Source organism: Apus apus, chromosome 1 (assembly GCF_020740795.1).
Source record: "Apus apus isolate bApuApu2 chromosome 1, bApuApu2.pri.cur, whole genome shotgun sequence".
Classification (NCBI taxonomy): Eukaryota; Metazoa; Chordata; class Aves; order Apodiformes; family Apodidae; genus Apus; species Apus apus.
The window spans coordinates 81,217,142-81,345,398 of NC_067282.1; the positions used below are offsets into that span (position 1 = coordinate 81,217,142).

Genomic DNA, 128,257 nt, shown 5'->3' on the forward strand with positions numbered 1-128,257 from the left:
ATAGCAAGTTCTGATGTCTCCAAGTTAGACAAATTCAACCTTGAAAGAAGCAATTTCCTAGCAGCAGGGATAATTAAACATAGGAATAAATTAGTAGGCTGAGTAAGGCACTTGCCCTTACTTGGAGTCTTTAAGACAAGATGTGTTGTCTTTCAAACTCACTTTGATCCAGGTGCTGGGGAAAAAGAAATCTATGGCTTGTGTATATGGGTCAAATTAAAGGGTTACATTTGCCCCTTTTGTCTGGAAGTCTGACTAGATGGAAAGGAAAGTGGTTCTTACTGAACGTGAGGTAAAAGAGTACAGTAAGATATCCCTTCTTGAGAACACCACACACCACAGCTCAGGTTAGCAAGGGTTTACCTATTCTTTTCATCATGTAACTTACAGTGCATAGCAGTGGCGAAGTAGATGCCAGTATCTGGCAGTTACACTAAGAACAACAGGGAATTCCAAATTGGACAGTCATAAGGAAAATCTTTCCAAGGACGTAATGAAAATCAAGTCACTGCTGTAAATTTTCAGCACTTTAATTTGTAATTCAGGTCCTGGGTCATTGATCCTCAACTAGTGAGGAGAGAGAACAGAAAATAGGCAGCACAGAGCAAAGGGACATGGGTTCCTGCAAAGTCAGTGGCCTTGTGCCTACAGTAAACTTGGCCTCCATCACTACATCCTTGTGTATGAATCAGGATTGCTGCTGCAAGGCTTAAGAGGCACAAGGGGGAACATTTTCAGGGCTAGAGTTTGATGAAGGATCAGCAGTTTAGCTAACATGACGGAAGTTGACAGATGAGCGATCCTCTAACTTGTTTTCTGAATTTGAGGTATGGGACATGTCCTGGATTACAGAAGTTATGTTTTCCAGTGGATGCTGGCCAAAGGAGGAGGTAGAGCAGAATGATCGGAAGCAGGCAGCAAGAACAAACAGGCATATGAGGGTATTGTAAACACAGATGAAGACAGTCTTGCTTTGTTGGGGCAGCCCTTTCTCAGTCACTCTTGTGGATTCAACCTCATTTGTGGTTTGGGAGCTCAGAGAGCTTCAGTGTGGACAGGATTAATTGTCCCCAGGTGCCTCATAGCTGCAGCTCTGCATAGAGATCTACTGTGTGCAGGAGCTCAGGTAATGGTTGTTGGTGGGTGAAAGTTCTCATCAATTTTTGGAGGGTCTTGTTTCATTCCAATCGGGCAACACCCTCTCTACTGTAAAGCATTAAAGACTGAATTACAAAGTCCAACCTAAAATCCAGTCCGATAATCATGCCCGGTTACAAACAGAGCGTGCACTTCCTGTTAGTGGGAGCAAACAACCTCGCCCAGGCCAAGGCTTGCTCAAGGACAAGGCGCACTGGAGACGCTAGAATAAAGCCTCAACCAGCCATTTTGTGTGGGAGCAGCACCCCAAAACCATGCATAGGCTCCGGAGATTCCCCACGGGGAGAAATGTTTAACACGGATCCAGCTCCAACAAGCAGCCGGGTAGGCTGAAGGGACCCTGGGCAGCAAACAGCAAAACACACACACACAGACTTTGCAGTTAATGTGGCCAAGGCTCTGAAACAGTGGATAACTGTCCGAGTTACTAGAGAGTGGGCCAGCGACTCAGTTCTTTGTTTTTACAAACAAACAGGAAATTAAATCCCTGAGCAAACAAATATCTCTGTGAGCTGGCTGGAAGGACAGGCAGTAGAGCGGTGGCATGAATGCCATGCGGCAGCAGCCCCTCATGGGGTTAAGCGGGAACACAGGCAGGGGAAAAGAAACCCAGTCCCAGAGCAGGGCAGAGCCGCTAGCAGGGCATCTTCCCGGCATGGGTGTGCAGGAGCAGCCCTGTCCTTCCACCACCCAGTGTATCCTGGCTCTCTCTCTCCCTCCCCTCCCCCGTGCTGTGAGGTCCCACGGGCAGGTGCGCTGCTGCTGGAAGCGCCCGTGGAAAGGCAGGGGACACGCCTGGGCCCACAGCGCCCGGGTTGTTGAGACAATTCACGCACGGATGGGATCACGAGCGGAGCCGGCAGTTAGGGCTGCGTGACCCGTGGCGAGGGAGCCGCCCCGTCGGGGCGGTGCTCATGGACCCGAAGCCCCCCACCTTAAGGGTTACGTGGGAACAGATGTGGAAGTGACCCCCGCCCTGCGGGCAGGGACCCCGCGCTGGAAGCGCAACTGGGAGCGCAGGGGACATCAGGGGACATCCCAGCGCCCGTGCCAGGGCAGCGGACACGAGCAGCCCCCACCCCGCCCCGGCTGAGCCGAAGGGGGCGGCGGCAGCTCCATGCCCGGCGCCGGGACCGCCCCACCGCGCCCAGCCTTCCCCCGCCTGGACACCGCGTCCCTCCGCGGCCGCGTTCGCCGGGCGGCCCCGGGAGGCCGGGACAGCCCAGAGCAGCACGGCCCGGCGAGGCGAGGCTCTCTCCCCGCCCCACGGCTGCCGGCACCCGGGCTGGGGGCGGCTCCTCCCCTCCCCTCCCCTTCAGATTGGGGGCCGGGCCGGGCCGGACCCCCGCACCGCCCCCGCTACCTGCGGGCGGGGACGCGCGGGGGCGGGCGCTGGGGAAAGTTTGTCTCTGTGGTTGGCTGCGCCGCGCGGCGCGGCCGGTCGGGGCGGGCGGGCGGCTCCGTGTGCTCGCAGGGCAGCGGGCGGCAGAGCGGGCCGGGCGAGGAGCGGGCTGCCGGGCGAGGGGCGGGCTGCCGGGCGAGGGGCGGGCTGCCGGGCGAGGGGCGGGCTGCCGGGCGAGGGGCGGGCTGCCGGGCGAGGAGCGGGCTGCCGGGCGAGGGGCGGGCTGCCGGGCGAGGGGCGCTGCCGCCGGGCCCGGCCAGCGTGAGCGCCCGCGGTCCCGCTCGCGTCGTGAGGGAGAGGCAGCCGCGCAGCCCTGCCAGCATGGGGCGCCGCGGGGAGAGGGCGTCCTGCTTGCCTCTCCTCCTCCTCTTGCTGCTGCTGCTGCTGCTCGGTGAGTCCGGGGCTGCGCGGCTGGGGGGCAGCGGGGAGGGCGGCCGGGGGCGCCGACCTGGGCTGGGCTGGGCTGGGCTGGGCCAGCTCGCCCGTAGGGAGGGAGGGAGGGAGGGCCGGGCCCGTGGGCGCGGGCCCCTTGGCGGGGCGGAGCAGCTCGCCGTGCCGTGCCGTGCCGTGCCCGCCTGAGGCGCTGCCCCCGGGGGCGGCGGGGGCCCGGGCAGCGCCGCCTGCCCGCCGGGCTGTGCCCTCCGCGGCTGGCCGGGCCGCCGCCGCCTTCGCTCCCTCTCGGCCCGCCCGCGGGCGCTAGCGGCGGGCGCAGCCCTGAGCGGCTCCGCAGGTCCCCCCGGCCTCCGCCGCCCCCTCCGAGGGGCCGGGGCGTGGGTTCCTGCCGGGTATCGCCCGGAAACTTGAAGGGTGGTGTTGTTCCTCAGACGGGGCGCGGGGGGTGCCGCTCGGCGGGACCCCCGGTGAGAGGGGCTGGCTGCCGCAGCCGCCGGGGTCCCGTCGCGGCGTAGCGGTGTCCGCTCGGGCACGACCCGGTGCCTGGGCTGTGGCCGCTCGGGATGCCGCCTGGCAGCGCCCGAAGGGGCCCGTCCCCGGGCCGAAGGGGCGATCCTTCTGTTCCGGGAGCGGGCAGAAGAAGCCTGGGTGTCCCAGGTGTGGTGAGGGCAGTGGTACTTCTCCAGCGCCCTTCCCTCCTGGCTCTCGGGTTTGCTGCCTCTGCTGTCAGGTTATCCTGTTAGGAGATAACGAGTCACCTTGTAGGTGATGTTTTATGCCGTGTTCACGTAATTGTGTAGCTGTCGTGAGCTTCATGTGTGGCATTGTTCCTTGCTGGGGTCAGGGCCAGGCGGGCAACGTGCAGAAATAAAGACTGTAGCAAGAACCACACAAAAGGCTGGGTGGTGGGGTTTGGTTTTCTGCCTTTGCTTTTTTTTTTCCTCTCACGTTGGACTTGTAGCATTGCTGCTGTTAGTGAAGTAGCAGTGAGCTTAACTAGAGAACAAGAAGATTGTTCAAGTAAGATAGTTATGCATAGTATTTAAGCGGTTCTGTGTCAGCTCTGTGCAATCAGAAGTACTTTCTGTACTGGTGGGCAAGCATGCCCCACACATTGTTACATGCAGTTCTCGATTTAGAACGTTTGACTGATTGCAGGTAGTAAGTAGGAGCCTTTTCCAGATTTGGGGTGGAAGGAGTGAGTAACTGAAGAGTGCCTCAACTCCACACTGCGCTGCTCTTTAAACAAAACTCTATTTGCTGACTTAGTTTGTGCTTGTAATTTTGACATTGCTATAACTAATTATTTTTCTAAATGCCTGCCAGAGCACTTTCCTCATGGTTTGGCTGTTGAATCTTTCATAGCCAGGTCTGCAGAGCCAATAGTTAGAGCTGAAAGGTCAGCTTCCTAAACCTGGGCTTATCCCAGTTCCTTTACTGAGGCTGCTCGCAGGCAATGAGGCAACTGGGGCAGAGGGGTGTCTGTATACAAGTCAAGATCCTACCACATAAAGCTGTCCACTGTACTTTCTCTTATTGGCAGCTGAGGTTAGTCATCTTGTTTATCTTGACAACATAGGTGTTTTGCCAGCTGGGGAAACAGTGAAGAACTGGAGAGAATACCTTTAGTGTTTTTGTTTAGAAACAGAAATCGAATACAGTTTTTCGAGAGAATGGTTTAGTAGGACAGTCGAAAAATCAGGACTCTCAGTCAAAGTCATGCATCAGAAAGTTGTAACTATTAAGGATGACTTGCAACAGCAAAGTTGTTTCCTTTTTAATTCCAGAGAAAATAATTAGAAGGACTTAAAATGTGCATGTATAGATATCTGGCCACTATTTTTTATATGACTTGTCTGGACATTCAGAGTTGCCTTTTGGGTGGTTGTTTTTTTGTGGGTTTTTTGTTTGTTTAAATTGGAATGGTGCTGTTAGAACTGAAAGTGCTTTTCTGCAGGAAAAAAATCCCCTGAACTTCTCAGTCTTAATTGTGGTGTGTGCTCCAGTGTAGCTATCATCTGATACCATTACTTAGTAGCTTCTATGAGGCATACCGAATGTTAAGAGGCTGGGAAAGTGGTGTTCCTCTCATTCTGAATGGGAAAAGTATGCTTCTGTGAACTTGTGTTTTCTAGCAGCTCTTTAATAGAGAGACAGGTTGGGGCTTTTTGTTAACTCATGTGCTGCAGCTGTTGAGGAAGGGCTGTATAAGGGAGGTGTAGGGAAGGAGTTGAAGCATAGAAGAGCTCATCCCTTGTGTATACTTAGACTTGATTGTTTTGATCAGATCTTTATGAAGTAACCCAGCAAAAGGTTGCAAATGGCTGAAGTATTTGGCTGTGACAAATAAGAATGTTTTCTCATCCTGTCTTCTTTCTCCAGTACAGTTGCAATCTGTTTGATAAGGAGATTGTGAATTCTCAGTGTAAGGCTTGATCTAGTCTATCTACTTTCTTCCTTTCTTTGGTGTGGTTAGATCCTGATAAGAGAGGGCAGCATGAGGGCATTTTGCACTGCCATCGCCTTTTTTACATGTGGTTTCAATCTGCCTCGTCAGCCTGTGAAATGCTCTGAAAACCAAAACATCCTTCCTAGGGCAAGACAACCAAAAACAAAAACAGGTACCAGGGCTCAGACTGTAAACAGTAAGCCTTGCAGCAGCTCCCAGGTTTCACGCCCCCCCCTCCCCCTGCACCCCCCACTGGTTTGAGATTCAAGGTAAGAATTTCAGTGTATTTTTGTTTCAATGCTATGGGGTTTGAGGAGAGCAGGCACTCAGTAGATCCTGGGGGAAAACCATTGATGATGGTTTTCCCAGAGATCACGTTTTTCTTGCTACCATTTAGACCTGTGTGACACTCACTGTCCGCTATGATGAGAGTCGCTTCCAGCGTGCCAGATCCCCAGGAACCTTGTGTGTGCATGAATGAAGTTATTTCCTACAACTCATACCTGAAATTCTTTATTGTGTGTGGGTTTTTTTGATTTTGTTTTTTGTTTGTTTGTTTTTTGCTTTTCCTCAGAACGTACAACAGTTAGTCATTTGATTCAAGCTTTAATTCAAGCTCTGCAATAGAAAGTTTTTGGTTATTAGTATAAGTTACTGTGATCATGAATTTCAAGGGAAAAGTGTGCTTTAATCTTTCCCTGCATTTGCAGCTGAAGTCAAAGCATTAGAAAATGGGAGAGCCTCAACGTTTAGGACAGGGAGATGATGTAAGATGATTGCCCTTGGCATGTTGAAGGTGTGTTAGAGTGGAATCTGCTTCCTGTTCCCTTGCTGGTGCCTGTTCACTTGCCAGTGAGCCCAGAGCTGGTGCTAGTGGCCTTTGCCTGCCTGCTCTTGGAAGAAGGCAAGCTCAGCCCCTGGTTTCTGGAGAAGGAGCTGACAGCTAGGCCTGCCTATCTGTGTTGTAGCTTGAGAGGCGGTTAAAAAGGCTCCCAAAGGGGAGGTACTGACAAGCCTGTCCTGGACTTAGCAGCTGCAGAGTGCTAAGGCAGTGGAAGTGTAGTGAGTATTTGAGCTGGTGAGGAACTGAAGGGCAGGTGGTAGTGCTGAGGAGGAAGCACTTTCCATGTAGTTTTGCCATGCTGATGTATTTTCTTAGTGTGTAGGCTGTGGGAATCAAAGGGCAAGCAGTGTAGCAAGTGTTTTTTTCTTTATATCCTGTGTTCTTTTGGGTTGGCAAATGATAGCTTAGTCACCTTTTATGGCTCTCTTCCTTCTTTGGAGGTTCCTGTCCAGGGCTCATTTATAGGGAGTCTGGGTTCTTTTTCTGAAATTCTTCGACCTTGGTCTCCAGGTTTCTCGATTGCTGCATTTCAACATAGCAACAGCTTGCTCTCTTTAGGTAGCCTCTGTTGTATTTGGCTGTAATCCCTGAACTGAGGTATAAACCTGTCTGAACAAGATTTGAAGTAAGCAGTTGGGGTCATTTAAAAATGCAGCCACATGCATGATTAGAGGGGAATGTAATGAAGAAATAATGTATATCCATCCATATAGCTGTGTAAACAGATATTCAGGGACATCTGAGATTTCAACTTTGACATCTAAGAATTTTTTGGGTTGATTTATTTTTGTGTGATTGGTTGTTGTTGTTGATTTCCCCCCCCCCCATCTCCATAATCCTTGTCAGAGACTTACCTGCAAAACAGACCTATATGGTTTGTTGTGTGGTTTTGGTGTCACCCCCTGCCCCAGTAGGGAAATGTTTACATATTTTAATATGGCACTTTTAGAAAGTGAACATTTTAAAAGTATGCTTTTAGATGACTTTCATAGATAAAGTTTGTTCGTTTTTTTTTTTTGGTGTTGAGTTCTGTGTTTTAGAAGGAAGGGAAATGGACACATTATCTGAAAATTGGAGTTCTTTCTGATTATGTATAGAAATCAATCACTTGAAAGTTAAGTTGGAAAAAAATTGAGGAAATTTTCACTATGTGAGCTGGATCAAAGGAGAGGTTATGTCAGTGTCTGTAGAAGTCTTGAGCAGTTTCAAAAGATAGACATTAGGTGGAGTATAAGGTAAGAATCTACATCATACTGCAAAGAAAATTACTTTTTAATATTTTGCTTTTGACTTTTTATTGGAGATGTTGCAGTTACTTCCCAGGCCCCTGCTAGACATCCTGCTTTCTGAGAAGTTTTGCAGTACTGATAGTCTGTTTCTTAGAGATCTGTAAGGCAAAATTGTCTAGGGATACCAGTGTTTAAGTTTCTGTCCAAGAATAATAGTTTGCTGCATGACCTTAGTTTGTAACCTGAGCAAGTTACCCCAAAACTGGATCAAAAAGACAGAGAGACTAACATAAGCAGTTTCTGTCTGGGTTGTTAGTACCTTCTGCCCTAAAGAAGGAATGAGCTTTTATTAATGAGATACTAAGTTTCCAATTATCCATTTTTTTTGTCAGTTGATATTTTAGAAAACCTCAAATTGTAGCTTTCTTCCAAGGCTTGAATACCTACTAAGAAGGGCTTTAAAAAGAATGAGATAAACTTCTAATACACCTTATGTATTGTATTTTGCAAAGGGCAGAGGTAGGTAATCAGTTTCAGACAAAACTGCTTTTGGGATAGGATGATCTCAAAAACAGCTGCTCAGATACCAAAAGCCTTATATAATAATAATTATTATTTTTTTAGATCATCAGCATATCTAAAATAAGATAAGAAATAAGGCAGAAATTATGTAACTTAAAGTTTTGTTGTTTTTTTTTAAGTTTCATATCAGAAATTGGCTTATTAATTTACTTGTAAGCTTTCATAGTTGTAAAGCATAATTGATTTCTTCTAACTGAAGTGTGAGACAAAAGAAATGGTGGTCTATTGTCTGGAGCTGGAAGAGGATTCAAAGCTGGGTGTCCAGTGGAAACCATTATCAACTTTAACTGTTACATTCTGACTGAGTTTAATGTGAGCTAGATAAAAGGTAGAACCAGTGCTGCTAAATGCCTTCACTGAGTCTTGTGAGGTTGTAAAGTGCTATGGCAATGCCAGTTGGTTTGAGTCATTGTGATTGCCATGGGGACTGCTTGAAACGTGTGGTAGAGTGTTGTAGTTGGTGCTCCATTTCATCAGGTCAAGTTATAGGGGAAGGTTTATGTGACAAGGTCTGAAGAACAGTATCTTTTGTATGCAGCAATGGCAAAATACTGCTGCAGAAAAATGAAAAATTGCGGAAGCAAGCTTGAGTATTTTGACTAGTGATAATTTGTGTGGCCAGGTGGAATTTGGTTGCTCTAAAGGTTCAAAACTGTTAGTTGAGCTATGGGAAGAATAGGTAAGTGAGTAATACAACCAGTCCTGGACACGATTTCCTTTAAAAAAGAATCTGAGGGTGGTTTTTGGAATTAACTGACTTGTGAACTTCAGGAATGAAACCTAATTAAAGACTAGAGCTCCCAAGCAAGCTGTCACAGCTGCTGATAGACAGGGCTGCCAGCAATGCCTGTAGTATATCTGTTTGGTTCTTTTTATTAGGACCATCTCTTAAATTGTTTATTATTCTGCAAGACTTTAAGTATTCATGCTGAAATTTTCTGGGCTGGATGTCTACCATAGAGTGACTTTTTTTCCTAGGAAATACACCCTGCAAGCCCCCTCCCCCCAAAAAACCCAAACAATCCTCCAATGTTTACAACTGTTACACTTGGGAGTGAGCAGAGAGAAGCAGCTTTTTAAAAATTTATTTTTAATTCTTGTGTTTTCTGGCCAGTTCTCCCTCCTGACTCTTACCAAAATAAATCTCAGCTGCTAAGCTGAGAAGTTCTAGCACCTCTATGCTTTAGAGCAAGAGCTGGAAACTTGGCTGGAGAGTTCACTTTGCATCAAGAATGTGGCTTTTACTGTTATGAAAAATGTCCAAATTTGGCCACATCATAAGACTTGGAAAAACATCAGTTTGTAAATGCTCTGTAGGGAATTAGTCTCAGGTCCCTAGAGAAAGCACTCTGTCATTGCTTTTAAGGTGTCAAAGGATTACAGCTGGAATTGGGGGCAGATAAATGGAAGCCCCCTTTTATTTATTGCAGATTCAGTCTTCTGTAAATGCAATGTCCCTTTTTTTTTTCTTTTTTTTCCTCTCTCCCCCTCTGTTAAATTGGCCAATGCTGCAGCAATGTGCTAGTCTGTGTGGATCACCAACTGTATCTGCTGTGTCTGCTGCTTGTAGCAGTACATGCATCATCTATCTTATATGTGGTTTAAAAGAAATAAAAACATCAATGTAAACTTTGTGTGGCTTTTAGCTTTTTTTTCTCTGGTTTCAGTTCTCCTTTCAGGCTTTTTCCCACGTGTCCCCTATTGTCCTTTACTTCATGCTGACTGTAAAATAACTTCTGCTGTCCCAAAAAAAAAGAGTAAAGAACTTGTGCCACTCTTTCTGTTTAACTGGCTTGATTCGTCTGGACTTGCTGTTCTGCTGACTTTCTTAAAAGATGTGGTTTAGCTATGCTGCTTAGTGCTTGCTTCATGACTACACTTTGCATGCTTTCATGCTTTTTGAGCCGCTCTTTTATTGCCATATCAGTAGCTGTTGAAGGGAGCTTGGTGGAACCATTACTACTGGTGTTCATGTTGGTTAGCAAGAGTCTGGTTCTGACGAAAGCTAGCTTTGCTTAGGTTTGGCTGTCTTAAAAGTAATTGTCAGTGTAAAGGACTTTGTTTCCGTGCATGTCCCACTGTTAGCTCCAACTGCAGAGATTTAGCATTGTATTTCATTCGGTCTTTGATGCAATGTGGCTGTGGGGAATCTTTGAGCAGGCTGTAACAGCATTGTTCTCCTACACACATTAAAATGATTGTTGCAAGAGAGGCATCCACAGGGACCTCTGCCAGCTTCTTATTGATGTGTTCAGTTTCATCTATTGATACACTACCCTTCATTATTACACAGTGAATCCTGTGGCAGTGAAATTTGCTATTAAATCTGCCCTGCAAAAGAGAATCAGCAGGAGCTGCTTTAAAAGCAGTGTGACCCCTCTATTTGCAAAGAATAGCTTTTAAATATGAAACAGATGCTGAATTAATAGAGGATGCTTCCTAAATTTTCAGGGTACCAAACATAAGGAATTTGAGAAAAATTCAGAATTCACATAGTTTGTGAATAACCACTTAAGTTGCAGTACCCTTTTTTTCCCCTCACAAATGTATGTCTTATCAGTAGATGTATTCATTTGTCCTTAAATATAGCAGTTAATACTGAGGTGACAATAGGAAATAATTTGTTAATAAGAACTGTTAAAATAAGCATCGAGGTGTTAGTCTTTCTGTCTGTTTTCTAATCCTCTTCCAGGTGCTAGAGAGTGGGAAGGGCAATGCATCTTCCTTTGCTTTTTGCCACTGCCACAAACTGTTTTGTGCTTTCAAAGCACTACCTGTAATATTTACCCAGATGCTACAACCTCCACCATCTCCCAAAAGAAGCGTTACATTCTTTAGAAGCCCGGTGACATACTGTTTATTGGGAGGTGGTGTCAGCAGGTGGAATTATGTCTGTGTAAAGAGCCTTCATGTTGCATGTAGAGTGTGCTTGTTCATATTCAGTTAATATGGAGATTTAAATTAATGCAGAGTAGTAAGTCGATTGCATCAACCTTGTTTCCCTTTGATCTCAGGGTTTGGTTCTACACAAGGCATGCTGTACCTTTTGGCTTAGAGAGCTTAAGTACTTGGAGCAGGCTTCCTCAATGAAAAAATAAAGAGCATGGTAGCTTATCAGAGACAAAATCACTCTTGATTGTCTGGAGGTGGGAGGTAGCAAGGTAAGACTGGGTCTTTCATGTCTATCACAAAGCAGGGTTGGATGAACACTAAAGCTATTGACTCAGCCCTGGTTGCTGGCAACTATATTGATAGGCACCTGTCAATAGTTGCACGGCTGCTGACATCTCTAGGTTTGTAGATTTGTTTATTTATTAAAAGAAATAAAATAAAAATATCATATAAGCCCAGAGTCAATGAGAACAGAAGTGCAGCTGTTGTTAGAAATTAGAAGTGGGGGAAGGAAGGTAGGGAGAGAATATTGTCACAGGACATGCTTTCCAGGGAGAAAGGGGGTTGGGGGAATAGCTTGTTTAAAATAGAATAAGTTAAAGGTGTGTCTGTATGAGACGGTGATGTTGGGCACCAGAAACAGCTTTGGTAAAACCCACAAGTTTCTCAAAGCTCTTCAAATCTTGAACTACCCTTGTTTTCTAAGCAAAGTTTTCTGCTCACCCCTGGCAGGTAAATGGAATATCTAACCGTAGACTCCTGCAGAGATTCAAATAAGAACTGAAGTGTGATGCATGTGGCTGCATGGTATGCTATGGTATCTGAATTGGTGCTGATGTCTGCCTTTTGCATCTGGAATGGAGAGGCGAGGTGAAGGCTGTAGTACAGTGAAGAGTTACTGCATGGGGATGTCCTTCCAAAAGCAAGAGTGAGACTTCAGATAGTACCCTTGTTCATTGTCATGACCAGAGGGTGCAGAAAGTGTGCCTCTTCCAGACTTCGCCTTGTAAACCTGTAAGTTTCAATGGAGACTGGCCAAAGCTACTTAGAAAGGAGTCGTTAAAGATGATAGAAAGTATTTCTCATTGGACCTTCTCATGAAGTCTATAAACATGAAGTGAACCTATGCAGGGACGAAATTAGAACTAAAGCAGAGCTAGAGCTCTAACTAGCTACAGCTGTTAGGGATAATAAAAAAATGTTTCTATAAGTTCATTAACAGCAAGAGGAGGATTAGGGAAAATCTCCATCCTTTATTTGATGCGAAGAGAATCTTAGTAACAAGGGATGAGGAAAAAGCTGAGGTGCTCAACACCTACTTTGCCTCAGTCTTTAGCAGTGGAACTAGCTGTTCCATGGATATACAGCCACATGAGCTAGGAGACAGGGGGGGATGCAGAATGGGGTCATCACAGTTATAGAGGAAGTGGTCAGAGACCTACTACACCACTTAGACACACATAAGCCTATGGGACTGGATGGGCTACATCCAAGGGTGCTTAAAGAGTTGGCAGACATGATCACCAGGCCACTTTCCATTATTTACCTGAACTCCTGGCTAACTGGTGAGGTCCCAATGGACTGGAGGGGAGCAAATGTAACACTTATCTATAAGAAAGGCAGAAAGGAGGATCCAGGAAACTACAGACCTGTCAGTTTGACCTTGGTACCAGGGAAGGTCATGGAGCAGATCATCTTGAGTGTTACTAGAAGACTTATAGAGAATAACCAGGGAATCAGGCCCAGTCAGCATGGGTTTATGAAAGGCAGGTCCTGCCTGACAAACCTGATCTCCTTTTATATAACGTGATGACCCAACAATTGGATGAGGGAGAGGCTGTGGATATTGTCTATCTGGACCTCCAAAAAGCATTTGACACGGTTCCCCACAGAACTCTCGTAAAAACACTGGCTGCTCATGGCCTGGGTGAGCAGACGATCTGTTGGATCAAGCACTGGCTGGACAGCTGGGCCCAAAGAGTGGTTGGTGGTCAATGGGGTCAAATCCAGCTGGGGCCAGTCACAAGTGGTGCTCCTCAGGGCTCAGTGTTGGGACCATTCCTCTTTAACATCTTTATTGATGATCTTGATAGGGACATAGAGTGTATTATCAGTAAGTTTGCAGATGACACCAAGCTAGGCAGGAGTGTTGATCTGCATGAGGATAGGGAGGCTCTACAGAGAGACTTGGATAGATTAGATCATTGGGCTAATGTTAATGGTATAGGCTTCAACAAGGCCAAGTGCTGGTCCTGCACTTGGACCACAACAACCCCAGGCAACGCTACAGGCTTGGGGAAGTGTGGCTGGAAAGTGTCTGGCAGGAAAGGACCTGGGGGTTCTAATTGACAAGGGGCTGAATATGAGCCAGCAGTGTGCCCAGGTGGCCAGGAAAGCCAGTGGCATCCTGGCTTGTCTTAGAAATAGTGTGACCAGCAGAAGTAGAGAGGTGATTGTCCCCCTGTACTTAGCACTGGTGGGGCCACACCTGGAGTATTTAATCCAGTTTTGGGCCCCTCAATTCAAGAGAGATATGGAGGTGGTGGAGTGAGTACAGAGGAGGGCAATGAAGCTGGTGAAGGGCCTAGAGAAACAATTTTATGAAGAACACTTGAAGGAGCTGGGAATGTTTAGTTTGAGGAAGAGAAGGCTGAGGGGAGACCTCATCAGTCTCTACAACTACCTGAAAGGTCATTGTAGAGAGGTTAGTGCTGGTCTCTTCTCACAGGTAATTAGTGACAGAACCAGAGGGATTAGGAGATTAACTGGAGATTAGGAAAAAAATTTTCACAGAAAGAGTGGTTAGACACTGGAATAGGCTGCCCAGGGAGGTGGTTGAGTCACCATCCCTGGATGTGTTTAAGGGCTGTTTGGATGTGGTGTTGGTGGATATGGTTTAGGGCAGAACTTTGTACAGTGGGGATGATGGTTGGACTCGTGATCCCAAGGGTCTTTTCCAACCTGAATAGTTCTATGATTCTGTGATTCTCCTGCTGTGAGGAGTCAGCTTTTGATTTTTATGTACATAGAGAGATTTTTGTCTCTCTCTGTAGCTGTAGAGACACTTACCTCTTCATGCATCTGGGCAAAGACTAGTAACCTACAGATGGATGCAGAGCAGATGCGCTGGGCACTTCTGTACCTAGACTTGTAAAGTGGGTCCTTTCCTTGCTTTAACAATTCCTTTTCAGAATAAGAAATTAATCCCTTCAGAGTGCTTTCAAGGAACATGCCTATGCCATCAAAGTAACTTGTTGGCTTCCCTCTTTTTTTTTTTTTTTTTTTTTTTTTTTTTTTTTTTTTTTTTTCCTTCCCCTTTCCTTTTTTCCTTGTGTTGTGTTTTTGGTATTGGTGCATTGGGGTGAGAACTTGATTTGGATATGTGGTTTTGGCCAAAGATGATTGTGAATACTGTTGTCACATGAGTGACAGTCTGGGGTCATCAGTAGACCTCCAGTCTCAGGGCTGCCTTGTTGCTATAGGATCTTGCTTGCAGTCCAAAATGGGACTTTGGTCATGTGAGTGTCATAAGTACACAGACGTTTTTGGAATTAAAGCCCTGCAACTGAGGTTTTTACTTCAGAGGAGACTGCTAACATGAGACATCCTGTGACTGCTACTTGGGCTGAAATGATGTGTTCAGAGAACCTGTTTACTGGAGAGATGATTGGTCTTGGAGCTATAGAGTGAGACTTGAGGAAGAGCAGATTGTGCATGGGGATGTGAGAATGTTTGAAGGTTTGGGCAGGGAGAAGGTAAGGGTCCAAGTTGAAGATTCTATGAATGTCATGGTGATGAAGAGCACCTACTTCATGTTGGTTATTTTTTTCGTCTTGGCCTGGTAGTATAAGGTATTTTTTGACCTTGGACACACAGGAATTGAGGTAAAAATAAAAAGTGTTGCCTGGGGTATCATCGTGTGAGAAGGGGCCATGGGCTCATAGAAGATCTGGCAATGGCACATGCTGTACCTCCTTAGGACCTCTGTGCCTTAAACATATTGAAGACCTGTTGAGAAGACTGTTTGGAGGTTACGTATTAATTTCTCCTACCTCCTTGCTTAGGTGTCAAACTCTCATGTTGACAGGGTTAATCTGATGGACAGCTTTGAGTTTGAAGCCTTGTGCTGATTGTCAGAGAACAAAGATACTTGATATCAAGGCCCATGATGCAAATTGGTGGTGGAGGTCAGCTAGCCTCAGTGAGTTTGGTCATGTGGAGCTCGAGCTTTCTGCTTTTGAGTGTGTGGGTATGAATCCAGCTTTGTCTACCTTTTGATGGGCCTGTGTAAAATGGGTTACTGGTTTTGCATCAGTTGAGTGAACGAAGGTCTGCTGGCCTGAGCAAAATAGCAGCAGGTGCCGGGTAGTTTTCTAGTCAACAAGGTCACTCCCTGAGCAAGGGTGAGTGAGCTTGATACCTGGTTTCTGAGACAAAACAGCTGTGTCGGCTGTGGCTGACGTGTGCACATGGAGGCTCTCGAGGGGACAGGCCTATTTGCCCTGTTCTTGACTGTTTTTTGCATGGGTGAGCAAAGAACTTTGGCCTTCAAAGTTACCTGAGTGCTTCTCAGTACTATTTAACATCACCACTTTCTTCTGCACCTCTCCATCAATTGTTATTTTTACACGTATTATAAAGTTGAAAGGCCTGTGAATTTGATGATAGTTTTGAGTACATACAGCAAAGAAGATTTTAACATGGCAATTAATGCTCTACCTTTAAGACCTCTGTGCAGTTCTGGATGTATGCCACCAGATTATGACAGGAAATATCTTGATGATTGTTCTTGTCTGTTTAGCAAGACCTCCAACCTCCTCACAGGCAATGACATGTATCCACTCTTGTAATTTGATACAAAATTTTCCTCTCAAGTGTTACATTTAACCTGTTTGAAATAGATCGCTAGTACTTCCTCAGAGGCAGTAGTGTGTACGGGTAAGTCGTGCCGACTTTGGACTCTTGCTGTCTAAAGATGTGCAAGATGGAGCAAGTATGCCTACCTGTGTTTGTTTTCTGCTGTGGCATTCTTCTGAGATGTCAGGTTCATACACTGTAGATTGGATGGTTGGTGGGAGTTTGTGGTCATCTGTGGCTCTGCTTCAGTACCCTCTGCCACAGAGCCTGAGACTGTCTAGCTAGCCTGCCTGTACTGAAGTGGCTCTCCTTTTTCTTTAAAAAGGTGGCATGCATGCTTGTATTGAGATAGATAAAGGGCAGTGAATACCTGCTGGGAAAATTGAATAGCACTCATTTAGACAGAATTCTGCTCATCTGGTGGCATATATGGCTGGCATTTTTAGGAGAGTAGAATCTCTCTCTTGCTGTCTTTCAGAATATCTGTTTCCGTACATGAAGACATCTTTTCTCTGCTGCTTTTCTTCCATTTGAATCCACTTCTACCTAAACAGTCTTTTCTGCAGCATCAGAAGTATGAATGCTAGCAGGGGTTTTGTCAGGTTGTCTTGGATGTTTTGTTCTGCAGGCAAGTCACTATGGGTAGATGCACTGGAGCATGTACTTCTAATAGGGCAGAACTGCAAGAGGCTGTGGGGCTTGAGCTGAGCCGAGTTTGATCTAATTTATGCAGGATAATAGCTAAAGGATAACGAAGTATGTGAAACTTTACAGGGGTTCCTCACTCCATCTATCTCAGAAGAAGGACCTGTATGCCATCTCAGGAGACGTTTTAGTGGTTAGGGGTTGTAGTGCAGATGGTTGGACTTGATCATCTTGAAGGTCTTTTCCACCCTTGATTTGATGATTCTATGATTCTACTGAGTGTATCAACTGGTCTAATGAAAGATCTCTTAACAATACTGCCTCGGACCACTGTTGTTACATAAATACTGCTGCTAGGTTATACAGTTATTCTGTGACTTGAAGTTATAATTCTAATGATGTTTTTTGCCACATGCATGATGAATTATGAATTGCATGGAAGCTCCTGTCACAAGTCCCAAGTAATAATGAAACTCGAATTTAAAATCAAGTAAGGTCTAAACATTAATTAGTTGACAGAACATTCTTTGAATTTATGGTCATGGTCTGTCCATCATGGATTCCCCTTCCTCCCTTGACATCATCTAACTCTCAGATTGTTGTGCAAGTTTGGTTTGTGTTTTGTGGTTGTTTGTTTGTTTGTTTTTTAATGTTGAGATAGAAAGTAATTGGAACGAGCTACTGTTTTCTTTCCCTGTCCTTTGACATTTCTGACATTTAAGGAGAAAGTAGAGGTGAATATTTAACTGAGTGACATCTAGCCTTAGCAGAACCTTGTGAAGTTACTCTGTCCTTTCTTATTCCCTTTTACAGACAGATGAAGCCTCATTTTAAACTTTTCCTGCAGGATGTTTCTTGTAACTCTGGTATTGTCTCATTATTTTAGTCTAGCTTTGATGTCTGCAATTCAACCTTCAACTGTTGCACATTTCTACAAAAGTATATAAATGCTGAAGCAATCCACAATAGTGATGCTAAATTTGTTACTAGCTTCCAGTGTTGACATTCAAGGAGGCAGCTTTTACCTCTGTTGTTTCAGCCTCTCTGCAGATAATCTGTTGTCTTGGCTTACAAAACATCTGTTTGGGTGGGTTTCACTCAAAGTTTGGGCTAAATACTGTATAAATATGTATCATTCCTGTAGCAAATAGAGTTCTGATTATAATAACAGTTGAATTCTGCTGCTGAACAGATGATTGTTTCTGTGATAACCAGTTGACTGACCATGTCTGTGACTTCCCTAGCAGTCAGCTATGTACGTATCCTTTTTTAAACTGCTTACTAGCTAGGAACAAGAGGTTATTTTGATGATTCACAGCATGATACCAAAGAGCTTTCTGTTTTCCCAGACATTTTGTAATTTGAGTACTGTGATGTGAGTACAGCTTTATTAGAAATGTAAACTGCTGTAATGATTAGAAAGGAATAAAGCATCCGTCAGGTGGATAAATTAAGACGGTTCTTTTAATCAGTAGAGATTTTTTTCAATAGGATCTTGGAGAATTCTGGGAGATCCTACTGATTGTACTGAGCTACTGGAGGTGATGGACAGGTAGCGAATTTCTTGCATTTAACAGCTATTAGATGAAAGTACAGTAGTGTGAATGAGGCAGACAAAAATAGAAATACCTCTGCCCATGGAAGAGAATTGCTTAGGTATTAAACTGATACATTTTTATAAAAAAAATCCAGCAGTTCTCTTTGGCAAAGTGGATCTCCTTTGATGGTAAAGGCAAAGAGTGCTTTTCTTACGGACAGTCTGGACTCCTGTACTTTAAGACTAGCAATCTCTTGTCCAAGGCTAATTTATTCCTTGTGAAAGGGACAAAGATAATGAAATACTATTTATTTTGACTGGGGAAAGGCAAAACCTGGTCTAGTGGTTTGCCTTGTACCCTGCATTTTGACTTTTGGTAGGCTTAGGTTAAATAACTACAAACAGCAGAGGCATCTGTAGGCTGCTCTTGCTTTGCATTATGGCAGGTGCTCTTCTGCTTGAATTGTTTGAAATGCCTTAATTTGATGTTGTAGATTTTAACTGGCTTAAGCTCCTGGGAAATGATCTTCAGATCATTAATCTCTAAAAATCCACTCTTATTTCTAAAAAATTAAGTGGGGTGGAGGAGGTTGGGGAGAAGGTAAGAGGAGAGTTGTGTGGTTAACTAGAGCTCTGCAAATGCTGTATGTAAATTCTACTTAAGCCTTCATTAGCCACAGGAGTCCCTTGTAGGTACTTTTTTACTTACAACAGTAATAATACTGATTGTTCTCTAATAATAAACTTTGTTATAGGTTACTGCTGTTAGCATGATGTATGACTGCCATGCCAACAAGAGAGCTAAACCCAGTTGATTTTGTGATGTAGTAAAATAAAAAGCGAACAGGGCATATAAATACTACTTTGCAGCTTTATAGTATGAATTTACAGACAGTGAAGAAATTAAGAGAGAACAGCTTTGTTTTATTTATGTCAGTCTTTTTGTTATGGCTCTTAAGTTGTTGTGTATTGCTGACGTTGGACATGGCTAGATGAAGAGCTGGGAGGAGGATCCTTTATTTTTAAACCATCCATTGAGATGCATGTATATACTACATGTATACTGCACCTCTTTCTGATTATTTATGAAGGTGTAACTCCTTGTGCCATTGGGGCTTAGATGTAGCACTGACTTTTCAAGCAATGCTGTCTTTTCAGATGTTACTGTGATTCATTAGAGCAAGGGGAATTTCCTGACATTGCAGAGCATTCATTCAGTGCTTTCTTGCTTATCACGTTTTTGCTAATGTTGGTGAGATGAGGCTTTGGGTGCAGGTTTTTTTGCAACCTGAGTTGAAGGCCTAAGTGCCAAATGAACACCTGTTGTCTAGTTTTGGTGTGGTATAAGTATATTTCACATTTGTTTTTTGACATATTGGTCCATATTTTGTGTTTGCATTCGGAAGGATAAAACAGTTGATATGGTCTCTGGTGCTAGGGCTTGGTCAACAGTACTTCTGAGATTTAGTCTGCAGTGCACTGTTGCTTTTGCAATGGGTATTTTGAATTTTCAGTGTTGGCTTTAGTTCTTATGCTACATACATGTACCAGTTCAGGATCCAAAAAATGGCTGACATGCTCTCTATTGGGATGAAGCTGGGCTCTAGAGTCTTTTGTTCTGTTGAACAATGTACTATGGCATGTAAGTGTTCTTCCCAACATAGCAAATGTGGGGATGCCTAGGGTGAATGCAATCTGCTGTCATCTTCAATGTAATCTGATTATAAGTGTTAGTTACTGAATAATTTCAGGATATCCAAGTTTCACCCAAATATTAACAGCTACTTATTTTGTATGTAGATTGTCTTAATAAATAGTGTAACCTAGAACAGCTCTGCAAGGAGACTGGAGCTGAAAAGAAACAATTGAGTGTTTTCCCCCTAGGCTTCTTTCAAAAACTGTATTCTCCTCCTCCTGCTATTTTAATGCCATGTTGGTTCTTTATCTGCCTTTCTCTCTTGTTTCATGCTCAAAAGGATTCCCTCTCTTCTGATTTTTAAGAGTTACTTGAAAATTTGGTGTTCTTTCAGTCTTTTTTTGTCTCTCTTCACTGCTGTGTGCAGCTTAGTCACCGGCCTGTATACTACTGAGGAGCAGCAGCAGTAAAAGGGTACTTCTTCCAGGGTGCAACCTCCTCAAGGTGTAGAGAGGAAAGGCTGACACCTGAGATCCATTGAGCCTCGTTTCTTGTTTCTGACAGTGGCCAAAGGCAGATGCCTAAGGAATGGTGAGCATACCCTGTTACTATCCTAGAGTATATAATCTGCTGATAATTTGTAGCTTGGAGACTTCCTCAGTTAGAGGTCATATCCTCACACTTAACCTCAGTGTTTCCTCCCAAGATTTTGCTGGCTCATGGGTGTTGCATTTTGCTATCTCTGAAGTTTTGCTTTCTGAAATGCTCTGGGTGGTGGTGCATATTAGCTGATCTCTGACTGGGTGTTTACTTTCCCTTTCTCTTTTATCACCTGTGGTGTTGACCTTCCTATACAGAGCAGGCCAGTGACAGCAGCAAAGTAAATACTTCTGAGAGACTTTTTTTTTTTTTTTAACTAGGGATAACAGAAAACATTTTAAGATCTGTATTTAGGCATGCTTACCTGGAAATGAGTAGCTAATGGCTGAATGCCAAACTTTACTAAGACTTCAAGCAGTAACATGTTGTGAGGCAATCTTTTATTACATGGCTGTGTGTGGGTTTTCTCAAATGTGTAACAGCAAAAAATTATCCCCCAAAGCTTAAATATGTCTTACATTCTGTAGTGCATGTGTTAACTCTGTATACCAGGGAGGCTATTCAGTACTGGTTGTAGAGGCAAGAGTAGATGCTATTGCAAATGCTGCGAGTTAATCAAAGCAGGTAACAGTGAAAACTTGCTGGCATATAATATAAAGGGAGAGAAGACCTTCTGTTTGTGATGGGGATCATGAGAAGACTGCTGGACTTCTTCAGCCATGTACTGTATTGATGAACCTTGCTATTCTGCTACTGGAAATGACAAAATACCTGCATTCAATGCAGGGCAGGGTTTTCAGAAGTGATGAAAAGCTTGAGGCTGTGAGCCTGAAACTTCACAAAGAGACTTGGTTTCCTACAAGGTCAATGCTCAGAGTTTTTTTGAAAGCTGAACCTCTTAATTTCTTGAAGTAGCTAACTTTGGTCACAAGAGTGGAGTGTTTAATTTTTGAGGGTTTTTTTTTTACTTCTTGCTCTAGACGGTGCAAGTAAAAAGGATTTTGATTTTGTTTTGTTTTTCTCCATAACTGGGGTAAGTGGGAGTGGAATTATACCAGATGCCTGTCTTCCATGAGGTAGTTCAGCTCTCTGCTGGTTTCTGAATCTCTGCCTGTTGCCCATGTGCACATACCTGCCCACCCGTTCCCAAAAGCATCTACTTTTTGTCCAGTCAAATTAATCTTTTAGTAAATTAAACAGCAGCTGCATATAGTACCATTTCCCTTCACGTGTGAGAACAGCTTTCTAGAGGCAGAATTCAGGGGCATAGACAGCCAGTTACACAGCTATTTGCCTTCAAGCTCAGAAGCAGTGAATGCCAGCATTTTTTTTACTCTCGCATGCTTTTTTGAAAATTTTAGGTGTTCAATTTGTCGAGAGGGATAAGCAACACTGTGAAGTGTGGATGGATTTTATATCCTAGCCATTGTTCACGGCTTAGCTCACGTTTGTGGTTTAGGGAAGAGTTCCCAATTCCACAGTGAAATTCAATTAAATATGAACAGCCCTTTAAGTATCCGTTAGGAGCACCCAGGCTGTGTTTTGATTACCATTTTAGTTGTGGCAGGGCTTGAGTTTCTAAGGTGAGTTTCCTCACTGTCCCACTTTCTGCACATTGACTGGGAAGCAATCTGAGTGTGCAACTAGTCTTCCTTTGTATGTAACTGAACCAGAAGTGTCACTTCAGGAGCGTATCTGCTGTGCTTCAGGTGCCCTTGGGTGTTTGACCTATGGCACTGAGCCTGATCCAGTGCAAATCCCCAGACATGGATAGTGTGATTCTTGGGGCCTCAGCACCAACTGCCCTCTACAGCCTTTTCTCGTTTTGGACTGTACCAGGTGCTAAAGTAGACAATTGAGGTTGTCTTAAATTTTTATGTGATAGAGGATAAGCTTTTTTATTTTAGAAATATTTCTAAAGTAAATAAGCAGGCCATCTTGAGTTCCATCTACTGATCTAATACCTTATTCTCAATTTTCAGGAGTCTTAGTGCAGTCAACCAGATTGATTTGAATGTTGCTTATGAAGCTTTTTTCTGTATTTCCAGAACTGTCAGTGTTGGTACTTGTCTCTTTCAAATAATGAAGAGTGCTGTGGCATGCCTGTTTCTAAAGCTAGCTGTTTTGCAGACCCATCTGGGGTTAATTTAATTTAACAGTCTGTGTGGCTGTTACACAGGCCCCCTCAAAGACCTTAACCAGAATCCCTGTGTGACTTCTAGATGTTCTTTTATGTCCCTGACCTCTCATCTTTTTCGTATCTGGACCTCTTTCCTCCTCTTGCACCCTCCAAACTGCTGACCCTTTCCTTTGGAAGAGAGAAGCAATACTGAAATGAAAAATGTCTCTTCCTGAAACAGGTAATTTAATGTGTCCCCTTTTTTTATGCCAGAGACCAAGCTAGCTGCCTTTTTTTGGGCAAGAGAGTTTTTTATAATCTGTTCCATTGCAACTAATAAAGGTTCAGCAGCAACAAGTACTGTAAATACCTTGCAGTCCTGTTCTCAATTACAGAATTAGTTATGTACATCTTTTATTAAAGGAGGAAGGGCTCTAATGTCTCTTAAATCATACTCTGTGTGCGCACGCATGCGTACAGGACCTTCTTGTCTAACATCCAGGCTCCATAGAGATTAGCATACTAAGCAGTAATGCTCTGCATGACCTGAAATTGGCTTTTGAGTGCTAATTGGATCTATGGGCTTTGAGAGAAGCAATTGGAAAACATTGGTGTCTGGTTTTCCAGGTTGCAGTCAGTATGGACATGGTGGTGGTGTTGGTGCCCAAATGAAGTACTTGGGGGGATGGTTCCTAAGATATGGGGGCACCAGTTCATTGAGTTCAAGGTAACTGTCTGCTTTGCATTTGCTTATGTCTTCTTTGCCTAGCTGTACATATCTTTCTGGTTTTTTCATCTTTATGTAAAGAAACTGTGGTACAGTAAAATGAACATTAAACGTGAAACCAGGAATTCCTGTGATCAATCCCTAACTGCTCCCTTTCTACTGCATGAGTTTGGTCTAGTTGGTTAATCTGTCCAAGTATATCTTCTGCAGCAAAATTGCTGGCAATAGCTGTGCTACTGCACTTACCTGCATGTGCAGATGAGGCAAAGGCACAGGTTCCCATGCCCTAACACCCATTCTGTGTGCATCTGTTGTTGGCATTTTTAATGTGGCCACTTGCTTGGAGATTATTTATGTTGAAAATGGGACCATTAGATAATTACATTACAGACAAAAAGGATTACTTTATAAACACTGAGATCCATGCCTCCAATGGCTTCTATGGCTGCAAATCAGTTGTCGAGCATTGAACCAAGGCGAGCCAGTGCCATATGCTGCCTTGTACAGCAGTTCCAGCAGTTGTGCTGCCCAGCCACCTCCTTCCATAATATCTCACAGCAGCAGATGCAGAGAGTGAAGCTGCACTTCAGGACACCAACCAGAGAGTCTGAGAGCCTAACGTGTGTGTTGGGTTGTTCAGCATTGTGGTTGCTGACTTCTGTAATTGGCTTTGCTTTGTTGCTGTTTCTGCTGAAGCCTGTGTGATGCCTTCACTCATCCAGTGGAATGCTTGCTGGGAAACTAGTTGCTGTGTACCAAGACTTGAAATGATCCCCCAAAAATTATTTTGGGGAAGTGAGGAAGAAGATTAATAATATCTAGATTATGAAAGCATGTGGCTTGTTAAATCTCATCTTCCAGCCCCCTTTAGACTTGGCTTTAGACAGGACATGATCTGGTATGGATGGAGTGTTGGGTTAAATTGCAGTGGATGGGTGCCACTAAATTTAAGCAGGTAAAAAACCAACCACCCTTCCTTCCCCCAAAACCCCCTGCAAACCCAAACACACACACACAAAAACAGCCCAGCCAAAACATCCCACCAGAACAAAACAACCATCCAAAAAACTAACACCATGCAAAAAAAAACAACAAAAACAAACAACCAACACCATCCAAAAAAACCTGCAACAAACAACCTAAACAGCTGTTGTTGGTGGTTTTTTTTTTTTTGCTTTTTGTTTCTGCTACAATTGTCATTGAAAAAGAAAAAGACTATACTGGATTCAGCACTTCTTCTATTTAAAAGCATTTTAAGTGTTTTTTGGGTATTGCCTAAGGTTAAAGATAACTTGGAAAACAAATTATTATTTCACACCAATAAAAAACCAATACCTTCTGCTCTAGTAGGAAAAAGGGATGATAATAATGGAAGTTATTTTTGGAAGAGAGGAGGAGGGTGCATTCCAGGATTTCTGTTTTTAAATATTTAATTTGGGACATGATAGATTTGTAAAACACGTGGATATTGCTGTAAGTGCATCTTTTAAAAAGTGTTTTGACAAATATACTTTTTCTTAGCTTTCCAGCTTTTTCATCTCAGCTAGGTGCTATATCCTGTTTAAAATCAGGCTGATTAAAAAATATATTAGCTTTAGAGTTTAACATGGTCTTGCCCTGGGGTTTGGATTTCTTTGTCTTGACTTGGATTTTCATACTCTGTGTATGATTTTAGCTAATGTAGATGCAGATTTAGAAGTTATCTTTTGTAGTCTGATTCTTTTCTCCGGTTAAATCCAAAGAAAATTCAGTGTAATCCTACTGGTGTGCTGCATTCTACATAGAGCAAAGGAAATGGTCTCAACTCAGAGGAAATTGCAGTATACAGTGAATGGATTTTGACTGCTCTGCTCAGTTCCAACTGCTTTGGGAAACAAATAATAGATGAGTGCAAGTTAATGATGTTGCAAAACACAGTGATTTTAATTCTGTGTATTCCATTTTGAGGGCTTTTAAAAAATATTAGTAACTGTATGCACTCCTCTTGAGTTGGAATTAGTATTATAACTGGTGTCCTTCCTCCCCACTAAAGCAAATGCAAATATACTTATATACAACATTTCTGCAAACACTTGCAGCCCTGCTTCCAACTGTGCTAGTTCTTCAGCTTTGAGTTGTGGGCTTTACTGCTCTGTCAACTGTTTTCCTTAGAATGTAACATATTGAGCCTCTCCTGACAACACAAATTGCTTCTGAGGCAGAACAAGGTCTTGCATGGCAGTCTAAATACCACTTCCAGTGTTCCTGGCCTTTTTGGGTCAGAAGTCACCAGGTAACCTTAACAGGCTGCTCTGTCTGAGTAGGGAAAAAATGGAGTTCTGCAAGACTTGTTGGAGGAAAACAAATGAAGGTGGTTAGCATGGACAGGTATTCCAGGTGAGATCCAGGAAGAAGCAGCATGTTGACTCTTGTGTTTCATTGTTGTGTGTTTGTTTTCCCTATTGCTCCCAGCTGCATTTTGGAGACTTATCAAAAGTAGTTCCTTAGATACAGCCTTTTATCTTCAACTGTCAGTCAGTGGTAAGGATAGGAAATAGCATATGTGATGGAGTTGTTTGACATCCAGAGGAATCTAAAACACGATCTTCAGCATTATCTCTGCCTGTTAGATGTTTGTTCTCTTTGGAACAGTGGTGCCACAGGTCTGTGCCTGCCAAGGGCTGCTGTTTGACTAGCTAGCCTTCTGCTTTGCACAGCTGAAAAGGTTTATATGGCTTCTCCTTTCCCCTTTGGCTGCTGTGTGCATTGCTCTACCTTCCAGTAGCATACCTTTCCCAATGAGTGGGAAGCAGTGGTGCTACAGAGGGTCTGTGCTGTCAGCACCTGGTGGTAGTGTTTTAAACTCTAAAGAGTGCTCCATATGTAGCCTGGTTGCTGCCTTACAAGCTTCCACTGCAGTTTACTCTTCTCATTTTATTGTAGTAGGAGTAATCCATAGAAGCACTTCTGGCAAATTCTTGTAGCTCATTTGTCAGAGAATTGCAATGGGTTGTGTGCTTGGGTGAAAGAGATGCCATTGGCTGGTCTTCGTAAGTGTGGAGCTGAGTAGGTGCTTTATTCCCAATACCCCAAGAGACAGCAAGAGAGACAGCTCTGCCATTTGCAGTTGCCTTACCAGAGAGACATGGCAGAGGAAGAAGTCTTTACTTTTTTGTGAGATAGTTCAGTGAAGTTTTTCCAAAATGGATCTTTTTGGGTGGTGATCAGACAATCCACTGACTATCTACAGTAATATAATGTATTTTATATGGTGAAGTATTGTTCTCTTACTGTCCCTGTCTTTTTAGATTACAGGGTCTTATGACTGCTGTTTACAGGTGTGAACTTGCTGATTACTATGTAGTTATCCAAAATAACATTATCCAGTGTGTTGGGCAGAGCAGATCATATCTGACTCCCTGGATGTTCATCTGGCCCACAGTGCTGGTGTATTTTCTGTATTTAGAGTAAGAGTGGTGGGAACTTTTGATGTGTTGTTTGGATTGGTGATGGGTTTAGTGTTTTTTGTGTGTGATGTGGTTTGTTTGGTGGTGGGTTTTTTTTTTGTTTTTTTTTTTTTTTTGTTGTTTTAGGAATGGGGACAAGCATGGAGGATCTAATTAGTTTTTCTGCTGAGTTCAGGTTGTCTCCCTAAGCTCGAACTACAAACAACAGCGGGAGAGTAGTTTTTCTGAGAGTTCTGCATTGATAACAGACAGAGCTTAGGAAAGAAGCCATATAAGGCAGCAAATATCTAACAGCTATGCAAAAGGACTCTTGGAAATAGAAAAATGCACCCCAGTTAATTTCACTGCTTCAGTAGTCTCATGGCCTTCTATGATGGAGTGACTGCATTGGTGGATGAGGAAAGAGCAGTTGATTTCACCTAACTTGACTTCTGTAAGGCCTTTGATAAAGTCCCACACAACATCTTGTCACTAAATCGGAGAGAGATGGGTTTGATGGATGGACTATTTGGTGGATAAGGAATTGGCTGGATGGCTGCATCTAAAGAGTTGCAGTCAACATCTCAGTGTGCAAATGGAAATGAGGAAAAGTGATGTCCCTCAGGGACATCAGTACCAGTATTGAGACTGGTACTGTTCAATATCTTCATTAATAACATAGACAATGGGACTGAGTGCACCCTCAGCAAGTTTGCAGATGACACCAAGCTGGGTGGTGCAGTTGACTCGCTAGAGGAAAGGGAGGCCATCCAGAGGGACCCTAACAGGCTTGAGCAGTGGCCCATGTGAACATCACGAGGTTCAGCAAGGCTGAGTGTAAGGATCTACGTCTGGGTTGGGGCAATCCTCAAAATTAGTACAGGTTGGGGGATGATTGGATTGAGAGCAGTCCTGTGGAGAAGGACTGGATATATTGGTGGGTGAAGAATTGGATGTGAGCTGGCAGATGTGTACTTACAGCCCAGAAGACCAACTGTTTCCTGAGCTGCATCAGAAGCAGCGTGGCCAGCAGGTTAAGAGAGGTAGTTCTGTCTTTCTGCTCTGCTCTTGTGAGACCCCACCTGGAGTACTGTGTCCAGCTTGAGCCCTCAGCACAAGAAAGAGGGGAACCTGTTAGAGCAGGGCCAGAACACCTCTCCTATGGAGAGAGGCTGAGAGAATTGAGGTCATTCAGCCTGGAGAAGAGAAGGCTCTGGGGAAACCATATTGTGGCCTTTCAATACTTAAGGAGGTTTATAAGAGAGACTGGGAGAGACTTTTACCAGGGCCTGTGGTGACAGGACAAGGGGCAATGGTTTTAAACTGAAACAGTAGATTTAGATTTGACATAAGAAAGAAACACTTTACAATGAGGGCAGTGAGACGCTCGAAGAGGTTGCCCAGAGAGGTTGTGGGTGCCCCATCATTGGAAGTGTTCCAGGTCATGTTGGATGGAGCTTTGAGCAGCCTGATCTAGTGGAAGACATCCCTGTCCATGACCAGGGGATTGGAACTAGATGATCTTTAAAGGTCCTTTCCAACCCAAACCATTCTGTGGTTTGATGATTACTAAGAAGTGTGTGCTAGTAGAGCCTTGTTGATTGTTAGGTGCATTTGGAATTCTTTTCCTTGGGGTTGGTGGGTGAGGGGAGTGAATGGGAAGACGGTAGGTCATTACTGTGCTGAAAAATATGTTGTTTTAATCCTTTCTTGTGAATGTTAATCTGCATGGTATAGATGCAGTCCAACTGGGAAAAATACTTGCTTTTGCACCCAGTGCTGGAGATGTGGCTTTTCTGAGATATCTCAGATGGCATGGAGATTAGAGCAATCTAGCAGCCTTGCAGTTTGATAGCATTTCTGAGGCTTCACTTAAGATGCAGTATGCGTTTCTTCATCCTGATAGAGATAATGGGTTTTAAGCAATTACACCTAGGCTAATTCCTTTTGATAAGAGCTCTACATTATCTAAAAAAAGAATCCTAGCCGCCTGGGAAAGAACAATGTAAATGTCTCTCTCATGGACTGTTTCATTTGCTGTTCTCTGATATCTTCAGATGATATGCTGCAGATCTTTCAAGCCATAAAAAGCTATCAGTCTTTTTAGGTAGAGTCTCTTACAGTCAGGGAGGGGTGACAATACTGTTGGCTTGCAAGGTACGAAGGGAGCCCTGTGTGCTTCATATGATTCCAGGCTACTGTGGTGATTACATCTTTGACATGAGGAATCAAATTCAGTCTCTTTTAAAGGAGCCTCTTGTTCTCTCCCTGTGCAGGCTGTCTCGTTGTAACGTGCAGGTTGCTTCTGATTATTAGGACAATCTAAATTTTAAGTTTTGGAAACATTAGCAAGAGCCTACACTTTATTTAGCTTAGATCCCAACCCCTACTGTGTGTTTATCTGCACTGGAAAGAAGAGTATAATGTTGTCCCATGTTAAGCAGGAATGGTAAGAGATCTCATTTATTTTTTTTTAATTTTTTTTTTTTTGAGGTGAGTAAAGAAATTTAAGTAGCTAGCTGCATTTCTGTTACTTAGATTCCTTTTATTCTGCTTAATTCTGCTTAATCTCTTACTTTTCATCACATGTATACAGTGTAGAAAATTTAACTGATTGCATTTTAAAAAGGAGGGGCAGGGAAATCCCAGAGAAACATGCTGTTCATGTAAATGCCACTTACAGGAAAACCTTTATTATATATTTAAAAAATTGTGTTAACTGTATTGGAAGGTTTTCAAACATCATAGGCATGTTTGTTTTAACTTGTTCTTTCTATCCCAGATGGTCACAGATAACGTTCTGGATGTGTAGCTGCTTGGTGATAATTGGAGCTAGGAGGGAGGGGCAAGGGGAAAAGGAGAAGACTGGAGATAAGGATTATAATCTCCCATGCTTGATATGCTTCGGTTCTCCTTCCCCAGAGAAGAGCCTGTGCATGTGTGGCATGCTGGCTGTCCCTTCACCTGCCTGCCCACTAGGGAAAGTTGCTGAATGCCTCGCAGCAGGAGCGTGATCAGTTCTTTTTCAAAATTGAGAAGAAGGATTTGTGTGGATGTGTCTCTTTGGTGGAAAAAAAAAAAAAACAAACTTGCAAAAACCTTTGTTTTCCCTCCATTTTATAAAATGGCTTCCTGCATCACCAACACTGTAGTTAAGCAGTGCAATACAGAAGCGGTAGATCTGGGATTTTGCTGGAAACTGGAGGCAGTGTGCACAGCTGTAATGGTGGGGAATCCATTGCCTGCTCCCTAGTGTGGCACAGGAAGGGTTGTCCGTGCTCAGCTCCCTCGTTTACACAGTACTGCAGCAGAAGCAGTGCCTGGATTGAAAATAAACAGAGGAGTTCAGGGAGGGAAAATCATTACCACCGTTTGCAAAGTTGGCTGCAGTATTTTCTTCCTGTCATAAACTGTTGTGAATTTGAAAAGGCTGCTGTATTTCCTTTTCAGACATGGTAATGTTTAGTTGGCAAATGAAACAACCTTTTGTTCGGAAAGCTCTTTTGAGATGAAAGGCATCAGCAAAGTTGTCACTGTGTCTCCTGTGACTGCCTTGGTTGAGAAGCTGCTCTGTGTGTTGTGAGTCTTCCTGGTGCAGAAGCTCGAGTGCTTAGTCTGAACCAATTTACTCATTCTTCAGCTCTTAGTTTTTTGGCTTTAATTGGCTTCCTACTACATGTCACATTGCATTTTCTGTTTGCCGGTGTATGTAGAGTCAACCTCCTCCTCTGGGCTGCTAAGAGAACATGCTTGCTTATTAGATAGAGCTGTCTAGCACAGGCTAGAGGAAGCACCTTGTGTAAGAGAGTGCTGAAGCAGAAGTGTGTTCTTTGCAATGATAATACCTTCTCAGCCTTGTGAGCGACTCCATAGATTAGTTCTCATTTTGTTCTTTATTAAGTGATAGGTAGATGCAAAACCTGTCTAGATTAAGCTCCTAGAAGAGATTCCTCATCTATAGCACTATCCTTAATGCAAAAGGAAATCCTCACCAACCCTTTACTTGACGAATTGTGTAGCTTGTTGAGCATTTAAATAGACCACCTGTTCCACAGATCCTGCACTATTTTGCTGCCTTGTTTTCTTGGTTACCCTAAAAATTACAGGTTGCTATTTAATGTATTTGGTTTGACTTCACAATTTATCTATTCTGCTTACCTTGTTCTCCTCTTTGAAAGGATTTCATTTAATGACCAGAATGAGATGATGCATCTAGGTGATGGGACAAATTAAGTAATTCAGGGACCATTGCTACAGGCAAACAGTACCTCAAAACTGCTTAGGCTAGTCTGGACTATCTTGCCTCTGTCTTATTAATATGGCAGGCCTTAGTCTGTTATTCTACCTTGTGTCATACTTTGCTCCCATTCCTGGTGGAGTATTTAATGCATTCCCTTGGGAGGACTCTCTGATCAAGTGCTTGACAAACAGCCATGAAGGCTCTGTGGTTGTTCTGCACTTTGGGTGTTTCTGGCCCAGACCTGCAAAAGCACCAGTGTTGCCTGGTAGTCGTGTCACCTGTCTAATGAGCCTAAGGACCAAGTCCCATCCTTTATGTTTGTGTGCTGGCCTCCTTACAGAGGCTTCATTATCTTCTATTTTGGAAAACAGTTCCTTGCAGTTTCATCTGGTGGTCTGGTAGCTCTGTAAAAATTAAGGTTTTATTTAGGCAGTTGTACTCAGGCAGGTTTGATGTTAGCATTTTCATTTATGATACAGGGCCAGTTATTGAGTTCTTACTAAACACATATCTTTAGTGATCGCAGTGGTACTGAAAAATACTTAGTTGTCAAAGTTCTGATGTTTTTGGTCACTAGTGTATACTCTTTTCTGTCCTGCTCCATTTCTACAGTTAAATGGGATTCAAGTGAATTCATTAAGAACATATCATCTTACATTAACTGTGAAATATATTAGGTGTCATGAAAAAGAAATATTTCCAGCAAATTTACAGAGTTTGAAGCTCTTGTATCATGAAAGCTGAACTTTATTGGCCTGGGAAGATGGAGGGGGGTGTATGCGAGTAACACGTGGCACTGCAAGAATAAAATACTTGGAAAAGCTCCTGAGTTATCTACCAGAGTAAAACAGAACTTGCCTCTTGCCAAGATCAGTGTCTATAGCTCTGTGCCTTCTGCTACAGCTAGATGAAAAGTTAATCCCTAATGCACAGCAAAGAGCATAACACCTTGTTTAGTAATTAGGGATACTTTTGTTGTTGACTGCTGCACGACAAAAGGCAGAACCCTGAGTTCATGGCTTGCTAGATACTGAGCCCCTTGGGTCACCTAGAAGTGCAGCTTACCCTTGGAGTGTCTGCCCTGTCCGTGCCGCTTCTTACCTGTGGGCTGGTGCTCTGCAGTAAATTCTCATTCTGTTAGCTAGTGATACTGTCTCTGTGTGCTCCTGCCTTACAAGAGTCCTACTTGATCTTAGCAGTAACAAGTGTTATTGTTTGTAAAATGTAAAATTAGAACTCTTACAGGTGCTCTCTCTCCTGCAGCCTGTTCACTGTCCTTGCAACTGAAATTGCTTGTGGGTCTGTGCTGTGAGGAGGGGGATAGTCATTGCTTTACAGCAATAGGGTATGGATTCTGTTCAGATCTGCTGAGGTGTCCCTATGCTCTTATGAAGGTGCTAATCACTCCTTACCTTAATTTAGTGTCAAAGGGTCTTCAGTGACCTTGGAAGAAGAGAAACTGAGTTGTTGGTGCTAATCTCAAACCAAAGATGTGCAGCCTGTGCCACATTTGTCGTGCCTTTGTCACCTCTAGATTGGATTAGTGCAATGCACTGTATATGGGTCTACAGCTGAAGACACGTGTGTAACAGTGCTGTCTGCTTGTTTTAGTGTCACAGGAGAGAGACGTCAGTGTTTGAGGAGTGTCCTCAGGATCTTGAGCTGACTTCTCACAGTGGTCTGCTGGAATCTGGTTTGGCTGCCTGTCAGTGCTTTAAAGCTTACCTGCTGCTGCTACTGCTTTCTGTAAGAGGACAATTTGAAGGATTGAATGGGGCAGCAATTTAAGACCTAGTAAGGAAATATATTGGAATCCTGTAGCTTTCTTTATTTTTTTTTTTTGTTATTTTTCTATATCAATGATTTTACTATATGGTGCATGTGTTTAGAGAGATGTCCTTAAAGACATCTGGTTGTGGAGCAGTACACTGGCAGAAGAGTTTTTTCCTCTCTGATTCACGTGTGAATGGTGCAGAGAAGTCCAGCTTCCTTATGAGGACTAGGCAGTCACTTGATCAGGAACATAATAACTGTCTTCTGGGAGGGATATAAGGGGTAAGAGTTTAAGACCAGTCTGCATTACAAATAGGTTTAATGAATCACTAATGTTGAATACAGAAGGTCATGGCTATGAGGAAATTGGACTGTTATGACTGAGCTGGTACATGTGAATCACCTGCAAAGCAAAGAGCATGCTGGGACTTATGAACCAGGGAGGTAAAGACAGTGTTAGTCTTTGGTTCAGCTGTTTGCTGAGCTGTAGCTGGGAATATGATCAGTGTGTACAGTTGCTTGTGTAGTTTTTTAATGTCCACAGAAATCTTGATTCTTTAACACATCCTTCTCCATGCTGCTCTGGAGGGGGCAAGCTGTGCTTCATAACAGGTTCCCCGGTGGGTCGTTTCTTTCCACAAAACTGACTAACTTTGCCTGCACCTGGAAACTTAATTGCCATGATGGGTCTCAGCCAGTGAAGTGGACTCTTAATCTACAGCAAGAAGACAAAGTGATAGGAGGGGAATGCTCAGCAAGTATGTTGGTGTTCATGTCTCTAACTGCTGGCTGTTCCGGTGTAGCTGATGAATTAGAACCATCATGGGTTGCTGGGCTTTGCATACTGGGAGGTTGTTTAAATTTGGCTTTGCTTCTGTGGTACCTCAGAACAACCTTTTGGTCCAACTACTGCTGATGTTGTTATGGCTATCTACTTGGTTTTAGCAATATATGTTCTTCAGTGTTCTGGCTATTTTGATGTGGATATGGAGCTGGTGGGATTAAGTAGGCAGTCTGTGTTGGGAAATTGAGGTTAGGTAGTACCTCTCTCTTTCTGAAAAGACTGATCTGGTTGGAACTAGGAATCAAAGCAGTTTGCTCTTTTAGGAAGTAAAAATGTGCCAAAATCAATGTGCAACTGCTGGGGTTGTTCTTTGGGTTACAGAGCCAAATCAACCAGTTGAGTCTCCTGCTGTGTCCTTGCCAGGTCCTCTGGCTAGTTTAAGTGGTTCATTTATGCCGTGAGCATGGCATACTGCTTTACCAGCCTTCTGCAGGGAGCTGCTGCTGCCATTCTAGCCTTCTAACAAGACAGTTCCAGAAGACATGGTCTGAACACTGTGTGTTCCTCTGCTCTAGAAGAAGCCTGCTTTGCTCATGATCCCATGTTTTAGAACTTTGACCAAAGAGGAAATGTGTGCTAGATACACATGTGGCTGCAGAAATCTGCTCAAGCAAACTGTGTCTATTGAAATGGCTTCTTCCTTTTAAACCAATTAGGAAGGCAAGGAAGCTCACCTGTGTTAGGCAAGCCGTGACCCTTCAGGGCAGAAGTGACTATGCTCATTTTTGGAGAATGTCAACCTACTTATTCTTTTTGCCCGCAAGCTAGGGGAGAGATGTAGTTTCCTGCTCCAAACCCTCTATTGATGTCAGCACAAGACTTAGAAAAATGCCTGATTAGATTATGTCCTCATTGTAGTAATGAAAACCACTTATTAATGATGTTTAAGTGCCTTACATAGCACTTGGCTTGTAGTAGAGAAACTGCTACCTATTGGATCTATGGCTAGTTCTCTCCTTTGGTTTTCCTCCTTACGGATTTCTCTCCCTCAGTATTTCATTACCTAATGTGTTTTCAAATAATGAAACAAAGAGAGCATGCACTAAAAACAGTGTGTCTATCTAGGGGCTCCTGCTCCACTGAGATTAAATGTTAATGGGAAGTACTGCTCTTACTAGTTCTAGCTTTCTGCAAACTTGAATGCCCAACTTTATATAATTTTTTGAAGTCTGTCCTGGTAACTTATTAACTGTATGTTTTCTTTCTTTTACTCTCCTGCCTAGCTTTCTGCACAGGGCGTGTTGTGAGGGTGCCCAGAGGTCCTCTTATTCGAGTCATTGGCACGGAGGTGGTGATCCCTTGCACCGTTAGTGACTATGATGGTCCCAGTGAACAGAACTTTGACTGGGAGTTCTCCCAGGACACTGACTTTGTGAGGATAGTGAGTACCTGGGATCCTGCATTCACCTCTGAGGAGTACCAAAACCGTGTGGGCAACGGAGATATCAAACTGAGACGCAGCAGCAATGACGCTGTGGAACTTGTGATTAGAAACATCCAGCCAACTGACCAAGGGAGATACAAATGCTCTACGCCCAGCACGGATGCCACTGTTCAGGGAAATTATGATGCAGAGGTCCAAGTGAAAGGTATTTCTGAGGAGTGAGGTGTGCTCTAAATTTGTTTTTGATACTGATTATGGATGTGTACTTAAGAATGTTGAATTTCTGTTGCTTAAAAGCATTGTGGTTTTTATTTTCATTTTCTTCTTCCTGTTCCTATTTAATTCTCCTAAAGCCAAAATCCATAATTGGGAAGTATGATAGCAAAAGCAAATGAGGAAGTTAAGAGAGGCTTTTTAAACACTATTTTCCTTTTTTTTTTTTCTCTTTTTTTCTAGTAAATATGTAAATAAAAATGGGAAAACTAAATAGTGGGTTTTCTGAAGATGACTGCAAATATTTCATGTCCCTAACCTCTGGGTAGAGAGGCTAACCTCACAGCCTGTCTTCTCTGTTTTATTTACAGTGTTATTTAGGGGTCTTTCTATATGAAGGGGGTAATCTTCCTTTTCCCCTTTAGCATGTTGATACTGCTGTCATGCCCTAGCTTTGCTTTCTCATTAAGGGCTTTTCAGTAATAACTTGGATGACTATTTTTTATTTTTTTTCAAGTATCTTATCTTTTATTCACATGAAAATCAAGATGGTTCTGGATGGGGAGTAGTAAGAATGATGATATTTGGATGAGAAATTAAAGCAAGGGGAATGATAAAGGTATACGAATGCTTGTCTTGGCTTGTTTAAAGTGGAACACTTCCTTTTATGGATTTTCATCTGAATTTCCTTGTTCCTGGAGTGGAAGAATGAATGATTGGCCAGGTGTTGCTCTGTTGTAGTTTTACTGCCTCATATCTTAAAAGGTCAGTGTGGATGTTCTCTGCTTGCTTCTGGTTTATGATGCTTGTGTCTTTTTGTCGTGTTTTTTTTTTGTTTGTTTGTTTTTTTCTTTAAATAGTGATTTCTGATGGCTTATCAGTGAGTGGTCCGAAAGCACGTTCCTTGATGTCTCTCAGGCTGTCTGAGGGCGACTCCTTCAAGTTGCGCTGCTCAGCAATTACCACCTCATTGGAGCACACTCACCTGCATGTGACTTGGCAGATCAAAAGCGGATCACCTTGGCAGGACATCCTATCTTTGACTCATGAAGGCAAATTCCAGCCAGGTCCTGGCTATGAAGAGCGCTACCGTAATGGAGATATCCGCTTGGACACAGGAGCGAATGACACATATTGGTTATCTGTATCTCAGGCCTCGTCAGTGGATGGAGGTGCCTACAGGTGTCTTGTGAGCGAATGGGTGAGAGGGGCAGATAGTTCATGGCAGAAGATTCAGGAGAAGAGCGTGGAGATAGCAAGTGTGGCGATCCAACGGACTGGTGAGTGTTACTAATGTCCCAGCTCATAGCTACTACAGTGCTGTGTCCAGACTGATAATTTGAGAACAGAAATTGAGTAAGCTGAACTATGTGAGGATACATTCCAGGAGGACCTAGAGTGCTGTTTGGATGGCTGGTCTGTTTTATGTGTGACTTGATAGAAAATGCTTGGCATAATTTTTCTGGCTTTTATTCTGGGGAGAAGGGGGACGATGCCATGGAAAAATTGACTGGAACCTCTTTGATGCCTGAACCTACATTTTATCTCATCCTTAGTTCAGTTCAGCTTCTAGTTTTTGTATTTCTTAAATAAACATTGTATCTAACCCTGTTCATCCCAGACCTTCTCTCTGTTCTCTCATTAATGTAGGGTTGCCCCATAGCGCGAAGTATCTGCGCTTCCTCTGTAGAAGTGTCTTGTGAGTCAGTGACAGATATGAAGCTTTTCTGTAAGTTGTTTATTATAACAGCATAGAAGGATCAAGAAAAAGGAGGAGGGCAGTGGTAATTCAACAGGACAACTTATCCAGTGATTTTTATCACTGACACTGGATCAGTGGTTTGATTGCTCCCCTGTGTTGGCAGGGGTCTAGGATAGTAATGGTTCTTCTGTTAAACACATCGTTGCATGTTTAACTAAGGAGACAAAAATACAAATAGTGCTATGCTGAGGATATCCAGATATCTCTGCCTATATAAATTTCAGGAGTAGATGCGCTAAGCACTTAATGGCAGTAGCATTAGCACTACTAGCTGGAGGAGGGAAAGCAGGGGGTGACGCATCTTGTCGCTCAATAGGCAGAAAAACAGAGGTGATGGTCCCTCAGAAGTGTGAGATTATGATGATATTTTAGAAGTTTTCAGACAGTAAAGGGTATCTTTTCATTTTTGAAATCCTTTAATTTCTATTGGGAGAACAGGCTTTGTGCAGCCTGGTCTAGTGTGAGGTGTCCCGGCTCGCAGCAGGGAGGTTGGAACCTGATGATCTTTTAAGGTCCTTTCCAACCTTAACCATTCTGTGGTTCTATAACTGAGAACTGCTTATATTTTTTTGCTAGCTCATTTGGATGTGGTTTTAGTATCCTAATGGTACTTAGCCTGTGAAATTCAACAGCATCAATCTGCTACCTCTTTCTCAGGGTGTCTGTTACACAGTAAAGCTTGCAGATGCTCACTGCTGAAGCAGCGCTTGCTTAATTAAGAGCTGTAATTCTTGATTTTGTTGCACTTTCGGAGAGTTTTGTTTAAGTAGGTGGCATTTAATCAGTGATTGAGAACAGGATGAGAATGGCCAGGACCAGTAATAGAGTGGTTTTTTAATGTGGTGTGGGTGTGCAGTTTTGTGGGCTTTTTTTGTGTTGTTATGTTTTTTTTTTTTGTTTGGAGTGTTGTTTTTTGGTGTTTGTTTTGGGGTTTTTTTTGGGGGTGGTGGTGTTTGTGTTTTGTTTGGGTTTTTGTTTTGTTTTGGGTTTTTTTAGGGGTTTTTTTGTATTCCTTTTTAGTTCAGCCAGTGGCAGCACTGACGTTTCATCAGGACCATGAGGGGTTTGTTTGGTTTTTTTTGAAGTTATGCTAAATGGGATAGGTTATTCTCCAGAAAAATGTTGTGGAAATTTTTACCCTCACATCCGGTAGTAGGACTTGAAGAGCATCTTGTGCTGACATCTGAAAAGTCTGCACTTGCATGCTGACATGAAGTTGAGTTGTGAATGGTATGCCTGGTTGCGGCGTTTCCCTCATTCTCACCTGCTATAAACTGGGGTTGAATTGTAGAAACAAAAATTTTAAAAGTATGATGAAAATTCATGCACAGATTACTTGTGGAACAGTGTGGGGTTTTTTTCTGTTGTTGCTTTTCTATCTACTTGCCTCTCACTTTTATCTTGTAAAATCATGACATCTTTGGGCACACTTTGTTCTCGTATGTCTTTTTTTAATAGCGCCTTGCACAACAGGTGCAACCCTAAGTGAGGCCTTCAGACACGTTTGTAACCAAAAAAGGAGCATTGAGAATATTCGTATTGGTAAAGTCTCTTTGAGTCCCTCTGTATGCATATACTGCCAGATTCTGAATGCCTGTCACTATTTCATGAAGACTGAAGTGTTCCTTGGAGAAATGCTGCTCTTATCCTTGCAGATGAATCTAATTTTGTATTCTGGTATTAGTCTGTTCAATTAACTCAGCTTTCCTGCAGATTCCAAATCCATAAGATAGTGAGAGATGTCTCAATGAGATACACATCAGACAATGGACTTTTCTTTACTACTTGAGTGGGGCTTGCTACCTCTGTTCATTTTGACTGCTCTGTGCTATTAGGTGGTGAGTGGTGACATGAGTATTGCTTGGTTTTATTGGCAATAGTTGTGGCTGCTTGGTTTTGCTCTGCCCTTTGTATGTTGTCTCTCATTCTTTATGATAATCCTAGAAAACTTTTACAGTTGGGTACCTATAATGTAGTAGAACATGGTTTTACAACAGTCACTAATCTGCACCAGAGATACAACTGCCTGTTTAAGGCAGGAATGTGTGTTCTTCCTCACAGTCTTGGTCACAGATCTGCTGAGAAGAGCCACTGCTGTAGCAGCCATGTCTGCCAGCCTGACTTGGGACTGCATTGCACACTGTGGGAAGCATGCTACACTGAGATACTAATCTAATGTTTAAGCAATATAAAATGAAGGAATGAGCAAGTGAAAACACGTGGTGGCCAAGTAATTTGGTGAGTGATTGGCACTCAGGCTTGAAGCACAGCCCCTCTGGTTCACCTCTCACCAGTGACTAGAGCCAGCTTTTCTGCTCCTGGCCTTGACACTTCATCTCATGGCTTTCTGTTTATAAAGCTGTGACCAGCCTGGTAACCTACAGAATGCAGAAGGTGCTGTTTGAGTGCTGGCTATGACCATATGTGCTCTGTATATTAAAAATATTCACTGACCAGTAGAGGAGTTAGTAAAACATGTTTTGAATGGCTGTTGGTGTTTCTTTAAAGTCCTCAGTGTGTTGGTTGAGCAGTAAGTAGAAGAGTCAGCAGTATAAGGAGTTATGGCTGCCTTCTGTTTGCTTCCATTTCATGTTTCTCCAATACACACGAGGTCAGTCAGGAGTCCAAATGGCTGCTTCTTATCTAAATGTGTTCTGTTACAAGACCTCAAAACCATTTCAACAGAAGACGAGTTGAGTTCTAACGGAGTTCCTAGTGATTTCAGTGGACGGTTTCTCTTCTGAGAGGTAGTCCCAAAACACTGGGATCCTCCAGTGAGAATGGGAAATCCTATACATACTTTCCAGCTGTGTGAAGGTGATGTGCAGTCTGTGATTGGGACAAAGTCTCCATGGACCAGTTGCTGTTGAATTAAAAAAAACCTGTTCTCCCTCCCTTCCTCCCGTGCCCTCATCATACGTCACTTGCTTGACTGATAATGCATACTTCCCTTGTAATAGCTCGTGCAGCTCAGTATTCAGCAGGTTTTTGAAGGTAGGGCTACTGAGCTACTTCAGAAGCTTCTGTAATAGAATGTGAAGTCCTGGATAGCTTACAGTAGATTCTTTATGAAGAATTAAAAAGTTTTAAAAAAATTTTGTTGTTGGAATTTTTCTCTTTTAATTTCTAAGCTCTAGATGTGGTCATCTCAACAAGCAATGTGTCTGTGACTGAAAGAGACCCACTGGATCTTATATGCAACATTACAACAGACAGAAGTGGTATTTTCCAAGCAGAGGTGACGTGGTATTTCTCTGCATCACCTGATGATACCTTGTCAGATGCTCAGGTTTTGCTGAGCATGGACCATGATTCTGTTGTCAGTGACTCAACTCTCATCAGCCTGAGCCATGTGGATAGGAACTCCTATCGTCTGTTGGTGCGTGATGTGGATGTTGAAGACTCTGGCTACTACTTCTGCCAAGCAGCTGTCTGGGTACCACTGCACAATGGGAGCTGGCATAAGGTGGTGGAGAGGACATCTACACCCGTCAGTGTGGTGGTGACAGCATTAGGTGAGTGATCTGCTTTCAGACTTTGTGGGTTATGTACCACTCACTTATTTCTAGGTCGCATCAGACAGAAAAGGGAGAGGGCCTGGCAGAATGTTGTCTGTGCTAGTTTCTCTCTTGTTTGCATATATCATCTGTATTTAGGATCTCTCTCACATGTAAAAACACTTATCTATCCTATGGGGATTTGAGTTTGTACATTATAGGATTTTAGTCTCTCTTACCACATGTCCCACCCATGCACTCCACTTTCTGTTGTCATTGAACAGGCTGCAATTGGGAAGTAGAACTTAAAAGCCTGTCTTGTTTCAAGGGGCTAAAGTTACCCCTGTTGTCATGTTGTTCCCTTTCACCTCCCTTGTATCATTAACAGGGCTTTTATCCAGCAACAGGCATTCTCTCTGAGCTCTGAACACGTGACATCTGGTGCTTCCCCTATTTTTTTTATTGAGTCATATACCATAAAAATGTATAATGGAAACTTCATAATGAGCTCTATTAGGTTTCAAAGTTGTTGGTTTGTTTTTTTGTTATTTTAATAATGAGAGACACCACATCCTACTGATGGATTTAGAATGGAACATGACATTATACTGTTTTATTCTCCTCCCTCACCACACAAGTCCATTTTATGAGACCATGTCACATAGCTGTTGAGTACTTTGACTGAGTGGGAGAGATCTTGCTTGTGACTAACTTAATGCTAGCAGTGGTGATTAACCTAGGGGCCACTAAAGCAGCTTTTCCTGCAGCATTAACACCTCACTCAGAGTGGTACTTTTTTCATCATTCAGTCCTAGAGATAAGTGAATTTTTAGCCTTTCAGCTAAAAAAAAAAAAAAAATAAAAAAAATATTTGTACACTTGAGGTTGGGGCTTCCGTATGTTTCTTCAACATTTCTGCAGAAATCTTTCTGCAGTATCTTTTCCTACAACCTTTTTATGAAGACACTTGTTTTGGTGATCCACTGTCATATGCATGTTGCAGACTGTAAATTTTCTGCTTTGCATTATCCCAGCTGGACTCTTAAGGTCTGGAGATCTCTATGCAGATATCCTTAGAAGTAAAGTTACGTGGGAGTAGTATTAAAATTGAAACTCCAGCAAAACTTCTTAGAAGTCTGTCATTTTAGAGGTAGGTCTAGCTATGTCAGCCTACCTGTCCTGCCTCCTAGTTTAATCTTAGGGAGAGAATAGCTTCAATTTAGAAGCAGTGAAACTCAGGATGGTGTTAGAGATGCTGTAGGTAAGGTACCTGCACCTGTTAAAATTAAAAAATAATTTCTTGTATTGTAAACATGAACGGATGTAGATGTGAACTGCGGGAGAACTGCCAGAGCTGTAGTACTTGATGTTTATTCCCAGCTTTCACTGGATGCAAGTATCCAGGCCTAAATCCTCTCAATGTACCCATTTGGAGCCTCTTGTCATCAGAAATTAGTGGTTCTGTCCAGTTACAAAGGCAGAGCTCCTCCAACATAAAAGTACTGAATAAGGCCAGCATATAGAGAGCTTGCTCAGAAGCCTGGATTTTAGAAAAAAATAGCTATGTCATGAGGTTAAATCCCAATGACAATGGCTTTGAATTTTGCATTGTAGCATTGTACAGAGCAGTTGGGCCATGACTTTCCATGTATACTTTTAAGTGTGCTGGAAGTGTGCAAGTGATGAATGTCTTCATTTCCTGTCCTCATTAAACCATTCAGATTGCACCTTCAACTTCCCACCTTGGGTGTGTGTGCGTGCATGCACACGTGTTCCTGCATGCGCAGGTGCACTGCATGCACACGTGTACTCTCTTTTAGTGCCTGTACCTGTAGGTCTTTTTCTTAATTTTTCCATTCCCATTTGATATTATTTGGAAACAGGAGAAAATAAAATCTGCTTTTCAGCAGGTGCTTGATTGCTAGTGCAAGGGAAAGAAGAAAAAAATTCTTAGCATTTGAGGTTTTCAACTGCATCCAGAATTCATGATCTCTTCCTCCTTAATGGAAGTTAAGAGCTGCTGGAATATTAAGTCATTGAACTGTCAGTGTGGCTGTTCTTTGACAGCTGACAGAGTGAAGGAATAAGGTTTATCCAGCCAGCCTTTTATTCTTTCTAAATCCTCTGTTTGAGCATATGTCAGGGTGAAGTGCCTATCTGGAGTGGTGCTGTCAAAGCCAAAACTCCGTTAATGGTCATTCCTCCTACTGTAAATAAAACTAACCTGAAGTGATTTGCTAAGAAATTAAGTTTCTTTTATCTTTTTCTTTTTTGTGTTCCTGTCAAGAGAAGAGTTTCTACTTTCATAGTCTTTATTACTGTGAAAATATTATTTAGTTTTGGAGACCTTTTTTTGGGGGGGAAAGGGGAGATTAGGGGAAATGAGAAAATTGCAAAGCATGAGCAATAGATCATGAGGCCCTGGAGAAGACTAGCTGTAGGATTGATGGGGACTTGCACCAAAAGTGGGCTTTAGCCACCATTAATAATCTATGCCTTGGTTGCAGCACAGGCATTTTGTGCATTTTCTTTTTAGTTTACCTTACTTATATTTAAAATGCACAGAAATCTGCACTCATGTTTACTGGTCTTATGTAAAAGGTACTTATATGCTTGTGTGTTACCTAACACTGCAGAAACTCGCCATCGGTATCACTAGATACTAGCATCTGGTGTATATTGATGCCCTTGTTCTTGCTAGATGCATGCGTAACACTTAATGGTGAGAGATCTTTTCTGCAAGCTGACATAGCAGCAGCCAGCTTGCTTGATGCAATTGTTTTTTATCCTCTGCATCAGAAGTCCAAAAGTGCATGTGCGCAAACAGTTTGCGCAGCGGTTCTATTAAGATGCTTTATTATCTTGGCGCATTGGTGAGCTAAGCCTAAGTTTTAGCCTTGGATTGCCTTCTTTGTCCCAATTATAGCTTCGGTTAATTGTTTCTAGGCAGGCAAAATGCCAAATAAAGCATAAAGCAACAAATAAATACAGAGCACTGAATACCCTTGCAATGTAAAAGCCATGTGATGAGTATTGGCTGAACAGTTGGAGAGCTAGTCTTTTTTCCTGAATTACAGTAGACAGCAAGACAGAAAAATATTCTAACACTAGTAAATAAATATGTATTTCTTTTATGGTGTGAGGTTCCTGCTGTTATCTTTTTCTATTACTATCTCTGTAGTCTGAGAGAAAATAGTCATGTGGCTGCCTTATCGCTTCTAGGCTTTGGACAGCCAGCTATTTCAGATTTAAATACAACAGCCCCATTCTTAACCCGTGAATTTCAGGCACTCCTTTTCAAGCTGGAGGCATGCCAGCCTCATAGCTATACAGCGCCTACTTCTCAATCCAGACTGTGAAGCTCCTCTGATCCATGCATCTTTGACTCTTAATTTACTTAGTTTTTATTATGCTGCCCTCTGAAATTTACTGTGCACTGCTACTGGTGCTGCCTCTGCCCGCTGTTTTTGGTCTGTGGGTGGGTGAGATGTTTGGGTTTTGGATGGATTTTTAATATTCTTAAACCATTTTGTAGAGATATGTGGTGATTAAGTGTAGAAAAGAGGGCATTTCAAGATGGAAAATAGCCTTGTATACTGGAGAGAAACTGGAAGTGAAATGTCTGGTCAAGTCTAAAGTTAGAGAAAGACAGTCTGCTGTTGCTGTAGGATGCCCCACGCATTTGAACAGGTGAAGCTGAAACTGAACCTACATGGTTCAGTTCTTGGGGGCCAGGCCTAAAGAAGGCAATGATTTACTCAACAAGATCTCTTAGGACTAAGTTTTCTGAAACGGTGTGACAAGACATATGAATCGAAAGTTCTTGTTTGGAAATGAAGGCCTAGGGATACTTGTGTCAGACCTGGCATGAGTCTGAGAGCTGGAGTCCAAGTTTTCAGTCCCCAGGTCTCATGGTAAAAATGCATATTCTGGTGCTTGGCTTCTAGTTCAGGTGCTTTCACAGGCTGAATGTTAGAAGTTAGCAGTATCTCATAATAAGCTCTGGTACTTTCTCCCTTTGACTTGAAGCTGCTAACCTCTTTCTACTGGGTTTCCTCTCCTGCAGAGCCAGACTATGAGGTGTTTCTGAATGCCTCTAAAACACCCAAGTTTTCAGATGACCCCACAGAGCTCAATTGCAGGATCACAAATGCTCAGGACACCGAAGCAAACATCCGCTTCACAGTTTCCTGGTACTACAGGCAGCGCCTGCGCAGTGATGATGTGGTGACAGAGGAACTCCTGGCCACGATGGATGCCGACTGGACTCTGCTGCTTGGGGACAGAAGCAGAGAGCGGACTCAGAACGGGGAAATAATCTTCTCTAAAAAGTCTGTTGACACCTTCAGTTTACGAATCCAGTGGACTTCAGAAAGTGACAGAGGGGATTACTTCTGTGTCATCTCTGCGTGGAGCAGGCACCGCAACAACAGCTGGGTAAAGAGCAAAGATGTGACTTCTGCAGCTGTCCGCATTTTCTGGGCTACACAAGGTAGGAACCTTGCACCTATTTGCTGAAATACCTAGATAGCTGAGAGAGTTTTCTTTTGAATGGGCCTGTCAGCCAGAAGGCCTGCTGAAGGGGCTTTGGAAATGGGGTTCAGTGTTATGAAGAGGAAAAAACACTGCCTTCTGTAGAGGCCACTTATCTGTGGAGGGAAGTAACTGCTTAACAGCACTCACCAGTTGTATGCAACAGTTTGGAGTGCAAGTGGGAAGCAGAGAAGCGTTAGTCAAACTGGACTGAAACTTCCAGGAGCTGGGCTATGGTTGTGGCAGGGGTGGCATCCAGCAGTTCATTGCCCCCTTTCATGACTCAGAGTATTTTGATCTTTCTCGGGTGCATTTTGCTGCTAGCAACAGAGTTGTCTTGAGGTGAAAAGAGGAATGTAATTTACTTTTTGAGTCTTCTCTGTCTGCCGGTTAGAGAATTTTCCTTCTCTCTCCTTCAAGCCCATGTTTAGAAAGCACTTCTAAGGAAGTTCACAGGCATAGTAACACCAGAGTATCAAAAAATGTGTGGAAAAGTTATTCATTGATTTACTTGAATCTGGGCCTTTTTTAGGCAGAATGTATTTAAACTGACTCTGGGAGCATTTCTTACAAGCTAAACAGAGTTACTTGAATCACTTAATGGTGATTTAAAATGGGCGTATGTATCCTGGATGTTCTGTAGAGTGAGATACTGTTTTGGATTAGGTGTGAAGTCATGCAAGAAGGTGCATTGGATAGAGACAGAAGGAATAGGATAACCTAAAATCTGTAACGTCTGGCAAAAAATGGTGCTTAGCTAAGCTGTATTTATCCTGATAGATTTTAACAGTCTAGCTTAGGCAGCTACAAATAGAGAACAATGTTTCAGAGACAAATAGTTTGAAATGCGTTTAAAGGTGTTTAGGAATAATCCCTAAACAGCAAATTGGAGACTTTCTGCTGTGATTCTGCTTCATTGGAGAGAGAAATAATGGGCAGCTTGCTCAGTACTCCCTTCGTCCCCAGACCAAGCGTGATCTACGAAAAGGTCATTTTTTTTTATTATTTTTTTTTTTTACTGAAGCTTGCTTCTCCAGCAGGAATGAGATCTCTCATTAATGCTGGTCACAATTAGTTCAGTTGTTATGCCACAGCACGGAGTGTGTGTGTGTGTGTATGTGCATGCACGCGTAATGGATCATCGCCTTCGGGGCAGCTAGAGAGACCAGCTGGAGTTGAAAAGTCTCAGCCTGTGTTGACATTTCTGAGGGAAAACAAACCATGACAGGTGTGAACATTCCCTTGTTTCTGGTTTTATTCCAAAAACTCTGCTCATTTTGCAGCACACATGTAAATGTTACAGTCCCCATGCTGAAAAGTACATTTTGTTGGCAAAACTTGGGGTTGGGGGATTTATGATGTGAAAGTGAGTTCTCCTACAAACACCTTGTCCTCCTGAAAAAGCATGCTAAATGTATATAAGGAGGAAGGGGCAATATACAGGTTTGATTTCCCCTTCTCTTTCCCCTGGCACACCCTCCTCCATGCTTTTTCAACTGTCTAGCCCCTTTCTCTGCATCCCCTGTCCCCTGCCATATCCTATTCATGTCAGCTCCATACTCAGCTGTGAGCCCAGTGCTCTAGCCAGCAACTATGAAGGAGTTAATCTGCTACTGCCTCTGCTTTCTGACTGTTGTTTTGACAAGTATCTCTGGTGATTTGCGTCCCTAACTGCTCCCAGTGCTTATAAAATCGAGCAGCCAGGCTCCCACGTGTTTGCCTAAGGAGATAACAGAAATTTGCCTCTTCCTTGGATAGCTTGTGCCTACATAGAGGCTTTTCTTCCAGCTATTTCATTACTTGCATTGCCTGTGTTAACTTTACAGCAGTGCCTGGGGAGGAGAAGAGGACTTTGGAGAAATCCATCTTTGGAAAAGTTTTTTCCCAGATTTTGAGAAAGGAGAAATGGTTTTATGTTGTTTCTGTAGGTCAGTCAGCACAGAGGGGTGTTCAGGATAAGGAAGCCTTTGCTTGAAATGTAAGCATTATGTGAAGATGTCCAAGTCCTTTTTGTGTGTGTTGTATAATAAGTTGTATGTTTGCCCATTTTAACTTTTTTGTTTCTGTTTTATTCTGTTGGGACCAATAATGCTTACATGTTTTTCTGCTTACTCAGCTTTGAAAATGCAGCCAGTTGCTATCATAGATCATAGCTGTTTTTGTCATGGTCTGCCTGATGTGTTTCTTCCTCTTTCTTCTGCCCTCTCCCCCACTAAGGTTACAAAGGAAGCATCTTTATCCTCACTTAAAAAATGAAAAGCATCAATTATAGTGTTATTTTTTGCTCATTTAGAATACAAATTCCAGTCAGTATAAAGGGTGTAAAGGAAGGGAGGAAGACGACTTTGACTGGCTCTGCAGGTGATTTTCAATTTTATTTATTAATTTGAGTGTGAGTATTGACTGTGTTTAAAACATGGTTGCTGTTTGCAGTGGAATTCAGAATTGGTGCTTATTTCCTAAACCAGTGGAATGCAGAACTGGTGCTTATTTCCTAAACCAGTGCTGTCAATTCTGGATCTGTGTGAAATTCTTTACAAAAGAGAACATTATCTTTCAATTGAAAATCCAAATCCTAAAGGAACTATTATTTGAGGTTTTGTTAATCCTTCTGTCTTTGGTTTGCAAAATAATCGTGTTTACCATAATATTATTTGTCCTAAATGCTTGCCCAGGCCCATCACGTGTAACTGGAAACAACGGCATCTTAATCTTTTAGGAAGTCCTGTGAGTAGAGAACAGGTGATATTTCTGCCACCCCCTTGTCTTTACCATTGCTGATGTATAATAGACACTGCATAGTACAGACATTAAGTTCTTCCTGAGCAAAGAAACTCATAGCCATGGCACCAGGCTGTCAGGTGTATGTGCTGGTTTGGGTGTAGGGACAAGAAAATGTGTTGGGTCTACAAGCCCCAGCCAGGGGTGGCTGGGCTCTTCTCGCCCATGGCTATGTGATGAATTGTTCATGCTCTTTGCTTGGCAGAGGGGCAGGCTAGTGTGGGTGGTCTAGTTGAGTGTGTGGCAGCAGTGGGGAGAGCTGTTGTGTTGTACATCATTGTGTCAGGCTGCAGTGCCAGCCTTAGTGTGCCTGCTGTGTTTGCAGAGCTCTTGGTATCAGAGCTGCTGGGGCTACAATTGTACCTCAGGGTGTTGTATAGTTGTCTTCTCCTATGAAGCCAAAGCTGTCATTACCTTAATGTCTCTTGCATTCCCTGTACTTGCAATATAGCTAGTGCACTGAGGGATGAAGAAGGCTTTATGAATATTGAGATGGTGTTACTTGAAGCTGCTGATGAGACATTAGGTTCTGAGGTTACTCTTTGCAGTGGTCATTGTGTTGCTTTTCCAGCCAGAGTCAGTGGAGTGCAGGGAAAGGGTCTGCTGCTTGCTGAAGTCTCCTTGCCCTTCTTAGGCTTCTCTAGCAAATTTACTGGCTTAGATTAGGAAAAAACTCTTTTGGTTACTACCCAGAAAGTAGTCTTGAATTTGAACATGCACTTTGTGGTAGAGAGTAAGAGAATTATAGTGTGGCTGAACCACTTGGAGTGGCCAGTGATGGAATGCAGAGGCATGCACAGCCAAGCTCCAAAGTACAGTTTATTACTCAAATTTTATCTGAATCATTTGGCTGGAATTTCTTCTGCTGTTAGCCCTCTGTCTTGGAATAGTGCCTGAACTGGTTCTAGGCTTTGGGTATGGTTTACTTAGGATCTCTTCCCTTATGCTTTCCAACATAAACTCTGTTGATCGCAGCCTTCTGGATATGACTGACTATGCTGTATTTTATTGTGCTTTTCATTCACTGAGCTTTACAAAAAGGAGGTGAGACTCTGCATGGGATTGCAGGTGTGTGTGTGATGGGGTGAGTATGCAGAGTGGTGGTCAAGTCACAGATGTTCTATCTTTTGCAGTTCTTAAAAGATTAGTAATGAGATCTTAGGATGCAGTTCTTAGAACAAAGTGTTCTTTGACTTCTCTGGCTCATATTACAGAGTCAGATCTGATGAGTACTTTCTGTTAACATAGGAAGCATGAAGTAACTTTCTTTTCCCACTTTACTTTTCTTGCAGATTACTATTATTTCTAACCTAAGTGCCAAATCTTTGGTTTCTCCTCTTTCCCATAATATGCACTGTTACATGCAGAAAACTACATGCTTTTCTTGGTAGGGGTGATGTAGTGCTAATTGCATTTCATCTGCTGCCACTGAAGGAGAACAAGGTTCTGGCACAGAACCTTACTGTAAAAATGTCTATCCAGGCTTTTTTAGTTGATAGGATATGGGCCTTTTTTTTTGTGTGGTGGTTTTGTTTTGTTTTACTACATACACAGGTCTCTAACATTATTGCAGATTCTGAAATGCTCTCTTTTTTTTTACTTTCTTGCAACAAGAAATGTTCAACACCTGTATGTGCTGGCTTTTTGTCTCCTCGATTCTGGTCTGTTTCTTAGGGTCTGACATAAGAGGAGGTGCCTCTGCCACTTGTATTCATCCAACCTAAGGAGCTTTGGGCTTTTAAAATGCTTTCAAAAGATTTTTCTACACCTTCATAAGAATATCTCTCCCTGATTTCTGTTCAGGATCCTATTTTCTAACCCTTTTGAAATCTACCACTGTTCTCCAGCTGCATCTCTGGGCCTCAGTTGTTCTTTCCACAGACTTGACAGGACATGTCTCCTGCTATCCCATGCTACCACTACTCCTTTCTCCCTTTTTTTTTTTAATTTTTATTTTTTTTATTAGCAAAACTAATTGGTAAAAGCAGTGTTTTCTGTTGCCCTCAAATTAAAAGGCAAGAAAGGATGCCTAGGAACAAAATTTGCTCTGTTCTTACTAGGGACAGGACTGTCCTTTTTTGCAGTCTAGGACCCAGTGCTCTGACATGAAGATAAATAGCACGAAGAATATTTGTATCAGGAGGGATTTTTGTCCACAGCCTCCTCACAAGGCCTAGAAATCAGTAAAATGCGGTAGAGAAGTACAGCTGGCTGGCTGTTTGTGCTTCTGCTTTTGGGGCAAAATTACAATTGTCTACTAGGTTCCTAAAATATGTTGCAGGCTGGTCTGGGCTGGGCTTCTAAATGCTGCAGCCTTATGAAGAGAGTGATTCCAGAATTGTATGGACACAGAATGAGGAAAGAATGGATTTGAAGTCTAGAATGAGATTCATGATGAGTTCTCACACAAGGGAGCAGATAATGACTCTGTGTGTGCAACTTCAGTTGCGATTGTACCCTGAGTGCCTAAATGTGCAACTCCTTTATTCCCACGTCCTTAGTGGATGGATGTGTTTGTGGGGGCTTGGTGTGGAGTATCAAGTAATTCTGTGCTCAGTGAGACCACTAGAAGCAGCTCAGCCTTCCCTGCTCCTGCTGTTTCTCTATATAGCCTTGTACTGTGATCTGCTTTATAGAGTACTGATTTAAAGTTGTCATACTGGGTTTCTCATCTCGTAGGCTGTGTTTACTCGTTGTGAAAACTGCTGCTTGAAGGCAAAACACTGCAAAATGTAGTCTTGACAAGTATCTTGTTGCTTTTGTGGGGAGAGCATAAGTATTACTGTATTTGGTTCCATTTTTGGAAATGTGTAACCATCTCACCATTGCTTATTTCTGTTTTTCTGAGAAGTTTCATCTTCCATAAATGTGATCTGTGTAGTTGTGGTGTTTTTTTTTTTTAACATGTCTACACTTCTTATAAGAGGGAGAAGGGAAAATACACTGCTGCGAAATAAGACCAGAAAGAGTCAGACTGGCTGAATTCTTGCAATACTGGTATTTTGGGAAGTAGCTGTAAGCTTGTGTGTTCTGCCCCAACACGCTTTCCTTAGGAAGAACCTGAGCGTGTGGGATGTCTTTTCATTACAGTGTCAGGAAACTGACAACTCCTTTTGCTTTTATCTGGTTCTGATTTCGGTCACTCCTATTTTTTTCAATTTCTTATTGTGATGTTGTATTGTTTGTGTCTTGGGGCTATGCTCCTAGATGTATAATTTTCCCTAACCCTGCAATTAAGGGATCCTTGGGATTGAGGAGCTGGCAGACTTGGACAATGCTGAAGAAAAGCAGCTGAGTGTTGCTGGCATTCTTGAAGCCAGATGGGCTGTTGGGAAGTGTCAGGGCCTCTGGTGGGCTTGTACTCAGGTGAGAAGCAAGGGAAAGGAACACATATGAACACAGAAGTATACCAAACCCTTTCAACACAGAAGTGTGTTTAGGAGTGTGCTAGGGATGGAGACTACTTGTGTTATCACCAGCTTTTTTGTAATGCATTTTCAGTTGATCATGGGAGTTCAGCTGAATGTGTCTGGATTGCAGTTAGGATGGATTTTCAAGGGAAATAAAAGAAGCTACACTACATGCTGCCAATTCAGTTAGTGGCAATTTCTGTCACTAGTCAGGAGTACTTCAGCAGTGTCTTTCTACCCTGTTGCTGAGGGTGCTCTTCTAGGTCCCATCTAAAACTGGGACTCTGAATTTTGTCTGACTAATATCTTTATCTCTGAATAAAAAAGTCCTGGAGGTCCTGTCACGCTATGACCTGTGTATGCATTATCTGCTTAGTATTTGGTCTTCGTTTGAATCCTTGCATCTTGACCCAAACTGTTGTGTGTGCTGGTGTGTGTGTGCTGTTGAGCAGCATTCTGGAATGTCTGTATGTGTTTAGATAAATGTGCTGGAATTTGTCTCTCCAAAAAAAATTTGTTTATTTGTAATCTTCTAGATTCAAAAGTACTGCAAAAATATTAGGATGTATTTATTAACTGCTCTCTTGCTGCTTATTTCCTTCCCCCTTCAGATTACACCCTTACAGTGGAAGCTGTGAAATTGAAGCCATTCTTTGTAGCAGGCCACACCTTTGAGATGACATGCAAAGTGTCTTCGAAAAACATCAAGACGCCACGGTATTCTGTCCTCATTACAGCTGAGAAGCCACTAACAGATCAGTCAAATCCCAACGGAACCACTCGCATAATCTCCTTGAACCAGGATTCAGTAGTGCGGCTGGAAGACTGGACAGACCAGACTCGTGTGGATGGTGTGGTGCTGGAGAAAGTCCAGGAGAATGAGTTCCGCTACAGAATGTATCAGACCCAGATTTCTGATGCTGGGCTGTATCGCTGTGTGGTGACTGCCTGGTCTCCAGGTGGGGGTGGCATGTGGCGTGAAGCAGTGAATGGATTATCCAACCCTATCCAGATAGACTTCCAGACGTCAGGTTGGTATAGAATCCGGTGGCTGTATATATCAGCCAGAAAGGGAGAGAGTTCTTTGGGGTCTCAGGGGTTTCTCAGTCTCAGAGAAATACCTGCTCTTTAGACCATGGGAGCAGTCTCCAAATGGCATGATGGCTGAGAGCTTTTTCTCCTTTGGTGGCATTTGTGTGCTGTGTGCTATTGATTGCTTACAGAAAGATGTTTGTTGAGTTGGCTGTAATCTTAACCCCTGGGTTTTTCTTTACTTGTGCAGCTCTTATGGTTCTGCTGGTTCTCAGTATGAAACAACTGCTGCCACATGTGCCAGCTTTATCGCTAGATTGCTATTAGGTAGTGGCTGCTATGGAAGAACATTAATATAAACTAGACTTCTGTTCCAAAACAGACTCTATTAGCATAGCATTAAATTGCCTGAGCACACCTTCCTGCAGATGGAATTGCAGAAAGTGGTTAGGTCAAGGTAATGGTAACATTTCAGCCAGCTCAGCAAGTGTTTCCTGCCACTGGAAGACCTTAGAGCCCCTTGTGGACGGACTACAGAGCTCCACAAGTTTGGATGAATTTCAGTATCAGAAGTGCCTCTTGTTCCTCACATCCTGGCAGAAACCCTCACCTTCAGCTGTAACATAGCCTGCCTGTTGAGATTTTTCTAAAGAAGCATTCCTCTCCTGGTATATTGTTGGGTGGTAGAAGAGGGGCACAGGGTTGGTTTGCCTGAGAGATGGATGTTAACTCTGACTTCCTGACATGCTGTGCAAGAAGTACCACAGAGTTATTGTTATGATGGTGGTGTATGTGAATGAGTGGTGCATCTCATGATTTGATAAACCAAGCTGGAGACTTCTTGAGCAGTTTTGAAGAGCTCTTGGTGTAGTCCCAAGGTACATTTTTTGTTGGAACTCTCTAGTTATCTGCTTTATCTCAAACTTTCTGCACTCCCCCATTCCCATTCACAAGTACAGCTTGGGAAAAGGTCTGTCCTCACATCCCTTGTTCTTATATGAGTTATTCTGCTTCTTAGTAGTGGGGCTGTAGGGTTTTCAGAAGATGTGTCCCTGATTAGGAAAGAGCAGCCTGACTTCTGGTTGCATCCATAACCAAGGTAATAATTCTCTATGAAGTGATTTCTAAAAGCTGCACTTCCTTATCCTAGGCACACTGGGAAAAGGACAAGGGCTGAACATAGAGGGACAGCCTTGGAATGAGGCCACCAGTTTGTAAGTAGCTTTGAAATGTAGGATCGTGATAAAAACCCTAATGAAGATGCAGCCTGACCTAAGCTGGCCAGAGAGAGGATATTGAACTCAATGCTTCTCTCAGTTCTAAGTAATTTCTGGTTGGCTTTTTGTTTAGTTTTATGGTAAGTTACTGTTCTGAAAAGATTGTTAGTTGCCTATGTTCCAAGTGCCTCTTAGAGAAGCACTGTAACAGCTGAATATTGCTGTATGTTTCTTGTCTTCTCAAGATGGCTTAATGGGCTATAGTTTTAACCTTATTACTCTTGATATCTGGGTCAGACACAGTGGGAGAGCAGCATTTGCAAAGGGGTGATGCAGGAAACCAGCAAGAACGAAATCTGTCCCAAACCCCCTCCCTCTAAGCTCTTTTGTGGAGGCTTTCCTTCACAAAAGTGCTGGTTGGTGGACTCTCCCAACATTTCTTGCATTATGTCCCTTTGAACTCTCATCCAAAAAAGCTTTGGTGCCATGTTATTAATATCCATGGTTCAGAGGAAAACCTGTGAGCTATGCAAGGGAGGAAAACATGCATGTTGCAGTCTTGACTTCATTCTTCTGTCACTCTCTACTCCCGGCCCCTTCACACAGGATTTCTGGTGTATATGGCAAAGTATGGGAAGGCAGCCTGTAGCACTGCTCTGGGAACATGTGAATTCCAGTAGCATGGCTGGAGCAGGGGAAGGGATGGTCCTGAAGCCCTGTTAGCCTTTCACATTCTTCAGAAAAGAATGATGAGAGAAATGAGATCCCAGGCACAATTTACTGGAGAGCTATTTCCCAAAATAATCTTGGCATGTAGCAAAATCTGACTTGAAATAATACCTTTCTTTCTTAAACTGGTGGATTAACTTTTTGTCCTTCAGTTGTTACTTGGATATCCTTGCTGGACATTTGTCTTTGGGCATGGTGAGGACACATGATGAGCACAGTTAGAATGGCCTAACTGTGGAATTATTATTTGGAATATTTTTTTTTAATCAGATATACAAGACAGATGTTTTGTGAGTGTGTTATTTTGGTTTTGTTTGCTGTGGTGTAATGTCTTTAATGCAAACTGTGACTGAGTCAGGGAGTTGGAGGTAAATGGCAAAGTTGTGCAGTAGCTATAAAAGCACAGCTCAGATATCACACCCTCGTCTTCCACCCTGTGGTACAGGCAGCTGTCAAACTTGTTCTTCAGAAAAAGAAGTTGATGCCAGATTTTTCCTAATGGGAGTGGTGAAAGGCAGAACTGCTGAGGTAGCTATTTGTTTCTCCCCAAGTTTGGAGGGAAGATACTAACAGGAAAGGGTCAGAAAAAAGGCAGAAGGGCATGCAGCTCTCCAGGTAACTAGAAGCTGGGGAGCATTGCTCTGCTAAATCCTGAGTTAAATGGGTGATGAGCTCATGAGTATTTGTCCCTAATAGTACTCTTGTCTCATTAACAATTTTCCTTATTTTTGGGGTTCTCAAAATGTAACAGAAAGGCATTTTGGCTATGACTGTTGGGGGCAGGTTTAATAAGGCAATTTTTGAAGGTATTCCAGTCTCCTCCCTACTTCGAAGGCCTGGACTTTGACATCATTTTTCATCTTGCACCATGAGGGATGCCATGGGAAAGTAATCAATACAGAAGCAGCGTTTTCAGCAGAAGGAAGCCCTAAAAGGATTTTACCATGAAGCTTTTAGTCACTGGAAGATTTTCTTTCTTGGTTGGTTTTATTGACCCCTTTTTGATAGGGGGGATGGGGAGGCTTGCTAGGATTGAAAATCCTTTCTTACGGTTTGACTGCCTCCCAGATTTCTCTGAGTTGAGTGATGTTTCAAGGCGGGGTTTCTAGTGTGCAAATGCATTGTGCAATGTGATCTATCTGAACGGCAGGAGGCCTATAAGCTTTATATAAATGTGCTAGGGACTGCGCACATGAAACTGCAGCATTTCCTGCCACAATAGGCTTGAAATGTGGCAGCGCTCTGAAATGTTTTTCCATGAACATCTGTGGAAAATGTCTTGCTCAGATTCTTTCCATTCAAGGCAGAACTTGCTGGCTGCAAGCAGAGACCTCCTCTCTTCTTTCTCCACTTGCTGTTGCAGAGGGACGTATTTATTCCGTTTGGTTAACGATCTGAAATGTTAATGTAAAGGCATTTGTTCAAAACTTCCTGAACTAAAAAATGAAATGTGGATTTTTGTGTGCTGAATTATATAAACTCGAAGTTGGGGAGTGGTGGTGGTAAGGAAGAGCCTTACTAGGTCATTAGTTTTCAAATAATCAATGGCAGATTGTTCTTTGCTGGATATATTTTAAGACCAGAGAGGATCTTGGGAATCCTCTTGTCTGGCCTTATGAATAACATGGATCACTAGACTAATTGCATAAAATGAATGCCTGCTGTATGTCTGCTAGTTGTAAGCAAACTAAGCTTGTTTGGGAGGCAGGGGGAAGCTGTCCCATATGAAGACTTTAATATTCTTCAGTGCTTCTTTTTGGTTTTCCCAGTCTAGAACAGAAGTTATGCCATCTCTTTTTCAAGAATTGCCCAGCAATGCAAGGGACAAGAGCAGCTGCCAGTGCTTGTCTTGAAATTTTCTCTCAATTTCATTACATCATCTCTTCTGAAACTCAAATGCATCCTCTCTCCTTCTGAGCTATGTGTACATAGTCTTTCTTTCAGCCTGGAACACACCTGTCTTCTGTACTTCACTGTGTATCAAGTCAGTTTCTTATAAGACTTGTGATCCTACACGCCCAACCTGAAGTCTCACTGGTGTTCTGGTAGCCTGTAGGTGTTGGCTCCAGCAGCAGTGCCTTTGCACTGCAAGGGCTGAGCAGTGAATGAGAGAGGCTGTCTCTTTTTGATGCTCCCATTTGCCCACGCCATTAGTCAAGCTGGCCAGCAAAGGTAAGAGTCAAATAATTGGGAACTTGCTGTAGATCAGAATGCTTATCTGATGCAGGTCTGTGTACTGGTATCTGATTCAAATGGCTCCAGCTGGCCTGCAGGTGGTTTTTCTAGTGCTGAGGCACCTGGTCTCTGTGAAATCTACCTGGCTTATCCTGGCATCATAAGTTCTTTGGCATCCATCCTTTAATTTTATATCCCTTTTACTCTGAACCCAGCAACCCACATTAGTGTTTAGAGTGTCTTTGCCCACTATACACTCCCAAGGATTTCCACAGAACTGACTGATTTTCCTTTCCCTTGAGGGAAGCAGGGAGAAGGAAGCTTTTAATCTCATATTGAGAAGCATGTTATGATAGAAGACTATTTGGAGCTTGACTGTGCTTTGAGCTGGCTTCCCCTGTGCTATTCAGCAGAGGGCAGAAAGCTGTGGAGAGACAAAAATAAAAGAGAACGTTAAGGGAAGCATCTCGATGAAATCTTCAACTCTGGATTACATCTGCATGTGAGCTCATTGCACAGCAATGTATTATCATTCGCTTTGGAAGAAGTCGAGATAAACTGAGCTGCTGAAATATGAGCTGAGTATTGATGTTGAACTTGCAATTAAAATGAAATGATGCCCTGCAATGACCCCAAGAGATACTTGGTTTCAAGAAAGGAGAAAAGAAAGATTCTTAAAGGGAAGAAACCTTAATCATCAAAATGAATGAAGAGCAAGAAACTTTGGCAAGAAAGGCTGGTATTTTCCAGCCACTGTTAATGGGCAGGAACGTGCTTTGTCATTGTGTGCCTTTGTTCCTGTGTGCATTAATGTGTAGCTGGAAGCAGAAACCACAGACTAAACTACTGGGGGCTTCTTCCAGTAACAGCTATTATAAGACTTGGGGTAAAACTTGTCAAGAAACAGTTCTGTGAAGAAGCAGGGAGAGAGCAGGGGGCTGGAACAGTGTGGGTGAAGGAGCTTATTATCTGGAGAAAGGCAGGTCATGGGACTCTCAGTTCAAGAGTGAATTACTTGTTGCCAGGGCAGATATGAGTAATTTTTTGGAAGACAGAACTTAAGCTGCATCAGTTTTTTTGTCCCTGTTGCCGACTGTGGTGCTGGTTGATTGCATGTAGGGAAGCTGCATTATGCGGCTGCAGCCTCCGTGCTGGGCAGGGGACTGGGCATAGGCTTCTACAGTAGAACAGCTTGCTCTGGAGCTCTGTTAGTCACATTACTTGACCTTTCTTCAGCTCTACTTGTGTGGAAAACAAAGGTAACTTGTGTCTGTGGGGAGACACTATACCTTATTTTAGCAGAGGTAGTGGCTAAAATGATACAGGAAAGGCCAAAATGTCACCTAGGACCTATGTGATTCGAACCTCTTCTGAGGTAAATCTAGGTGTTAACTGGCTTTTGGTTATGCTCCCTCCTTTTCCCCTTCCTTATCTGTAAAACTGCAAAGTTTTAAGGTGTTCGGCTTACTGAGCAGGGAAGGAAAGCAGGGAAAATGGGGTGACATCAGGTAAACAGGGCTCAGGATTTTTAATTTTTTCTCCAGTGTGTAAATCCTTAAGCTGAGTAAATTAACTCAATAAATTTGAACTCATTCTTTCTGCCCTGCAGCCTGTTCACTGTGAATCTGATGGAGTACAAAAGTAATAAACTAAACTTGGTGCAGCTTATAAACACTTCCTCCTTTCATTTACACATGAGCAAGAATTTGGAATACGCTTTTTAGCGGAAAGTTATAACACTGTAGGATTTGAATCCTGAAGTTTCCTTCCTGGTTTGCATGAAGTTAACAGTTTGAGCAGTGAGATCTGCCATAAAAGGGGACAGTCAGAAGTAATTATACTGAACAGGTCCTGATCCCAGAACCTGTTTTCTCTTTAAGCACTTCTAGATTGTACTGTTTGACTTCCAACCTCAGTGTCTTCAGTTTTTGTTTAAAATCAGTTATTACTTTAATAAAGAAGAAAACTACTTTTTCTTACATATGACTTTACTACAGTGAGGAACAGAGATTTTGGCTGTGTTTAAATCAAAGGTCTAGGCAAAGATGACAATTTAGGGAAAAGCTGATGCTTAGCTTTTAGAACTGGGAATGCTGACTTGTTTTGTAAATCTGTGCTCTTTCATTTCCAAATTAGCTGAGGGCATGACACTTATATTCAGACCTGAAGTTACTAAAATCCAGTTATTTCTCAGCTTTCAAACTCCTGAGCAGCTTTCCTACACTTAACTTTGCTTTGTTCTTGATGAGCTTTATGGGTCATGCTTGATCAGTCAACCCTGCAATTGAAACTAAATTCTGGTTTGTTTATTCTCCTGTGTGACCAGTAGGTGCCAATAACAGTATTTCAAACTGTTAAATGGAGGTGGCAAGGTGAACAAAGCCACATCATATGTTATCTAAGCGTTCTATTTTTCTCAGTGTTAATGTAGCATGAAGTCAGATCTTATCAAACGAGAGTTCAGGTCACCTCGCCAACTCTTCCTGTGACACTGCAAATGCTTGAGTGTGGCAATGTTGAGACTCTGATAGTTGGTGTCATCAGTGTCTCCTGGGAGTTGCCTGTTACCACATGCCTGCATCTGTAAGCTTGGGGTTTAGAGTTTGTGGCTTTGTTGTTGTTTTTTTTCTTGGATGGTAAAAGCTTAAGAAAAGCACTTGGGTTTTGTATGCCAAGCCCTGCTTTGTGGAGTCTACATCCAGAGCCTCTTGGATACTGCGGCACGATGTTAATGTGGGAGAAAGCATCCAACAGGTTCTACACCTTGCAGTGGGTTTTTGTGGCACATCGGATCTCTTGGGAGGTCCTCAGGAGCCTTGAAAATGTGTCTGGAAGCATCGTGGTTTTGCTCTAGTGCAGTTTTTTGCCCGGATGCTTTTCTTGAGCCTGCAATAAAGTAGATCTCCAGCTAGATAAAGTGATGGGATTTGCTTGTAACCCACTAACAAACACTGATTTGGTGCTGCTTTTGTTCAAGATTGATACGTAGCTCATTCCTGCTTCTCTCATTCTGTTGCTAGACAGGTTCAGATGGAGTCAGAGTAAATTGTTTAAGCTGGGGACATAAATCAAATATAATCAGGTTAAAAGCACTGGTCAGTTGGGTTTTTTTAGAATAAAACCAAACAAAACCAAGACCAGAATCCTTCTATAGAGCAGGGTGGCACACAGATTACTTTTATTGAGGGATTAGAGCTGTGCCCTCAGCTTCTGTCTCTCTTTCCCAGGTTGTGTGGTAAATACAACTCTGACTTCAGTGTACTTCACAGTGCAGGGTAGGGGTTCAAATGGTGCAGCTCAGGACTAACAGGACTTTTGAAAACAGCCTCCTTTCTTTTCAGATTTTGTAGGAGGTGGGGGGATGGATATCTGTGAAGATGCTTTACTTTGTCCTTTTATGTCTGAGAACAGCCTGATGCCCAGAGCATGGAGCATGTGGGCAGAAGGCCTAAGATACTTCCAAAGAAGAAAGATGCTCCTCCCAGGAAGTTGCAACTACACAATTTTCAAGACTGAACTAAGCAGCTTTCACTGTAATGAAGCTTGCTTAAATTTAAAAAAAAAACAACAAAAAAAAACACACAAAAAAACCCAAACAAACAAACAAAAAAACCAACCAAACAAAAAACCAAGAAAGGTTTTCTGTCTTCAGCTGGAGAGAGAAGAGCATACCCCCTGACATCTCACTCCACTCTTCTGTTGAAATCTAGTTCAACATACAACAGCAATTTCTCCCTGGAGTTACAGACAGTAATTTGCAGGAGATGCACCCTAGTAGGGAAAGAACTGTTTGTGGCTTACTAAGGGGAGGTACAATCATGACATGACAGAGCAGCTGCTGCCTAGCAGCCTTCTTACTGCCCAGGAAGCTTTGACACTTCGTGTGGGAGGCAGGGTAGAGGTACGCTTGGTGACCCACCACTGAAGGATATATAGGGAGTACTGCATTACCATGATACATGGTCTTTCCTGGCTGAGTGACCAAACAAGCTTAGCTTTTACCTTTGTGACATTCAATGGCCAGGAGTGTTCAGGCTCTACTCTACATTAGTGGTTTGTTGGCATCCCAGTCTGTTGAATGCAGTAGGTGCCTGGGCTTTCAGCCTAGAAATAAGACCTGCAAAGTCTTGGCCGTATATACCCTCTGCCTTTCCTTGTTTACCCTGCCAGAACAGAGGTAAGGCAACCCATCCTTAGCCTGACAAAGTTGGATTCATGCAGTTTATCTCCCTTCCTCAATCCCTGCCAGCATCTAGCCAGGACAGAGCCTGTTCGGTAGAGTAGAGCATGTCCCATATTCCTGACATGATGTCACCTCATTTGCTGCTAGGACTTAGGATAGACCCTGAGCTACAGACAACACCAGAATGATTATGGTGCTGTTTTGGGTGTTAGTCTCTTCTCTGAGTAACAAGCGATAGAACAAGAGGAAATGGCCTCAAGTTGGGCCAGGGTAGGTTTCCATTGGGTAGGAAAAAGTCTTCACTGAAAGGGTTGTCAGGCACTGGATCAGGCTGCCCAGGGAAGTGGTTGAATCACCATCCCTGGAGGTGTGTAAAAGAAGTGTGGATGTGGTGCTTCTGAACATGGTTATGCAGTGGACTTAGTGTTGCTGGATTACCAGTTGGACTTGATGATCTTGAAGGTCTTTTCCAACCAAAACAATTCTATGATTCTGTGAGTTTTGCCTTTGATCAGTGCAGCAGAGGGTATGTGGTAAAAATGCAGGGATGCTTCAGGCAGATTTTAAGTCTCTTTGTTTCTGTTGCTGTGACAGTTCACAGGCAGCTTGAGACTTTTCTGGTTACAGGTTGGACTGCTCTGGTCCATGCTGCTTTTAGTCCCCCAGGACTTTGAACTTCTGTCTGTGCAACTCCAAAGAAAATGATGGAAAATATCTTGTTTTATCTGAAGGTGGTTAGTCAATTAGGCTGCAAGGGGAATACGTTCAGGTTATGTTTGTGTGAATGTCAGGAAACAAATTCACATAGAAAGAGTTTGGCTAGAGGCTGAGGAAGCAATCATTAATCTTTATCCATTACCCCAAAAAAGGATCCCATTATGCTAAGCTTAAGTTGGGGGTGCAGCCTGCTTGTGAACAGCCAGCTGAACACTTGAACCTCGAAGCCTTCTGGATCTCTTATTTTCTTCAATATGTTTTAGCATAAACATGTGGGAGTCTCAGCTGGTAGTTCACGTGCAATCTCTGTTGCATCTCTACCACCCTTTTATCTTTGCTTAGTGGGGTAACTTGCTATCTTAATTTTTAATAGAGAAGACTTCTGATATCAACATGGGTATAGACTTCTGGGATTATATGTCTACATACTGCCCTTGTGTACAAAATACAACTGCTTCTAGGGCAGAAAAGAGGGCTGTAAGAAATATATGGTAGAGCAGCACATTGTGCCCAGTAGGTATTGTGGAGGGAGTTTTGGAAGCCACAGAAGTAATTACTACATTGTAATTTGAGTTCATTTCTTAGTCTGCTGTGTAATCTCTGCTGACCAAAACAAGCCAGGTCCTTGTAGTCTAGAATAGTTTCAAGAAAAATGATAGCTCTAGCTTCACGGCACATCCAAGCTTCTGTTCAGAACCTCAGTTTGGAAGTGATGTGATAAGTGTGTATGGTGTGGTGAGTTATCAGCATAGCTTTCTGCAGAAATCTGTTGGGAGGGCAAGGGGCAAGTGGGTTGTCCTGGATGGTTTCCTTAGATGTTCTCCATCAAAAGCATTGTTTGCCCACTGATCCACTTCTGTGGATTTGAAATTTACAGTTCCTGTACTAAAACAGTAGCATGTAAGAGTGGAGGGAGGTCAAGTCTTCCAACACCTTTTTTTTTTCTCCGAAAACATCTTTTTGTGCTTGTTGTTCCTGCTACTGCTGAACCAGAAGAAGCTGAGCTAGGTAATGATAGCAGGTAGTGGAGTCTCAGGGGGTTAAAAAGGGTTACTTCTTAATCTGAGTCCCAAATTCCTTCTGGGGTTCCCTGACCCCTTCCCCCAAAACCATCCTGCAGGTCACCATTTCCATCAGCTTTTCTCCTCCTAACCTCCTTCGCCTTGTTTAGTAGAGACATTGTTAAGGATATTTTGACGCATTCCTCAGTTTTTGCCCTGTGAAATAGAGAGCACTAGCAATCTTGGTGTATCTGAGGAGTTGTGGTTTTGTTACTTTTGCACCAGGGATGTAGCAGTTGTCAAAATTTGAGGAAGTTTTGTTTTTTAACTTATATATCTCAGAAATTAAACCCCACGTGTTGTCATGGTGTCTGAGCATTTCATAACAGCCTAGCATTTTTAATCAATATAATCACCACCTTGCAACTGAAGGAGCTACTGTATACTTGGGCTTTGAGACATCTACAGAAGAAGCTATCTGTGGCAGCATCTGAAGGAAAACCCACAGGAAAGTATTATTAAATGCACTTCATGTATTGTCTGTGTTTCAGCTCATAGCAGAACCATCTGTATTGTTAAAATACTTGTTTGCTCTAACTTGAATTCTTATTGACAGCCTCAGCCAAAAAGATCTATGCTGGAGTAGCCTGAAGACCTGAGTTCTTCTGCTGTCAGAGGAGTCACCAGTGGAAGGCTGGCTCCTTTTGTGCAGGACAGTAGAAGGTAGACTTGGGCATCAGACTTTGTGTTGGGTAACAAGTCTGGCAGTTTGGGTAGTTTGTCTTAATGCAGGAATTAATAGCTAAAAACAGATAAATATTTTGCAAAAACTTACAATATCCCTGCTTCCAAGCTCTGTCTCTAGCAGAGAATGCTTAAAAAACATGTAAGAACACAGAGTAAAAGCCTGTCATGAGTAATTGTCATCACTCTTTTCTAGGTCCTGTGTTTAATGTCTCGGTGCATTCTGACAACCCGACAGTTTACCAGGGTGAACTGGCAGATTTGCTGTGTATCATCACAACAGAAGGAATGGCACTTGAGCCAGGTATTTTGCAAAATGTTTTTACTTGTAACTCATTTGCTTTCACCAGACGGAATGATACCAGCAGTTACAACCCCATGTAGTTTGAGTGAGGCTGTAGAATTGAGAACCAGCATTGAGAAGCCTACAGAACTACATAAATACAGGAGAGCATGTTTGCTTTGTGCAGCCCGATTTAAAACAAGGTTCTTTGTTTCACATTCTGAAGAATAAGTCTTCTTACTGTGAAACCCCCTATGCTGTCTATACCAACTGACCCCACTGCTGGCAATCTCAGCCTACAACCTTTAGATGGGCCATGAAAAATATTCCAGTTTCCTTTAACTGAAAAGGAGATTCATTGGCAAAACCTGTTCGGATAAAATGGTCATCTGTAAACAAATCTTAGTCACCTGGACAGTCAGCATCACACTTGAGAGTGAATTTAAGGCTTAATGTAAATTTAAAATCACAGAAACTGAATACTGCAGCATAAATGCCAAAAGTGAATGTTTACTGCTGATGCTTTTTCAGAGATGAGCCTCCTTTTTTGTGTGGAAGAGGAAAGAAACATGGTAAAAGGATATAGTGGGCACCTAAAAGGCAAATCAAAGAGAATTGTTCAAAACCTAGCTGCTTGCCAAGCATTGCCTGAAAAATGCTGTGGAAATAACTCTGGTTATTATACAAAAAATTTGGGTTTGGAGTGAGTTTAATGTAATTCTGTATATATATGGATATAACATTTTATTTAAAATGAATTTATAAATATATATGTAAATATGTAAATGTATATACCTAAATATAAAGATGTCATGATTCATGTGAAACTTGGAATTGATGTGTAAGCCACTACAAAAGAGGTACTGTGTAGAAAATATTACTTATAATGTACTAGCTGATGAGATGAAATATCAAGCTTAGTAAAGGCCCATCACTTTGAAATTCCAAGATGTCTGCTCTACATTAAATCTGAGTGTAGCAGGGAAGCAATTTGCTAGATTATAGTTGTGTGCTGCCTGTGAAGAAGTGATAGAAGACTGTAGATTGTGTTATTGAAATGCTTGGTAGGGAGAAAAAGCTGAGTAAACTTTATTGCTATGAAAAGATTCATAGCCTGGGATATTGGGCACAGTAAACAGTGTATGCCTGTATGTATAACTCAGTCTGTCCTGTGGTTTCTGCTCAGCAGGAAGCCTCTTCTGAGTTGAGATGTGCCCAAGCTCTTATAGATATTGTTGCAAGGCAGTTCCCAAGGCTTCCTCTGCAAAGCAATAATTGCTGGCAGAGAGCAGCTGCCACTTCTACTGGTATTAGGTAGCTAAAATAAGCTTGGGGTTGCCTTGTGAAAAAGGCCTCAGCATCCCCAATTCACTTACAAGTTGAGAAAAGGCCACATAGTAACAGTGGAGCTCTTCTGTCAGTGCTCCACTGCAGTTCAGTTCATCATAGGTTTTTGTGTGTTTGGTAGCTTGAGACTGGGAGGAGCACTGAGAAGATTAGGATGATCAAAGGGATTGAAGTAAAAAGGTGTCCTCTTTGAGGAGTTGACACAATTAAGTTTTAATTGGGCAACCTCATAAAGGTTTGTGGATGTCTGTTGAATTGATAAATGATGCCTGGAGTTGGAAATGATGCTGTTAGCAGTGGTGATGAGCAGCCAGTGCAGAGTGTTAATATCAGCACTGTAATCTGCTCCATAGCTACCCAGCTATGTCATCATGAACACAGGTCATCTCTGCCTCTTTGTCTTGGTGGGGTTTTTTGTTTTGTTTTGTTTTGGGTTGGTTTGGGGTTTTTTGTTAGGGTTGTTTGGTTGGTTGGGTTTTTTTAATGGAGTAAAGTGTGGCATTGTGGCAGGTTTTGAGGGAACCTTTCAGTCCATGCTCTGAGCCTCCAATTGCTGAATGAGCAGGATTTGTGGCCTAACTAGCCATGCTACATGGAGAAACCCCATTTTGGCCTTAATATGGGCCTGAAAAGCTGGCCCCTCTCCAGTCCTTACAGGTCTTCTGGGTGAGACTTGTAGAAGAGTTGCAGGGAACAGCTGGAATCTATGCAACAAACTTCCCCTTGTCAGTCTGCCCTTTTGGCCTTGAGAGATGGAGGGGACTAGAGCAGTGGGGTAGTGGAGCAGGTTAGGTGAAGAAGGCCCTTAAGGGCTCCTATGATAACAGATGTAGTTCCTCAGTAGTAACCTTTCTCCCCTGTATCCCATCTCTGATCTGTCTATGCTGAGTCAGTATCACAATTTAATTCAAAACTGGAATAGAGAACTTGGTTTTTAAATGAGTGCCAAATATTAGACTGTGAAAATAACAGAGCTGTCTTATCCCAGTGGGGAAATGAGGCATGTTGTTAGGGAAAGCCTACACCAGGTAATCAGATAAACAGAGCAAGAGCTGCCAGCATCTCCTAGAAGAAAACAGATGACGTGGTACAAACATGGTCTTTCAATTTGGGAATGTGAGGAGAAAGGAAAGCAGAGCAATTGGCATTTGACTCTCTTCTGAGGGCAATTGTGGCTTTCAAAGGCCACAAGACTCTTCTGGTGTCAGACCAGCTGCAGGGCTATCTTTTAGGCCCCCTTATGAGCAATGAAGAGTCATGGAATTTCATAGGATGTTTTGTTAAATGCACATCCAAAACACTGTGAACAAACCTTGGGATGTCAGCCAGCTCTGCTCTTGTACACATAGGCATTCAACTTTGTAAACATGCTTGTGGATTAGTATGTATGCTTCCTGTAACAGCTGAGGTGTCAGATGGCACCTCTTCTCCCTCTTTTCTGCACAATCAGAAAAATAAAGTGCTTCCAAGGAGTTGAGTAAAAAGTTAAATGACCAATGATATTTGTCAGTGCCTTTTTTCTTTATAGTTGGAGCAATCAGCTTGTTTCTAGAAGTGTTACTTATGGTTTGGACCTTGTCTGGTAGAGGCAATTCACGATGCTCTGTGTATGTGTACCCACCCTGTGGGAAATTTTCAAGAGGGTGGAAAAGGTTTTGGCGTTACTGCTGCATGCTTTAATTTCTTCTGCTTCTTTGAGACCCTGGTGAAATGGAGCATGTATTACTAAGCTTAGTACGTGGCAGCAACTGCTCTGTCTTAAGAAGTCCTCCTTTGGCTTGGCAGCTGTGGTTGGTGTTTTGAATTGATATGAGGGGTGTATATGTGTGTCAGGGGAGAATAGTAGTTCTTCTGTGCCCTGGAGATATAAAAGCTGCTTCTGATATTTCTGTTGAATACACATTTTCACAAATGATCTCTCTCGTCTTCCCAGATCACCCCTTCTTGTGCTATGTGCTTAGGGATTTTAAAGTATTACGTACTGTGCCTGAAAAGAAATGTTGTTTTTTTTTTTTAATCTGCTCCAGACAGACCCAGTGGGTACTCTGGAGAATTTAACAAAACCAGCTTGTTTACCTCTTGTATGGCTTGAAGTGGATTTCTCAGCTCTCTAGGAAGCCCTATTCAACCTCATTTAAATGTAGTAAACAAAAAGGGTCTCAAAATTGTGATTCAGCACTGTAACAAGATGCTGAGAGAGCTCCATTCTAAGCAGTGGAAGTGTATGGTTCCTAAGAGCTGGTCTAGAAATAGGATTCCCTGCTTTGAGAACTGTTTGGCCAGGGAAGCAGCTAAGACCCAGACAGCTTAGTCCTGTGTATCAAATTGAAATGTGCATAAAGATGTGCTTTACATGTTGATCATGGTCACTAACTGAGGAGAAGAGGAAGCACAGCTCCACTCTGCTCACAGAGCTCTGAAGTCTCCAGGTCCCAGTGCTTTGTGTTCCTTTATGAAAGCAGCTGAATTGTATGACCTAGGAGCACTGAAGTCCTTCATGGCTTTCTAAGCTTGGCACTGGGATGTTATGCTTTCCTCTAATGCAGGGCACCTTGTTCAGGTGTCCCACAGTGCTTAAGAATGGAGCACAGGAGGAACTGATGGAAAAACAACCTTGTAGTGTTAAATGTGAGTTTGGTTTGTATAGTTGGGTTTGTTTTTTGTAGATTGGAGACAAAAATTGTGAAAGCAAGTTGTCAACATTGGTGCAAAGTGTGTGTATAATGGTACTGATGCTTTTGGAAAGCCCAGAGGGTGACCTGTTTTATGTTAGTGAAATTACATAAATATGTACTTTTAGCATATATTAGCACTATTGGTAAATATTAGCACTTGAGGGCTGCTAGGCGTGTTCATCACTGATCTTTAGAGAGCACCTGATATGTCCTGGTTTTGCTAAATTTTCCTGTGTTTTTATTGCATGAAAATTAGAAATATGTAGAAATTAATCCAATGATTTTGCTGTCTTAAGCTATTTTAAGGAGGATAGTGACAAAGAGTATTCAGAGCCAAGTCCTCCCTCTGACTGTCTGAAGTGAGTCACTAATTGTACACTCTGTATACTGACTAATAAAATATGTTGACATAATACTGTTGTCCCATGTTGTAATTACAGAAGATAGATTCAGCTATTTCAAAATGACAGCAAGTGCCCACACTCATCTTTGTATGTTGAAGGAAGGGTACCTCAAATTAACTGAGAGTGAAAAGAAGGAATTCTTCAAAGGTAGCAAATTCCCTGGGAATGTGAAGGCTAGATTTTTAGGTGTTTTTTTTTAATATCTAAATTTATTGCTTAAACCTTTTTTAGCAAGTGCAGCTGTGTGTTCAGTCTATTTAGACTTAGCCTGGAAGGTGTCCATATGCTCCTACAGTACCTGGAAACACAAGAGCTAATGGCAGTGTTGATGATCTTTGGAAAGAGTTGGTCGTTCCTAGCGTGGCTGCCTGTGAACTGATGCTATTACCGTATTTGGCATAAACAGGCAGCAGTGATGAAGAGTGGTTTATAGACAAAGAGCTCCTGCCACTAGAGGCCCTGTTTTCCATAGACAGTTGGATGAGTATACAAAGCAGAGGTTAACTGAACATGCGTTTATGGTAATTTTTATGAATTTGCTTTCAAAGGAAGCAGTCTGAGTGCTATGCCAAGAAACTAATAGTAGTATTTGTAGTATGATAGGGCAAGAGTGATTGTTGTGAAGGCTGCTGGTCCATATGACCTATGCTGACCCCCACATAGGACTGAGAAGCCTGTTCCTGCTGTAAGTCTGCAGTGCAGGTGTCTTGAGGTTCTGTGCTGTCACCTGGAGCTGCTGGACGTGGTAGGCAGGGCAGAAAGGAGGCTGGTGTCTAAAAACAGTTTAATCAGCCAGCATCTCTGGTAGTAACATCTGCTTTCTCATCTTGTTTTGTTTTTGAAGATGTGTGTAAAACCAGTGCACCTTACAGGGGAGTTAATTATATCCCACACAGTGGGTGGGTTTTGTCTACAGTAAGGGTGAATGTTCCAGGTGACACTATACTTCAAGCAGCTGAGCTGAGGATGTTCCTTAATTTCACTTTATTACTTTAAGGTTCCCTTCCTTCCTGAAGTGTTAGCTTGCCTGATACAGGCTTAAAAATTGTCTTTACGTATATGTGCAAAGAATTTGAATACAGCAGCGGGTTTAGTGCTTTAATTTTTTCTTTGGCCTGGAGCTCAAACATGGACGTTTAGGGAAGAGCAAACTGAACTAGACAAAAGATCGATTTTAAATTTTAGTTGCTATTACTCTATTTTTCAGAGATCTCCGTACTAGCAAATGCAGGTTTGATACATCACTAAAATCATTGGGACTGTCTTAGGTGTGAAAAGGTTAAGCCCTGGGTACACATTCCACTGGTACCTCAAACTCAAGACAGAAATTATAACTTCTGGTTCCATTTTGGGCTCATCAGTTTGCTCGTGTGTCAGGAAGGAAGACCTGTTGATGAAACAAGTGATCAAGCTTTCCTGTCTGTGCTGTAGGTCGTGGCAGTTTTCACACTCTGACAGGTGTTGCTGGGCTGACACTAGCAAACAATAGCAGTGATTTTTAAAGTAGATACTCAGCTACATCAGTCTAATAGGGTGAAGACTGAGATCTGCTAATGGGATCTATAGGATCTTGCATGAACATAGAAAGAGTTAGATGTGTTGATGAACTCTGACTACCTGTCAGCTATATTAAATGTTAAAGGTTGTGTAAATGCATTTTATGGACTATCTCCTTGGCTGTTAAAAGTTGTACAAGGCGTGATGCCTAATGCTGTGTGACAGTAACGCACAACTCTGGAAAAAATGTATAAAAGCATTGTAGTCAGGTTTTGCTCATAAATGCTTTGTATTTTTGTAGGTAATTTTCTGCGCCTTATAGAGAATCTCTGTATTCGTTTAGGCAGACAAAATGTAATGAAGGGGTTTAAGGAAAGAGCCTTCTGACTGTGGCTGTGTAGCCCCTGCATGAGGGTAGCATTGGGAAATCGTTCTCTGCTACCAAACACCTAGTGTTTCCAATCTCTTTTCATTGTAGGTTCAGCATAGTTGTAAAACTTTTTGCTACACAGGCCTGCTTGCTGAAAACTTAGATATTAAATAAATTTTAGTGCAACAGGCAGGAAAGCAAGAAATCTCCTCTGTGTCATCCCTGTAGTAAGTCACCCTTTCTGTGCAGCTACATTCTTCAAGCCAGTGTGTTTCATTGCAGTTCACTGCTTGAATCCTCCTGGAAAGGATGTGTTCAGGGCACTCTTTTTTACCTTTTGTGTTGTTTTATTTTTTCTTCTACTGTCAGGCCAGTGTTGGCTATACTGCTTGCAAATTAACCTTTTTGCAGAGAATTGGCACTGTGAATACTCTGTGGAGCTCACCAACATGTCTAAATTCTTCTTTGTCCACAAATGCAGATGATATGTCCTTTGATGTCTCCTGGTTTGCTGTGCGCTCCTTTGCATTGGACAGAGAGCCTGTCTTGCTGGCCTCACTGGACCGGAAAGGGATTGTCACGCAGAGCCGGAGAAATGGGAGCAGTGATCTTAGCCTGGAGAGAATCAGCCCTCTGGAATTCCGGCTCCGTGTGCATGGCTGTGAGGACCATGACTTTGGGAACCACTACTGCGTAGTAACCCCATGGGTGCGATCTGCCACTGGCATATGGCAGCAGGAACCTGACATCAAAGCCAAACCCATCTTTCTATCTGTAAAAATGGATGGTAAGAGATTGCAACAGATTACGCGGTATTTTTTTGAATGCTTTATTATGCCTTTCTATGACAAATATTGCCCATGGCTATTTTGAAAGGTGCCTGTGGTAAATCTCATTAGACTTTGTTACCCTTCTTTATTGTTTGCTACTTCTGGTTCCAGATTCTGTAGACTAGGTGGGCCTGAAGAGATCATACTCATAAAACTGGAGTGTTCCCTTTCCTGATCACCTCTTGGTGATATTTTGCCTAGCTGGGGCATCTTTCAGTCAAGGCATAGTATTCTCTCCAGCTGTTAACCCTTTGGCTGCCTGCAGGAGGAAGCCTTGGTTTGCATATGGGACAGGCTGAAGTAGAGCCACATTGTGATTAATATCAAAGCTGAGAACAGAAAAATCAAAGCTGTGACTCCTTCGTCCCTCTCCTAACCTCAAGATGTGCTTCTCTCTGCACTTAATGCCTTGTCTGCTTTCCAATCTGAGTTGCAAGTGTTGCTAGACTTCACAAGAAGCAAGTCACATGATAGATGCTGCATTCAGCATGTAGCTAAGGAGAAAGATAATGCAGGATGGGTTTTGAACTAGTTGTGTTCTTCTCAGTAGTTCCTGGAAGGGTCGTATTGGGAAATTCCATGAACTTGAAAGGTATCAGAACTTTTTGTTCTCCCTGCTGTACAGATCACTGTTCTAATTGTACTATCCAGACTCCTTACAGTTCTGATCCTGCCTATAACTGAGCAGTAGGTGCCTACAAAATAAATTTCTCATTTAGGTAGCAGCTTTGGAGGTTGATTAGCCAAGGTTGCCAAGTGACAGTGAATATACTGTACGAGTAGCTCTAATTAAGCAAAGCATAGAGGAGTCCACTCCTTGCCATTTGGAGGCATATTACAAAGTGTGCAGCTGCTGTCTGCCTGTGATGGAGAAACTGCAAGGCTTTTGTTTTGAGGGACAGGTAATGGCATGCCTCTCAGAACTAGCTCTCCCTGAGGCTTAGAAATGGTGGAGGAAGAATTAAGTTTAGGAAGTAAAGGAGCCCTTTGAGAGACTAGTTCTCCAAACATCAAATAGTAGAAATCAAGAAAGAAAGTGAGTGTAATTTCCTTGTGAAATAATTAACCTGTCCACGACTGAGTAATGTTGGATTTTCTCCTGTTTTAGGCAAGAACAAATAAAGGACATCTCTGAGTTTCTAACAATTTTGCCTTCCTCTTTCAGTTCTGAATGCTTTCAAGTATCCCCTGTTGATTGGCATTGGTCTGGCCACTGTCACTGGCCTCTTATCCTGCCTCATTGGCTACTGCAGCTCCCGCTGGTGCTGCAAGAAAGAAGTGCAAGAAACAAGAAGAGAGCGTCGCCGGCTAATGTCAATGGAGATGGACTGAGCGTGGGAGCCAGACACTTGCGTTTTGGGAGAGACTTACGGGGTTCTTGGACTGTGCTGAGACACTCACTCAAGCCCAAACAAGACAGTGCATTTCCTCTCTGATTTCAGCGTGGACCTCAAGCTTCTCCTTGTTACACATCATATCCTGAGAGCATTCAGGCCATATTTAGCAACTTGGAGTTCTCCTTTTCTAGCAGCAATTTCTGCATAGGGATCATGTACTTCTAATGTGCAAACTGTTGAGCTTTCTTTCAGCAGGCCCTGTGACAAAATTCACTAATGATTTTTTAATTTTGTTTTTATTTGGTGTTTGGGGTTTTTTCCCTCCTTTTACCCTTTTGCTTTTCAATATATGTCCCTGTGTGAAGGCAATATGGACAGAGTGATGGGTAGGAAGGGGACTGATAGAACTGTTAGACTTCTGTTGTATTAACCAGTCTACTTTTCCCTCTACTTCCATCACACCATCCTGTTCCCTTTCTGCATCCATCTTGGTATCTCACAGACTTCTCTGTGTTGGTTTGAAGGCTGAAGAAGGTTTTTTTGCTGGTGCCTCATGGTACTGTTCCAGCAAAAAAATGGTTTATGGTTGTCAGCATGCCTTCTGTTCCCTGGCTTTCAAAGCACTTGCAGTGAACTCCATAACTTGCCTGGAGGTTTTTAAGACTCTTTTAAAAGAAACTTTCAAAAATTTTATTTCAGTGCTCAAAGCTCTTAGCTGTGGTGAATAGGAGCTAACTTGGCAACCCTAAAGAGTCAATCCTCAGATTAACATTAGTTGTAAGTCTGCTTATGGCCACCTTTTTCCCTACCCTTACACCTTTTTTCTCCCCGCTCCAGCTGCTCACATTGTGCCTGAGACCCTGTTCTGCTTGTGGCAGGGGGGCACGTGGTGTCTAGGGACAAGGCCCAGCCTTCTGTTGGCATTGGCAGACAGGTGGGAGACCTTGCCCCACTGGTGATGGTGTGACTTACAAAAAAAAAAAAGAAATGGTTCTTTTTCTGCAGTTGGTCAACTGATCATGTTTAGAGAAGACTTGTAAACTATGAATTACCAAATGCACAGACCTGACTCCAATGCTGCTTCTGCCAGTCACTCAGTGGCAACCCTTGAACCTTTGAGCAGAGTCTGAGATCTACAGTACCTGAAACATGGCTCAGGGTAGGAATAGGAGCAAGCCCAAGAGGGCAGCAAGAATCCTTCAGGTTCCAGTCATCCTGGTCTTGTGCATGGACCTGGAGCAGGGCTTTCCCCTTGGTTTGAGACCTATTCCTAGGTGCTATAGTATAGAAGTCCTACTTTGGTCTTCCACATACACTGACCTGGCTCCTGAGTGGGAACAGCTCCTTTTCCAGGCAGTTCTGTCTTCCCAGCACAGCTGGTGTAATAAGCAATAAAAGTCAGAATAAAGATCCTGTGTATAAACAAACAAGGAAGGAGAACTGTACTGTGACCTGACGTCACAGCCAGAGCTTGGCTTTCATCAAGAAGGGTGAGAGATGTAGCGTTGAGCAAGGGCTCAGTACTTTGCAGTTTTATTTTTTTTATGATAAAAGATGCTAAAGGAGAGCATACACAGAAGGTAGTACCCGTGGTGTGCTGTTGCCAATCTAGACATTCATTATGTATTTGGTCTTTTTCACTAATAGCTCATCCCATTGCACATTCCAAAGGAGCTCCAGGTCTAAGTATCTGTGCTGTGAAGGCTCCATTTTGCATTACTGTTTGTGGAACCTTGCACTCAACACTGTTGCTTTACAAAGTCAGGACTTCCTGTGGTAAGCTTTGTGTGTGTGGTTTGGTTTTTTTTTACCTGTCTTGCATTGTGAGAGGCTGACATGAGAATTTTTTCTAGAAGGCTGTTCTGCTTCCCTCATGCAAACACGCATGAAGTCACAAATGTATACATACGTATATGCTTAGAGGTGTCCAATGGTGTTTGGAAGCTGAATGTGAGACATCTTCAAAATGGACTTGATTTGAAGAGTTGGGGCTTGCAACTTGTTATTTGAACTTTCTAACACATTTCATGTAGTGTTGCAAAACTGGGACAACAAAAGCCTATGAACACTGGAACACTTTGGCATGAACGTTCATAGCAACTTTTCTTTCTGGCCTGATGTTTTCCTTTCTGTAAGAGCTCTGAAAAGGCCTGTGTTGCAAGCAAATGTAGCTGCCTCAGTTGAGGAACAGAGCAGAAGCAGTCTCCAGTTGCTGCTTTGAAAGCCCAGAAACCTGTAGCAATGCTTTCCAAAGGAAAGGAGTTGAGGAAAGGATTCACTCTATTTTTTTGACAGCAAGAGTTTTTCTTTCCTATCTGTCTGCTGCAGTGAAATCTTGCTTTTTCCTTGGATGTTATGAAGCACCATTCTGATGTTTGGGATGCTGGTGGTCCTTCCCACACTGATCTAGCAGCTTCTTTCCTGTTTAATACTTGCTTTCTTCACAGAAGGCGTCGGGGTGTCTTGGGCAAGGTGTGTAGTGGTGGTGAGGTTTGAAGCACAGCATCAGTCACTTTATGTCCTTGCAGACTGACTCCTTGTTTATGTGCTCTTGGTTAAGTTTTAGGGAGAGAGGATCATGACTGTAATGCAATAATTAGGGAATGAACGAGCAGGGAACTGCCAGCTCTTCCCAAGCACACAACATAGCACACTTTCTCCCTGCTGGAAAAATCTCAGGGTTATTTTGGTCAGACCTCCCTGCTCTAATGAAAGGTCCCCATGTCCTTAGCTAATGTTGACCTTCCTTCGTGGCCCATAACAAACCGTCATTGCTGTTCCAAGTGAAGCAAGTTTGCTGCTAGCCTGTACTGCTGCCAGCCCCTGGGAAGGCAGTGTTGCATCCCCTTCCACCTTTGCTGTAGTTGGAAGGTTGGAACCTGAGGGTCTAGACTACCCCTTCCCCCAGGTTTCCTTCTACTTGTGCCAATTTTGTATTATCCTCTTTTTTAAAACAGAGTGGGAATCTTATCTCTAATTAAAAAAAAAACAAAAAACAACCAAAACAAAACAACCTAGGTCAGTTTTCATGTTGGTTTTTTTATTATTATTATTTCTTGTGTGACCGGGGTTTGTGTGAGTGGAGGTGTGTGTGCATCTGGTTGTGTATTAAACCTGTAGGGTATCAGGAGAGTAAGTGGACTGACATGCAGTGCAAGCATCCATATCCTCCTTGCTGCAACCTGTGGTATTGTCAAAATATCCTAAGGGCTCACGTTGATCTTCCTCTGTTCGTATTGCCACATCTCCTGGTTAAGCTGGTAAACTCCTCCAGGCACCTGGAAATTCAATCCAGGACAAGCCTGAACATCAAATAGCAGAAGGGCAAGAGATTTTGTTTCTTTTGTTTTAATTTCAAAGTTATAAAGTGTTTGGCACAGTTCTGGAATGCAGGTACCGAATAGTTCTAACAATGCTGTGTAAAATGTTTCTTTCTATGTTTAAAATAAAGAGCGAGCCTTTTTGATTATGTCTGTGCTGTGTGTTTAGATGATGTTTTGAGCTATGGGCAGTTCTTTCCTTGCATGTATGCGGACATTATTGAGACAAGGGTATCAAATGTAAACCTTACAGTCCTGTTCCAGCACTGCTTATCCTATAAAATAAGCATGAGCCCTATTTTACAGTAAGTTTTAAAGATTTGCCTACATTTGTGTGATGAATTGGGGAACATACTTGTTTTCTGAGTCTATCCTGTTTCTGCCCCACTGTAAGTCAACCTTTTTGTTGAGGGAGTTTCCTTTTCATTACCTTGGCCCAGGACTCAGTTAGGAGTGTGTTCAACATCTGCTGTAAAAACTGAGCATTAGATGTTGAGTTGTCTTTGAACCCTTCCTAAGGCTTCTCATTTCCAAGGTACCCGAAGGAAAATCAGCAGTGCTGGAAGTGAACTTCCTGCTTACCTTGCTAATGGCTGAATTCAGGATTTTTTTTTTTTTCCTCCCAGCAGCAATGTAAGGACACCGTGACAGTACAGCAAGGAGGTGACTTGCTTTCCAACAAGAAGTTGCTTCAGGCAGAAGTGATTTTGGGAGGCCAGGGCAGGCTTTGGGAAAGTTGGTTTGTCTTCACACTGGTGTGTGCTCTGCCTGAGGTGGCTGTGGTGCAGGCCAGTGGATGGCAAAGTGTGGACCTTTGGTTTCTTTCCAGGTGGTGGTGTTGCAGCTGGTGTGGAAAGACATCCTCTGTAGAGTATCCTTACAGGAAGCTGGGAGGTGGCACCAAGCTGTAAGTTCTTAAGGGGTGACAGAGACCATCAGCTGAGATAGGGAAATATCATAAATGGTCTCTGATCCCTCAGCGGAGCCTTTGGCAGCTGCAGATGTTCAACACACACGCGAGTAATTAGTGGCATGCTTGTGGGACAACAGCTGTTGGCCTCTAGCTGTGCAGGTTCCAGCTTACTGGTAAGTTTGGATTAGCTTTATGAAATCCTCTTGCCTCTCCCACCCCCTGGAATGACTTGGATCTTAATAAAGTAGTTGAAAGTGTGTTAGAATTTTATCATAAAAAAGAAAATAAAGCCAAAACTTCAAGTCTGGAGATGAAGAGTAACACTTGCAAGTAACTGCCTGAGTGTAGCAGTAAATTATGGGAGTTACCAAGTCTCCAGCATCACCTTGTATCTGCTATGGGTTCAACTCAGCCATTTACCTATAGAGGTACCTAGCTGCCTAGTGTTACAGAGACATCCTGAAACGCACCTTTGTGCCAGAGGCTGGGTGGTTTGGTTGCTTTTATTGCACCCAGGCTCAGGCAACATGCTTGGTTGTGCTTTTTCCACGGCAGAACCCAGGCCAGTCCAAAAACCTGCACTGGGCTGAAGCTGACTGGAGTAGGATGCATGAGAAGACCTGCCTCCTCTTTCTCACATGAAAATTGAAGCTGGGCATGCAAATCTTTCAAGGAAATGTATGACTTTTGCCTTTTCAGGGGGACTTTCTACATGTCTATGATCACAGGAGGGCTGTGGTCTGTACAGCAAATACCAGGAGATACGGTGTTTCAAGAAAGAGCCTTTAGCAACTGATCCAAGCTGTAGGATGTGCTAACTGAAGGAAAACTACTACTCACTCTTGTGTAAGGTAAATGCATCTTAAGTACTGCATGTAGCCTTCTATCAAACGGCCCTTTGCCAGGGATCTCCTTCCGTTACTAAGGAAAATGGCATTAGGCCGTAACCAGCAGGTGATTGATACTGAGAGCTCCAGGGAAATGCCTGGATTATTGAGGAAGCCAGGTTCTGTGGATTTCCAGAGCTGCCACAAAGACAAGCTGTTCTCTCCCTGGCAGACAAGTTGCATTCCACAAAGTACCAGAAGTGTAAGTGCTTCCACCTCTGCCAAGGGGTTAGAAAGGCAGAGCTTTCCAAAGCAGACTTTGTGAAAGCAAGTTAGTATTATATCATACTTCATTCATGTGGGATTTTATAAACTCCAGCATGTACCAGGCCTTAGACTAGACCACAGACTTAGTCTGGTTGCACCTCTGCTGGCTTTAGAAGTGAATAATGGAGCTTCAAGTAGATGGACAGGAAATTCAGTTTCTTTTTCATGACTTAACCTGGATCATACTCTCTGTTTCCTTGTTCATATGATCCTGACAATGATTTGACATTCATAAGTTGGCAAGGAGTCTCAAAAGATACCAAGTTTCCTAAAGGGTGAGGCTAGAGAGAAGGAAGGCTGCTTCCAGAGCACCTCCAGCAGAGCTAGCAGTATGAACGTACCAGTTCCTGGGCATCTGAGAACCCACAGGGATGTCTGAGAGGAGAGGACTGGTGTAGCCATTGTGGTTCTTCTTGTCCTTGTGATGACTTGAGCTCTACAAAGGTCCTGGGCATGGTGTGCAGTGGCTGGGGTGTTAGGGCTATGGTCAAGAAGGAATAATACCCGTGCTGTTTAGCATCTGCCTGGTTATTATGGAAGCTGTATGTGGCTACAGCCAAATGCAAGTACAGTAGCACTAACTCCCATTTGGTGTTCAGGTACATCCTCTTTCTTTCTGTCCCCAGCCTTGTTGGCTCATTTCTTCTGTTTTGTTCACTCTCCCTCCCCTCTCTCATTTCCCATTCTTTTCCTTCAGGAGTCTCGTCTTGCCTTTGCTATCTAGACCAGTGTTTGTCTCTGCATCTCTCAAGGACCATGCTGTCCTGTGCTCATCTCTGAGTGAGAGCGGGGCTATGTTGTTGCAGTGCATCTTTGAATCATCTGCTGAGAGCTCAAGCTGCAGAACTCTGGCCCAGAACCCACTGCAGATCATCTGCAAGGCTGGCACCAGACATGCATGCACACAAATGTTTTGTAGCCTCAGACCTCTTGAGGAGTCCAGACATATGTGAGGAAACAGAACATTTCAGATGGGGAAATGACTCCAAAGAGACAAGAGATTCTCTTTCTCCTAAGTGGAAGGGGCAGATTTTCTTTCTAAATAAGATGGTTTTGTCCTGCTTTCTTCAGAGAGGCTGCTTGCTGTCATAACACATTGCTGTTCAGTGTCTGTGAGCTTCAGACAAGCGACCACTGTGCTGAACATTGTAGCTAGTATGAAGCAAAGTAAGTTCTGAGAGTAACTATGATGGGATTAGTCTTGAACACCCAAGCTAGCCACTTTGGGGTCTTGAGAAATAGATACCTAAAGACTGCAGTTTTTCTGACCTATTTGAGCCGTGCATTTTAGAAAAAGGAGAACCTGAAAGTACCCATTTCTCACCATTAGTTGGAAAGTGCAACTCGCCAAAGTTAATAGGAATTAAAAAGTATCGGCCAGGCAGGTAAGGGCTGAGAGAAATGAGGTAATGGCAGCTCCCTCTAGTGATGGGCTAGGGAAGGAGGAAGGAAGCTACAGCAGATAGTTGTAGTCATTATTCAATCAATCAACAGATGAGTGGTCCTCGAGATCTCTCTAACAGTTACTCTCACATAACTTACGTTTTTGTGAAAACAGTTCCAGGATGGATTTTAATCTCGATTTTGTTACTGGTGTAACATCTCTGCCTTTGCATAAGAATACTTCTTGGATTACAGCTCTCAGGATGGATCTAATTAATCTACTTGCAGTTTCTATCCTTGTGCAGCCTCCAAGTCTTCAGCCACACAGCTTTTCTGCTGTATGACTACTGAAGTCAATCAAGGCTCATACTGAGGTCCCTGGTGTGTTACCCAGTGTCCAGTCCTTTTCAAACTGTCTCTTCTAGTAGCTGTACCAGTAGTGACCAGGCTTACTGAAGTTTTTAGAGCAAACTCATTGCCACTAAAGTGAGTCTTCTAGCAATGAAAAGGATAATATTTCTTCCTACTTGATTAGGTGCTTGGCCTTGTTCCACAGGAACAGACCTTGCAAGCTGTTTTATGTCACTGTCCACTCTCCCCCCCCAGCACCCCATCACTGTGGGCTGACAAGCAAAACCTCTTCCCCTAGCTCAGAAATAGCCATCTCTGATGTTTCTGTTGCCCATTCAGAAGCTGAGCTTTGAGGGCCTAGCCTGGAAGCAACAGTAATTTTCTTTAGAAATAAGATATTAAGTTCCTTTTGAAACTGACGGCTTTTCCTGCAGGCTTTCAAGTGCATGCTGAGGTGTCCTTGCCTGGTGCCATTATCTTTTTCTCTCTTCCTTTCTGTCTCTCACAGTCTCCTGCATTTCATTCACTTTCCTTTTCTTGACCTGATTGTATACAATGTTAACAAAATGGCTCTTGGGACCATGGCTCTCAGGACCCTGGGCATGACACTGCTATGTTTAAATCCTCCCTTACCTTGTGTTGGTGGCAGCAGCATGTCACCTCTTTCCAACTTGACTGAGACCCATGTTTCAGTGGTGACAGATGTTCTAAAAGTGTCTGGAAGTAGCAAGGGAGGTGCTGCAGGCTCTCTTAGGTGGAAGGTGTCAGGCAAAAGTAAGGTAACTGCTGCTGTGTTGCAGTACTGGGTGCTTCCTTTATCAAGTGGCAATACTGAAGGAGGTTTTTTTCTCACTGAGTCTGATAATCCAAGCACAAAGGTGTGAGAGCTAGTTTGTACATTTGCAGCTCTTCTGACATCTTGGTTTAATCAAAGCTGTGTACCCCGCAGGCTTTGCCTGGAGTTCACTGCAGCTCCTGCCTTTTGTTTGAAGGAAATTTGTCTTTGTGTATATGTAACTTAGCCTTCCTATTGCTATAGCTGAGACATCCTCTAGTGCAAATGGAGGGTGACAACAGCATCACTATTGCCTGTGCTGTGTTCTGCTGTTCTTCTCTTGGGATGCTTGTGCAGCAATGAGGGCAACGCAGGGTGGTGGTGTCCAGATGCCAAGGAGGGTGAAAAGATGGCATATAGAAAAACAACATTTACTGCATGGCCAGGTACAGCTGTCTGGTAGCTAAACGCATGCAGACAACTAAAGAGCATGTTAATGTTACATTTTGAGTCAATGTCCCACTCTGGCAACCCCTCAGGCCCCAAGCTGAATTTCTTTGGACACCTGCATATGTGTATTTGAAGAGAAGCTTCATATTCACAGATGAAGGATACTTTGGTGCTTCAAGAGGAAATGAAGTTGGCAGTTCTGGGATTTTAAGAAGGGCCACTCTGGCTCTCCTATCAGGCCTTTGAAACTGCTGCTATTCCCATGATCTCTGAGTGAGAAAGAGGGAATTGTGTTGGGTGGATGAGTAAAGGCTTTGATGCTGAGTGTGCTGTGGTGTAGTTTTGCCATTGCTACCTTGCTTTATAACTTATGGAGCAGAGCTGTGTGTCACTTCCATGTTGTTCTTATTGCCAGGGTGGCCTCACTCTGCCTGTGCAGACAGAGCCTTAGTGTCCTGGCTGGTAAGGATGAGACTATCTGTCTACATAGGTGGCAGGGCTTCCCTGAGTAGCTCTTGTGCTGCTCTGCAGGACCTGCAACCTCTCTCTTCAGCCCCAGCCCTGCAGTTACCTACCTACAGCTTCCAGATGCTCTGCTCACTGCAGTGGGCTCAGGGTGGGGAGAAATCCACGCACTTACAGGTTGACGTGCTGTTATCAGAGGGAGCCATGTGTTTCCTGAAAAGGTCCTTGGAGACTGTCTGCCTACTTCAAGTACTGGAAAACACGTATTTTGTGCATCTTCCAATCAGGTATGTTAGGAGAGCAGCTCCCTACTGCAGCTACTGGTGTAGTGGGTTTTGGAAGCTGGGGTTGTCGTTTTTCCCATCTTAGATGTATTTAAAATTGACTGCAGCAATGGCTGTTTAATTCCTGTGCTAACATTTCCAGGGAAGCTATTTAAATTTTTTTAAACCCTCTTGCTTCTGGAAATCCTGTAATGGAATCCAAGATCTGTCAATCTAATTAGTTTGAAGTGCAGCATCTCCGTAACTTAGAAACCTAAATAAGCAGCTTAATATTAAAACCTAGCTTCTCTCCCAATATGTAGTACTGTTCTGTATTCCCCCACACAAGTTCCTACTGAACAACAGCCCACTGCAGTTGCTCTCCTTTCCCTCTCTTAACCTCTCTCCTCCCTTCTCTGGCCTCTGCCCTTGCTGTGTCCATCAGGAACTGAAATGACCAGGTGCTATCCTCTGTTGCTTTGCTTCAAACATTCTTTAACAATGCTGCTTGCTTAAAAAATGCTGATGCCACTTCAGATGCCAGCATGGAGTGGTTTGGGAGAGATGCATGGCAGTTCTTGGTGCCACGCATGAGCCCAGCTGGACAGGGGGCTGTGCTTGCCAACAGCTTGGTGATGTGATTGGGCCCTGCATGTGCTGCAGCAGGGGATTGCCAGGATTTATGGAGGAGAGGCTATGCCACCTTGAAGCCAAGTCTGCAGCCAGATGAGTATGGCCTGATGCGGTGCAGGAAAGGGCAGCTGCTGAGCAATGCCTCTTTGCTGAGGTGCTGGCAGGGAGGAAATGAATCAGCTCCCTTGGTGCAGCATCCCTCCTGGTCCCCATCAGCATGTACTCCTCCCTGAGCTTTCTGCCACCTGCAGCGAAGTTTTATGTCAGAAACGCACTGTTGTCCCAAACTATGAAGATTGGTGGAGCTATGGCTGTAGAGGAGTGAGACTTGTCAGCCCTTTTGTGTGGGTAGAAGATTTAAAAGCAAAACAAACAAACAAAAAGGAAATAATTAGAGGGAGGGCTAAAAAGCACTTTTTATTAGGATAAGATATATGAGGCATGTGATTTAGGCTCTGCTTATGTACCTCTGGCAGAGCAGATTCAGAAGAAGTGTGTTTGCCTGCTGCTGTGGCAGTGAAGCTGGATTAAGCCATCCCACTTTCCTGAAGGCCTTTGTCTCAGCAGTGCCTTGGCCAATTCTGTTCCTGTTTGACTGTTTGCAGTAGAAACGATGGTGCAAATGTGAGCAAACACCAGTTCACCAAAAAAGACCTGTGGGCAGTCTTCTCCTAGGCCAGCCCTGGCTGCTCACTGCTGACAGTGGCTCTTGCTGTGCAGTTGCCCAGGACAGGTGTTTCTCTGCTTCCCAGTCTGTTCTACTCTTACATTTCAATTATTTAAGTGTTTTCTTTCTGTAACAATTATATTTTGTTTTTCAGTGCAAAACAATCACAACCAGCTTTCTGTGCTGCTGTGGCTTATGCTCATGAAGACCCTGCCCTTGCTGTGCATTGGAGCCATGTCCCACCAGGGCCCAGGACACGTAGGATTTGAGTAACAGAAGTAGTCCTTCCCACTGCCATGAGAAAATGTCACTATTCTCTTCACTTTTTCTAGGCTTCCCCCTGTTTTTGTGGTTGTCTGGTTTCCGCAGGGGTGGTAGGTCATTTAGCATATCGGTGGGGAGATCTTTATCCTCTCAGATCTTGCTCACCTCCCACAGTCCAAGGTGAAAGCTGCCATAACTGTGAGGCAGGCTCCCAGCAAAGCGAGCCTGGCTCCAGCAGGAGCTGGAGGATTTGGATATTTGTGCTCTGTCAGGAGGTTTCTGCCCATGAGAGCATGCCTGGGGGATCACGGCTGAGCTGACTGGCCTTGGGGAAGCCAGGCAGTTGGCCGGTTCCAGCTCCATAATTGGGGGAAGTAACCAAGTGCCTTTGATGTCTGAGCTGGGCTGAGAAAACCTGACTGCAGACTTCAAAGTCCGTTGCGCCAGCTCCCCTGATTATCTGTAGGCTGCTGGCACGTCCCCCAAGACTTCCAGATTATCCCAGCTAATGCTGCACTCTTCCCTGTATCCCCCCAACCCTGCCTAGCACCAGCCCCTTGCTTTCCAGGCTGCAAGCTCCATTCCTCTTTTTCCCTCTGCCCCTCCCCAGTCACTGTGTGTATGTTGCAATGGCATTTCTGGGTGGGGTACATGTCCTCTGAGATCTATGAAGCAAAGGCAGAGGAGTTCTTGCCTATAGCCTGCACCTGTGGGCTGTATTCCCCCTTCCTGTTTGGTCTCAAGAGCAGCCTGAAGTGCAGGGAGTTCTCTGCAACTGTCCTTTTCAAGGCACTGAGGTATTTAGAGCCAAGCAAACACCCACGTCTTTACCCTCCAAAAAGCCTTTGGGGAGCAGAGCTCTCTCTTCCATGCTGCTCCAGGGCAGATGATGCAGGCTGAAGAGTGAGGATGGGCTGGGAGCAGAGGGCTGTATTGTTTTTGCCACCTTCAGCCTCCCTGCTGGGACCTTGATGCTTCAAATTACTTTCTAGTTCCTTTGCCACCTGTGCTTCAGTGCTCAGAGAGCCCCAGGAAGCTTGTCTTTGTGAGGAGAGTTGCAGAGGGCAGGTCATTGCTGAGGGCTGGCTGGGATGGGGGTGAGGAAACGGTGGAGCCATGGGGCTGAGCAGAGGCCCTAGAGCTTGGGCTCCTTTGAAAGCAGTTTGGTTTCACCTGGAATGTTGCATAGCAATGCCATAAGTTTATGGAGGAGCCCTCCCCTTTAAGATGGGTCTTTTTTCACCCAGAGCAAGCAACATTGGCAGTGGCTGAAAACGTTTCCTGGGCAAAGGTGGATTTGCCCAAGACACTGTCTGAGGTCTGGTTTCCTTTGGAAGGTGGGTTCATTGATACTTTTCAGAGGTGGGGTATGCTGTGCTCTCTTCTACAATGTGTTGCCTGCAGGCAGAGGAAACCACAGCTGCCCTTATCCCAGCTGGGGTGACTGAGCTCATGAGGGCCATGTAGTCAATGCAGGAGATGTGGGCTGCAGCTTCTCCCCTATGCTTGCCTAGTTGCTTTTGGGTCTTGGCAGTTTCTTTCCCCTAATATTCAACATTGACCATGGAGTTACCTCCTTCATCCTCAACAGCTTCCTCTGTAGCATTTCTACCCTGCTGCGGAGGTGACCCTCCCTTATTCTCATCCCTCCCCAGGCTCCTTGCAGTGTACAAGGGGAGTGTCTGGTCAGCACTTGTCTGTCCATGAGGTTTTTGAGTCACCGTGGATGTTGCTGATTGCTGCTGTGCTCTTTTTAGATAGGGTCTAGCTTCATCCTGTCTGGGCTGGACTGGGTAAAAATTTCCATGCTACATATATGGTGGTGTTTTTCTGAAAAGCTTTGGTCCAAAGTGGCTGAGCAGCATCTAAAAAGGGTGCCTGTAAGTGGGTCCAGGGGGGCAAGAGGAATGATAATTGGTGGGGAGGCATGCAATTAAAGGTGGTCATCACCTGCATGAAAGCCAAAGTCAGTGCTGCGGGCAGCCTGACCTCCAGCCTTGTGCTCTGGAGAGGGAGATGGTGGCACCCTGCTGGGGTGTGCTGAGAGGTGGCCCTGCTGCCCAGGTGCTGGCAGTAGCCAGGCTGTGCCAAGGGCCAGAGGTCCATAGCCTGGTCCCTGTGGCCCTGGTGCAGCACTTCAGCTCAGCAGGTTGAGCTGCATGGGCACATGCACCACCTGGCTTGGAGGAGGTATGAGCAGGACCTCTCTCTGCTATCCAAGAAGCATATTCTCCCCTCCTTTCCCGTCTGGTGTCATCCCCAGGAAAACAGGGTAAGGGAATCTTTCTCCCCGTGGATTTGGCTTCCCTGATGTGGTTTCTAATGGCAACACTGTCTTTGTAAAGGATTCTGTGATCCTCTTCCTTTACTGTGCCTTGTGTGGTTCAGTAGCCCTGCCACATGTCTGATTGTACTGATTCCCAGGGAGGAAGAGAGTATTAGACTGTGCAGTCCCGGGAAGAGAGAGCTGTTGGTTTTATCCACAGAGAATCATCATTGCCAGTGTTAGGGCTGGGCCAGGCAATCTTATTCTCCCTGGTTTCTCTGTTGCAAATGTAAACAGCAACTCATGCATCATTAGAGTTGCAAGCTTAGAGTTAAACTGTCCCTGTGTGTGCGTTTATCTGCATACTAACTGTCAGAAGCTCACTGAGGTTGAACTCCAAGTTTCTTTTTATTTACTTTGTTGCTGTAGCAGAGATGCTTTTCCCTCCTCCAAAGTGGTAAGCGGGTTGGCTTACTGTCAGCAGGATCATCCCTGGGGTGCTGCTGGCAGCGGGTTGCTCTTAGAAAGCAAAGCTCTTCATCCCTTTCCTTCTGAGACAGGAGGGTTTCAGACTGCAGCAGAAAATGGAAGCCTACCACGCACTTCTGGCTATGTGCAGGGCTGTGTTCTGCTGCTGGGACATGGGCTTTTCTCACCAAAAGGCATGTTGGGGCACTGTACCACTTGCCAGCATCTGCCCTATCTGCTTATCTCCATTGTGGAGCCTGCATGTGGTTTTCAGCCCTATGTTGCACCCTGTTACCCCAAAACAGGTTCTGCTTCTCTGCTTTCATTGCAACACTGGTGGCTGGTGGGGGACAGATGAGATCCTGCAGGGACCTCTCTACCTGCTGGAACAGCCAGTCACCCCATGTTTTGGTTTAGTGGTCAGGGCAAACCAAAAACCACAGAACAGAATTGCTTGTTGCCCCCCTTGACCCTCTCAAGGGAAAATAAAAGGAGAATAAGGAAGACAGACTTAAAGGTTGGAAGTTAGAACTGGAACAGGGAGGGCACAGTAAGACATGGGATGAGGAACAAATATATACAATACCTGATCTTGATGATCACAGATATGTGTCTGAGGGTGCCCTGGGGCAGAGCCAACACAGGAAAGGGGTCCGCAACTCTTCCCAACACCCGATGGATTCATATCCTGCAGAGGACATGGGGAGCTGATGACAAAGCAGGAACCTTTCTCCAAGACCTCATAGTGCAGCAAAGCAGCAAGAAGGGAGCAGGGAGGGGGTGGACTTCTTATCCTCCTGGCTTTTATGGAGTATGGCAGGAAATAGGAGGGAATGCTGGCCCCTCTATCTTCTGCCACCAGCATCTCTCAGGGTCCTAAGCATCCTCTCTCTAGGTCCTCGCATTGGCACCATAAAATCAGCCTGGGCCCCCTCAAACCACAGCACCCCAGCTTGCATTTGGCTCTGGAGAGCTGCATGGTGCTACAGGAGCTGCGCACGCCAGCAAATGAGAAGGTGGCATGAGCCTTGCAGTGAGAGCCTTTGCCTCTGTCTCCTGGCTCTGCAGGCTGTCATATGAATAATTTTATTAAACAGGAGAAGGAGGGACACCGTGTTTGTTTTCGTTTGTTACATCAATCTCATTCCCTCTAGGAGTCCCACGGGATCAAGCAAAAGGACTTGTTTTACAGTTGTTTTCTGCTTGTGAATCCCTGAGCTAATTTAGTCGCTCTGTCAGTGCCTTGGCAGCATGGTGGGAGCAGTGTGGCTCAGGGGTAAATGCTTTGTGCCACTGTCCTTTCTGGAGGGGGGGAGGGGAAAGAAACAAAAAAGAGTCCACAACCAAAACAACCCTTTCCCCAGATTCCTTAAGCAAATCCTTTCAGAGAGTGTCCCTGGTTTGATCCCCTCACTAGTGTCTGGCTGCGTGCCTGAGAGGCTGGGTTTCCCCTGCCTGGGATGTGCCCCTTTCAGACTCCCCCCAGGTCCCTATCCCCTGCCAGCAGGAGCAGCATCATGCCCCAGGCCATGCAGTGCCATGATGCCAAGCACTAGCTGATGCCACCACAGCCCTTGCCTCTGGGGCTGTGGCCAGCAGCCTCCTGGTGCAGCTCCCTGTGGCCTCACTGGTTGAGTGGTGCTGGTCCAGTGTGGCCCACAAACAGGTATCTGCCCATAGGATGTGCTTACAGGAGAGTCTTCCCAGCTGATTTCTGGCTGTATGGTGATCCTTTGAGAGCTGATGGGCTGGCTGTTATGACAGAGGGTCTCCTGCCTGTGTAGCTGATGGGCTGCTGGGGGTGCTGTGAGAGATGAATCCCACTTGGGGTGCCTCACTGCACCCTGAGGCCAAACGAGGTAAGCCATCCTTGGGGAGCACTGTGCCAACTCAGCCTGAACCTGAGGCATCATGCTGGTGGGATCTTCATCCCTAGAAATGGGCCCCCAGCCCAGCACCTGGCCTCTTCTGCCCTCTGTTGGCAGGGAGCAAGCTACTCCCTGCAGCAAAGTCGGAGTCATGAGGCAGAGCGTTAGTCTGCGAGCTGCTGTGGGACAGCAAAGCCACAGCCTGTAGTGCTGGGCACCTGGCACGCACACAGCGGCAGGAGGAGCCTTGGCATCACCCTTGCCCAGACCACTTGGGGCTGGGGTGCTGGCTGTCACCTCCCCAGAGGCGTGTTACTGTGCTGTTGCACCCCACTCCCCAACTTCTCCCTGCTGTTTCAAAGCAGAGGAAACTGCTGCTGAGCAGCTTCCTCCCAGACAGTTTCAAAGCAGCAGGGTGGCTGTTGCTATTTCTCACAATAATCTTCCACCATCCCTCTGGGAGAGGACCTAAGCAGAGTCATTTCCCATGGGGCTGGTGTGGTGCCTGGTGGCTGCCTTTCTTCTCCCAGGTGAGTGCCCTGGGCTGGGCTGGGGGCTGTCCTGGGGCAGGTGAGGGGAAGTACCTCCTTGGTGAGGATGGGACCTTTGCAGGTGGGTGGCTCAGTGGGGAGCCTTGCTGGGGCTGCAGGGCCAGGAGGGCCCCACCACGGCCAGCCCTGCTCTGGCTTGGTGGCTATGGGAAGAGGTGTTGCGGCATGTTCTTCTTTTGGCATTGTGGTTTCACTCCAAAGCAATAGCCCAGACCTTGGCAGGATTTCAGTGAGGGGACATGCATACCGCTGTTGAGTGGCCACTGGGAGTGTGGAGAGGGTTACCTCATCCCCCTTCCCTTGGGGGAGGGATTTTCTGAGGGTTTCTTAGTATGTGCTGCCACCAGCTCTCTTCCCTGGCTCAGTCTCCGTTGTTGGTGCATACTCGGTGCCTACATCCTATGGTCATTTTGCTCAGTGTGTGTGCTGGGCACCAGAACAGAGTGAGTGTCACCACGGGGAGCTCTGCAGGAGAGGAGGGTTCATGGGTGGCCATCAGCTCCCCAAACCATCTGTAGGCAGAAATGAAGGGAGCCCTTAATGCCTTCCAGTGTCCCTTGTCCTTGGAAGAGCACTTGCTGGCCCTCTCTCCTATGCCTTCCCTGGTTTTTGTCCATGGAGCACTTCTGCAGCACCTAGCCTGCTGGCTCTCTCTGCTGTTCCATGTCCCTTGGCTTCTGTGTTGCATCTTCTCTGGCAGTGGTCAGCTCTGGCACCTGCTCCCTTTCCCTCCCCAGCTTGTGGGGGACAAGTATTTGGTCCTCTTAATTTTAATGTACTACAAGCTTCCTCCAGTTATCTTAGCCTGATTGCTGCTCCCTCTGAACAGCTGGTTGAGAGATGTTTTCCAGCCATGAGCAGGCTTGACAGCCCTCTGGCCATGATGCCCTGGTGTCCGTCCTGTGACCCAGTGTGCTAGGAGACAAGAAAGCAAAGAGGTCTGTTGTTAGAGGGCTTGATCTTACAATTACAAGGGCTGTGAAGACCCTTGGACTTTGTGCTTCAAAGAATGAGACTGCACAACAGTTCTTTTCAGTATTATGTTGTGGTCCTGTGCACATCCAGACCCGTTGTTGTTCTGGGCACGCGGCTTTGGATAGTGGATACCCCTGCAAACACTGCGTGTGCCGACTGTTTGCTGACAGGTTTGAGCACTGGCCAGCAGCTGGTGACTGTTCAGGAGGGGCCCCTCTACCGTGTGAGGGGGTCCCACATCACGCTGTGGTGCAAGGTGAGCGGCTACCAGGGCTCAGCAGAGCAGAACTTCCACTGGTCCATCTACCTGCCCTCGGCCCCTGAGCGGGAGGTGCAGATCGTCAGCACCATCGACCCTTCCTTCCCCTACGCCATCTACACCCAGCGGGTGCGCAGCCGGGGGATCTACGTGGAGCGGGTGCAGGGGGACGCCGTCCTGCTGCACATCACCGAGCTGCAGGACCGGGATGCCGGGGAGTACGAGTGCCACACGCCCAATACCCAGGAGAGGTACTTTGGGAGTTACAGCGCCAAGACGAACCTCTCAGGTGAGTCCTAAAGGAAAGGCCTGCTCCCTGCCAGGGAGAGGTGCAAGGCAGGCTTCCACTGCCACCACCTTGAGCTGGGTAGACCTGCTCATCTCCTGGTCCCTGACGGGCAGCTGGTGAGAGGGGAGATTAAATGGGACGGGTGAGTGCAGAATTTCCTTCTCTTCTCCCCACTGTGAAATGGCTATCCTACCCCTGGGTGGCCAAGGTTGGGATGTCCTTCAGCAGGTTGCTCTGGCTGTTGCCTACCAGCCAGGGCAAGGGAAGAGAGAGGAAGCCTCAATTGTCACATAGCCTGACTGTAACTTCAGTTCCTGACACAGCCACAGCATTTCACAGCCAAATGCTCAGGAGGGCAGGAGTTTTCAGGCTCTGTATATTAGCTGTTGGTGTCTTAGGTCTGGATATGGGACTTAACCTAAGTAAGAAACCCAGGGAAAGCGGGAGGGAGCAGCTCCTGCAGAGCACTTGGGGAAGGAACACAACAGAATGGTGATGCAAAGGAAAAGGCCCTACTGTGAGCCTACCAAGAATATAGTGGTATGGCACTTCCCTCTGGTATTCACCCACTTCTTCCTTTATTCTGGTGGTGTGCCAGCCTGTGCTTAGGACCACGAAGGGCTGCTCATTGATCTCCTTGGATTTGCCTAATTAACACTGTCCTTAGCTTGTCTGAAGAGGGTACTACAGAAAGATTCCTTTTGCTTATTTCCTTGATGAGGTTTTAACCACTTCCCACCTTGACGCGGGCTTGTTAGTCAGCTGCAAAAGATATTTCTGCTACACTGTCAGATCCCTCAGGGCCTGGCTGCAGCTCAGTGTGACCAGCTGTTTGCCCACGGAGACCAAGTAACAATTTTTTCTGTGACCCCTCTTCTCTCTGTGTTCTTCCCCCATGCCCAGTGATTGCAGATACTCTCTCAGCTTCCATGGTGCCCCAGGTCCTCACTCGTGCTGAAGGGGAGGCAGTGAATCTCACTTGTGAGGTGTCAAAGTCCACTGCCCAGCACACACATCTCTCTGTTGGCTGGTACTGTCTTCAGGGAGCAGGAAAGAGCCATGCTGAGGAGGTCATTACTCTCTCCAAGGACTTTGTTTTGAGACCAGGGCCCTCTTATGCACAGAGGTTTCTGGTGGGGGATGTGCGGCTGAACAAGGTTGGGAACACCACATACATGCTCTCCATTGAGGGACTGGAGCCATCTGACCAGGGACAGCTGTACTGTGAGGCAGCTGAGTGGATTCAGGATCCTGATGAGACATGGAAGGACATCTCCCGCAAGCAAACGGAGAGGACATCGCTGGTGGTCACAAGCCAAGGTAAGGCCCTTGCAAACTCATGCGTTTACTCCAATTCCTTTGTGCATTCGAGGCTCTGTAGCAGTAGCCTTCAGTGGCCTTTGTCTGCTTTTGCCACAGTCCAGGGACCCACCAGTGGGTCTGACTGTCTCTGCTGGGCACTAAAGGGGGGTGGTCTGGGCCTAGGGCTGTGGCAGCCCCTGGTTTGGGAGCTGTTGGTGCTTCTTGCTTTGGAGGTTCCCACAGCTGAATTTCTGATGCCAGAAGCAATCATACAACCTTGTGGGTCCATGTGAGGTGTTAGCAGAGAGAGCAGCGTGTGCCTGCAGCAGCCTGGCTCCTTTGGCTGTGTTAACCTCCAGTGCATGGAAAACCACATTGTTAGACTGCCCTGAGGATCTCATGGCCTCAAAAATTGATGTACACAACACTCAGCTGCCTGTCACGGTGCCTCAGTCACGGGCACCACAGGACACACAGATGTGCTGCATGTGCTGCATGGCTCTAGAGCCTGCCAGAGGTGGCTGGTCTGTCCATGCTGTCACCAGTCTGCCTGTTTCCAGAGCAATTAGTGTGGCTGTTTATTAGACCATTCCTGTGTGTCCTCCTGGTAGTTCATATATGACGGTAATGGCACCAAGTATATGGCACCAAGTTCCTGGCTTACGCTCTTCCCACCAGTAAGTCTTACCTCAAAGTGGCCAAGACAAGTCTGTGTCTAGTTGATGCCCTTTAACATATCGGATAGTCTGCAGTAATTTTTTTTTTCTCAGAAAACCTTCCTGGGGAGGTGGTGTACCCTGTTGCCATGACTCAGGGCAGCTGGAGGAGGTTGCAGAGAGGGGGTGGTGCAGGGAACTGGTGCCTCACAGTAGGGCAGTGAGTCAAAGCAGGAAACCAAAGAATTGGATGAGTAAGGACAAAGCACCCTGTGTGCAGCTTGGGGGAGTGAGGTGTCAGGGGGAGGGCAAGGGAAGTGTAGTCTCCTGCTGTCAGAACCTGATTCCCAGAACCTGGCTGACTGGTGAATTTTGTTCCACTTATGACACACTATTTGCAGCAATGGCTTTCCATGTCTGCAGCTGCCTGGCAAGCAAGGGCAGTCGATGTGCTTTCCTGCGTGTGCTTGTTTAGGAAGCTTCATTGTTACCCATAGTGTGTGGCTTTGGGTACTGGTGCCACAGGACTGTCTAGAAATAGGGAAACCTTGTCAGAGTTTCATGTTTGCCATGTGGTAGCCATTAAGGGTGAAAGGAGGCTGAGTTGGTAAGAGCACAATATGGTGTTGTAGAGCTGCCCGTATTGCTGGCGGGAAACAGAGGTGAGCGTATGAGCCCTCCATCACACCTGCAGGGCCAGGGTCTCCCTCCAGCACCCTGTGGGAGAGCCCAGGCTGTGGGGTTGAGTGCCCTGTCACACTGGGAGTCTGCATCCACTCTGACCATGGCTAACTGCTCCATTGGTTTCTATAAACTCTCCAGCAAATATTTGGGAATACCAAACATATCTGCAGCAGCTATGATTCCTGTTTGCAAACTGTTTATTAACCAGTGTTTAAATTCACAGGATATTCTGCTTTCAATAAATTAGTTGAGCCCTTCCAGAGGCAGTCTGGGAGCTGCTCTGGTTTACCTCCGAACTACAGCACATAGCCTTGCTCTGTCTGTTAGTCATGGGAAGATCCACAGTGACCCAAGGAGATGGAATGGTGTGATCCAGGCTGTCTGCCCAGGGAGTCGGGGCTCAGCCCTACCTCCTGTTTTTTGGCCTGGTCACTGCTGTGTGGGCTTACAGCACAGGGTTTCAGGGCACCCTGTCTGTCTCTGCCTGAAGCCACTCTTCAGCCAGGCCAGTCCCAGGAACCAGGGTGTGTTAGTGGCAGAGGCTCACCTGCGAACAAGGTGAATTGTATAACAGGACCCAGGGCCCTTTCCTCAGGTGTGACTAACTGCCCAAGAGGGTCTACCAAGGGGAAGATGACTGTGCTCCATCTGTCACTACCCTCTCTGCGCAGCACCTGCTGCTGGTTGGTATGGGAGGCAGGACAGGGTCCAGGAGATGACCTCCACCTCCCCTTATAAAGTGTCTCTTCCCCACATCCCACAGCAGCCAGAGAGGGCTGCAGTGTGCAGGACCAGCAGGGTCAGAATCAGACAAGCAAATTGAATGCCAGCCCTCCACACATCTTCTCCCACCACAGGCAGCAGAGTGAAAAACACCACTGAGTGATAACGCCCCTTTGTGCCTCTTTTTGTTTTAAGGGTTATATGTTACATGAAGCAGAACAGCTCCAGGAGGTGGATGGAGCTGCTCACTGCAACAGCCAGTGCCTCTGGGTTAGGGCAGCCCTTGGTTCAGATGCCTGTGCTGAAAGAGGGGGTGGGGGGTGGGGGATGGCAGCTGTGGCCTGAGCCCATCCTGGTGGGCGCTCTGCTCTGGGAAGGTTAGCTGCTATAAAGGAAGGGGGAGGGGGGGGGCTCTGCTTCCTCCACCTGCAGTTGCTGGTTAGTGCCTAAAGCTGGCAACCGTCTCCCCATGGGCAAATTTTTCCAGCCTGGTCCCTTTTCTAAGGATAGAAAATGCTTTAATAGAGAATTCCCTCCTGTTTCCCTCTGCACAGCCACCAGTGCTGCCAGGCGAGAGGGAAGTGTGGGCAGGGCCACCCAGCTCCCTCTTTGCTTTTGATTGCTCACAGGCAGAGACCTCTCCGTGGACATCACTGCTGCTGAAAGCTCCCTATCTGAAGGTGATACTTTGCAGCTAAATTGCATGGTAGGAGGCCAGAGGAGCAGCAGTAGGCACTTTCAAGTGCTTTGGCTCCTCAATGGTGTGGAAGTGGCCAGGCTTGACCCCCATGGGGTATTGATTTGGAAGGAAGAATACGAGGAGAGAGCCAGACTGGGGAAGCTCCAAGCATTCAAGCACAGCAACACAGTTTACATCCTCACCATCTATGAAGTGAGGCTGAAGGACAATGGTATGTACCACTGCTCCGCTTCGGAGGTGAAGACTCCTGGAGACTTACACAGCATCCAAACCAAACTGTCACCAAGTATCCAAGTTGACGTGAAGCCAATAGGTTAGTAAATTCTAATGGTTGCTCCTTTGGGTAAAGCCTGCAGTGGGGAACGCTTCACATCTGGCCTCATCTTGGCAGAGGCTACACACCTACTGTTTGCAGCAAGAGCATAAACATACCATAGGTTTTGGTAGATAATGGGGAAAGCACTTGCTTTGAGAAACATTAGCGTGACAAATGCAGCAGCTGTCAACAAAGTGCAAACCTTTAGCTCAGTCTCTTTGCAGTAGGTTTTGGGGCACATAGGTAGAATTCTAGGGATATTGGGTTCTGCTGTGTCTTTGGTACAGAAAATGGTGAGCAGCACATGTTGCTACCCCTAAGGATCACAGGATGACCCAGCAGAAGAGGTACTTCTGGATGGGGGAGATCGTTGCAATTTCCATCAATGTTCTCTCCCTGTTTTGGAGGGATGGCTTGTGAGAAACCAGTCTAAGATGTGTTGGAACCTCTTGGTTTCCTTGTCGTAGCTAGATGATGCCTATTTGGATGTAGCAGATGAAAGGAAAAGACAAGGAAAAAAACAAAACCAAAACTACAAAGCCCTCTCCGAAGGTGTAAGAAAAGGCTAGCTGAGAATTTTCGATAATTCCTTTCCTTTTCCAATGTCAAGGTTTGTCTGGTCTCTCCATTTAATGCCACAGTATCTGTGGCTTTTTCTGAGGAGCACAGAAACACCCCCTCCCACTCAGTAACTGTTGTTTGCAGAGAGCCGCATGCACCTGTCTGTGTTCACCAGCACACCACACGTCGTGGCAGGAGATGCCTTGATCCTCCTTTGCGAGGTGCAAGGAGTGACCAGCGCTGTGTCCGTGCAGTGGTGGCACCTGCCCCTGCAGCACCCAGGTCCCCGAGTGCCAGTGGCCACCATGTCACAGGATGGGACCCTGAGCTTGGGCAGCACCTACCAGGACAATAGGACTCGGGGGAACCTCCAACTGGAGAAATCGAGCTCCAGCACTTTCACCTTGGTGATCCCCAACACATTGGATGAGAGTGATGGCGGGCGGTATGGGTGCAAAGCGACGGAGTGGTCCCGAGGCCAGAGCTGGACAAAGGAGGGAGAGACAACAGTGACAGTCAGCTCCATGGGTGAGTAGGGCCACCCCTATTTTTGGGCTTTCAAGCTGCACTTGCTGGAGGCAAGGCTGCAGAAGCAAGTGGGCACATGTGGGTGGGACAGAGATCTGCGCTCTGAGCTCCGCTGCTGCTGCTTCAGGGTGACCTGGGGCTGATCACTTGGCCCTGGGTGCTTCAGTTTCCCCATTTCTAGCAGGGTGCTTCAGTCCTCTGTGAGACGTTTTGGGAGAGGCAAGTGGGACACAACAGCTAAGCTGCCCAGGGACCCAAAAGGCAGTAGCTTCCTCAGCAGGTCTTCCTGACTGTCTCCTTAGCTTGAAATACAAATTATCTGTTCTAGCGGCATAATTATTGACACTAATGAAGATCAACAAAGGCACTTGCTGAGTTTTATGCTGGCTTTTGTCAGAGATACACCTCTGGTGCTGGCATCTGATGGCTTCTCCTGCTCCTGTCTGAGCACACAGCTGCTAATATCCCTGGCATGCAATGCCCGTGCCATTTCTTCTTTCGATTGATGGAATGGTTGCCTTTATGGAGAGGCAACTTCTGGCTGTGATTTAGGCTGTTTTTCTTTTCTTATTTCTGCACCAGGTGTCTGAGAGCACCAGCTGGGCCACAGGAGGTTAGGCTTTTGTGGAGGGTAGAAAGAAGCAGCAAATGGTGCAGTAGTGTCAGAGGACCCCTGGATCCCTGCCCCAGGGGAGCCTGGAGGAGAGGGTATTCAGGGTTGTCTGGGGGCTGAGAGTTGGTGAGTAGGGGTCAAGATAGGAAAGGGCCAGGAGCTTGAAAAGCACAGTGCAGCTGAGGAGAGAGTGGCACTGGCAGGACTGCTGGCTGCCATGGGACTGCTGTGGCTGGGCCAGTGGGGACAGTGCTGCATGAGGAGGGTGGTGGTGAGGCATTCTGTCCCAGTTCCACGGGCTCTCTTCTCCCAAACAGGTCTTGGTCTGCGTGCCATGCTGATAAGCCGAATTGCCACCGTCAGATATGGACAGAGCTTTGAACTTGTCTGCCAAGTCAGCGCCAACTACACCCTCAAGGAGGTGCCGGTGTCTGTGAGGTGGCTCTTCCAGCCCAGCCTGCCTACCAGCAGCTTCCAGGAGCTAGTCCGGGTCTTTCCTAGTGGCATAGTGGCCTGGGGATCAGCACAGTCACGCTTCCAGGAGAAAGTCCAGCTGACGAGGACCACCACCTCCTTCATGCTACACATCCACAATGCCGAGGCTGCTGATGAGGGGACTTTACAGTGTGAGGTGGAGGTCTGGAGGAGGAACACCCTGCCACTTGGGCAGGCAGCAGCCACCACCAGCTCTAATGCCGTGGGGATAAAGGTGGTGCTGCCAGGTAAGCAGCGCCACAGGTGCTTCTTCAGCAGAGGTCTCTCCTGCAACTTTTAATTCATCAAACACAACCAGGGGCAGCCACGGTTACTGACAGCTGAGGTGTTCCCAGTGGCAGTCACTTCCCAGGCCACGTGAGTTGGTGCAGTCTTTCCTCAGCACCCACAGCCCTGATGATGCTCTTGGAGGCAAATTAGGCGTTGGGGACTGGCAATGTCTATTTGTTTGCAGATTATACCAAACATATAGGGATCAGCCTTGCCACTAGGAATTTAAGCCTCGTTTCTGGAAGTAGCAGTAGTAGTAGTCTCCCCACAAGGAGCCCAGTTGAATGTTGGGGTTGCAAGGTGCCTCCTGTAGTGTTTGGGGCTGGAGGGTGGTGGAGAAAGACTGGCCCCAAAGCTGGTGCTGGGATATGTCTGTATCCCCTTGAGCTTTCCCTGGTGTATTCAAGGTGCACTGAGAAAGCGCCAGGGCTCTCTGCTGGGCTGAGAGCCAGCACTGAGCTGCAACGTGCTGGGGGTCTGATTGGAAGTGTCTCCTCCCAGGCACAGCTGGGCTACGAAGCCAGGGGGCCCTGCCCAGGGTTCCCTTTTATGGCCAGCTCTGCAGGCAGGGTCTGTGCCTGCCAGCATCACTCAAGGAGTCTCATCCTCTTATGGAAGAGAGATGTTGCAGACACTCTGCGGCCTCCCAGCCACCTCTCCGTGTGACTGGTCCCCACCAGCCCGGCAGCAGCATGGTGGCAGCTTGCCCTACAGGCAGCTGGGGCTCCTGGAGGAACTGAAGGGGTTGTCCCAGCCAAAACCTCTGAGCCTGTGGCAGCATGTGTGAGAATGAGGTTTGGCTATTTCCCCCTGCCCCCCATGTCATTTCTGTCAGAAAAGGAGAGTTTTTGCTCTTTTTTTTTTTCAGGCATTAAGTGCTCCTTCCTCTAATTCTTGGATTTTCAGGATCACAACCCAGTGAACTGAAATTATGCATTTTCCATGTATTTTTAACGGATGGGTTTGCTGTAGCGTAAGCTGATATGAGCTGGAGAGGGGAAGGAAATGTTTCCATGGTGCTCTCCCTCCTGCTTGGCTGCAGCTCCTTCCTCACCCCTACAGAGCTGGGTGCTGGTGTGGTCAGTGTAACACCTGAGGTGCAGCCAGCTGGAGGTCTGCAAGGTGGTAACTGACTAGAGGTGAGAACAGACAATATCTGGGAACATGTTAGTGTAAATGGCATTAAAATGAGCAACTGTGGTTGTAGAGCATCTATGCAGAGGAGACAGTAGCAGTGGAGCTGGGAGATATTACGACGTTTGGCTCCAAATGTATTGCAGCTGTGACTGGGTACTGTGATGCTGTGAAGATGGTGGGAGCTGGGAGGGGGTGATGCACAGTGGGAAATGGCTGCTGGCTCTAGTACTTTCTCTCTCAGAAAAGCAGCAAGAGCTAGTGCAGGATATTTGGGAAGGCAGAGAAGTAAATCTGGGAGAAACTGGCTCTAAGTAGCAATGGGATGAGGTGAAGCTGCAGAAAATGAAGCTACAAATTGTGAAAACCACCCGCCTGTTTCTTCACATATAAAATCTTACAGTTGGAGCCTGCAGAGATGCTGGAGTTCTTGACTTTTGTTTTGGCACTTCGTTTGATGCTCTGTGTCAGTCGATCCTTTAGAAGTTTAAATGCCACTCTGGATCTGGCCTGTAGCTTCAGAAAGGAGGGACATGTGTGAAATGTCTTTAAAGGAGAGGTAGGACAGGTCTTTTCCATTTCCAACTTCTTAGGTAGTTCAGCATCTGAGTGAGGATTCTCCCATCAGCATTTCAGTGCAGCTGCCTGCAGGGGCTTCCCTTGGCTCCAGAGCAAGCCATGGGGGGCTTTGCCCCCATCCACCCCTCCAGCCAGCCCGTCTGCCTGCATGGGTTGCTGTGGCAGCCGTGCCTTTCTGCGTGCTCCGCTGGTCCTGGGCCCGGCAGAAAGCGCAGTGTCAGCAGGCAGGATTCACACTGGGATGGGCAGCGAAAGGCTCAGCTTGATTAATTAAATTGAAAATGAAAGGGAAAACAGCACCATCTCTCTCTGTGCCAAAGGAAAAGGCAGGCAGCTGCTTTGCCCTTTTTGGTAATTGATCTTTAGTGGTAGCGAGAGGAGACCCGGAGCTAAAACAAAGGGGCTTTGCAGCAAATGCTCTGCTTCCTCTTGGGGTGATCTTCTCTGAGACCATAACAGCAATGTTTCTCATCAAAATTAAGTGCTTACAGCAGTGGTTTCCCATGGCTCCTCTCTGAACTCTGGTAGTTTTTGCCTCTCAGGAGTTTTTTCTGCCCCAGTGAGTGTCAGGCCGTGCCATACTTAAGTGAGAAGTCCCCACACCCCAGGCAGTTTGCTGTCTCTTGTGCTGGCAGCTTCTCTGGGTTTGGGGAAAGGTCCTGGGTTTTACCTGCCTGTCCCTGACAGCAGCAGCACTGCTGGGAGGAGCTCACTTGAAGGGAGGTGCACGTTTTGGTCCAGCGTGGCCCCACAGCTGACTTTCCTGAAGCTCCTTTTTGGTGGGAGAATTGGGGGAGTTGCTGAGCAGGGAGGCTGCTGTGCTAACATGTTCTACCCAGCAGCTGCAGCCGGGGAAGGCACATCTGTGTATCTGACACAAGAAGGTTGTCCCTGTTGTGCACCACCTCTTCTGGTTTTGCCTGCTCCTCACCTGTGACCTTTATAGTAGGAGAAAAGTCTCCTGTTGAAATACCTGGGAATATTTTTTTTTTTTTTTCCCTTTGACAGAATTCACTTCTTGGTCCCTGAATAAAGGTCCTGGATTTTAGCAGCCTGGCTGAGTGATATTTCTCTGTACTGAGCAGCTCAAGTTAAGAACCAAATGTCTTATTTTTTCCAGCTCATCTGTTACAGAACAGAGTGGTTGAGGTTGGCAGGAACCACTGGAGGGCATCTGGTCCAACCCTCCTGCTCAAGCAAGGCCACCTAGATCACGTTGTCCAGGACTGTCTCCAGACAGCTTTTGAATATCTCCAGTACCCCTCTCCAAAGATTTTTACTTCCTTAGAGCTGGTTGTGGGCTGGGTATTCTTCTAAGTACTGAAGTTGGAATACATCAACTTGCATTTGGTTCCTAAGTGCGCTTCCACCTGCTTGATCTCTGCATGTGTACATCTGATGAATTTGCTTGGTTTCCTATTTAGGGTGATTCCTTTCTCATTTCTTCTGCTTCTTGCCCTTACCTGTTTCTTCAGAGCAGCAAACATGCACCGTAAAATGCAGGACTGCACTTTGTTGATCCCTTGGGAGCAGCCACCTCGCAAACCTCTTGGTGAATGTTACTGCTGAAATAATCACCATAGAGGTGAGGCAGTGAGCAGATACTGGGACATGTGCAAGTCCCACTGTGGAGGAAGCTGTCAACCTTTTGGTGAAAGTGTGTCTGTATGCAATGTGGAGATAAGAGGGAGGAAGTGCAGTAGGGTGCAGAGAGAAAAAAAAAGCAGTGTAAGTGGACATGAGTAGGGAGATTTTGTTGGCAAATTTGAAGTAGAGGCAGAGGCAATTTGCAGGGATGTCAAGAGCCATCAGATGGCATATTTTACATTGACTGGTCTCAAGAGAGATAGTGCTTGGCCTCTGAAGTGGCTTGTTTGAGTTTTGAGAAGAAATGCTTGAAGGAAAGGGAAATGCATGGGCTTTGTCCTGCGGTGTCTCTCTTTCCCACCAGCTCCTGCAGTAGAAGCTGCATCTCCCTTCTGGTCCACAGGCTCATTACTAACCTGCTGCTGCTGCATCCCTTAGGAAGGTGCTGTGGAGGAGCGCACTCTGCTCAGCCTGTGGCCAAGGACTGGGGACTGAGACAGTGGTGGTGGGGGGTATCTCAGTTTGTCCTCTGCAGCGCATCCCCAAACCATCACCCAGGGGCTGAGCTTAAGAGAGAGGCTGGTTGTCCCAAGCCTCTGCAACACAGGGCGTTCCACTGCTCAGCTTGTATGCAAGGAAAATGCTAAGAATGGAAGCTCAGCCTACAGTCCCTTACAACCCTGGTGGTGTCTCATGCTGAGTAATTTCTGTCTACCCATGGATAGATATTTGTGTGTGGGACTGCTAGCCTCATCTGACAGAGGTGACGGGAGGCCTCGGTGGAAACTCAGGCAGTTGGAGGCCCTTTGAACATGCTGGTTTGCAGCCTTTCCGCTGCTGGAGGAGAAGGAAAGGTGCCAGCAATTGGTGATGTGTGGCTGGAAGGGGGTCCCTCAAGCCAGGAGCAGCAAAGGTGCATCAGGAGCAACCATGTACCCTGCCAGGGAGGCAGAGCTGCCAGCAGCGCTGCAGCTCTCCTCTGTTGAACTGCTCAGCACTAGATCGAGCTATTGCTGGGTATAGTCACAGCGGATGTTAGGGACTGTGTTATGTGGTTTCCGGTCAATAACCACAGCAAACACATGAGATGACGACTGTTACTGAAACCCACACAGGCTCTGTAGTCTCTCTCAGATAAAAGACACTTGTTCACAGTCTCCAAAGCTCTGGGCTGGTTTTGTCATTTATGCGTGACAGACTGCTGATAGAAGTGGTGGTAGACAGATGCATTTGCTTCAGACAGAGACTTTGCCTCCAAGCTCCAACACAGTGGCTGCCTCAATTGCTCTTTTCCTGCCCCATGGTTCCCCTGGTGCCTCCTCTGCCCACTAGCACCCAGTGATTCCCTGCCACAGTTCAAATAAGAATGTGTGAATTCGCTCTTTCCCTCCTTCCCTTACCTCTCCTGCTCCAGTGTCCCCTAGTGGGTCTTTGCTCTCTGAGCATCCTCCTCCTTCCTCCTCTTTTGGTGGATGTCTCAGGCAACCCTATTCCTCTCCTTGCCAGCATCCCTGTATTGGCACCTGCAGCCAGTATGATTGTTTTATTTCTCCATTTCAGAAAGCAAGCTTCGGGTAGCTATGCAAGAGAGCTCTGTGGAGATTGCCAACGGTGCTGACACGGCCATTGAGTGCAGGATCCTGTTTGCCCCCAATAATTCTCAGTTCGCCGTTACCTGGTACCTTCTACCTCCTGCTCCAGCAGATGAAAACCCCTTGCAAATCGTAAGGGCTGATTACAGCAGCATACTGGAATATGGGGCTGAGTTCAGCTCTCCTGCACAGAAGTCCCGGTTCCTGAGCCAGAGGGTATCCAGCACTGTTTTCTGGCTGCAGATACTCTCTACAAATGCTGGGGACCAGGGCAGGTACTACTGTGTTGTAGAGGAATGGCTGTGGCTGGTGGACAGCTGGTACAAACTTGGAGAGGGAGCATCCGGAAGGACCACACTGGAATTCAAGCTCCCAGGTGAGCAGGTGGTTATTTCTTGTATAGGTGCCACTGGAGATGGTTGGATCAATTTATGACAGGGCCCCCACCAGACCTCTCCTAAGCTGGTAGGGATTAGGAGAAGCAGGGGCTCCTGCATTGAATCTGAGGCTTACAGATGAAAGTGATGTCAGTGCCTCTCAAAGAGAACAGGGAATTAGGAGGATTTAACCATATTCTCCCAAATCAACCAAGCTGGCATTTTTTGCCACCGGCAGATGATGTCTAATGCTTCATAACAAAATGAATCATGGCATTTTATTTTCCCTCCAGCACCTGATGTGCTTGGTTGGTTGTACAGTGCTGTAAATACAGAGAAGAAGCCCTTTCCTGGTACTACTTAGCATCCTAAAGCAAGATGCTCAGTTTTCCTTACCCTGCAGCACATTGCTGCTGAGAATAAGACTGAAGGCTCAGCTGCTCCCACCTTGGGCACCACGCTGTTGGGGTGTATGGTGGGTGTCCTGGGCTCAGCTCTTGCCTTACTCAGCCTCATTTGGCCTATGGGTTGTAGCCCTAAATAAAGGGGATCAGAGAATTCCAGCTTCATAAATAGCTTCTGGTCCAAAGGGTGCCTTATTTGGAGGAGGTGGGAAGTATTACAATAGAGAGCTGTGAACAGGGGGCAGAGATTATGAGGAGGGTGAACCACCCTGGGAAGAATGAGTCACAGAAGCAAGGGTGGGTGGGTGTCCTTCAGAGGCTCTTGCAAGAGGGCATCCCAATCCCCTATGCTTTGCTCCAGAAGATTTCTGTCAGCCTGTGCATGCAGGCAGGAGCATTTCTCTGGCAGTGCGATGCTGCAACATCTCTTTGTGCTTGCATCCCCCCCACTCAGAGCGTGAGCTGCAGCTGGAGAAAACCAACCACAACATTTCAGCGAGGGAGGGTGAGGAGGTGACACTGCCCTGCCTGCTGCAGGGTGCCCATCTGCCTGCCACCCGCCTCTCGGCCACCTGGTTTCGGGAGAAGAGCGGCCACACCAGGCCCCTCCTCACCCTCCACCGCGACGGTACCGTCAAGTACCCCTGGGAGAGCCTTGCCAGGAGGCTGCACCTGCGCCGTCCCACCTCTGGCGACTTCAGCCTGACGCTGCAGAGAGTGGAGAAGGAAGATGCTGGGATGTATCACTGCCAGGTGCAGGAGTGGCAGCAGCAGAGTGAAGGGAAGGACGGGGCTCCGCAAGCCTCGGGGTGCTCGGGATACATCCAGCTCACTACCATCCTGCCAGGTAATGCTGCTGGGTGTGAGGGGCTGCCCACCCCGTGCCTGTTCCCCCTCTGCTGTGCTGGGATATGTCGGGAGAATAATGGCAGCTCTCTGCTATAATGCTGGCTGCAATGGCAAGGATGCAGCGGAGCTGGGAGGATTTGCTAAGTGGTTGCAGAGGGGATCAGTGCTGGGAAGATCACCAGGGTGGTGTTGGGAGCCAGGGAAGGGAGGGGAGCCCTTTGAGGGATACATGGATGCCTCCCCCACCAGGACCAATGAGGCCCCTTTCCCAATCCCATTGATCTGCCAAGACTGGAATAATGGATGCAAATTGGAGCATAGGAGGTTCAAGGTGAATATCAGAAAAAACTTCTTTACTGTGAGAGTGACAGAGCACTGGAACAGGCTGCCCAGGGAGGTTGTGGAGTCTCCTTCACTGGAGACATTCAAAACCCACCTGGATGCCTTCCTGTGTGATGTACTCTAGGTGACCCTGCTCTGGCAGGGGGGTTGGACTAGATGATCTTTCAAGGTCCCTTCCAACCCCTATGATTCTATGATTCTATGATTGTAAATGTTGGGAGGTGGACAGATGAGATACCAAGACCTGCCACTGTGAGGCAAAGATAGAGCTGGATTCTACATACAGAATTTTAAATAAAAACAAAGTTAGGCACACGCTGTTTTTAGGGAAGTAACAGGCAGGAAAAAAAGGACTTTCTTGTTGTCTCTTTGGGGAAATAGGAGACTCAGATGACCCAGGTGGAGGAAAAAATATGAACTGTGAAATCAATCATGTTGTGCCCAGCTGAAAGGATCCTGCAGTTTTCTTGTGCCTTCAGCCCTGGAGTTGCCATGCCTGTGGCCAGCCTGGGAGCCTACATGTGGTTATAGGTTCTGCAGCCCGAAGCCTAATTGCAGGACCCTGCACCTACAGTAGAGCTAATCTGGATTTAAGTGCACAGGGAGACACTGGCAGCACTTCATTTCCCTGCTGTTATGCTCCTGCTGATGTCCATCATAGCTCCTTCATTTATCCTTCATCAGCTCCCTCTGTCTCATGTTACTGGTGGAGTAACTATTGCTCAAATTGCTCAGTAACTGCTGGAAAATTCTCCTCCAATTTTTGTATAACTGCTTTTGCCAAGTAGTTTTCATAAAATCCAAGAGATTATCTGGGTATATTCTCTCTCTCTCTCTCTCTCTCTCTCTCTCTCTCTCTCTCTCTCTCTCTCTCTCTCTTGTTTGTTTGTTTGTTTGTTTTAAATGTTTCCCCAGGTAACTTCAGCTCTAATCCCTGATGCTGACCTTTAGGATACCACTCTAGTACTATAGAGGCATTCAGGTAGTGAAGACTTCTCCCTTTTTTCCTATGGGAGAGTAAATGCTGCTTCTGTCTGTATGGATGGGACACAGGGCTTCAGAGAGTAGAGAGGTAAAAGCTGGTTTCACATCTAGGGGTAGCCCCTGGGTTGGTTCATCCCCAGGATCACACCTAGCCCACCAGGCCGTTTGGGCCCCCCATGGACAGCTTCAAATTAGCAGACCTACATGCTCAGCATGGTACTACAGAGCAAGTGTAAAACATGGGTCTTGAATGAAGAGGAGAAATGAGGAACAGCACTTTGAGGTGGATAAAACAGACCCAAAGGAGCTGGTATGACCCTTCATGGTAGGCCAGGAGCACCTGAGGTCAGTCTGTGGTGTCGAAGCTCTGTGTCAAGTGAAGAGATTGTAATGGGTGGTGATAAGGAGCCCAGGACAAAAATGGAGAGGCTGCAAAGCAGAGCTTTTCAGCTAACATGGGACTGATCAAACATGGTTTTCTGAAGCACACAGAGGGTCCACCAGCAGTACAGGCAGCCTCCACCTCATCTGGGGAGCTGTTCTGCAGGAGCTGCCTGGGGTGGGGATGAGGCTTGCAGCTGCCTGCAGTTTAGTGTGGCTGAAATGAGATAGAGCAGCAGAAGCAAGGAGGTGAAAGCATGTGTGGGTGATAGGGACCTTCTTGATCTGGTTTCCTTTGCTTTCCTCTTGTCCCTCCTTGTTCAGTGGTGCAGCCTCTGACAGACCTGTACCTCACCCTGCTGTTTCTGTTGGGATGTTCCAGATGAATGAGCTGATGCCCTATCTGACCTACCAAAACAAGAAATTATCTGTTTTCTCTCCCTCTTCTCCTCATGTAGTCTGTATAAGTTCTTAAAAATCTGTAGCTGTTGAAGAATGAGGGAACTGTGTTAGGAATATAACCTACAGAAGCAGCAGGAGAGAAACTCAAACTGGCTGGGGACCTCACTTCTTTCTTTCTTTTTTTCCCCAGAGTCAACTGTTACGTCTAGGATCTGTTCATCCCCATCACTGCTGAACTTTATCCTATACTTACCCCTGGTTCTGGTCCTTCTCCTACTCCTTGCTGTCATCTTCTGGTGCTTCAAGTTCCACAAAAGCAAGAAGAGCTACGCCAGAGGAACTGCAAGGGATCAGCAAAACTTAGCTGATCTACTATGGCAGATGTAACATGAAGGAGTGGAGCTGGACAGCTGAGGGGGACTGAGTGCTTGCAGAGAGCCTTTTTCTTGTTTTGTAGTAGCTTTTGCAGAGAATCCTTGAAATTGTATGTTTACTTTCAGTGGAATCAAGCAACTTTGAACTACTAAGCAAACAGTTTTCATAACAGATGTTCCTGTCTCCTAGGTTTGGTACCCACCCATTTCACACTCTGTTCATTGTGGTATATTTGAGGTCTTTGCAGTATGTTTCACCCACTGTGGACAGAAGTGGTGTTACTCCTCTACAGATATAAGGGGAAAAAATGACTCTTTTTGCAATGTGACTCAAAAGTATCACATTGCTACTAATTTTAGGTGACTTGAAAAAACTCTGAAGTGAGGGCTAATAACCAGTGGCAAAGCTGGAAATGGAGTATTGGTGCTGCCTTTGCCCATCCTTTGCTGGGGAAATTCTCCCCCTCTGCTCTTGTGAGACCCCACCTGCAGTACTGTGTCCAGTTCTGGATCCCCAACACAAGAAGGACATGGAACTGTTGGAGCAAGTCCAGAACAGGGCCATGAAGATGATCAGAGGGCTGGAACACCTGTCCTATGAAGGCAGGCTGAGAGAGTTGGGGTTGTTCAGTCTGGAGAAGAGAAGGTTCCAGGGAGACTTCATAGCCTTCCAGTACCTGAAGAGGGGTTTACAGGAAAGCTGGGTAGGGCCATTTTACAAGGGCATGTAGCAAGATGGCTTAATGGATAATGGCTTAAAGCTGGAAGAGGGGAGATTTGGATTAGATGTTAGGAGGAAATTCTTCACTGTGAGGGTGGTGAGACACTGGAACAGGTTGCCCAGAGAAGTTGTGGATGCCCCATCCCTGGAAGTGTTAAAGGCCAGATTGGATGGGGCTTTGTGCAACCTGATCTAGTGGGAGGTGTCCCTGCTAGTGGAACTAGATGATCTTCAAGGGTCCTTCCAACCCAAAGCATTCTATGTTTCTATGAAGCTCTCACTGCTGTCCACTCATTCTGAGAGCACCTATACCTAAAGAGCACCTTCTCCAAAGGGAAATGGGTCTTAATCACAAAAACTGTCACAGGATAACAGAGCAAGGCTGGCTGGGGCTGGAGAAAATCCATAGCAGGGGTACCACTGTCATCCACAAATAATCATGTTGACCCAATAAGGGAGTATTGGATCCCAGCAGGAACAAGTGGACACCAAGGCATCTTATGCATGAGTATACAAAGACTTTCCAGCTTCTTTTTCTGGGACTGCTGAAGGAGAAGGCAGCATCCAACCTCTCAAGCACAGGCTGTCTGTGGGTCTGGAAACTGCACAGATGGGACCTGGTATTAGGTACCTCCAGGTTGTACCATGTAATAAAAAAAGCTGTGTGTGTGGTTGTGGGGCAGCTCCTCTATGCACTGGGATCCAGCTCAGGCTCACCTTTTCCAGGCTAAGGAGTTCTGATACCTGAAGTCTGTCTGGCAGATGCATTAGTAGAAAGGAGATTTCAATCTAGTTCCTATAAGCCAAGGGAGACCCAGCCCCTAATTGTGCAAAGTGGGATGTTGTCCCAACGAGCTGAAAGGTCAGGCATCAGGGTGACACTCAAAGCACCATGCTCACACAAAAGCAGCCAAATGGAAATCATGGCAGATGTTTATGAACCTGCTTCCTTTGACCAGAGGAAGGGTTGGGAGACACCATGGGCCCTCTAAACAATCTGGTCAAGTTCTTCACTTTCCTTGCAATTTGCAAAGCTGACTGCCCTGTATCCTGAGGAACTGGGTGGTGCTTCAGTCTCTACTTGAAAGAGCACTTTTTGCCATAAGTTTGAAGGCTACTGCTCTTGGTTCCTTGGCCAGCCACCTGTGTCTGTACTGGCTGGCTCCAGCTTGCTCAGCCTTTCCCTGCAGGTTGTGTATTCTGGACCCTGTGCAGCTTTTCCCTTTGCTTCCCTGACCTCAGCTGTCTCTCCCATGGTGTGAGTCCTCAGAGCCACACGTGGGGCTCTCTGCAGAGGTCTCCCCCTTGCCTTGTGGGGTATGTCCTGTTTACACATCCCAGTCGGATGTTTGATTTTCTGTGTGTGTGTGACAGCATGGCACTGTTTGTGCTTGGCTCACCATCAGCAGGCTCCTCTCCTGCAGATTTGCTGTCTAGCAAGTTGTTTCTCCACTGTGTGTTCAGACTCTTGACTTTTCCTATCTAATTGAAGCACCATTTGCATGGGTCTGTTGAACAGCTTTCCGTACCAGTTTGCAAAGGATCCTGCTGTCTGTTTGCCTGAGTCCTGTCTTGATAATGCTTTAACTCATGGACCAGTTTCAGTCTGTTTTGACAGAGAAGCAGATGCTCCCAGGACATTAAACTCCTACAGGTTTCATAAAAAGCCATAGCTGGATGAAGGAGAGGAGGCAGGCAAGCCATCCCACCAAGGGAAGGCTGCAGTGTGAGTTGCCTGACAGCCAGCTTCGAGTTAGCCATATGCTGGCTGCCTGGTGTCTGCCTTGTAATTAGGGAACACAGAAAGGAGATGTAGGTGTGTTAGTGCATGGGAAAGGAAGGAACTATTTGGGACCATAAACTGAACAGTTAATCTGTGCACATAGTGCAAGCTACCAGTTTCATGTTGTCCCTCTGTGTTTTTGTTTGGATTGTTTCCTGAGCTTACCCATGAGAGTACCTTGGGAGCATACTTCACAAGCCTTGGAAAGGCAAGAACACAGGATGCCTCCTGCTTACCCCTTCCCATAATTCTTGCAGCCCTCTTACAAGGAGATGACATAGGTCTGACATGTTCTGTTCTTGTTTAAAATGAAACAAAAAGTTTTTTGTTCTTGCATTCTTCTAGATGACTGGAAGTACTTTGTTCCCATGTCTCCCTGAGAACTGCATTTAAGAAGATTTGTTTGTTCATTTTGCCCTTTTCTTGTCACTCGGTGTCTCACATCTCTTCAGGTGTTACTGCAGCAAACCACTAGCAGATGGCTTGACAGCCCATCTTTTGCATGTCTTAAGCTGAACCTCATCATGACGAGCCTTCTGCTCAAAAACCTAACTTAGGTTGCTACTCATTCCCAGAGTGTTGGGATGGTGGAGTGGAACAGCCCCTACGCTGCTGCAGTGGTCACACATGTGGGTCATTCCCTATGAACTGTGTGAGCTGTATGAGTGACCTGTCTGGGTTTGGCTTATTCTCTGAGGCCACCGTGGATCTCTGTTGCAGGTCTGTGGAGGTGTCTTTGCTGCCACCTGATCTTTTTAAAGCTGCAGACTCTACTGCAACACAAGATTTTATGTCTGGTGGACTAGGGAAAGAAGATGGTTAAGAGAGGGAGATTTCTCCATCAGTGTGGCACCACCTTCTCTCTCTTGTTTTCACTCAGTAAACCAGAAGTCTATGTAAGTAGCAGTTTTCTATTCGTGCAGGTTTAGAAATTTTAATTTAGGTTTGTAAAGTGTGCCTAGGGCCTTGGCAAAAGGGTCTGTGAGAAGAATGTGTGTTTTTGTAATAGTGGGGTTTTTTCCTCTTTTTTTTTTCTCTTTTTTTTTTCTGGGTTAGCTGAATCACTGCCAAACCTTTTGGCTATATATTTTTTTAAGATTTATATTTTTCCATGGGTGAAATTAGAGTTGTAACTTATCGCAGCAAAAGCTGCAAGCAGTCCTATTTTTTAAAGTGAACATTTCACTAGGCAGAGGTAAGTGTATGAGAGTGAGAGAGACATGTATGGGTCAGGGTATGGTGGTGTTTTTGCTGCCGGGGTTCTTGGTCACCCTCTCCCAACCCCATTGCCACCTTTTTTCCAAGTCCAGCTTCTGATGTAAATTAGAACAGCTAATAAAATATATATTTAGCTGTTATAGCCCTGTGGGGGAAAACAGTACAATAGTGTGGAGACTGCAGCACGGCAGTGCCCGTGTCACACCCTGTCCCCGAGATGTGCCCTTGCCCAGGGAACCTCCTGTGTGAGGCAGTGTTTGCTGGGTCCAGGGCCTTTTCATAGGTTTCAAAGCAGCTTGAAGGGGCTACAGCGCAATGCAGAGCTGGGCAAAAAAGGAATTAATCCTCTGGGAAGTGGTTGCACAAGGCTATAGAAACACAGGAGCTGCGTGGTGCTCTTGTGTTTCCCTAGGAAGGTATGGGAACTGTAAGGCAAAGGGAGAGCAGCACTGCTTCCCAGGTGAGCCAGCACTACCCTGAAGCTTGGCAGACCCTCATTGTTCAGAAGATGGGTGATGTAAGGGTGTGACAGGTGAGAATATAACCCCTGCATTGTGTTGCCTTCCTGGAATGCTTTCATGGCACCTTCCTTTGGGCAGGAGCAAGGCCAGCGCTCAGTGACTGCCAGGGTTGGCATCTCGCCCAACATGCAGAGGGACAAAGGATGGCACCACTGATTCACCTAAAGATGGGTGCATTGAGGACTTTTTGCTGCAAGGCTTCTCTGTCCTGTGAGGAGGGAGGGAGGGTGGGTGATGAGTTAGTTGCTGTGCGGGAGAAGTGGGAAATGGCTTGCAAGCAAGGAGGTTCTTGCCATCCCCTGGCAACCAATGGCTCAGGGTTCCCTGGCCCTGGGAGCAGAGGGCACAGTAGCAGCATGCTGTCCTGTACTGCCAGGGCAAGGTTGTTGAGGAAGGTTGCCAAACTTGAAATAGCTGCTTCCAAAAATTATTTGGAGTTCTGGGATGTCCCCTCTCAAGCACCAACTCTTAATTCCTTCCTGTTAATTCTGAGTTGGCTGTGAAATTTGTCATTCAGTTTTCTTCCTGTGGTAAAATATTTTAAAGCTGGAAATAAAAGATTCAGTTTTGGTATGTGCTTTGGTCTCACTTGATGCCACTTTGCATTCCAGATGGTTCTTGCAGCCTCTGCTTGTTTTGTGTGTCCTTCAGCCTTGGTCTTTGGCACCTAAGAGAAAGCAGAACTGCTGCTAGGACCCTAAACTTCCCTTAACTACTAAGGAACTGCTGCATCAGATCTGCCTACTACTTTTTTTGGGTCTCTGCTTCATTTCTCTTCTGGCAGGTAATATGGGAATAAAGTACTGTTGCACAGGGCAGGAAGAGGCACCCCTTGCCCTAAAGTGATGCTTTTCAAGGCGGAAGCAGTACAAACTGTGGGGCTCAAGGTGGGAAGGATGTGTGAGAGGTATCCAGTTCACTTTGCTCTCGCAGCAAGCAGGAGGGACCAGCTCAGCATCCTTTCAGCCATCTGCACTCACCAGCCAAGAGGCTGGTTGTGGTGGTGTGGGGCTGACAAGAATAATGGTCCCCTACCTGCTTGAGCTTGTTAAAAAAAAGGTATATAATCCTTTCATGGACATTGTTCCAAGCAAACACAAGCGTGTTTCTCTAGCAGCTCCAATTTAGAAACACAGACTGGAAAGTGAGGTGCTACACACTTCTCCAATCCAGACAGGAAACAGAATACCACAAGCAACAAATTCAAGCATGTGCTTATCTGAACTTCCTTGCTTTCATCTTTTTGTTACATTTCTTTCCTGTGTGTTTCTAAGGAGTGCTATATCTTTATAAGTGATGCTGGCAGGAACCTGAGCCCTCCTCTATAGCTGGTGCCAGTGAACTCCCCAGGGATGTGCTCACTTCATGCCATTGCAAACCACTCAGGTCTATCAGCAGCTTTATTTTAAAATGATAACCTGAGCAGGAGGTATTTTGTCTTCTAATTGACACCATGCTTATTCCCCCTGCAGGCACTGAATGCAGGTCCTGTGCCAGGGCTGCTGGGCAAAGCAAGGGGAGAGGGAAGGAGCTGCTTCTCCAGCATCCCTGGAGCCTTGCCTCACCATGGGTGCTGTCCTCAGACCCCCACCTTGAGGACTATCGTGAAGGCAAAGCATGGTGGGGTGGCTGCAAGGCAAGGCATGATCTAGTCCCTGGCCTTGTGTGTGCTGTACCTGCTCCTTGTAGGACTGGGGGGAAGATTTCTTTCTGGGACTGTCGACTAAGTGTGAACATTCACCAGCAAGGGAGGAAAATACCGGGTTTATTGTTATTTTAGGTTTGAGGGAATGAATGGGAGAATGCTGGGAGCAGTATGGCAAACCACGAGGGGCTGTGACTCCTCAGCAGACTCCTCCTGGGATGCTAACAGGGAGGAGAGGCCCACTGTCCCATTTGAAAGAGAAGGGCCATGACCAATCGCTGTTAAATGTGGCAGTAATGCCTCACATGGTGGCCGGGGATAAAAGGCAGAGGCAGCCTGAACTGTAAAGATGTTTCATTTCCCTGGTAATGAGGGAGACACACTGTGGCAACGAAACCAGAGAGAGAGGAACCGTGAGATGCTAATTTCTCTTCCTGCTGCCACTGCCGCTTTGATCTGAAGCAAATGCCCCTTTTTAAATTGCAAACGGATGCAAGTCAGATATCATCCAGCCAGCGGCTTACAGGCTTAATGAAGTGGGACGTACGCTTCTGCCAGATAATGTTAGGAGAGGCAGGCAATTCAGAGAGGAATTACTGAAGGTCTAAAGAGATGGGGAGGGAGGATAGGGATGTTGCAGGCTAACTGTACCATCAGTGTGGCACAAAGTCCCCTGCTTTCCGTCCTTGGGAAGCTATGCATGTGGCTAGGCCCTAGCACCTCTGTGCCTAGAGAGAAAGCTGTGAACATACTGTTCTGCTGTTAAGAGTCTGTTTTAAGTCATGCATCCTGTGAAGACAATGTGATGTCATGCTGCTCTTTGAGCATGGACATGCTCACACACCAGGTGAAGCAGAGATATGGGAGGCTAAGTAGCTCATTTTGTGCTATCACTTGGACATTTAGTTGGACTTGAGCAAGACAAAAATTGTTGTGACTCAACTGATGAGGCCATTCTAGAGCAGACCCAAAGGCTCTTGGGAATGGGGTCATCAAGCCAGAAGCAGGGATCTGGGAGCCTAGTAGCACTCACTGGACAGTTCTTGAGTCTCTGCTGCAAGTGAAGATCTGACCTGTTTTGAAGAATGAATGTCTGAAGGGATATTTATTACACTCGGACTAACACAAGGCCCTTGGGCCCCAGAATCCGACCAAAGTCTGTTGTATATCCTGCAAGGGTACTTAGAGGCTTGGATGGCTCTGAAAGCTGCTGCACTAGACTGGCCAGACTTGGCAAGCCTGGGCCACCTGAAGGCAGCTGGAAAGCTTGTGCTCTGCACCAAGCAAGGAAGAATTGATCTGGCTATTGAAAAAGGCAGGTGTGGCTCACAAATCTATTAGGTTCTTTGAAGGAGTCAGAGAGCACCTGGATGAGAAAAATCTCATAGATGTTGTCTGTGTGGAGCCAAAAGTCTCTACCATTTCTGTGATGTCCATCATCAAAGTTTCTTACAGAAACTAGGTAACAATGGGATAAGGCTGTCAGATCCTTGCATAGATAAGCTATTTGTTAAAAATACAAGGCAGAAAAGAAAGTAAATAGTTCTGACAGAAAATGGAGGTCACCAGTGGTGAGATCTATGCTGCTCAATGAAAACATGGTCTGGAAAAGAGAATGACTACTAAGTGAAGAAAGTTAGTATTAAGTTAGTCAAGGTGTTAGGAACAAGGTTTGGCTCTGATGAAATCCACAGGGGTGTTATGAGACTGAATGACTGGGAAATGAAATAGCAGATGAAATTCTGTGTAGGTGACTGTAAAGTGAGACAGTGGCAAAAAACCACCAGTCTCAGCGTCGCATATGAAATGAAGGGCTCTGAGCTGACTGTTAGCATTCAAAAGCAAGATCTTGATGTGAGAATAGCCAGGTGTATGCAACATCCACTTGATGTTCAGAGCAATCAAGACAGCAAACAAGAAGTTATGAGTTATCAGGAAAGAAATACAAATCAAAATACCATCATTTTGCCACTGTGTACACCTGCAGGGCCATGCACTCCTTCTGTGCAGGACCATTCCTCCTCCCCCAGAGAGGACAGGAGGGCTGGCAGTGACTGATGAAAGCCACAGCATGGCTTTCAGGTGGGGAATGGCTGAAAAACAGAGGCCCATCAGTCTGGGGGAAATGACCCTAGGTTGTGAGAGAAGTCCTGGAAAGGACTGACAGCTGTTGGGCTTTCCTGCTCTCCCTGCATGAGAGCAGGGGAACATTGAAACAGCTGGCTGGCAGCAGCTTCAAAATCAAAAGAATGAAAAGGAGCAGGGTTTTCACACAACATGAAGCTGGTAAACTCCTTGTTGTAGGACATTGGGTGATAATTTTGTGTTTCCTGAGAGAAAATGAACAAGAAGGGACTCTAGTGAGCTCTGCTAACCATCAAATAGCCATCCTGGTAAGTCCTGAGCTGTGGATTAGTAGTGGTTTGATGAAACATCACATACAACTGCTCTGCTTTTGTCTTCTGCTTTAGGCCTGTGCTTTTGGCCATTGCTCAGACAAGGTGAGAGGAGGTAGGTAGTGTGACCAGCTAGACTTTTAAAATGTTCTTATTCTGTGTTTATTTAGTAGCTGTATAAGATGATGAAAAAAAAAAAAAAAAAGCATATACCCCCTCACATTTTTTTCTTCCTTTTATGCTGCCTATCAGGGCTACTTTTTTTCTTTTTTTCCTTTTTCTTTTTTTTCCTTAAAGGCTTCTAAAAGCATTAGAATCCTCTTTCAGTAGAGCAAATCATGTTAATCTGCAGGCCACTGGGGAAGATGAAGTTTCTAGATTATCCTTTCTTTTTCTACAGCATCTTCCATTCAAGGTCTTCACACTCTCACAATAGCATAGTTGAGAATTTTCTCTGCTTAACAAATAAAGGAATTTAGACACAGTAGTTTGCTATGAAACAGGCAAAGAAATCAGAAATCTGCTTTTTTAGAACATCTCTAGAGGAGGAGACAGGAGGAAAAACTGACTCAAAAAGTGAGAATCAAAGGGGAAAATCTCTCTGCTGGACCCAAAAAAAGTTTCCATAGAAACAGAATTTTCTGAAAATGAATTACTGAAGTATGAAATGCAGATTGTGGATCTAATTCTGCAAAATATATAAGCATGTTCTTTGCTTATCCCTATTCAGCTCAGGGTGCAAGCATTTCATTTTCATGGAGGCTTATGTGCTTTATTTGATGAAGGTAGAAATAAGGACAAGCAGTGTTAAATTGGGATCCAGGCTTTCTTGTGCTTTCTTGCCACTGACAAAATTGCAACTTATTTTTTATGACAACACATGTTGCTTTGCTGCTAAAAGTACAGACCCCAGTGCCTCAGTCTGGGAGTTCAGGACAAAGTTCCAGCAGACTCTTCCCACTAGTGGAGTCAGCAGAGTGTTTACATTGCTGGGTACTTAACTGTTTCTTTAATTAACTCTTTTTCTATTTACATGCAGATTTAAATTTACATGGCATAATTATTCTGTAAATGAATGCCATGGTGATTATCAGATAATTAACTTGAGAATTGATGGCATAAAAAGGTTGAGATTTGTTCCTAATCTATCTTTTGTGCACCTCTATTTATGGCCCATAGACATTTTAAAGATGGGATAGGTTCTTAATATCTTGCATGCTAATTGCTTTTATTATGACTGTCTGCTGGTAAATGATTGGTTTTACTTTAAGCTATTTAAGGCTGTTTTCTATATCTTTTCCCCCCTCTGTTGTGACTTTATGCTCAGCCAAATTAATAGGACAAATAAAGTCTGACTCAGAGTTTTATTCCCATTTGCTATACTTGGAATAGATGAAGCTTTTGTGTAGCCAAGCTGCATCTACTCTTCCTCACACAAACTTTCCATCTTATTCCCTCTTATTTCACACTGGCTTCCAACTTTTTATTTGGAGAGGTGTATATTTCTAAGCTCCTCCTCTAAGCACTTTCCAGCAGCACTATAGAGCCCCCACATAATAAATTTAAGCCTACTGATGATAGCCCTTTGAGACTCTCTTCAGAGGCTGAAGAACAAATAATCCTTATGGAAACTGTATCTAATTTAGTTGTTCCTTCCCCTGAGCCCCTATTCCTGTCCCAGCCAAAATAAGCTCTCAAGGCAGTTAAACAATCCATCTTAATGTCATGACTGACATGGAAACTGTTCAGTTTCTGTTGAGCCAATATGAACAGTCTCCCCTGCTTGTCACCCATCCATCCACCAGTGCTGTCACAGCAACGACTCTTGTTGTCACCACTGGGGTGGTGACAGTCACTGACAGCAAAGCTGGTGCTGGGCATTAGCAGAGGTGCAGATGAAACTGTCCCTTCTCACTGCTGGGCTTTGGCTTTCCCTTGCAGCTGGAAGCTATTCTCAAAATATTCTTTGACAGGGGGAATGAAAGATACACTCCATCTCCTGGAGATTCAGCTGTTTCTTAGTGCTTGCCGAGAGCCACACTTGCTGTGCAGTCAATTTCCCTTCTTCATCCCTGCTTTGGGACAGATACTGTGTTTTATCAGTGTCTGCCATGCTGCTGCTATCAAAAGTGCATGCTAGTGATGGCAGCAGTTACATCTTGTTCGGTGGTGCTTTTCAGCTCTAAGCTCTACAAGGTCTGGAGAAAGGATGCTGTCAAAGGAAATTGCATCCCTCCAGTAAGACCAATGAGGGACGTGCAGCTGTCTGATAGACAGTCTTTCTCCTCAGATGCTTTCAAATCCCTGAGGAGTGTCATGAGCTATGTGAGTGCGTGAACTGTGAACAGATTTGCATGGGAAGAGCAGCTTTTATTGCCCTTTTAGTCCAAGCAGGGCCTCTGATCCTACACAACTGGCTGCACAGAAGATAACCCTACCCACTGCCCAGCTGGTCTTGCCTGGGTCCCCCTGGGAGACATCCCAGGCCCATGAAACAAGCCATGGTGCTGGGCACACTTTCCTTCATGCTGCAGGTGGGCATGAGCTGGGACAGTACCTCTCCAGGTGGGCCGTTTCTGCTGGCCTCCTCACCAGGTGCATTTCCCTTCTGAGCTTGCAGAGCCTGCTGTTTGCATGCCAAATTGAAGTAATGAGAATGAATACAAAAAATAAACAACCTATTTTTAATCCAGTGTGAGATCTCTTACTCTCAGCTATCTTTTTTTTTCTTTAATTTTTTTTGTTTGTTTTTTAATAATTGGCTCTGTTTTCTGCAAGTGATTGGAAATCCAGCATCTATTCCTGCCTCAGAGTGTTACTTTGATAACCGACATTAAGGAAGAAGACTAAGACTGTCGTTAGCAGTGGAGGCTGCAGGACATATGGGTGCTGAAGACCTGCTAATGATAGACAGAAAGTTGTTTTGAGGCAGTGGGACAGATTGTCTGGGAATCCTGGCTTGGTAGCAATGAAAGGCTGATGAGGTAAGTAGTGCTGGGAAAATCCTGTTAGGGAAGGAAAAGAGCAGACTGGAACCAAGCGATCACATGATGCCTGGTATTAACTGTGCAGTTTCTCTACAAAATTTAATTCATTTTTGGCACAGAAATGGGATTCTTACTTCTCTGCCTATTGCACTTGCTTCATTAACAGGCTTGCAAGGTGCTCTGAACTTCCCAGCATTTAGTAATGGATTAGGACTAAAACTTGTCCTGAGTCTTCAAGGCAGTCTGTTTGAGTTTGGATCAGACTTTTTCATCTCCATCTCATTTACAGATGCTACGGAGTGGGATGAAGGATCCGAAACAGCATCCCCAGATCTGGCCCTTGTTGATGTGACGGAGGTTAGATACTCTGGAGCAGAATCAATCCTTGCTGAGCTGGAGGGGAGCTATTTCTGAATTCCTGTTGGGCTGCCTGGACAATAGAGATGTGTACACACACCTATGGTGAAACCTTTGGGTAACTACCATCACTGTCTCTCCAGTGTTGGGAGCTGCCCTGTAGCTGGAGTCTGTGTTTCCATGTTGGAGGAGTTTTGCAGCACTCTTTCTAAAGCACTTCCCTGGCTCTGTTTGGTCAGTGGGTGATTTAATGTCTGTTCCTCTGAAGTAGGTAGATTAGCTGTGATTCACCTGGGACAGAATTGGGATTGGTGTTGTGTGTGCTGTTGTGGGGGTCGGAGTTGTGTGATCTCATGGAGGCAGGTGATTGCTGTGCAGAGCAAGGAGACAGATGAGGATAAAGGACACAGAGGAGACTGGATACACCAGCTGAATGGGTAGGTGGGTGGGATATCCAAAATCCTTCAGCTTCCTAAATTCAGCCTCTCCCACTTCTGTACCCTTCTGATTAGCAGCAAAGTGGCAGAGTTGTCTCTTTATTTGTTCTCTGCTTTTTCAGGAGATGAAGGGACCGGCAAGGGAACAAATTATGCAGCAGAAGAACAGAAGCAGTGATGGGTCTGCAAGCAGAGGCAACACTTCCCCTGTCAAGGGCACATGCTGCCTCTGGACAGTGCAGTCATGGTTCCCACTTCTAAGAAGTGAAAAAGGCACCCTGGGAGGAATGGCTGGAGGCAGTGTCCCTGGATAGCAGGTGAGCTGCATGGAGGCCAGGATGCACAGATCTGGAGGGACGACCATCTTTTGATCATCTTTGTAGTCCTCCTTTGGACCCTCCCAGTCTGTCTGCATCTTGAGTGGTGAGGAGCAGAACTGGGCACAGTATGCTAGGTATGGTCTCACAAGTGCTGAGTAGAATGGGGTGATGCAGCCCAGGATCTGATTTGGATCTGCAGCAGCACACTTCTGACTCGTGTTCAGCTTGTTGTCTGCCAGGACACAGTGGTCCTCGAGTCCCTTCATATAAGTAAAGTCAGGAGAGCGCTAGGGGTTGGATGGTTTGTCTATAGGGTTTGTGTTTCTGTGAGGGGTACTACTTATCTGGCTGCCATGCTGCAGTGCCTTGCCTTTCCCTCAGGGAGAGGGGAGCTTGCCACCAGGCATGGGTGGCAGGGGTTGTCTGCATGCTGAGGGTGGGAAAAGTAGTTGTGATGTGGGTCAGGAAGTCTTTGATGAAACAGGAACCCCATGGTGCCAAGACACATGACTCCCTCACTTCTGCTGAGCAGCAGCTTCTCCTTTCTTGTGGGAAACATTGAGGCATGGGACTGAGGGAGGCCACCAGCATCCATGCCATGGCTCCTGCCTTGCAGATCTCTCTGCCACTATGGACTCTGTGCATCTTCCATGCAAGGCTCTGTTCAGCTGGAACGGCTGTTTGGAAAATATTTTCCCTATGTTAAATGTGAAACTGCTCACATTTATTTCTGCAAAATGTCATTTTTCTTTTCAAAATCACTGTCTTTCACAGAAGATAGTAGTAGTCCAGTCAGAAATACAGCCCTGAAGATGAGAAGGGACATACAGAGCTGTGGAAGTATGGATGTGTCCCACAGCATCTAGCAGACATGTTGGATGGGAAACTCTCCTTCTCTTCTGCAGAGTGGGATTAGAGCCCATCTATCATCTGGTGGAAGCAACCTCTATGGACTCTTCAGCTAGATTTTGGTGAGTCCAAGCTGCCCAATCCTCCCCCCAAAGTGGTTTGATGGTGGGTGGAAGGAGTGTCACACTTCCACCTGAAGCTTGGTAGCTCAATTGGCCATTGAATCTCATTTTTCCTTGGAAATGCACCTCTGGGTTAGGACAAGTCTCTGTTTTTGAATTGTGTTCAGGAGGAACTCAAGAAGGGTGGCTTGCAGAGTTGTGACACTGGCCCCAGAGCCATGGCCCACAGAGCAATAAGGAGTGATTCAAGGAAGTGAAGACCCTCGTGGGGTTTCTGGTTAGAGATGGACAAGGTGGCTGCAGGCTGATTTACAAGAAAGTCAAATTAAAACCATGATTTGTTGCTTCAAAATGTTGAGAATCACCAAACTATGGCAAATCTGAAGGAAATCACCAGGGGCTTTTGGTTTGGTGGTCAAGACCAACATTATTACCAGCAGGATCCTGCCACATCTTTGTGGGCTGAAGGGGTTTGTATCTGAAAATCAGAGAGAGAAATATTTGGCTGGCCTTGTGAGGGGCTCCACCTGTGCCTGGAAGAGCATCTGCTTGGCTTTGAGCTAAGCAAAGATGACACTAGGTCAGGAGGGGGATGCTGTGAGAGGCAGGCTCTCTGTTGCAGCACAGCCCCTGGCTCTCACTGTGGCTTGCTTCCCAAAACACACGGCTTTTCCCCTGCTGGACAGAGGTCCTGCTCTCCCCTGGCTAGCTTCTGAGACCTCTTATCCGTGGAAGTGTCTGGACACTGGTAGCGTGGCTGAGGCCACCTCAGCAGGGGGCTGACAGTGCCCGGGGGCCCATCACCCACCTCCAGGCGTGCCAGGAGGCAAAGTGCAGCTCACCACAGCTCACCACAGCTCACCGCTTCCTGGTGGAGCTGCCACCGCTGTCACCAGCTCCCTCCCACCACTAGCGTGACTCGTAGCAGCCACGGTTGTCTCCGCACCGCGTTACCAGGCCACACGTCACGCCTCTCTCTGTCACCTCCTAAAAGCTCTCGCAGAGGGACAGTGGCTTGTGGGTCAGTGCTAGCCCTGCCTGCACAGCACCTGGCCACAAAGGACCCCGGGGATGCCTCGCGCTGGAATGGAGGCAGGGGCGGCCTTGCCTGCCCCTCTTCATCTCCTTTCAGGGTGGTGCAGGGGAGCAAGAGGCCCCGGCTGGGTGCTCTGCGGTCACTGATCAGGTTGCACGGCTGCTCCCAGCAGCTTGGCCTGGCTGGGGTGTTGGAGGGAGCAGGGGCTGAGCGTGCAATTTGCATTGAAGGGGTTACTTGTGGCACCTGGAGTCAGGAAGGCCACCAGAGCATTTTGGCTGACCTCAGTTAGGACAGAGCTTTTCGCCTGGGTATCTTGTGTTAGGTCTGAATAATGTTGTTGTGATGAAGACGTTCAAATGGAAAGACTCCAGCCCTCTGCTTGGAGTGAACTACAGTGGCTTATTGTCTTCTCAGCTAAGACCACATGGCTTTTTATCCTTACAGCGTTTGTCTGGCTCTAAATTTCAGCCACTGGCTCATCTTTTACCTTTCTCCACTGAATTATTAAAGATTCCTATGAAAGTACGTGCTTAAAGCATCTCACAAACGTTTTCAGATAATCCAGATTAAGCCCTTCATGTTTGTCACTGGACAGCATTTTTCCTGGTCTTGGAAAGGTTTAAGCAGGCAGAAACCTAGACATGTGAAAAGCATTGATTTCACAAATAACCCACACAAGGAGGTCTGCTTAAATGTTTGAGGATCATTTGATGGACCTGTACTTAGAAGAGAACAATTCAGGAAACTAAACATGTTCTCGAAGGGCTGAATAATTCCTTCACATTAGTTTCCACTACAAAGGTGGCTCTGGAGGCACTTATTCAGACCTTGCTCTTTTCTGGACGAAGATGAGGTAGTATTGAAAACTGAGAGACAAGGAGCTGGAACAACCAGAATGTACAAGTATCAGGAAGCTGCCAGGTCATGGCGTACAGCCAAGAGGTCTTGGAGAACATGGAGATTAAAGGGCTGCATCTTGAAAAGAAATATTTCTTCTTGCCTTGAAGATGAAAAAGGGAAAAAAGCCACACTCACACACACACAAAAAAGACCCACCAGAAGAAAAAGTAGTGTTTGATAAGGATGGAGAATGTTGTATTCACATTTTTAATGGCTCTTGGGATGATCTGTAGAATTACAGGCCTGTTTGACATGCATGCAGATGAATGCCTTACCGAGCAAATTAGGAGAATTGGCCGTGCAGTCTATGTGGGTGAGACTGCTCAGAGGTGCAACCTGCAGAGATTCTGCAAAAGGAAACGGTGTTTCCTGAACTCTTGCAAGTCTTCGAACAAACAAGTGCATTTGCTGAGAAAGAAGAACTGTCTGACATCACTTATTTAGCTTTTTCACCAAGCTATTTGCAGGGGCACATTCAAGATGTGGCTGCAGACATCCAGCAGGAAGCGACTCAGCGCTGTGGCTCCAACAGTGGCTAGGAGGTGTGTGAGCAGGCGGTCAGGGCTGACGTGGGGGATGAGGTGTGAGCACAGCTGTGTGATCAGCTGTGGCAAAGTCTAACTGTGGGAGTGGGCAGAAATACGTCAAAGCTGCAGTGAAGCTTGGGTCACTCAGGAAGAGGAGGGGTGGGTGGAAGACTTGAATGGGGTAGCAATGGATTCACTTAGAGGGCAGAGGGAAAAGGGGTTGATAGGAAGGGGGTACGAATGTCAAGAACCGTGCCAAAAGGGTCACTAAGGGGTGAAAAATCATTTCTTCCTCAACATTGCATATTTGTGTCCTGGATGCTGAAGATCTAGGTGTGTGGGACACCAGCAGGGGCAAAGCTGCTTTGCTGGGTGATTTCAGGTCTATGTTAGACCAGTCCCAGGGGAAATGTTGAAAGAAATCCAGAATAGGTGATGATCTGAATAGGAAGTTATGTAGGGAGAAGAGAGGACCCCCTTGGTAACATCTGAGTCAATAACCTTCAGGCACAGAGGACTGGGCTCTCACTGAGCCACTGAAGCACATCTGATCAATAACTCAAAGTCCCGACTTGCACATTAGCAGAGTCAATTATCAGCTCTGCTCTCTGCTTCCTTGATTATTATTTCAGCATGTAGCAGCTGCTTCACAAGCTTTATGGCCCATCACACTCTGAAGGGACTGAGTTAAATGTAGATTATTGACCAATGAGGCCATAAGAATGTACTGTAAAATATACAGTCATGTTCACCCATAAATCCCCAGCGAGAGTGCTTTTTAAAGAAATTTCTCTTGCAGTGGGAGTGCTCTGGGTCACTGTTAAGGCCCTGAAAAATGTTTTTTCCACCTGAAACACACCACCTCCTCTGCGGTGTTGCTGTCTGTCATGGCATTGCATCTTTATGTGAATGAGGGGTTCTCTCTCCCTGGAGCTTCTCTTTGGGACCCCTGGGCCTCAGCAGGGATGCACGGGTTACATCTTACCCTGCATGTGGGCAAGATTAGCTGTATTTGATATTTCTGTTCCAGCCCCAGTTTTTCTGCTGCTCCTGAGTTTCTCAAGTTGCTTTAAGTTCCTCAGTTTTGGCTGAGGTTGTGGGCTTTTAGCAGCCTAAATTCTGGCAAGCACAAGCAGGCTAAATCGTGAACTGTTTGAACACCAGGTAATGACAGCTTTCCCTCCTCTGCCAGTCTGATCTCATACTGGCTGCCAGCCCTGTGGTTCCTGGAGGCAGGCAGAAGTGCTTGGGTTGTCTTGCTTTGCAGATCTCTCTTCAGCTTCAGGATTCAAATCTATTGCAGGGGAAGGGGTGCATGTATTTATGGTTATGAGTTGGGAATGCTGTGCATCTATGCTGAAAATCTCTATTTAAGATGCTGGTAGCTAGGCAAACAGTGATGAGGTGCTCAGCAGCTCATTAGCTCAGTGTTGCCCTTTGTTGGAAACCCTAGAGGAGCCTGGGCTCATCCCAGGCAGCTTATTGGTCATTGCAAACATAGCACACGCTGACAGCTTGTGTATAAATACGTGTCCCTTTTCTGCTCTAGTGGCTAAGCATCGGAGGAGATCACTGTTTTTTATCACTTCTCTCAAGCTGAGAGACCTGGTATTTTAGCCCAGGCAGTGAAGTTTCATGCCCTTGAAGCTAGGTCCCCACTGCTGGCAGCCTGCTGAGGATTCCTTAGTGCTGCTCCTTGGGGTGGTCCCTTTCCAAGGACGGGAGGGTTTTCACATGCTTGAGCTCTACGAGATGGCTAATTTAGAGCTCAATGCTTTATGGAAAATGATTATTTTTTTAATATAATTCTGATGTGACTCTAGGATGAGTTTTTTCCTAAGCTGCTTCTAGTGCAGCATCCTGGCCATAGTTCTGGTTGCAAGTGTTTTTAAAACCTTACATTGCTGGAGAAACTGAGATCCTCAGGGCCAGGCCCTCAAGAGTTACCAGGGAGGTCTGAATCCACTGAGATGGTCCCAGCAGGTGTAGGGGTGTCCTACTGGTCACAACAGTCCTAGCTACTGCAATGTCTTTGTCATGCAGATAAAAGCACGACAAGAAGAAAGGGCCCAGAGAGCTCTCCCTGCTGTAACAGGGGCACACTATGGCAACTGTGTAGGCATTTATTGGGGAGTGAAGGAGAAGCTTGTCTTCTACTCTGGTGTTTAGTGCTGTGAGAGCCGCCCATCCTCCAGAAAGGACCATGATGGCTCGCTGATGGATTCTTGGAAACAGAGCTGGCCAGAGGAGTAACAAGAGTTGCTTCATTTCACAATGGGTAAAAGGGGAAGGGATGTGCATCCTTGTGAGGTAACATTGCTATTAGAGTCCAGGCAGAGTGGCCAGGGAGCAGGGATATGGGAATCCAGTTTCCAGCCTTGCTCCCACAACTTGGAGAGGCTGTTCCATTCTCAGCAGTGCCTATGTCTAGATCTAGTCTTTTTCTTTTCATGGGGAAAGGATGTGAATGTCATGAGGGCAGCAGACAAAAGCACCAAGGTGGCTGAGTGTGAGACCACCCTGGGAATGGCAGCATGAGGGGAGGAGGGATAGCTCCAGAGCCTGTGGCTTTTCTGAGGGTATCTCATGTTAGGGGTAGTGCCTGGTGGTCTTTCTCTGCTGTGGGTAAGGAGACCCAGCACAGACACACAATACTGCAAGGTGCATTTGAGCTGTTGGTCTGATGCTCCCTCATCTTGCCACTCGCAGCACAGGGAAAATTTCTACCTGTACCTTAAACATACATTGAGCCTGATGCAGTGGTGTTATCTGCAACCTACTGGCACTTTCTCCCCGTGTCTCAGGCTGCGGAGTGGTGAAAGAGTTGATCAGAGCAAGGGAGGCAGCAAAAATTCAAGTCAAGAATCTTGGATTTATCACAGGCCCTTTTGCAGGCCACCACATTAAGCCCACTGGATGGTTTGCTGGTCACCCCATTCTGTCTCTGTCCCTCCTGTCTGGCCTATGGAGCAATGTCTCATGCTGCTCAGCAGCTCTCACTGAGGCCACCTACCCCAGGACATGCGATGTTTTAGCCTGGAAGGCTGAATGAGGTGGTTGGGGCTGGGTGTTGGAAGGTTCATCACATGTGGCCGGGAGGCTGATATAGTGTTGCTCTGTGTTCATGTCTCTTTCAAGCTACCTAGAAACACAGCTATACTGCTTGGTCCATGTCCTGTCCCTTGTCCCACCACAGCATGTTGTCCCAGGAAGGGCTGTGCGCAGCAGCACACAGCATGGCCACAGATATGCAGCTGGTGGAGCAGTTGCAATAGGATCGTACCATGTCTTTGACTGGTGTGAATTCCTTGGTGTTTGCCTTCTTTAGCTCCTTTTTAATCTCATTTTGTGTTCCTGGGGGTGTTTGTCTGTTAACACACGTGCTCCCCTTCAGCTGTGTCACACACATTTAATTTCACTGCCAGGGTAAATCTCTCATGTCTTCTCTGCTAGGGTAAATCTCTCATGTCTTCTCTGATGGGGTAAAACTCTTATATCAGCCCTGCATAAACTCCTCTCCTTTCCCCCTGTCTTCCACATTCTGCGTATGCTTCACAGAATCGCCTTTGTTTAAATTTCAGTCTGGAAAGTGGTTTGCTGGTGATGGAGTTGGCCTCCTTATCAAGGACATCATTGCAGCAGGGCTGAACTAATCACAGAGGATCAAAAATTTTTGAAGATCATCCAGGAAAGGATCATTGTGAAATGACCTCTGTCCCTTCAAAGGCCTGAGGTATATGGAAAAGCTGATGAGCTACTGAATTATTTTTTTCTTGCTTGTCATTGTTCTACAAGTCTAGCCAGCTTGGAGTCTCAAAACTGCCTCATGCAATCCATCTGGAGATACAGATAGTATCTCCAGCACTTTAATGTATGCACTGATGTTTACTTCTGCCTTTGTCTGCTCTAGAAATGTCAGGGTACACATGAGGAGAGTCCCATGGTGTGATATGAAACCCCTAGACAAATGCAAGCAACTGAAACCACACCACCACCAGTACAGGCTGCTCATGCAACACTTGCGGTCCTGCAGCAGTTTTCAGAATGTCTGTCTCTCACCTTAAAACCTTCCATGACCCCACAGTCAAAGATTCATGGGCTAGACCTATAGCTGTCACCTCGTTAAAGTTGATGGGGGCATGCCAGATCTACACCAGTTTATACACTGGTCTTCAGACTGACTCCCCCCACAGCTCCCCAGATGTGTCTTACAGGTCGCCTTGGACATGTCCTTATCTCGAGCCTTGGGTAATTACCTGGATCCTAAGTCAGGCATGGAATTAGGTGTGGTTATATTGCACTTTCAGGGATGCAGGTTATGCTCCCATAGTCCTGTGTCCTTTGATGTTTGAGGGATGTGAAAAGACTTCAGCTTTTGGAGAGGAGGAGGCTGGTAGGGAATACAAACGAGGTTTGCTAAACCGCAGAGGCAGTGAACAGGGAGTTGTTGTTCACCCAGCCCTGCAGCACAGCTGCTGTGTGACACTCACTGAAACTCCTACACCTCTTTGGAAAAAGCTGCAAGAGGAAGAATGTCTTCATGCAGCAGGTCCTGGATGCCTGGGTCTCACTGTTCCTGGGGAGGAAGCACTAGCAGGCTTGGGCAGGGTGAGAGGCATTCGAGGACTGCAGGCTCAGGAGTGGGGTACTTGAAGGAATGGGAAGTGTCCTCTCACTCCCTTGGCTCTGTTAGGATGGGTGTAATTGTAGGATGTTGGGGGTGGACCCTAGGAGTGGTTGACCCCATGTGCTCGGCTTCCATGGCCACAGCAGAAGTCTGGGCTAGGCAGCCCATCAGTGTGTGCCCAGACAGGCATTTCCTAGGTGTCTAATCCCAAGAATTAAAGCCTTCAGAGAAATGAGAGAGAATTATCAGGAGGTTAAATACACAAAATCACATCAATGTCCTCAATTTTTCTGCTTCTGATTTCTCCATTGTGGCAATGTTCAAACTTGAGTGTGTCCTGCTGGGTGATGTCTCATCTTTTCTTGCTATGTGTTGCAAGAAAGGTCATGGTTTGTGGCTGAGGGCCCCACTGGTGACAGCAACCCAACAAGAACCAAAGAAGCTGAAGCCTCTGATGAAAAATGCCCCCATGGGGAGGACCTACCTAAGTGTGCCCCAGAGGGCGATAACTGCCTGCTGCAGCCAAGCAAAGGCCAGAGTGCCAACGGGGTCTCAATGCTCTATCCACTCACCTACATTTGTGGAAATATAGGATATAAATTGAGGAGACCTTAACGTAGCTGAGATTGCTACCGTCTCAGTCAAATTTAATTGCAACTTAAAGAGAGGGCAGGGAGCACACACCCATGGGGATGGGCAAAATGCTCTCTTAGGCCTCTTTACTGTGGAAAATGGCCTGGAAATAAACCTCATCTGGAGAGAGGCTTCATCCAAGCATGCTTTTGAGGCTGGCAGCTGCAGGGTGGCTGCTAACACCTTGCGGTGCTGTTGGGGTGGCACTGCCTGCCTGCTGCCAGATCCCTGCCAGACAGGCTAGTGATTGCACACAGACAGACATGCATGGAGGCTGCAAGGAGCAGGGCAGAGAGGGTGCTTCAGCTGCTGAGCACTTCATTTTATGTGTCAGCCAGATGGTGCTGGAGGGGAGTGAGAAACCCCTGCCATGGAGCAGAGCGCCCCAGCAGCTTGAGACACCATTGGCTCAACCTCAGCAGAGAGACATGGATGTTTATAAAGCAAGGCTGAAGCACCTGAAATTCCCAGATAAACAGGAGAGAATTATGCATGCTTGTGCCTGCAGGTTGCAAGGCAGGGGAGAGATTAAGCAGGTCTGCATCCTGAGAACATGGCTATGGGGCTGGGGCCACAGAGGTGGGCTGCCTGCTGGAGCAGGAGGTTGGGATGGTGCTGTTTTGGGAGCACATCCAGGGAGAAGAGAGGGGCAGGGCTCACGTGAATGAGAGGGCCAGGCCCGTGTGCTCCCTGGCCATTCAGGCAGCAGCAGCAACTTGAGGGTCAGACTGGGGAAGGTCTGCAGCAAAGCCACCTGGTCCACCTGATAGGTTTGGAAAAATCCCTCAGAGTAAAGAGTAAGGTTTGGTGATACAATGCCCTGCTTGAGCACCTGAACTGGAGAGAAGGTGAAGGTACTTGGCTGTGGGAAAGCAAAGCTGAGTGGGCAGCTCTCTGCCAGACAGCTCCCACATTCAGGCTCAAGCACCAAGTCCCCTCCTGGGATGCTGGGCTTTTCATCCCAGCCCTGCTCTCTAGAGAGGCTCTGCTCACTTTGTTTTCCCAGGCTCCAGGTCACAGTGGTGTGCCTGGAACAGTGGTGTCATGGGTTTAAATACCACGTGGGTGAGCTCAGCTGTTGGGTGTAGATGAGAAATGGGTGGGCTCTCTCTGCTCTGTAATTAAAAGTTGACTTTTGTTTAACTGTGACTGCACCACCACCAGCTGGGAGCACCAAAGCCTACATGGCTGTTTCTAGGTCAGCAGTTTTCTGTCCTTGCTGTGGCTCCCTGGGGAAGCATGTCCTGCTCTTTTGGGTCTGAGGTATGTGAGTCTGCTGTCTGGAAAGCATTCTGGGTTCCACAAGAAGTTAGAAACCTTCAGCTTAGTGGGGAAATACCTAGTGCTTGCTGTGTGGCCCAGACTCACCCTCAGTGCAGGACAGACCCCCATCACCCTGGGTCACATATCTGGCTACCTGGGCACTGCTGCCCTTTGAGTCCCTCCCCAGCCCTAAAGCCCTGCGAGGAGGAGGATGAGGAAGGTTGAGCTGCCTGCTTCTCTGCCTGCCTGCCCACCTTTGCACCTTGGGATGCTGCTTTTCCAGGCCAGCCCCGCAGCACTGGCTTTTGCACCACCACCTCAGACTGTTGCTGAAGCACCTCGGTGTGGCTTCCTAAGCAGCTGGTCCTCGAGACGACACAGCCTCCTGCATCTTCACCAGCCTCTGACACAGTCCTACTTGGAAAGAGGTTTAAAAGAGGATATGTGCTGGGGAGCAGAGGGGGCAGGCATCCATGGAGAGCCAGGGGAGCACTGTGGTCAGCATGAAGGGCCTGTTGTCCCCATGCCTGAGCACAGGGAAAAGCCTCCTAACTGGCTGGACTGCCATCAGCACTGAAACTCTCCCCTACCCTCTGCTCCAGTGCTCCTCTGCTGGCATTCGACATGGAAATGATCCTGATTTATTCTGGAATAATAGGATAAAATGGTGCAAAGGAAAATTTTACACCGAGGATCGAGATAAATTGCCCAGAGCAAAGACAGCCAAGAGAAGGGAGGGGGGAAACTTCGTTGCTCTGGTCATTCAGAGGACCAAACATTACACTGGAAAATTGAACGTTGGAAACAATGTGATGCTGGCCAAGGAGTGTTGCCTGAATTAAATGGGTGGGTGATGACCTTCTCGCTGCTTCTGGGCTTTTACTAGCAGTTAACGAACGTAGGGCCGCCCAAAATCTTGCACCCTTATTTGTCCCCTGCTGCCAGCCAGGAGGAGGGAGGCAGGCAGCAGCTGCCGGGGCACCCAGCGGTGCTTGGGCTGGGGCCAGGCTCCCGGAGGGTTTCTGGCAGTCTGGCACCATCTGCTGGGGTTTCCTGGGAAATAAAACGGGTTTTGGAGAGGCGACTGTGCCCCAGGACAGCAGTCTGAGGGCTGGGGACAAGCAAGGTTCCCGGGGGCTTATGTCCATGCCAGCTCTGCTGGGGAGGCAGCGATAACCCTTCTCCTCCTGGTCACTTCTTTGCAGTAAATATGTCCCTGGTAGCACAGTGCAAAGGTGACAGCCTGTCTTTACAGACCCAGGGCCAGTTTCT

General features: G+C 45.5%; 2 protein-coding genes across 2 annotated transcripts; both read left to right on the top strand.

The window, feature by feature from the left end:
- Window positions 1–2,825: 2,825 nt before the first annotated feature.
- PTGFRN (prostaglandin F2 receptor inhibitor) lies at window positions 2,826–74,942 on the top strand. The gene is made up of 9 exons (XM_051608767.1): window positions 2,826–2,951; window positions 34,576–34,941; window positions 35,810–36,229; window positions 39,843–40,226; window positions 44,275–44,700; window positions 51,544–51,963; window positions 62,927–63,034; window positions 69,788–70,093; window positions 71,302–74,942. The coding sequence occupies exons 1-9, from the start codon at window positions 2,882–2,884 to the stop codon at window positions 71,466–71,468; spliced, it is 2,667 nt and encodes an 888-aa protein (XP_051464727.1). The 5' UTR covers window positions 2,826–2,881; the 3' UTR covers window positions 71,469–74,942.
- Window positions 74,943–87,200: 12,258 nt separating this feature from the next.
- CD101 (CD101 molecule) lies at window positions 87,201–104,653 on the top strand. Its single transcript, XM_051613198.1, has 9 exons — window positions 87,201–87,243; window positions 88,410–88,787; window positions 89,691–90,107; window positions 92,782–93,165; window positions 93,874–94,257; window positions 95,188–95,592; window positions 100,496–100,903; window positions 101,763–102,155; window positions 104,457–104,653. Exons 1-9 carry the CDS (start codon window positions 87,201–87,203, stop codon window positions 104,651–104,653), a joined length of 3,009 nt encoding a protein of 1,002 aa, XP_051469158.1.
- The last annotated feature ends 23,604 nt before the right edge of the window (window positions 104,654–128,257 follow it).

Bases quoted from the DNA above. Each gene is read 5' to 3' on its own strand.
- PTGFRN (XM_051608767.1), top strand. From the start codon at position 2,882: ATGGGGCGCCGCGGGGAGAGGGCGTCCTGCTTGCCTCTCCTCCTCCTC. The intron at 36,230-39,842 runs GTGAGTGTTACT...TTAATTTCTAAG, and splicing joins TGTGGCGATCCAACGGACTG to CTCTAGATGTGGTCATCTCA. The intron at 44,701-51,543 runs GTAGGAACCTTG...TTCCCCCTTCAG, and splicing joins CATTTTCTGGGCTACACAAG to ATTACACCCTTACAGTGGAA.
- CD101 (XM_051613198.1), top strand. From the start codon at position 87,201: ATGGGGCTGGTGTGGTGCCTGGTGGCTGCCTTTCTTCTCCCAG. The intron at 95,593-100,495 runs GTAAGCAGCGCC...TCTCCATTTCAG, and splicing joins GATAAAGGTGGTGCTGCCAG to AAAGCAAGCTTCGGGTAGCT. The intron at 102,156-104,456 runs GTAATGCTGCTG...TTTTTTCCCCAG, and splicing joins GCTCACTACCATCCTGCCAG to AGTCAACTGTTACGTCTAGG.